General features: G+C 50.2%; 4 protein-coding genes across 7 annotated transcripts; all 4 read left to right on the plus strand.

Moving 5' to 3' along the window:
* Nucleotides 1–1,307: 1,307 nt before the first annotated feature.
* AP3D1 (adaptor related protein complex 3 subunit delta 1) lies at nucleotides 1,308–45,146 on the plus strand. 2 transcript variants are annotated; one of them, XM_059831746.1, is made up of 32 exons: nucleotides 1,308–1,416; nucleotides 15,900–15,995; nucleotides 16,676–16,756; nucleotides 17,546–17,626; nucleotides 19,549–19,656; nucleotides 20,014–20,143; nucleotides 21,523–21,662; nucleotides 21,930–22,003; nucleotides 23,841–23,890; nucleotides 25,552–25,601; nucleotides 26,028–26,076; nucleotides 26,887–27,032; nucleotides 28,453–28,601; nucleotides 28,694–28,924; nucleotides 30,329–30,560; nucleotides 31,058–31,203; nucleotides 31,344–31,485; nucleotides 32,415–32,486; nucleotides 33,444–33,519; nucleotides 34,322–34,521; nucleotides 35,210–35,283; nucleotides 37,694–37,871; nucleotides 38,504–38,566; nucleotides 39,199–39,291; nucleotides 39,817–39,966; nucleotides 40,102–40,149; nucleotides 40,531–40,720; nucleotides 41,795–41,883; nucleotides 42,930–43,015; nucleotides 43,449–43,570; nucleotides 44,333–44,412; nucleotides 44,794–45,146. In XM_059831746.1, exons 1-32 carry the CDS (start codon nucleotides 1,321–1,323, stop codon nucleotides 44,887–44,889), a joined length of 3,618 nt encoding a protein of 1,205 aa, XP_059687729.1. In that variant the 5' UTR covers nucleotides 1,308–1,320; the 3' UTR covers nucleotides 44,890–45,146. The 2 variants fall into 2 exon arrangements, with proteins under 2 accessions (XP_059687729.1, XP_059687730.1); XM_059831747.1 differs by lacking the exons at nucleotides 38,504–38,566; nucleotides 39,199–39,291.
* Nucleotides 45,147–51,499: 6,353 nt separating this feature from the next.
* MOB3A (MOB kinase activator 3A) lies at nucleotides 51,500–66,423 on the plus strand. 3 transcript variants are annotated; one of them, XM_059831720.1, is made up of 4 exons: nucleotides 51,500–51,524; nucleotides 61,762–62,317; nucleotides 64,157–64,359; nucleotides 65,057–66,423. In XM_059831720.1, the coding sequence occupies exons 2-4, from the start codon at nucleotides 61,900–61,902 to the stop codon at nucleotides 65,084–65,086; spliced, it is 651 nt and encodes a 216-aa protein (XP_059687703.1). In that variant the 5' UTR covers nucleotides 51,500–51,524; nucleotides 61,762–61,899; the 3' UTR covers nucleotides 65,087–66,423. The 3 variants fall into 3 exon arrangements, with proteins under 3 accessions (XP_059687703.1, XP_059687701.1, XP_059687702.1); XM_059831718.1 differs by having other exon boundaries at nucleotides 51,504–51,530; XM_059831719.1 differs by lacking the exon at nucleotides 51,500–51,524 and adding an exon at nucleotides 58,022–58,045.
* Nucleotides 66,424–75,008: 8,585 nt separating this feature from the next.
* On the plus strand, nucleotides 75,009–85,121 carry MKNK2 (MAPK interacting serine/threonine kinase 2). Its single transcript, XM_059831899.1, has 13 exons — nucleotides 75,009–75,085; nucleotides 77,978–78,059; nucleotides 78,251–78,352; nucleotides 78,516–78,613; nucleotides 79,625–79,704; nucleotides 80,244–80,317; nucleotides 80,399–80,503; nucleotides 80,808–80,863; nucleotides 81,062–81,157; nucleotides 82,788–82,982; nucleotides 83,083–83,247; nucleotides 83,353–83,396; nucleotides 83,680–85,121. Exons 1-13 carry the CDS (start codon nucleotides 75,038–75,040, stop codon nucleotides 83,945–83,947), a joined length of 1,413 nt encoding a protein of 470 aa, XP_059687882.1. The 5' UTR covers nucleotides 75,009–75,037; the 3' UTR covers nucleotides 83,948–85,121.
* Nucleotides 85,122–94,631: 9,510 nt separating this feature from the next.
* Nucleotides 94,632–117,338, plus strand: BTBD2 (BTB domain containing 2). Its single transcript, XM_059831898.1, has 9 exons — nucleotides 94,632–95,227; nucleotides 101,483–101,602; nucleotides 104,940–105,096; nucleotides 108,888–108,993; nucleotides 109,797–109,994; nucleotides 112,881–113,073; nucleotides 114,773–114,860; nucleotides 115,918–116,064; nucleotides 116,634–117,338. The coding sequence occupies exons 1-9, from the start codon at nucleotides 94,632–94,634 to the stop codon at nucleotides 116,793–116,795; spliced, it is 1,767 nt and encodes a 588-aa protein (XP_059687881.1). The 3' UTR covers nucleotides 116,796–117,338.
* The last annotated feature ends 5,491 nt before the right edge of the window (nucleotides 117,339–122,829 follow it).

Below are 122,829 nucleotides of genomic sequence, written 5' to 3' on the forward strand. Positions count from 1 at the left end.
CACTGGAAGCCAGCAGAAATCCTTTTCCTTCCCCCTGTTGTAAAGCAGCTCAAAAGCCCAAGCAGATCTTGGCGAGGTTACGTCTCCTTTTCGTCTGCAAGCTCCTTTCCGTTTAGTCCTTTCCTTTCCCAGATGCTGGAATCCCGCTCTGGAGATGAAGGTGGAGTGGGAAAGCAGCTCCTCGACATTTTCTTTTTTCTCTCCTTTTCCACGGCACCACCCACCCGCCATGGGACACGTCACCCCCCGGGGAAGACACACGTATAGGGATGATGCGGGTGCTCAGCGCGTGGGTAGAAGATGAGCTGCGGCCATAGGAAAGCTGAACTGCTGCCCGCTCTGTGCCCGCATACGAGGTGCTACCCGTGACGCTCCGTGTCCGCCTGGCCGTCACCCACCACCCGCCACCATCACCCGTCACCCGTCACCCGGAGCAGTTCTCCCACGCTGGCACTTGTCAGGTGGGGAAATGGGTGACCGTATTCATGAGGCTGCCTAAGTCTCCACGAGTGTTGGGGAGTGCGAGCAGCCGCGGAGGTTGGCGCTCGCTCCCCGTGGGGTGGCGGCAACCGGTGTCCGGGCTGCGGCAGCCCGTGGAGCTGCGTCCCCACCGGGGACACGGCCAAAATTTGGCTTTATCGGTTGTCCCGCCACTAACGACACCCACGGGCAGGGGGGAAAGGCCGGAGCTCCGCCAACCGCCTCCCCGAGCCCGGCCGCGGGGGTCCCGCGGCAGTCACCCACGGAGGAAGCCGCGGCCCCACGCGTGTGCCCGCCGCCCGGGCGCGCTCCCCCCCCGCCACGTGGGACCTACGGGAGCGCCCCTCGGGGGCGGGGCCAGGAGGTGGGCGGGGCGTGGGGGGGGGCGGGGTTAGCTGTAACAGTGACGCGACTGTCGCTGCCGGGCTCGGGGAGGGCGGGGATGGGCGTGGCCTAACGCAGAATGGGCGGGGCTGGAGAGCGGAGAGGCGGGCGGGAGCGGCTGGGGCGGGCTCGGGGGCGTGGTTAGGCGGGCGGGGGCGGGGCCGAGCCCTCAGCTGACCGGCCGCCATTTTGTCAGGCGCTGGGAGGCCGAGCGGAGCCCGGAGTTGGGGCTTGCGGCCGCCGGGGCCGCCCCTGCCTGCCGCCCGCCCTGTGCCGCGCCGCGCCGGGGGCGAGCACGGTCCGCGCCCCCCGCCTCCCCGCCCGGGATGTGAGCGGCCCGGGCCCGCTGGTCTCACCCGGCTTTAGCGGTAGCAGCAGTCCGCGGCGGCCCCCCCGGCTGGGCCCGGCCCCTCAGCCCCGAGCGCAGGCCCCGCGGCCCGGCCCGGCCCCGCCGCCATGGCGCTGAAGATGGTGAAGGGCAGCATCGACCGCATGTTTGACAAGAACCTGCAGGACCTGGTGCGCGGAATCCGCAACCACAAGGAGGACGAGGTGAGCGGTCCCGGCCCCCGCCGCGGAGGGGCTGCCGGCTCCCCTCGGCGGGTCCCGGCGTGGCTGGTTCCCCTTCGTGCCGGCCTGGGCCGGCTCGCCTCGCCCCTCCGCGCTGGCTGTCACCCGCTTCCCCGGCAGGTCCCGCTCCTCCGGGGCGTCAGGGAGGGTGGGAGCCTGCCTCCACCCCGCTGCCCGCAGCGGAGGCTGCGTTAGGCCCGGAAGCAGCCGGGTGTCTTGGCCACCCTGGAAAGGGGATGTTGTTTTGGGGAAGGTGGAAGCAGGAATCAAAACGAGGAAGATGACGCTGGGGTGTAGGCCGAAAGGGAGAGACCGTGGGAGAACAAGAAGGCGTTAGGGGAGCAGTGAGTTGAAAAGGAGGATAAGGGAGGGTCACGCTTGGTACTCGCTTTCCCATTTAGCGTGTTATTGTGGTGTTGAGATCCCTGATATATGTATATAAAAGAGAGGAATTCCTTCCTGTTGCACTACAGTCAACTACTGTAGTCAACTATATATTCTTCATCGTGAAGCTGATATACGGGAAAGCTGAATTCAGTCATAATTCAGCTTTCAGATTATTCATGCTGCATACCTTCTGATTAAAATGTATTTTCCTTGTTTCAAAGCTATTGTAGGTAGAAAGCAATTGGATGTGTCGGCCTGTTACTCTCTCTTGTATTACAGGCACATGATCAGGAAATTAGTATAGGTGAAATAATTAGTCATCAAGAACATGTTATGTGAGATTTTCCACATTGAAGTGTCACATGTTAATTGGGAAGTAACGGACACTAAGGATATTATTTATGTTCATCTTCAAATAAGTAGTTAATGGCCTTAGAAGCTTTCTTATGAATGGTCTAACAGGCTGTTAGTGATGGGCTAAAAATATTTGTAGACTGCAGTGTCTCTTCCTATGAGTACAATAGCCAAATGGTATCAGCTATGGAAAGTATCTGGAAAAGTTGTAAACATGTAACTGAATGAAATACTTAATTTGGAAAACTATGATCTTCATTACCGGTGCTGTTGGACTGAAACACAAAATACAACTTCCAAAACCACTTGAATGTTCAAATGGCCTTTCAGCCTCTTGTGCATAGGACAAGGTGTTACTGATGATACCTAGGAAACTTACGTTTTTATTTTAGTATATGTTAAATTTATGGGTATTGATTTGGTGACAGGAAGATGGTGCTACTATGCAGTGTGCAGTGCCTTGCAAAATGTGGGAAACTACATGGAGAAGTGGAAACAGCACGTTTATGTGGACAGTTACTATGTTATACTCAAAGCTGGAACAGCTGAACGGTATTTCTATGGAGCACTTCCCCATAGCATGCTTAGGCCCAGTTTCTGTGTTATGCTGCTTTTAGTGAATATGCTTTATTCTTCTGTGCATAGGACAGAAAATATTTCATCAACTGTCAAACCTCTGAGGATCCCCCGATGAAGCTCCAGACTGGTCCAGGCCTTTGTGGCACCAGTCCTCTTTGAGGAGGATTGAACGTACTGTTCTCATTTCTAAAACAATTTTGTGACAAATGGCTCCTTTTCCAGGACTTCATAAAGAGCACAAGTGCTGTCACAGTCAGGATTAACAAGTTCCTGTGCATCATAAGCCATACCGAGTTTGTTCTTGGTCTGTGACAAGAAATATTTAAAATGCATTAGCTTTGATCTCCTCCTTTGGAGTTAGGGAAAAATACTCCTCAGAATTTTGTAGGGCTCTGAATGTTTGAAGGAAGTTGTTATACAGGTATGCACACTCTCTAGGAATCAGTGAGGTCAAAGCAAGTGTGTTATATCTTACTGTGAGTAAGAGGCTGATGTCAACTACAATAGTTCGACTGTAGCATGATAGTTTTTTAAACAATGGTAGCTCTTTAGTTTGAAATACAAGTTGGGAGATTTTAAAATACATAACTGTAGGGATAGTTCCTTTTTATATCCTCATGTTCACAGCAAAAATGCAAAACTGAACTTCAGGATGTGTTCAGCTGATCAGTAGACATTGTACTGATGAAATGTGTGTCTTCTCTAGCATAGGCTGTTTTTGGAATCCTTCAAAAATTTTACTTAATTACATAGAGTGGCGGCAAACAGCACAGGACTGTTCCTTTTTCTAGATCAGCTAGCTGAAGAGTGCTGTAAACCTTCTGCTGTTAAGATGCTGGGCGTTGGTTCAGTGCTTCCCAGGCAGTGGTCATGGATGTTTTCTGGTTTTCAGGTGATGTTACAAAATCAGAATAGTATTTTAGAGGAAGTAGCTGCAAAAATTCTTCCTCTTCTTCCTACAGTGCTTCCATTGTTCATTCTATCTACTAAGTGTTGCTCCAATACTGGATGTAGTTGTTAAACCGACATTTGTGTGTCTCAGGTTAAGTGTCTAAGCTTAAGACACGCATTTTTGCCCTATTCAGAAGAGCTATTTTTTTTAAAACAGCAGCATGCTTTGGTGGCAAGGATATTAGCTGTTGATCTCAGCTCAGCAAGAACTGCTCTGTGAAAGAGATCGCACAGAATCACACAGAATCATTAAGGTTGGAAAAGACCTGTAAGTCCATCAAGTCCAACCACCAACCCAACCCCACCATGCCCACTAAACCACATCCTGAAGTGCCATGTCTACACATTCCTTGAACACCTCCAGTGACGGTGACTCCACCACCTCCCTGGGCAGCCTGTTCCAATGTTTGACCACTCTCTCAGTAAAGAAGTTTTTCCTAATATCCAGTCTAAACCTCCCCTGGCGCAACTTGAGGCCATTTCCTCTCGTTCTATCACTTGTCACTTGGGAGAAGAGACCAACACCCACCTCTGTGAAACCCCCTTTCAGGTAATTGTAGAGAGCAATGTCTCTGGAAAGGAGGTACTGTGGTTGTTAAATAAAAATTACATGAAAAGAATTGAAGGTATGATTATTGCTTTGACTTCTGATTTGGTTATGCTTTTTGCAGAAAGTTGATTTCTGTTGTGTGTGTTGGTTCTTGTCTTTTGGAATTTAATCATATGGAAATTCTGCCATCGTTTCTTCCTCTCACCTTTTTGGGCAGTCTCTCCTGGTAATAAGATATAGTAAGGTTTAGTCCTTTCCAAGTCCTCTGCAGGTACCATCACAAGTGAGTGTATCTGGTATTTCACCGACGCATCGAGGATGTGTTTGTAGTGCAGGATGTGCTAAATGGTTGTCACCTCGGTTCAGACATGGGTTTCTCAATGCAGCTTTTCAACAGATCTGCTGCATTCTTGCTTGATGGTTATATGCTCATCCTGTATTGCTGGGACTCTTGAGCACATACCCCAAGGCTTGCTGTGGAGTAAATGGAGCACCACGAGCTCTTTAACAGTACATTTTAAGTGTCCTCCTCAGCTCACTAGAGGAACTCAGAGGGTACTGGAGGCTGCCTGACACTTCAGCTCACATCCTTGCTGCAGAATGCTTAATTACCTGTCAGAGGCCATTTTCATTTTAGTTTCTGGTCTGTATCTAAAGCTGACCCATTTATTTTGAGTTTAAAATACTGAAACTGAAGTGATGGTCTTCTATAAGTATGAGAGGTAAGGGATAGGAATTAGTTAACACAGTCACTTTTCCACGTAGACATACTCTGTCCATTTTCCAGTCTTCCGGGGAAAATTGGAGCTGCATCATCGTTCTGCGAAGTAAATGCTAGTGTGGAAGGAATGAGGAGGCATAACAGCATTAGATCTTTTCCTGGTTTGACATGTTGTGTTTCCTTTTCAACACTCCGTACAGATGCTTTACTCCCTGTGGTGTTTCCCAGTGCCAGGTCAAAGTTTGAGGGAAAGCCAAACCTGCAAGGAAGGCTTGATCCTATTCCCTTCTCCCCTGACCTTCACTTCTAATATCTCATCCTCTCTCTCTCATTTGGAAAATGAATCCTTTTGATAGTGAAAGCAGTGAGTCTTTCATCTGCTATTAGGTGGTTTTGTACCCTATGAAGTAACTTCTCCCACTTCGTGCCTACTTTTTATGGATGGTGCTACACACCACGCTCAAGAGGAGAATGGCTTGTACCGTAGGCTGTTAAAAGTATAATGGATTTTTTTTCCAAGATACTCCAAACTGAGAAATTATTCCTGTTCAGGGATGTTCTCCTGAATGTGAAATAAAGGAAGGGATAATCCTTTGATGCTATTTGGCTCTTGCACAGAGTTTTGCATTTGCAGTTAAGAAGTTTGTTATTTGCAACAAGGAAGCTACTGTCAGATGCTATGGTGAGAGGTTCTTTTATAAAACTGAAATGGTAAAGTAACAGAAACAGAGATGTTAAATGAGTGGTGCTTTGTCCTGTTCAGACCATAGCCCTCTGTTTCAAGTGTCTTTGATTTACTGGAGGATGCTTGAGGAGGGAGAAGGGGTTAAAAAAAGTCCTGCATGAAATGTCTGCGCAATTCTCTCATAACTTGAGAAAATTGCATCCCTCTTCTATAAGAAAATCTGCTGCTTGTGTGCCAGGATTAACACTTCGTGGTTTTGGTAATCGATACTTTCAGGAAAAATTGTATTAAAAAATCCACGTTTTCTTATGTGTCGTGTTCCGTGATAAGTATCTCGTTGCTGGTTTACATTTAAGAAGTTGTTTTGTACAGAAGCAAGTTGGAGGAGCAAAAAGAACAGTCAGTGTTTCTGGTTGGAAAAAAACAAAAAATAATTTCAGTTGATAATATAATGCTAAACAAGAGGTGTGTTGAGTGTCCATGCTGTGAAACATGTGTTTCACTGCTCAGAAGGACTGGGCCTACCAAACTGGCAGCGTGTTCTCACTTCTTAGTGACTGTTAGCTAAGGATGGTGAACTTGTGTTGTTAAAAAAACGTTTTCCCCTAAATATAGGGCTGCTGCGCTCAACTGCGCGCTTCCAGCTGCTTCTCTGTCATGTCTTCAGATGAAACGATGGCGTAAGGAGTTTTGAGGAATCTTTTAACATCACAGAAGTCTTTTGGGTGCAGCCTGTCATCAACGAGGCTGAAGACCTTCTAATGCTGTGGTCTTCTGACGGCTTGCCCTCTAGCCACTATTGCAGTGTTAGTATCTAATGGTAAAGGGTATGGGATGGAACATGATAGGGGAATTTTGAGGAATGCTAAAAAGCTTGTTGGTGCCCAAGATGGAAAAAACAGCCCAACTGATAGGCAATGTGCAGTTCATTGATGACAGACAGCTCTTTCAGTCACTGATGCTCGATCAGTTACTGCTTGTCATATGTGTGTTAATATCTTTGAAGGGAGCTCATTATTCCACCCCCTTTCAAGTGGATCTAGAGTTGCTATTGTTAATTCTTAGAGCGTGTGAATCACTGGAAAAGACAAAGTCGGAAATAGAAACAATACACAAAAGAGGATAAGGACCTCACACCAATTGGTAAAAAAGTAGACTGGTAGTGGCCTCCAAGTTAGCAAGGCCCAGCGTAACAGTGTCCCTGCCTTACCTGCTCTGTCACGGAAAGTAAAGGGCCTGGAGCTATGGAACACGAGCCAGGACGTGGGCTTTTTTTTCTTGTGTGATTACAAGCAGAGAGCAGCTGAGGCTTTGCATTAGTGCTGCCTTTCATTAGCTTCTTGCTTTCTCCTGTGTTAAATATTACTTAATTGACTGTGGCATAAGTGGGGCTAATAGCTTTGTTCCTAGGCCAGATCCTTTTGTAGCTGTCTCTTCTGAGGGTTTGAAAGACTCCAGACAGATCACTTTCTCACACGTGTAAGTAAAAATTCTGCCTAGGTAGGTCCAGGGGAGAGGAAGAGCCTTCAGGTACCTCGTCCTAAGAAATGGAGCGGCCCATACGCTGCACCTTTTGTGAGGCCAGTGGAAGAACAGCCTGAAAAATCAAAGTAGAATAAAGATACCAACTACATTTCTGTACTGTGGTCATCTTCAGAGAGTTGTTTATTTGATGCTTTTTGACGCAGTTCTCTTTGTCACAGTGCTGAGTGCAGAAAATGGGGCCTTTAGTGATTTCCTTTAATGTCATCAGTGTCCACAAAAGTGACTTAAAAACCTCTTCCTCTACGATGTGGGTTAGTGAATATATTTGGTGTACAAAGAATACCTTTAGGTTTTTCACTTAGTAGCATTCTTTGGTAGCGTGTCCCGTTTCGGGTGCTATGTGAAGAGCGGTAAGGGAAGCATTAAACGACATGCATCAGAAAGACTGAGTCATGGGACCAGTTACAAAGAAGCACTTGTGTTCCTTGGGTTATTAAAAAAACCTGATCGTTCATGCTGAAAAATAGAAATGCTTCATAATCGAAAGGGGATTCTGCTTAAATCCAGGTGGCAGGAGGTATAAAGATATTTGAGTAAGGTAAAAGGTGCAGAAAATAACATGGTTTGTGGTAGCGTTAGTAGCTCATAAGGCAGTTGAGTGCTTTTTTAAATAAGAAGCATATGTTCAAAATAACTAACAATACTTACGAGTCCTGTTGAATACCGAAGTGTAACTGGGCATGAAAAAATGTTTGGTTCATACCAGCTTACCTCCTCGGTCACTGGCCAATCGGCTGATCAAACGGAGTTTGTAGACCATGCAGCTGAGTGCTGTTTTTTGCGTTAGCTGTTTCCTTTTTATTGTTGTTTATTTTCATGACCTGGATGTTCAAACCTGTTAGCTTTCATTGAGAGATTCATATGTTAAAAGGTGTATAAAGGGAAGTAGGCACCAATGTAGGTGTGTTGAAACTTTCTTCTGGTGGGCTCAATCTTCACAGCAAATTCAGCCTGCATAAAATATATCACTACTAGCTATCGCGGTGTGACTAAGCTTCAGCCTTGAAGAATGTAAGTTTGTTTAGAGCGAGTGGTATGATTGTACAGCAGGGAGTAGGTGAACAAATTTACTTACACAAATATTTGTACTGAATTTAAGAAGTCAGCAATGGCCACGAACCATCTTTTTCTTCATTGTCCTTCTTACCTTTCCATAACTGAGAAGTACTCATAGCTTTGTGTAAATCAGTGTTACATCTTTGTAATATTTTCAGTGTTACATGTTTATATAGTATTAATACATCATCAAGCATCTTTTTTTGTGATGTTTCCCTCTGAACTAATTCCAGTCAGCTGAGTCTTGGAAACAATAGCTACTTTAATTCCTTAGAAGGAGGGGACTATTTCCTTTATGTACAAGGAAACGTGCGCTTGTAACGAAGCCTACCTTTATCAAAGCCTGAAATTATGCACAGAAATATGTCTGGAACTAGCAAATTGAAAAATCTATTGTAAAAGTACTTGCGCAGCTTTTTGCATAGTAGTGTAAAAGTGAAAGTTGGAGTACATCTTGTGTTTGCAGGGATAAGCACTTTTATCTGATGCATCTCTCTGGTTTTAAAAGTTGTCTGCTGAGGTATGATTTAGACAGCACAGGCCCCTGAGGATTGTTTAATTGCCATGCAATTAAATTAACAAATACCATGATCAGACTGGAGACATATTTATATTAAGGGACTGATCAGACTGGAGATACATTAAGGGACATCTCTAGAGCCTTGCTGACGATACCTGCTTACTGATTTATGTGTGACTGGTTTGGGTTTTGCATTCTAACACCCACTTAATTGTTGGCATCTCGGCCTTGCCCGCCTGGGGAGGTGGTCCAGGATGGCTTGCGTAGCTGCGCTCCAGCTTCCTGCATAGGTGCTCTTCTGTGTGAAATACTTTTATCGTCTTTGGGTAAACCGCCGAAAAGGCGCTCTCCCTGGGAGACTGCTGGAACACCCCGGTGCTCGAGAGATGCTGCAGTGCTAAGCGTGTCTGGGGCAGCGTCCTCCTCTGGGCCCATGGGTTGGCCTCGGTCTCCCTTAGAGTCATTTTGCATGAGCAGCTGCAACTATTTATCTGTTTCTCTTCTGAAGTGCAGTCCTTCTGTGTTACGTACCTGTTCGGAAGATCGTATGTAGTTTTCTGCAGTGCCTTATGGCGTGGCGGTGGTTTGTTTGGGGTTGTTTAGTGTCTGCTCTGAAACGGGTAGGTGTATGCTACTTGCTTAGCATCTCTCTGAATTTTTAAAATAAGGTTCAAACGGTTTTATAGGTTTATGAATCAGTTTAGGATAAATGGATGCATCATGCCAAATTTCAGTTGGTATATGTAATTTCAGTAAACATTAAGAAAAGAAAAAAGTGTAAACTGACTTTTCGCATTCCTCTGTCAGTGTTGTTTGGCCAAAGAGTCTTGCTATCTCGTTTTGGTTGTTATAGGCAAGGGGGTAGTGGATAATGCATCATGTTTCTAATAAATAATATAGGAGAAGACCGCCGCAAATGAAATGGCAAAGGTTCATCTTCATGCCTCCGGTGTTTATCACTGATGGGAACAGTACATTGGTCTAGGATCTTAAGGCTACCTACAAGGTGAGTGAAGAAATCCCTGGAAAGCTAGGTAGCAAAGGCAAACTAAGGTGTGTTAAAACATGTACAGCAATACTGTTTGTCAACAGCTGAGCAAAAGATAAGCTTGGCTTTTTCAAAAATGCCTTTCAAGTTGTAACATGTTTTCTGAGCTCTTTATTGCATCTGACTACCCTCGGCACCATTTTATTTTGGCTGCTGCAAACCTGCTTAAATGAACGGGGTGCAATTTCTCAGTTATTGCTTATATTCTGTTACATGCTTATCTTACTTGCTTGGTTTATGGTTTTAGTGAAGTTTGTTGTGAGATAGCGTGTGCCTTGGAATTGTCTTTCTATCCAGCCATGGAGTAGTCTTAACAAAGGATCCTGTTACTTATCTCACAGCTTATTCTACAGTATTTAAATAATATGATATTTTAATTATGTATGAGAGAAGTTAACATCCAATATGCTTATCTCTAGCACTGTGTGGAAAGCAGCACATTTCACTTTTTTATGCTCTTGGCTGTTACTTCTGTTGATTTATTCTGTGCTGTCACGGTACGATGCTTGTGTTTCAGGTACTGTAGTAAATTTTAGGTGTATAAATTCTATTTGACTAGTTCACTGGTGTTTGTTGATGTGAAGTACCGCTTTTGGGGGTTTTGATAGAAGCCCGGCAAATGATACGTATTTCTTTCCAGCCTTCCTCCTAAGTTAGGAGGTGGCAGCTGATCTGCGCTGTGCTTGTAATAGGATCTTCTGCTTGAAGCACAAACAAATTCAAAAGTTGCTTCTCCTCCAAGGTGTCTGTGGTGTAACTGCCTATTGTGTTAAGCATCGTGGTTACGTCATGCGGCGTGCATCCCACAGGTAGTATTTCTTAAGATTATAAAAAAAAAAGGAAGGGCAGTTGTTGCTGGTTTTCTGGAAGTTGGAGCAGTGGGCATCTTCCTCTCATGTGAGATCGTCATGTGCTTGTGCTCAATGTGATTTTGTGGAGTTAATGCCAAGCATACGTCTCCAAGTGCTACAAAAAAAGATAAATCTCACAGAGCTTGAAACAAAAGTGTCATATTTTATGCTTATTTCAGTTACTTATTTTTATGTTCTACTTATTGCAAACTTTTTCTGTTTTAGAATGGTGTAGTTACGCATTTATATCAGATCATATCTTGCTCCTCTTAATTATCTGTTCTTTAAAACACTGTATTTAACCCTGAAAGTGCAAAAGAAAGAGGGACTAATGTTCACTGACATTTTGCTGTTTCGTGTGGGTGGAAAGCACTTTGCTGTTGCACTAAGTGACAGGTTTGAATCTCAAATCAGCTGCAGCAGATCCAGCGGATTGAGGCTGGATCCTGACAAGGACTTTGGTGGAGGATTCTGCTGCCTTTGGTTTGCTGGACTGTAACCTGAAGTGGTAAGAATATGAGTTTGCTATCTCTTGGTTTCGGAAGATGGCATATGGTTGAGATAAGAGTACAGCTTCTTTAAGACTATTGGAAATGAATAGCTTTCATGATTAAATTTAATGTAAAGGTTCTGCAGTGATATCTATTCTAATAGTTAGTATCTTCTCATCAGTCGACGGAAGTACAGCATAGAGAGTCACAATTCCTAGAAATGTAATTGTTCCTCAGTTAGATTAGTGATTTTTCAACTTCATTCACATATTGCTTGAAAAAAAACTTAGTGTTTTGTGAACCTCTCAGAAATTGTCAGCAAACCCCAAGTTCTGTCTTTGCCAGAGCTTGGAATAAAGTTTTAGTGTTTTTCAAAGTTAATTCAAAAAACATAGTTTGGGAAATGAAAAATCCTATAAACTGACATTTTGGCTTCTTACCATGACCCATTTTTCCTTTCCTCCCTCTGTTTCAAAGGGATTGTGCCTTTGATTCGCAATACCTTCATTCTTATTTTAGTCACTCGCAGTAGTTTAAATGCATGTATTTTCTGGGTGAGGTCTTGGAATTCTTGAGGAATTTGGGCTTATTTTAAAAATGAGCTTGTGTATTTTGTCAATGGATATAAAATGCTTACTGCAGCTGTTTGGAATACATTAAGAAATGGGAGTTACGACTTTGTGCTGTATTCACAGCTTTGTTGAGTAATTACTGCTAACATCTGCATGCTTTACTTGGGCTTTAGCTGCGCTGCTCTGAGTGTGTGTCTGTAATCTTCCTCCTTCTGAGGGATATGCGAGGAAAACCCTCACCCGAGTGGTTGCTATAGCATTTCGTTAAGGAGCCTTTTCCACTGAGTTGGGAAAGGCTCCGTTCCCACTTGGCAGCCTAGCGCGAGTAACAGAGCTCCTCTCGGGTCTTTTTCCTGTGTTATCATACGCCCTTTAGCTTTTGACTGCAGACTTGCAGCTTTGCCTGGATTGCCATCATTCTGAGGGTGTTCTTTCGCCTAATGGCTCTGCTTGTTCTCGACTACAGTGGGAGTGAAAGGCTTCCTTATAATTGCCTTGCTTGCTCAAAGCAGTCTGGCTGCGAATGTCCAAAGGTCTATAAATATTGTGACTTAGAAGTGCTCCTCAGTTGACTGCCCAAAATCTGTGAGCACTTGAGTAGCATCCCAGGAAGACTTCAAATAAGACTGTCACAGAATTAGTAAGGGATTAATAGTTAAGAAATATATTGATATTATAATCAGTACTGTGAGCATAAATGAACTCTGAAGTATTTTCCTTTTGCATTCCTTTCTTCATGGGATCTCAAAAGCATTTTAGGAAAAACTGAGACAGTTACATCCTGGGAAGCACTTATTTTTAATTACCACACTAGGAAATTGCTATATTAGAAGGATTTATGCAAAAAACTGTCAGTGAATCAATGCTGGGGAAAGTATCCAGATTTTGTCCTGTTTCAGTATGTCAATGTTTTTTTTTGTCCTGCAAACATTTAGGCCTTGCTGAGTGACTAGCATTTTTTCTTCGTTGCATCAAGTGGTTGTTCTCCCTTTCACTGTCAAGCTTGGCTGTCTGACCTGAACAGCGAGCAGGCTGCAGTGTGGGGCCTGAGAGTATCGGTCAGCATGAAAACGCTTTGGTGCAGCCTCCTGTCCCATGCTTCGCAGGGGTCAGCGATTCCGCTAGCCAGAGACCGGGGAAGAGCTTCGCTAAAGATCCGCGCATGCGTACTTGTTTCCTTCCTATTTATGTAGATGTTAAATGTGGTAGCGAATCTGGCTGGGGTGTGGTGGTCGGGGTTCAGATTTAAGTGGGAGACTAAATGGATCAGTTTTCTTCATATTGCTCATTCATGACAGTGCTACTCCACAGAGATGAACAAAAAGTTAATGCCTGCTGATCCTTTAAAGCTTTCTATATATAGGGTCTTCCATTCCATGTAGTCTTTTAGGATTTGAAGTACAGCTGTTTTGGAAGGACTTCTTTCTGGTCTTCAAAATCCCCTATTTTAGTTTCAGATCTGATTCTGAGTTCTGTAATATGCTTTTCCACCCTCTTTAAAGGGAGCCACTTGTTACCGTAGGCTGGCTGGTAGACAGGGCTTTGCCTGCAGGCTGCTGGGGCCATGGAGTGACTCGGGAGCCTGTGTTCAGCTGTGCCAGGCTGTACATTATTGAACTTTTCCATACTCTTATTTTGCTCCCCTCCTGGTCACACAGTGGTTCACGTTCAACTGCCAAGAGGTTTTCAGGAACCGTAAGCTAATGTTTAAATAGTTTTGGGATAGATGCTATGGGAAATGACAATAATGCTTTCTGGTTACAGACATAGACTGAGAACCCGCATGTTAGTATTCTGCACTGAGAACCAGTTCTGACCTTGCTGACCAAGATGTGGCAATGAGATACACACGTGAAGGATTCTGTGAGGCTGCTCCAGCATGCTCTATGTGTGCATAAAATATTCAAGGCTAGGTACAATGTATTTGTAGATCAGTTGCACATTGTAGAAGTCATTCTTTCAGCATCTCTGACCAAGTGTATATTTTCTACTATCAGAAGTTTTTTTAGCTTAAACTCAAAAGTTTAAACTTTCCATGGGAGTTGTCTGGACCTGGATCACTCTCAGGCAGCATCCCAAATCTTCTGCTTTCTGGGAGAAGTCACCTGGACTGTACATTGTTAAGCATTTGGGGGCAATGCCATCTCCAGTTTTGGCAGATGTGATCCACTCGCCCATAGCCAGGAGGATGGATGGGTATCTCTGTCAAGGAAAGGGTTGTTTGGTGTATAGCATGTCCTCCCTTAACATGAAAATTCCCATTGCAAAGCTAGTATTTCCCCCCCAAATACAGGCATTTAGGAGTATCTTAAGTTTCTTCAAGTAAATTCATTTGCCAGCTTTCTTCCATCAGACCTTCTGAGTTACGTTGTGCTGGAGAGCGGGGCTGCTGTTTGAGGGACCTCAATAGGCTTCAGGAATGGGTCAGCAGGAACTCCGTGAAGGTCAACAAAGACTTTTACTAAAAGTTTCAAAATAACAACTGTGGTTCCACCTGAGCTTAGCAGTGCCATGGAGGAGCTGGCTTTTATCCCTCTGTAAGTGCAAGGTTTGAGAGAAAAGCCAGATAAATTTTTCTGCTTCTATAGAAGCTGTTAAACCAGTGAAGCTGCTGCCTCTCTGAATTACGTATATTCACCATGAGTCCTGATGGTGGATTCTAATTCTGGTATCGGTAGACACTAAACGATAGCAGTGTAAGCTGTTGTTACGTGGCTGCTGCTTGGAGTATGAAGTCCCTGCATTAAAATTCAGTTGCTGCCTTTCCTCACCTGGATCATTGCCGTGTCTCTTTGCACTACAGACATTGTACAACTTCTTTTTATTGTCACCTGCTATTTATTAAAAATATTTATTTAAAAATTATATTAAAAATATATTAAAAACATTCTCTGCTTTTAGCAGCAAACTTTTATGACTTGAAGCACGAGTATCACTCTAGGATGCTGTAAAAGACCAACGAATGGTTGGGACAATACACAAAATTTAGTGTAAAGGGGAGAACTGTTAATTAAAGGCAGGTCAATAGACTATGTTGAAAATATCTATTTGGTGTAAGGTGATGGTGTTCAGGCAGGATTTTACTTTGAAACTTAAGTAATCTGTTTCTGACCTGGTTCCTCTGGCAATTGATTTATTTATATTGAATGTGAAATGCCCTGGTGCATGTGTGGCTTTCTAAAGAGAGATTTTCTCTGCTTTTAAATTTTCATTATTTCTGTAGCAGATACCTTCAGTACTTAAATCATAATTAATTGTGAACTGGAAGAATCTCTGACTGAGCTAAGCCTAATTCTAAAGTAAAATATCCGTACAGATATTTTTAAATCATGCATTTGCCACATCCCTCCTGCAAACACAAACATGATTGTTTGGAAAGAAATGAAGGACCGATATTTAAATGTAAACATTGTGACAACTGGCTTTCTGAATTACTGAGAAATTCATACAAATAACTGTTGCTTATCAAAATGTGTAAATGGCAAAATCGCTCATCTAAGTCGTGAACCAGGGAGGGGGTGTCCTTGCCATGGTTGGGGTGGATGACAAGGGTTACAGGCAGAAGTACCTGTACCCCGCACGAGACTTGTGCTGTGTCCCTTCAGGCATGAGGACTGTTGTGGGTGCACAACTGCAGTGCCGTATACAGCGTGCCCAAAAGTAGAGTAATGCATAGTATTTTTATCAGTCACCTTAAATTTGTGGGCTATTAATAGCATTTGACATAGGTTTTTTTCTAGACACGTAATGAATGGGTGATCTCTGACTTCCCATTGAGGTAAGAGACTGATGGATGTTCTAGGAATGATGGAACTCAGGTTTTGTTCAGAACCCTAGGTACACAATCTCCACTGAACAACTTTTTTTCACAAATCTTTGAAACTAGAGCTCTGGACTGAACAGTGTAATTGCGAGGGAGATGGGGGAGAAGGGAAACCACTGAAGAAACATCTCGCTGTACTTTTGGTTTTGTAACAGAGTTGTGATGTTTCTTGTTAATGAGTAATTTCATCCAAATTAAGTGCTTACCTAAATTGTGTGTGTGTGTGTGAGACTTGGTGCTTGCAAATGATGAGTTCTACTGCTTCTCCCCCCAACATGCTCGAAATCCACAAAACTGCTAAACGAACACAAATTTTTGTTTGTTTTCCTCAGGCAAAATACATCTCCCAGTGCATCGATGAGATCAAGCAGGAGCTGAAGCAGGATAATATTGCAGTGAAAGCAAATGCAGTCTGCAAACTTACATATGTAAGTGCCTTGCTGGGTTACGATGTAATCACATCTTTATTTTTTTCTTTCTTGTTGACTAGGAGCTAGTCTTAGACTGCAGTTTCTTAGGCTGTTGTAAGTGCAGGCTGCGGGTGAAAATTCTCTCACATGTGTCTGACATCAGCGACTGCATATTCTCATTCTGTTCATTGTGCTGGCACTAGTATTGCTACAGTTTTATTGAGATAGGTCAGGAAGCTAAGCTGATTTAAAACTACTCCAATTTTAAAAGTTGTTTTCAACTGGATTGTTTCTTACCACACAGTTGGCATGAGCACTTGAAACTGGTGTTTGTTTCTCTTTGCGCAGTCCTTTGTTGAGAAGGAGAGGAGGGAAATACTGTTAAAGAATTACTTTTGTGGTTCTGTTCTGGTTTTTATTAAAAAAATCCAGGAAAAAAGCGTCATTGTGAGGGATTATAGAACTGCATATGTAGTACCTGGAATTAAGGCAAACTATTCAAAACCTGCTTCTGGTGGAACTTAGAGACTTCTTTCACTTACTGTGAGTGGGGTAGAATGTAACATTACTCATAAACCTGATGTCATACAGTATTCTTTTTGGACTCTTGTTCCATCTTCAATTTGCTGAGGTATCTTGACCTATTTTCTTGAGTCTCCTATTTCAGAAGTTTGTTACCTTGGCTTCTCTGCTCACAGTTACAGATGCTGGGCTACGACATCAGTTGGGCTGCTTTCAATATTATTGAAGTCATGAGTGCATCAAAGTTTACATTCAAAGTGAGTCCTCTGTGTAACTACAACTGTACCAGCCAAGCTGTTTCATGACTGTATTTAATGACTGCATTGGTGCATCGTCTTTTCATTTGCCTTCTTCAATACACAAAGAAAGTAGATTGTATTTGTTTCTAGTATATGGATAATACTTGGCCTGCTAGTATAGGCTTTTTCTACCAGATATTTGACAATAGCTGTCAAATATCTTCCATGAGAAAACAGGGTATTTTTATGTGAAGACCACCTAAGATTCCTAGTAGCAGGCATATTTTATTTTGTAATAGCTTTATAATTTTTCTTGAAAGGTTTTGTTCATGCTCTATGTCGTGAAGCTTTTTCACCACGTGGAGCAGAATGTAACCTTGTAAGGAATCGTTTCCAAATTGGGCTTTAGTACCTGAAAGTCAGGAGTCAAGGAGCATTATTCTTGCTTTGTACTAAATGCAACACTGAGAAAATAAATGTAATATTCTCCGTTTCTCCTACTGACAATCCTACTTTACTTCTGCATCTTCGTGGTAATTAAACCTGTATGGTCTAACAAAGTAGAGGAGGTGAAGCTAGTTTTAATATCCTTAAGATAGATGTATTATCACTGGAGATGTTACCTGTCTGAGATTAGAAAAGGAGTTTATATCAGGAAAGAATAGAGAACCCTGTCATGCCTTTTCTGTTATGCAAACCTCCTGCCTAATTGTTCGTATTTTTAATATTGCTCACGAAGCTACCGGTTGTTGTTCATCTAAATATTGTCTAAACTTTTAATATTTTTTCCTCCTTGCCTTTTTACAGAGAATTGGTTACCTAGCTGCCTCTCAGTGCTTTCATGAAGGGACTGATGTAATTATGTTGACTACTAATCAGATCCGAAAGGTAAGCTTTTGACTTCCGTTCTTAATATTTCCTTGCCCTGTCTCCCTACTTGTATTTTCAAGTCTGTATGGATTATTTTTCTTCTAGGAATATAAAGGTAATTAAGTAGAATTCTATTTACTTGGTTTACCGTCTACTCTTATTCCACAAACTGAAGGATTAATGAAATACTTAGGAGCCGTCCATAGGCTTCCCTTGTGCTGTCTTATACCAGCTCTCTGTGTTTATTCATCACAGTGAATGGTGACAACAATAAACTTTGTTCATATTACTAGCCTCTTAGGCAGCCCTTGTAAGAATGTAATGGGTAAGAAGAATGTCCTCATTCCTGAAGTAAAATGAGCAGTCACCTGGCTCCACAAAAATTTCTATTTGTGAGGGCCTGTTTTCTTCTGGTAATAACAGATGAGGCTTTTGACTTGTATGGTATAATGGTGTGTAAAATGGTGAGGAGTGTGTGTAAAGTTGTTTTCTGTATTACTGTACCGAAGTGTGTTGTATTCATTTTCATAGAGCTTTATGACGTGAATTTTTTCCAAGTTACTGGGTTGCAGCATTGTTTTTCTATTCTTCAGATTATAGATATATTTTTAAAGCTCTTAAGTTTAAGTTTTTAAAGTATCACTGCTTTAAAACTTGACTGATCCGGTACAAGATGTGCCCTCGTTTCTACCACCTCAGTAGCTAAAATGTCTTTTACTTGCTTAAAAAAGATCAGCGGGATGTTATCCAGTATGATTCCTAAAGAACTAGTGCTTTGCCTTTTCGTTATCTCTTAAACTCTTCTGCTCTGACAAGTGCATATTTTTAATAAAGTCTGTCCATTTTCTTTATTATGGAGATTTTATTATACTGACTTTCAGACACTTACAAGGCTATTTCTTCCTTTTTGTGCCTGAGTTTTTACTTAAAAGCATTTTTATGCCTTTTCAGGTTTCATTGATCTGGCATCTTTGTATTTTAAGGGGTTACCAGTTCTTAAAATACATTAAAGCCAGAATGAATTGCAAAGTTTTGTTGCTCCTGAAGAAGTAGATTTCATTATTCTTAAAGTAGAATCTAATTTCCTGCCACCTGCAAAAGGTTTTAAAATGAGATGCAAATGGCACAGAACCCTGAAGGCCTGACTATGTTTAGCTCTCCTGAAGCAGCCTCCGTGTACGCGTGAACCTGGACGGTTAATTCCGGTAGTTCATGTGGGAATGCTCTGTGCGGTTCACTTCATATTCTTGTTTCCTAATAACTGCAGTTAAGGATTGATCCTATGATGCTCTGTATTCAATGCAGTTTGGTTTTATGATCTATACTTGAACATACTCAGATATGAATATTAATATTGTTAAGAGTCTGAAGCTTAGAAATACCTGAAAGCCTATGTAGGATACTGACTACAAATAAGTCCAAAGAAACTTGACTAATAAAATGTATGTTTTTATGGACTGAAAGTTGTGGTCCTGCCAGTGGCTTGGAAGGAAAGTAATCTCATTTCTCTAATAAAGAGGTTAAGCTAGGACTCAACAAGAGTGCCTGTTCCCAGTGAAGTTGATGACAACTGGGCTTTGCCTTAACAGGGTTAGTATTTAATACCAGTTTGTAGGATTTTAAACATGTTTGTGATCATGTAATGAATTTTTAAAAATTATTTGCTGTTCCTAAAATACCACCAAGGTACGATATCTCTAATTGCTTTTATGTTGCAGTCATCCACTATTGTTTAATTATGATTCCTCACGCCTGTTATTAAACCTCAGGCTAGCTGTATTTTAGGAGATGTTGGAGGACATCCCCGTTAATAGTTGGTATAAATATTCCGTGAAGTAGAAGCTCTGCTTCGTATCTGAGCGAATAAAATTGCTCTGAGAAAATTGTTTCTCAACATCCTGTGTGATCTTAAGTTTTTGAGTGTGTTTTTCCTTTTTTAGGATCTGAGTAGCCCTAACCAATATGATACTGGAGTTGCACTGACTGGCTTGTCCTGTTTTGTTACTCCAGATCTTGCCAGGGACTTGGCAAATGACATCATGACACTGGTGAGCTGATAAGATTGAAATAACTTTTTCCTGTAATTACAGAATTTTAAATTGTTCAAATCTGGTAAATATCTGTTAAATTTAGAACTATCGGATGTGAACTGATGCTTTGTTCTTGTGGGGTTTTTGGGGAGCCTTTACAGACCCTAGTTAGCTCAAGAGGGTTAGCTTGAATATTTCTGTTAGGTTTGGTGATAAATGACAGTATTTTGCTCTCCCCTCAAAGCTGAGTTTTCTAAAAGTAGTTGAGTCTCCCTGGAAGAAATTTTGAGACCGTGGTGTGGACATATGGACCTTGAGAAGAGCTCTGGAAACACAGATTTGTAAGGAGTCTGATTGCAATTGTTTTATTAACAGATGTCTCATACAAAGCCTTATATCAGGAAGAAGGCAGTGTTAATCATGTACAAAGTTTTTTTGAAATACCCAGAGTCCCTCCGTCCTGCATTTCCTCGCCTTAAAGAGAAACTTGAAGATCCAGATCCTGGTGAGTGCATTTCAGTAAACTACTTCTGCTCCAAAACATCTAGGTATAAATGTTTTTAGAGCTGTGCAGAGAAGAATACACGAAAAATGCTGTAGTCATCTTTTGGGTACTGATTTGCCTGTTTAATAGGTAGATGAGCGTATGAGAGTTTTGACAGACGTTGCCATATTAAAAATACATTCTTTAAAATGTCTAATTCTTACTTCAAACCCAAAGCTATTGAAACTATATCAGTGGATTAAACCTTAACGGGACAAAGCTACTTAATGATTCCTGGTTTGTTGCTTACTTAACTTGACTATTGAAAATGTTTCAGTTCATTTCAGGGTTTGGGGTTTTGTTGTTGTTTCCTGTGCTCTTTTATAAAGCTGCAGCTATTGGCTTGCAATGGATGTACTTAAAATAATTTCACATCACTTAAAAAATGGGGAAAAAAATTATATTAAATTTAAACTTTGAGTCCAGACTGCTGTTTGGGCCCTTCAGTACTGTCTCAGTGCAATTCAGCTGCAGCACAGGAAATTTGCAATTGCTCTGTATCATATTCACACTTCTGCTCAGTCTTCCCGGAAGGTGCTGGTCTCCCCTCACTGCACCAAAACGCCGTACGCTTGTTTCAAGAATGCTGTGTGTGGTGCAGTGCTGTGATCTCCAGTTGATTTGCATGCGTGTTTAGACAGAGAAATTTAATTGCATGTACTGGACTAATTTGGTGTGGGCATGTAAGATGCATCTTCCAGGGACAAGCCGACTTTCTGTTTTTAAAGAAAGCAAAACATACACACCCTTCACCTGCAAACAGAGGAAGAAAATACCTATTATGCTTTATGGAGAAAAGGACTTCTGTTTACGAGAAAACCCAAACTATCTAGACTAAAGGATTCCAAATTGAGAACAATCAATTTAGAGGCTGAGCAATTAGAAGGGAATGAACTTGTCCAGTCAGATTGTTTAAGGCTTCATTATTTTTGTGTTGTATTTAAACATGTCAAAGTAATACATTTTAAAGAAGCAAGAGTGTTTGGAAACTTTATGGATTATTGGTTATTACGTTGCCCATGTCCCATAAACAGGCTATCCACAGTAAAGGGGGAAGGAGGCTGGCAGTGTCCTGTTCTTTCTAATACTGGACCCAAAGCAGATACCCAGCTTGCTGATATATTTGAACATTGCCAAAATTAAATAAAATCCTTTTTCAGCTTGTTTTTGCATTCTTGTGTTTAGTTCACTTACCTCATGGTTGGTAATGAGGCTGAACCATTCCTCTTGGACACACAAGTCTGAATCTTTAGCTGCTTTTGTTCTGGGGGTTCTGCACCAGAAACTTCAATTACAATTAACTTGTTGATGAGATTTCTGCTTTTCCCACTTTTTCCCAGGTGTGCAGTCTGCTGCAGTAAATGTTATTTGTGAGCTGGCTCGACGCAATCCCAAAAACTACCTTTCCCTTGCTCCACTCTTTTTCAAGTTGATGACATCGTCAACCAATAATTGGGTTCTCATTAAAATTATAAAACTGGCAAGTATTCTGGATCTTTGTTTACAGGTTCTCATTAGATTATGTTGGGTGCAAAAATAGATTTCTTGCTTGGAGGTATAGTTACCATTAAATCTGAATAAAAAGAAACCAGGAATATCTTCTAATGTTTGTGAACATGACCAAAGAGAGAAAAATATTTTAATATAGCTTGGTTTAAATATAATGAGCTGCAGTTTAAATCATGTTTTTATGCTGTTTAAAAGCAGCTATTAAATCACTTCCTTGTCTACGCTTCTTTTTTAATAGTTTGGTGCTCTTACTCCATTAGAACCTAGGCTGGGAAAGAAATTGATTGAGCCTCTGACCAACCTCATCCATAGGTATGTATGACAAATGTTACTTCGTTCAGTCAGGATTGGTGAGGTGCCTGTTAGGTAGGTCAGTAGCGAGGTCTGTGGATGCATTTCTGAATTTTTCTTGAGTCTCGATATATTGACTTCAGGTATCAAAAGATAATCACATCAGGACTATTTCTGGAAGACCTAAGTGAGATAAAATACCTTAAAGGAAAGTCTTCGGGTGTCTGACTGTCAGCATGAATTTCTCCAAAGCGTGCATGAAAATTGGAGCAATTCGCCTTCCTTTCACTTCATTTTAAGCCAGAGATGACTGTGAACAATATAAAAACTAGCTTAAAGATTCAGCTGTATATTTGCCTCTGCTGTTCACCTACACACATTTGGTTCTAGACTTTTTTGGAAGTGCCTTACCGACGAAAGCAGCGTGACAAGGAGTATATTAAAGTTCTTTCTCATGCCTTTGTGAGCCCAGACATGTTTTGGAAGAGGTTCCTTTAGTATATGTCCTAAATATAGATTAGATAAATATGAAGAAATTCCCTCGTCCCTTGTTAGAGCTGGTGTGTAGTGTTGTTTTGGACCTAATTCTGAACTGAATTCAGAAAGTAGATGTCTTGGAGGGTGTACATGTATTTTCCCAGTTATGAAGAGGAAGTGTGGTCTTATGCATGAGTGGTCACATTAAAAGGTTTGTTTCTCTTCATGTGGCAGAGCAAGAAGATAGATGAGAATGAGCAAATTTTAAATGGATATCCATGTAGCCGTGAGAGCAGCTCTAGACAAACAAATTCTGTCCATCCTTCTAGTATACCTTTAAGGCTGGTTCAAAGCAGACCAGCCAGCAGCTTTGCATCCAAATGCCTAAAGAGGGTTTTTGTGACAAATACATGCAAATTCACCAAAAATAGTATTTTGCCAGAAAAAGCAGGAAGATGGACAGTATGTCTTCAATCCTGCCTCTATTTCCTCTCCCCAGCTCCCACATTAGTCATTCATTTTATTATTTGTGAGGACTTAATCCTGCTTGGTTTGGTCTCCACTCTCCACTCAGTCATTTTGGATCTCACATCACTTACGCATAAAGCAAACCACCCTGCCATCCACCACGAAGTCCATAGGGAGCAAAAAGGGTTGTCTTGGTTCTGAGCATACTAGAGTCACGTATATGGTGTGATGAGTGACCTTCACGGTATCGCTTCTGACTGCTGCCTCCAGAGTTGTTTGCTCATCACCTTTGCAGACCTTGCTTCTGGAGTCTGCTCCTTTGTTACTTGTGAGGTTCACTGTGTTTCCCTCTTGTATAGATCAGGATTTGTAAGTACCTTTGAGATCCTCAGAATTGCATTGTGTATGTGTTCAACTGGCAAAAGTTGTTCTGAATTTAAGTTTTGGGGAAATCAGACCTTGAAAATGGAATGAGCAAGTATGCACCTGCATGTCAGAAGAGTCTGCTGTTTGTGCATGACTCATTCGCTTTGGAGAGGGAGACTTGAGATTGTCAATCTGCCTGCCTTATCGTGAATTTCTGACCTTGGGCAGAGGATTTGATTTGATCCTTGCTTCAGTGCTCTGTAACTGGTGCTGAGGTTTTGAGTAACCGCTTCCTTCCCCATTCCTTGTGTTACAGTGCTGTTACTTCTTCTCAGATAAGATTTTTTTTTTTACACATTCAGTAACTCTTCCTCCCCCCAACAGTTTTTAAGTGAGAATCATTTCATCTAGTTTGAAGGTATATGGAACAGAATACTCACAATTTCTTGTGTAATTAAAGGTGTTAACTAGCTCCAGGATAGTGCTGACAACTCTTAAAAATGTGCTGGTTTTATTCCTTATTTAAAATACTTGATTTCTGTTTCAGCACCTCAGCCATGTCTCTCCTATATGAATGTGTGAACACAGTAATAGCAGGTAAGAACTGAAATTTGTAACCTAGAAAAAACCATGAACTCCGTCATCAGTTAACACCATCTGTAAACCTTTTTTTTAACTTAATGTATCTTATATCTGAAAAGTCGCCTGGCAAACTTTGATTTGTGTTACTGTGTAACTGTAGCTGAAATCCTTTGTTGTCAGTTGATGAGGCTAAGTTACTACAGCTATGTCGTATTTGCTAAAGGCTGAAATGAAGTACGAACAATGAGTGATTATTTATATGCAAGCTCCGAAATGTTACTAGAACTATGAAATATGCCAGCAGCAACAGAATTTAAAAAAGACTGATGTCTCATGGAAACTTTTAACAAAGTTTTCTTACATGATGAAGGAGCAGACTTACTTTTTTAGTTCTACAATTTAACAGCTTAAAAACTTCATGTAATTCCTTAAAGGAGGTCATTGTAATCATTGATTTACAGTTTCAATTTTTGAGCAAGGGATGTGAACTCCATAATGGGGATGGACAGAGAAAGGCGAAAAGGGGTAACAGTATTCCAGCTCAGACTTGGCACTTTTCCTATCACAATGTGGAAGTAGAGCATTATTGACGTCCACAGCTTGGCCATAAGCCTGTCTCTTGCGGGTAGTTTGGATAATGATGCAGGAACTTGCTGTACTGGGTCAGCTCAAAGAGGAAAGGGTGATCTGTCACTCACTTTGTGTTCGTTCATTCCTTCAGGGAAAAGTGAGATGCCATTATGATGGGGGGGAAAAAATAACACGGAGGTTAATTCCGTTGTGGATGATTGTGCTTCCCTGAGATATAATAGGATAATTCTGGGGGGTCAAAGGGAAATTCATGCACCCAGGACACCTCAAGGGCTGTAATGTAAAACTCAAATTCAGAAAATGAGACGTGAAGCTGGTGTCTGCATTAGAGCAGCACCTTGCATGTGCCAGCTCTTTGCATGACCCGAAATGATAGCATCCAACATGCCTTCTCTGAAAGGTAGCTCTGCAGGATTATGGAGAGCAAAATGCCACTATACTGACTAGTCAGTAAGGTCAGCATGTGTGACTTGCTCAGTAAGACTTGGTGTAGGCATGGACATGCTATATGACAGCAGCAGTTAACAAGGTAATGCCACCTTTTCTGCTGTGGGGTTGCATGCTGCCCAAGCTTTACAAATGTCCAGTACAATCAGCAATGGGACCTGATTTTTGCCTTGAGTCTCAAAGCTAGCTTGATTATAGCTCCAATCTAATTACATTAAACTCTAGGATCCGTTGCTGCATCATGTTACATTAGGGAAGTGCACGCTTAAAAATTCAACTATATGGTAGCTGATGACGTATTTACAGTCTTGACTGCTATGCGATATCAGCAAAGGAAACCTTAATGAGAGCAAAGCATAATGAAAAGCAGCTTTGGCCTGGCTGTTCCAGCAGTTCCTACCTTTACACTTTTTTCTGCCCTGCTATTATTATTCTTAAGGTATATGAAACTACAGTTTGTGTAACAACCTTCCCTCCTTCCCTCAGACTCCCCAAAAGTCCGAGCAAACAGACAAACGACAAAATAAACTGCCCTCTTTCCTTGTGAGCTGAGCTAGCTGTTGACCTTTAGGTGTTGTGTTATTGCATTCATTCAGAACCCAGAAATACTAACTGAAATTTGTGCTTGTGCGTTTCAGTTTTGATCTCCCTGTCCTCTGGGATGCCTAATCACAGCGCTAGCATCCAGGTACAATGCTGGGTTTTGGTGGGGGTTATTTGTTCTGCTCTACTGTGTAATACCAAGTGCCATGGAGAAATTGGATTGTGTTCCACTGCCAAAAGTTAAAGCAATTGCTCCCTGAAGCGCTCTCACTTAGGTGGAATGCTACAGACTGAAGCATTTCCTATGTAAATTATCTTATTTCCTTTGCTCTAAAATGCAGACTCTTCTCATTTAGAGTTTTCCTAACTCTCTTATTCAGCTGCTGCTATCAATACAATCATACAGAGGTCCCTTTTGTTCTGAAATCTGTTAATGCAACAAGACCCTCTTACCTAGAGGCCCTGGGTCTTGGTCAGAATGCTTCCTTATGTATTGAGGAAACTTTATGAAGAGTTATTTTAATTAAGACTTTGAAGGCTTGTAATAAGCATGATGTGGTCTTTTTTCCAGCTTTGTGTTCAGAAGTTAAGGATATTGATAGAAGATTCTGACCAGAACTGTAAGTATGTTACTTGTCTTCATGGAAGCTTTTAGCAACCAACCACTGGGGAGAAATTGCAGCAGTCTTAAAGCAATGATCTGTTTCTCCAAACAGCTTGTTCAGTGTTGTAGTGCCTGGTACGTTGTAAACAATTGCTGAGTTTTTAAATGTGGAGATAATTTTTGATAGTGAGCACTTCTTATAATGAGCTTTTTTTAAAACAAATGAGATAAATTATTACTGCTGTTTGTGGACTTGTAAATCTAAAACAGTTCTCTTTCTATGTTCTGGGTTTTCCCTTTTTATAAACTTGCTGCTTGGAAAGTAGTGAGGGGTATTCGGCAGTGTAAGCATAGTAGTAAAATGCAAGAATGCTTACTTATTTTAGTGACTACAAAGAACACTGGGAAATCTTTTTGTGCGCAAACCTTTTCCCTGCTGTCTGAATTTTTCCCATTGAGAACAGGGCTCCTACTTAATACACTAATCTTCAGTGCTTTTAAAGCTGTGTTCATCCTAGCATGCATGTTCTCAAACCCCATAGTTTCTATATATTAAATACATATTTTTAAATCAATGATAAAACTTGAGGTGCAAGAAGACTGTGATGAAGATTATGTATGTAATTATGTGCCTGTGTATGGGATTATGAAATTAAAGACCGTAATCTGTGATGCACTGTTTCTCAAAAATGCTTTTCCTTGTCATAGATTTTTATTTAAATGTATTAAAGTTGGTTTAAGTAGAAGCATTTCATATTAAGATTTCATGCTCAACACAAAACAGTGTTTCTATATTTGGAAAGAAGTTTTATTTTGTCTTTCACAGTGAAATACCTGGGACTGTTAGCTATGTCCAAAATCCTGAAAACGCATCCTAAATCAGTTCAGTCTCACAAGGATCTCATTCTCCAATGTTTGGATGACAAAGATGAGTCTATCCGACTCAGAGCTTTAGATCTCCTGTATGGCATGGTATGTTTCTATGTGTATTTCCTTTCCTCTCCAGCCTGTGTGACCCTTCAGGAGGCTGATGCTTAAGAAAAACATGCAACTTTCTCTTCCCCTCTCCCCAGTAGTCTTGTGATAATAACTCCCATATCTTTTCTGGTGGTTATAACAAGTCAAAGATCTGGCACAGCATGAGAGGGCTTTAAAAACTTTGATTCAGATTGGAAGGAGTTTCTGAGTTCAGGTGCTGTGGAAGTCACCCAGGAGGCTGCTTCTCTAATGCCTGAGCCTCAGCTGTTCCTTCTGTCCTTCGACTAGGTATAAAGTGGGCCGTAGGCATATTGGGGTTGGTCCGTGCTGTTCTAGCATTGCTGTTTGCAGCACATCATAGCTCAGGTTGACATAAGTTACACAGTCTGGGAAACAGTCCGGAGCACTCTGAAACAACAGGAGAAGGCAGCTTTAAGCTGCTTTATCATCAAATTTGCCCTTCATTGTAAATTTTGTTATGCCTTTTAATGACACGTACAGAATCTCATTCTGTTTGTTCTCCTGTGTGGCACCAGTTTTGTGCATGCATTCTGCAGCTGCGCAGGGCAGTTTATAAAATGTGCATAGGCTACAGGGCCAATCTTGTAGTGACAATATTTGATCTCCAAAAAGGTTGTGGTTATGATTTATATAGTTAAGTGCCTTTCACTCACGAGTCTGTGCCCTTCCGCCCCACATGCATAAAAGGATCATGATAGATATGTCTCATAGTTTCCTATTTTAGAGGAGGCAGTGAAAAGTAAGGAGGACACCTTTTGTCTGGTACTCCTCATGAGATGAGAGTAACAGGACAGTGGTTTTAATGTTGTTGCAAAGAGAAATGGCGTGCGTGCGTTCGTTCGTAGTTCTGGAGGTTAAATCCTGCTTGTTATGTCTTTAGTCAAAAGATAGCCTAGGAGAAAGAGTCTACCATCTTGCTCAACTGGTGATACTTACTTAATATTTTGGTGACTTTATTTAGACAAATAAGTTTCCAGAGCAAGTTAATACAGGTATGTTTTGAAATGCTAGATTTCTTCTGGTTGTTAATGACTCTTAAATTTGTTTAATTTAGAAGCAAAACTGTTTTAAACTACTAAATTTGCTACTTGGCAGAAGTAGAAGATTCCTTTTCTCCTGTATTGCTGCTAGTAATTCGTATTCTCAGCTCTCCCACAGCATGGTCTTGTATACTTGTGCTGGCTCTGCTTTAATAACAACACTGAAAAGAAATAAACAGGTCCCTTTTTCGATTGTGACTGAAACTGGGTCCTAGAGAGGTGGTTCTGATTTCTTGTTAACACGTGACACAGGTCTGTCAAAGAGCCAGCAGCTGCTTTAGTGGAATTAGAAGGACTTGACAGTATGGGAAATGGCTTAGTTTTGGTTCAACCCTTTAATAACTCTTTAACAGGTTTCGAAGAAGAACTTGATGGAGATAGTGAAGAAACTGATGATTCACGTGGATAAAGCAGAAGGGACGACATACCGGGATGAGCTGCTGACCAAAATCATAGATATTTGTAGTCAGTCCAATTATCAATATATAACAAACTTTGAATGGTCAGTGTTTTTATGTGTCAGCTTTGAGATCATAAGCAATGGTAATGCACGATTGTCTGCTGATAAAATTGCATCCCTCTCACTTTTTGTAGGTACATAAGCATCTTGGTGGAGTTGACCCGGTTGGAAGGCACACGACATGGGCATCTTATAGCAGCTCAGATGTTAGATGTAGCTATCAGAGTTAAAGCTATTCGTAAATTTGCGGTTTCTCAAATGGCCATGCTTCTGGACAATGCTCATCTCATAGCCAGCAACACCCAGAGAAATGGGATCTGTGAGGTGCTTTATGCTGCTGCTTGGATATGTGGGGAGTTCTCTGAGTAAGTGCAAACAGAAAGCCTGATGTGCTTTGAGCAGCTACTTTCGGGCAAAGATTCAGGTCACTGAAAAGTATTTTTGAGAGAAGGATAGTTCAGAATATGCACCGTAAAGCTAATAAAATGATTGCTTCTTTCCCGCTCCCTCACCCCGTAAGGCTTCTCAGCTGTTTCTAGCCTAGCCAAGACGGATACTTCATTTTGAGTATCTGGTCTTTTTTCTTATCTCTTTAGTCCTGCCCACTCATGCAGGAAGGCATAATTGTGGGTGTAAGCAGTAAGATCTTAAGACATTGATGGAACTCCTTAACCATTAAGGTCTAATCCCACTTATAGCATAGGGAAAATGTCCAGTCACCATGTTTGACTGAGTTGGTTTTTGCTCTCCTCCCTGTTTTGCCTTTGTTGAAAGGTTTTTGCAGAACCTAATCTTTCTGAGGATTAAAAGTAATCTTTTTTTTTTTTTGCTCAAAACTTATCTGTACCCACAGTAGCACAATTTTCAATGTTCTTGTGCTAACAGTGTCTTTTAGCTTAAAGAGATGTTTTTGTCTCTTGGTTGTGTGTGCATATACACATGCTTACCTAGCTTTCATTTTGGTAAGCTGGACAGACCATGATGCTGTAGTCTCCTTTTATCATCTGGTTTGGTGTTCCTTCTTGTAATTGCCACTCTGAACACTGGTTCCCATTTAAATTCACATAGTAGGTGTGATATTTTTAGGGAACGCTAATATGGCTCAGTTCTTCATTGAATTAAAAAAGTTCTGCAAAGAAAACTGTAGATTAAGAAGCAAGAGAACATACTCTCCTTTTTTCAGTTTGATCACATTTTTACTTAGAAAACTTTAGCTTTCCATTTGTAATGGACCAGTAACTTTTTTGTGCATTTTCCATTTAGTCGTGAGCAGACAGTTTTGAATAAGAGCATGAGATTTTTTTAAAACAAGTGTTATGATCTGCATTCTTTTTTGTGTATTAAGTGTTGCCTACTAGCTTTTAGTTTTCTTCAGTAAATGGTTGGAAATACAACCTCATTGATCCGAGTGGTGAAGTACAGAATGGCAGGAAGGTAGTTGGGCTGCTAGATCCAGACTGTCAATGGAGTTGGCACTTAAGTGCAATGCTTAGTTAAAGGAGAGAATACTGAACTTGTAACGGTGGAAAATGAGGTGTCCCTCCCCTTCTGGAAAAGGATAAAGCTGTAAATTCTTCTGTGCCATTTTATTACTGTAATTTAGAAGGGGAAAATAGGCAGAGGCAAATGATTATGTATTTGTAGTCTGTCCTGTCTTTCTGTAGCACTTTGTAGTGCAACTGAGGTTTATGAAAAATTCTTCTCCATGAAGACTGAAATGTTGAAATTTCTCAATTGCTGTCTTCCATCTGTCCACGCTGTCTTTATAGACACCTCGAGGAAGCAAACCAAACTTTAGAAGCAATGTTGAGGCCTAAAGTTACAACTCTACCAGGCCACATCCAGGCAGTTTATGTCCAGAACATGGTGAAGCTCTATGCATCCATCCTACAGCAGAAAGAGCAATCTGGGGAAAAGGAAGCAGCTCAGGAAATTACACAGCTGATGATTGAGCGTTTGCCTCAGTTTGTACAGAGTGCAGATCTAGAAGTTCAGGAGAGGGTAAGAGAACAAAATTACTTTGGAATTTATGATACAAAGTCTCTCATTTGTATTGGAGCATATATGTAATTTACTGTGGACATGCACATTTTATATAAGCTGTTGTTACCAATGGAGTGGTGCGTTGATTCTGTGCTTTGTGTAACTCTGTGAAAGAGAAGCTGTAGAACTAGACTGGGAAGAGTGGTGACATTTCATGTCAGAGCCCGGATCTTATTCCAGTTCAATACCACCTCTGAAGACTGCTTGCAAGAATTTCACTCAAAACAATTTAATTTTAAAATTATGTGAGCATGTAAGGACACAGAAAGGACACAGCCAAAAGAGAGGGTTAACGTGTATTTTTTTTACATTTGCTCTAAACCTGCAGTTATGCTGCTTCTCTTAATTCCCTTGATGGAGTAGAACAGTTATCTTCTGCTAACTTTCATTGCAGTTGATTTTTTGGTTCAGCTTGTTAATATTAATTCTGAAATCACTTCTGTATTTGTTTCTAGGCTTCTTGCATCTTGCAGCTAATAAAATATATTCAGAAGCTACAAGTAAAGGAAGTACCTGTTGCTGAGGAAGTCATAGCCCTGTTTGCTGGTGAGCTGAATCCTGTGGCTCCTAAAGCACAGAAGAAAGTACCAGTTCCGGAGGGGTAAGGTTCCTTCTCTCTCCCAAAGTCTTATTTAAATTTTTAAACTCTTAAATAGTAAAGCTAAATATATGATGAGAAACACTGAAATACTCAGGGGTACTGAGTCAAGCTATTTGTTTGTTTACTGCAATTCTTACCAGCTTGGACCTTGATGCCTGGATCAATGAACCTCCATCAGACAGTGAGTCTGAAGATGAAAAGCCCAAAACAATTTTTCATGATGAGGAACAAAGGCATTCCAGACATAGACAGCCAGAAATAGATGAAGAGGAGCTGGCCAGAGTGAGTGAATGTTAAAATGCTTTTCCCTACATAATTCAGTAGTAATGTTTTCGGTACTACTAAGGTAGTTGGAGCTGTTGTGGATTCTCCGTGTAGCCAGGGAGCCGTTCTAATCTCTACAGCTTAGGAAATCTGATGATTTGATGTGAATAAAATATATGTATTTTTTTAGGCATGGTGGAATACATCGATAAAAAGTTCTCTTGGAAGTCCAACTTGCCTGTCTTTTTCCAAATGGAAGCAAGATATTATAAAAACTTGGCCCTTGTTAGGAGTTTTGAGCTCTTGTAAAAATCTGACCTGTGAACTGTGGTGTCTAGTGCAGTTCACTTGGAAGTACAGGGTCTTGAGGATGGACACTTGTGCTGGGCTCCGCAACTATTTGGTTTTGTACACACCTTCTCCATTGGTGTACTTCTGTTATTCTGTGTGCTCTGTATCAGCAGAAAAAGGAGCAGCATCTTTGCTCATGGACTTCAGCAGCTTCTATGAATTACTGTAATGTGACTGTTCTCAGTAGTGATACCACCTTCCCTGCTTCTGACCTTTTTGTTTTCATAGAGAAAACTTTTTGTTGATGAGAATCTTCACTTCTTCCTCTCTTTGCAAAAATGAAAACAGAAACATTTGAATTGCCATCAGAATCTGGTCTTCGGGAAGTTACCATCTCTAGTCTACAATTAAAAAGCAAAGAAAGGCTGTTCTAAGGAATATTAGTTACAGTAGTAACAGTGCTTGTTGTTATATCCTAGTATGTCTTGTAACTCAGAACTGGTATATCATACTCAAGCTACTATGCTGTAGTCCTTTTGCAAGTAGTTATGTATTGTTCGAAAAATTCAGGGAGGTTGCATTTTGCACTTTGATGCCTTTTATCTCTCTTTGCTTATAAACAAACAATCTAACTACAAATACTCTTTTGCTTTTAGCGTCGAGAAGCCCGGAAACAAGAACAGGCAAACAACCCATTTTATATTAAAAGCTCTCCTTCCCCACAGAAGGTGAGTCTGAATTAAAATATCTTGCTGGCCTCATAATTGTGTGAAGGCTCGCTGAATGTCAGAGCTACAGCTTCCCCCGGGACTTTCTGATTATTTCCACTGCAGTTCTGATCACTTAATAGTGTGCCAACTGGAGTGCCTTCCTACAACTATTTTTGTAAGTCTTGTTTGTGTTGAGAAACTCACAAGTGATATAATATCACAAGAGCAGCCAGCTTTCTGTGAATCTCTGGTGGACCTCCCATTTAGAAATAAGGAAATGGTAATTGTCACAACTCCCATTACTCAGTAGTTAGGAACAGTCTGGATTAACTTGCCATGGAAAGCGCAGTGTTTATGTTTCAACAAGGTTTATTTAAAAGCTGCAGGGAAACACTACTTCTCTGTGCCCTTGTGTCACAAATTCCTGTGCAGGTAGTTTGTCCCAGCTCTGGGTGATGGAAGGGTTCAGATTGCCAGGCACTTCATTAAGAGCAATGAAGACAGAGTGAACCTTGACCGTGCTCCTCTTGAACATGCAGTGTGTTTCATGGATCAAAAGGTTGTTGTAGTCTCTTCCTAACACCTTTTTCAGGGGAAGAACCTGCTTTATTCCCTGTGTATCCTAAGGACTACCCCATTTTCCTTAACTCAAATCTCAAAAATTTATCTTTTGAAGTGGCAAATTATTAGCAATAAAACACAAACCAAAAATTCTTCAGAGAGTTGCAACAAGCCTTCTTCAGAGCAGTAGCAGGGTTAAAAAACTGTAACTAAAAGTAGGGTCTTTTAGAATAGTTATCATCTGGCTTTAAAATACACTCCACTACCACACAGGATTTAGTACTGAGCTCTTCCATTCCTATACTTTAAAATGTTCACTTAAAGGATTAAACTGCTTGGTGTTTTGACTTGTGTCTATTTGTATAAATTTGTATCTGGCAGTGCTCAGAATGTAACAAATTTTCATTTTCCCAGCGATACCAAGACACTCCAGGTGTGGAACATATACCTGTGGTCCAGATCGACCTTTCTGTCCCCTTAAAAGTTCCAGGTAAGTGCAGTTAATCTTTAAAATTAATTACAGAAGTTCAGTTAAGCAAAAGTAATGATACCTTCTTAGAAATTCCTCCTTAGGTTTTTAAGGGCAAGGAGCATACGTTCATAGACTCTTAAATGTATCTCCTTAACTTACATGTGTTTGAAAATAGTACTTTGCAGTCTGAGCGTGGTTACTCTCAGGACAGTATTAGAAGTAACTTTGTGATTAAGCGTATTGTGCAGCCAAGTCTGTAACTTGTAAACGAGCCACTGTTCTGTGTAGGTAGCAGTCAGCTTTGGAATGTCTTAAAGGGCTGATGAAGGTGATCAGGAGACGTTGAGTGGAGTCTAATGGTAGTCATACTATTTTAATATCTTGTTTCAAAAATCAAAAGGTAGTTGTGTATCTAATGAGGGGTTTGATATAGCACTCAAAAGCTTTTGATAAAGTGCAGTACATTGTAAGTGATGAGTTCTAAGCGCAAATATTTAAGGCTTACATAACGAAGTTTTTTCCAATGTGTGGAAAGTTGTCGGTACAGCAATAGCACCAATTCTACTTAAAATATTTGTAATCCAGTTAGCATGGACAAGAATCAGGGAGCAGGGTAGAGCGCTCTCCTATTTCTAGAGAGCTGGAGTGTGATAGTAAAGCTGGTGCTGGAGGGGCTGTATGTGAGATGATAAGGAAGCATAGAGAGGTGTTGAACCTTCTAATTCTGAGAAGCTAGAAGCAAGGTTCACTCCTAACATATGTTTCAGTGATCAATGTCCATGTGGACTGTAGCCTGAAAGCAGTTTGGCTTCCTCTGCAGGAATGCCCATGTCTGACCAGTATGTGAAACTGGAAGAAGAGCGAAGACATAAACAGAAACTGGAGAAAGACAAGAAAAAGAAAAAACAGAAAAAGGAGAAGAGAGGTAAACATCATCGCCATAACTCTCTGCACACAGAGAGTGAGGAGGATATTGCTCCAGCTCACCATGTTGATATTATAACAGAGGAGATGCCAGAGGTCAGTTGCGTTGGTTGGTGGTCTGAGTTGTGGGGTTTTTTTGTGTGCTGCTCTTGGGAGATTTTTCCCCAAGAATTGCCAGCCAGTCTGTATTGTTGCAATTCAAGAGCTCTTATTTCTTGCAAAGCTGTTTAAGAAATGACTGATTGAGATGGTCCTAGGCTGTTCTTTGCAGGGGGAGAAATTGTCTTTTTGTGCATGAAAAGACAAAAATTGCCACTGAAGCTATTAAAAAAAACCAAACCAAAACCAAACCAACGAACAAAACAAACAATATGCAGCTCTGCTATAAAAGTAACACTGTCCAAATAGTCACTTCATTTATTATGTTCTGCTGCTTCACTTTGACGTTAACTTGCTGTCTAGTCAGCAGGTTTGCAGCTGATTATAATTAATTGCGCATGCTAATGATGTAATCTGTATTTGTTCCTAAAATTTCCTTTAATCAAAACCGAACAGCAGCAATTCAAATCCTGCAGTTCATGAAGAATGGGTTTCTGTTCTAAATTAATCTTGTAACTAAATGCTGCATTGAAGTGCATTGTTCCTGTAACTTACTGTGCCTGACTGCAAGCTGGCCTGTTCCAGGGTTAACAATCTTAAACTGCTTCAGGAGATGTAGATCTTTAGTTTTGAAATTGCCTGTGGTTCACTTCCTCAGTGGATGGTCTCTCTATCTCTCCTGCAGAATGCTTTGCCCAGTGATGAAGATGACAAAGATCCCAATGATCCGTATAAGGCACTTGATATAGATCTGGATAAGTAAGTGGCAGTTTTGTATGCGAATTTACTTAATTGCGAACCAGAATGCATGAGGGCAGGTCTCTGGGGCTAAACAGGCAAAGGTACTAGCTGCAGTTCACTAGGTGAAAAGATTAAGTCTCTCGCCATGTCTTGGATGTAACCTTAGACGATCATCCATGCTTGGGTTCCCACTGCAGCGTAGAGGATAAAAGCTAACCTGCTGAAGTAGCGGGGGTTTTGGGAGGGGCAGGGGAATCGTTTTGTGTGACTGAATGGAGTCTGAAAGCACAGGCAGTGTAGCTGGGATCAGATGTGAGAGAGTTAGCCTGAGCTTTTGGGTGTACCAGTATCTCTCTGATCTAACCTGCGTTGGCACTGAGTGTGACCTGCATTCATCTGTGTTCATCTCGGAACCCCTGTACACATGGCAAGCCTGTATGCTCTGTGTTGTGATCATTTGACGCTACGAACTGGCTGTTATTGTTCCCCATTGCCCTGTGGACATTCAGTGTGGTGCCACTGTTGAAAAATGTTCTTCTAACATGATTGAGTGAACTGCATATCATAACTTTGACCAGAGTCTGGTCCCCATTCAGCTACTGGAGGAGTTTAGAGTACTAGCACCCCAGGCTGCAGTGCAGGAGACCCCAAATCCCTGCATGCCATGTGATAATTAGAAGTGGGCTGCTAAGTATTGCACATTGAGATTTTTTTTTTTTAGTTGCTGTTTTAGAAAAATGCCACGCTAAAAATAATTGCTGATTTACGGTCCCTGGATGCCTCCTGTAAAGTTTTGAAGACTGTGCAGGCACATGTGTGCACATGTAATCTCTCTCTCTCTCTCTCTCTCCCTCTCTCTGATACTAAACTTTAAAGGCTGTGTTGTTCTCTGCAATTCCCAAACCTGTAGGGGTTTGGCCCCTTGGCACCTTGCAAAAAAAGTGATATAGCATTTTTAAAAAGTGAAAGAACAGTTTCTGAAAAACTTCCTTTTTTCATGAGCTGGTCACATTACTCTGAGTCTGCAGGGAACAGACATATACAAGGAAATTAATTTCTGACTATAAACCTCGTATTTGCATGACAAGCCTCAACAGCATAGAAAACACTGAGCAGAGCAGTTTCTGAATGCTGTGCTCCAGGTGGCATCTTTGGACTCTTGTATTGTTTCCATCCATTCTCTTTCCACTTCATATGAGTCAGTGTGCTCTCCTGTCATGTTTTCTCATGTCTGTGTCCTCTCTCTTTCTTTCTGTGCTTGCACTGCTATGTCTGTGTCACGCTCACATGCAGTCTGGTTTCAGGGAAGCCTTCCAGGTAAGAATATATTGCTAAGTGGTTGACGTTCTTTGCCAGGTTGGTTGATTTCAGTGGATGGCATAAATACTTGAAGGGTGGTGAAACTATTGAAATCATTGACCTTCAAATTTATGTGAGTCTGTTTCATCATTGACTTTCAGCACCGATCCCTGTTCCTGTCCAGGTATATGTGAAATAGCTTAAAGATGAGATCTGTTTACTGTTCAAACAGATGGGGTTCATCTTGCCCTTTCAGTGTCTGTTTCAAAGTAAAAAATTAATTGGGTCTGGTTTTTCATGCAAAGTTAAGCAAAAAAAAATTAAGGCAGGTGAGACGATTAGAAATCTTCCTGAACTGGTGTTTGCTGCTCAAACATGAAAATTAATGCTAAGTAAAAAGCTGTAGAAATAGAAAAAGAGGCAATTGGTGAACTTCTCACTGATTTCTGGGCAGTGTTTGACAAGAATGGAGACATTTCTGCAGTGTTTTTTTCCCAAGTAATGGATTTGGGATACATTATAAATCTGAACTACTACTCATGCTTTTTTGGAAACAGGTATCTGAAATTAAACACAACTTTTTAAATGTAATGGTAGCGTATAGATTCCAAACTTCCAAAATGAAACAGTTTATTGCTTAAAATAATTTCCGATTGGAGTGACCTATTCATCAATAACAACAAAAAACAGGCCCTTCGAGGGCTGTTTGAGCCATGCTGTCGTTCCACTGCTTGAATTTCCACACTGTTGCAAATGCTTCCTACTGTTTCACATCTTTGCTCTTCCTTTGAGAGTGGTTCCACAGAAATGCAGCATAATGCGATGTGTATGTATGTGTCCTTCTGTAGGTGTTACTCAGCCTGCAAGTCTGTAATCACTTTTAAGAGTGATCAGGTGTCAGCAAGAGCTTGGCTCTCGGTCACCTTCAGGTTGTTTCTATTAACCTCTAATCCCTGGGTGCAGTGTCTGCAGCTACATAAATAACCTTCAGGTACAGAAGTATGTGCTGATTTAAGATTTTGGGGCCCAGCTCTTTAAAAACAAAGCATACCTTGTCTTGCACATCCAGTAGATAATCTGAGCTAAGGGAAACTGTTTGCAGAAGGGTAATGGTCTCTTTATTTTTAAGACCCTTAGCAGACAGTGAGAAGCTGCCAGTGCAGAGACACAGAAATGTTGAGACCCTGAAGTCACCGGACTCAGAAGCTCCCCTAGTAGAGAAGAAGAGCAAGAAACCCAAAAAGAAGGAAAAGAAACACAAAGAAAAAGAGAGAGACAAAGGAAAGAAGAAAGAGAAAGAGAAAAAGGTAGTAGAGGAGGAAGAAGAAAAAAAGGTAATTCTCCAAGACTTGCATTATTTTAGAAATGGCTGTTATGGGCCATATTTATTGCTGTGTTTTGTTTGTTGCTTAGGAACAGTCACATTTGACAATTCAAACAGCTGAATGTTTTCAACCTTTATTTCCTTAAGTTTTTACAACCATAGAAGCAGGTATTTAAAGATTTCTGTTAATGAAAATAACATTTACTTAGCCTCGTAGGTTAGCAGACTTCAGCTTACTGCAGCCTACACAGTAGATCTTCTAGATCTAATTTGGAAGCTGAGTTTACTGATATTTTGTCTGTTCTTAAAATGGGGAACTCTTTAGCAGAATATCTGGAACTCGCTTTTGTTCTACATCCTGTCACCCGTATACTTCAGAATCTTTCCGTTATAAAACCTGATGTTAGTTGTCAGTTACTCTGAAGACTTGAAGTATCCTTCTTCTTAACCACTCTGCAGAGATGCAGGTTTCTTCTAAGATGCAGCAATGCATTTCCATGGGAACTTAAGGTTTTAATTTAATTGATGATTGGGTTTTTGGGGTGGTTTTTTGGGTTTTTTTCAAAGAATGGTATCAAAACAACCACAATGGTTTTGTTTTGTCTTGAAATTCAGGGGGAAGACTTGGATTTCTGGCTGTCCACTGCTCCACCGCCTGCTTCCACTACCCAGCCACAGGTAGACATCTTACCCCACATCACAGGAAACTTTTTCTTATGATTGCATCTTAGCTGTGATACGAGTGCTTTGTCATGCTGCAGGAGAGAAGAGAAAGATAGGCTTCATCTCCTCAACCTATTGCTATGAAGCTATGACACTTTATCTCCCCAGTTTACAGACACTGTAATGGGAGGTTTCAAGCTCATTCTGCTGTGCAGATCAATGGATAGAAATACAGATGCAGCTACAGGCTTGGTGGATTTTAATATTATTGGTGGGTTTTAATATTATTAATGTATGGTTTTATTTCCTAGTATGATCTAGACACTAGCAATATTAATAGACATGAGAGACACAGTCTGAAAGAAAGTCTCACGGATTTTGATGGGAGATTTTAGAGGAAGAGACAGGGAATATAAAGGGATGGATTCCTTGGAGGAAATCTTTTATATCTTGTCCTCAGGTGATCCTGTTTGCTGGGTTTTAGAGGCATAACATGAAAGCCTTGATACCACATTAGTCTAATGTAATTTTTGAAATAACAGTTGATGGCGGGGGGGACTGTCACTGTTAAGTTTTCTTTTGGTGTGGGATTCAGGTGTTTCAGCTGCATTCTGTTAGTGTCATAATCCTTCTGCTAATCTACTCAGAGTGAGCCTGAAGTGGGTGCTGCTGTTGTGGCTGAACCTCAAGAGGTAAAGGAAGAAAGGGAAGAGCGAGAAGAGGAGGATGATGAAGGAAAGGTAAGTGATTTAAGGTGCTGTCACCCTTAGTCATATTCTCCTAGTGTCTCATATTCCTTAAAAAGACGCACACAGAAATTACCAGCAGCATCCTGTTCAGTGTAGTGACCACCTGCAAACAGGCAGCAGTGGAACGTTACATCCTTGAGGTGCTCTGAACGCTTCATGGTAAGAGGTTTGGTTGTTCCTTGAGCCAAGGGTCAGGTAACAGTTTTAAAGCCGGACTTCCGAACAGTTGAAGAGATTTGGCCTTCTGCTGATCCGAGGCTGCTTTGGGTTAAGGTATTGTCATGTGAGTGGGGAGCAAGGGTTTACTGGGACTCAACACAGAATGACTATTGGGGTTTAAGGAATGGGAGCTCTGTTTTGGGTTTCTGCAGTAGTAGAAAACTTTGTTCAGTCATGCAGAAGGCTGCATAGAGTGAGAGTCTAGAGTTGAAAGATTGGTAGAGGGGTCAGGATGTAATGGGTGGAAATACAGGGTTTCTTTAAGGGTTTGTTGTAGCTTCTTGTTCTTCTTGATAGAAATCCTCCAAGCATAAGAAGAAAAAGCACAAGAAAGAGAAAGAAGAGAAATCAAAGGATAAAAAGAAATCCAAAAAGAAGAGTCATCACAGTGAGGAGGAGACAACAGAGTCGGTGCAGAATGGAACACTAGATGATGAACCACTACCAGTGAGTAGCTGTGCACTGGCAGTGCTTGCCTTGGGGAAAACGCAGGAGCTAAACTGTTTTGGGAGGAAAGAGAATGACAGCTCTCTTCACAGAAATTAGTTATATTGCGACTGTGATTTCTTTCTTGTTTTTCAGCCTATGTCCAGTTACCGCCTTCTTGCTGAAAATCCATACATTAAAATGGTGAGTTTTTTGGCATGCAAATCCAGATGTCTTCATTTTTTGTGTTGTCTAAGAAAGGAGGGGATACCCTGGGGATACTATAGCAACTTTATGTAGACACTGAAGAACTGTTTAAATCCCAGGAGGCAGAAACATAACAGAACTCCATTTCCATTCCTTTAGTTGTCCCACTTAACAAGTTTGTAAGTTGGTATTTTCCCGCTACTTAGCAGTACTGTGGAACTGATCACCAGTGTGCTTTAGCTGTCCTATAGCTGTACCGAATTGCCTTCTTTTTGAAGCTTGCTTTATTCTGATGCTGTGTTCTGTTCTGGTGCTCTGCTGTTGGAAGTTTCTGAATCTTTCCTGTGATTTTTTTTTTTTTTTTTTCTTCATTTGCAGACATACGATATTCAAGGAAACCTCCAGAACGATAGTCAAGTTACTGTCTCTGTTATCTTTGAGAACAAAAGCACTAGCTTCCTTAAGAGCATGGAACTAAATGTCCTGGACTCTCTCAACACTAAAATGCTCCGACCAGAAGGATCATCAGTACATGATGGGATACCTGTGCCCTTCCAGCTACCCCCTGGTATGCGCAGCTTTGCACGTGGTTCTTGGAGTATGTCTAGTCCTGCACTGCCCTCCTGTGGAAAGAATTGTTTGAACTTCTTGCTACTCGCTGTTTTCCAGAAAGGCATGTCCCTCTGCCTAGGTGTTCACTGCACTTTCACACAATTCACTGGAGAGGATAAGCCTTCTTACAGTATGGCTATAAATGCAGGTAGATCTGTACAGCAAAAGCAAAGCCTATAATGTAGGACTGGAAGTCTGAATGTCTGAGTCCCTTTTTCAGGTGACTGCAGGCTGGCACACCTTTGAAGGTGCCAGCATCACCAACTACAGGAATTCCAAATTCATGAGGAGTTTGCTATGAGATTTAAAATTAAACGAAGCGATAGGTTCTTAAACCATTAGAATCCGCTCTGAATTTATTCTCGAGCTATTGTCCCACTGTTTTAATGGCAAAGGCTATATGCAGTGGAAGTTTGCGATAACATGTGCTTATTCGGATGGGGAACATACATAGCACAGTACTACAGTTGAATCACTGAACTTCTTTGAATTTCACTTCCTTTGCCAAAGAGTTAATTTGAATACTGAAACAGTTCACAGAAGTTGTCTGGGATTTAGTGGCTTCAGGGTGCATTTTGATCCCCCATGGAAAGCAGCGGGGTATTTTTTTATTCTATATAAGACAGTTCTTGACACAGACTTGTATATTAAAAGAAAAACATAGAAATGTTAGAATGCAAATTAGTTCTGAAAACTACTTGGAAAGATGTGTATTTTCCAGTTATACAAACAGTTTAAATATATTGCCACTGTGACGTACTTTGCCCAGGCCCTCGCTCAATAACCTCTACCAGATGCCAGCTATCACTGCTGCTTTTCAGAGACCCCGGAGCTAAGTGCTGTAATGCTGTTAATTCACAACAGGTATTATGCATATAACTCTCTTCCACCTACATGGAAAACTTCAAACTTGGTTCAAAAAGAGTCAGTACATAAAGCTTAGCTGCTACTGATCAGTTTATTCTAACTGTTACTCAGATACAGAAACCATTTTCTGACCTGACTTCTCCCTCTCCTCTCTTCATGCTAGGAATCTCTAATGAAGCTCAGTTTGTGTTTACACTTCAGAGTATTGTTATGGCTCAGAAGTTAAAAGGAACACTGTCCTTTATAGTCAAAGTAAGTGCAGCTTTACACTCTGTGCTTCTGCTTCCTTTGGAACTGCATAAGGGAGCTTGACTTGGGTGGAAAGCACTGCTTTAGAGCTTTTCTTAGGCATCATTTCATCTCTGCTGCACCAACCCATTCTGTGACGTGAGAAGTATTTTTACATGACATCTTGTGCAAAGAGTGTCCCGAATACTGCGTAAGCATGTCCTAAATTGTCATTCCTGGCAGCGTGTGAGCAATGCAGCCTGAAACATACGCCACATTGTCAGCTAGAAAATCACTGCAGTGGTGCATCTGCTGGGGAGAGGAGGTCAGCCAACTAGCGAGAGATGCAACCCAGAGTCTGTTTCTTCTGCGCTCAGTTACCCAAGGATCAGTTGGACGCTGCTACCTGGTAGAAGGCTGGAAAAATAGCAATAAGAATTAGATACAGTTAATAAGGGTGGAAACCCAGAACAAGAGTGAGGTTAGCTGAAGGCATTGTTATTAATAAGTATTGACCTATATAAGACTAGTGGGTTTCTAATCTTAGTCCAGTAAAATTATTAATGAAGGAGCTGTGTGAACAGCTCGAAGGAAGTGAATGGAGACAGTTGTGGCTACTTCTGAGCCAGCCATTATCTCGATTTTAAGGGTTTCTTAAAAATAATATACTAGTCCTACTTTCAGTACCTAAGAATCTGGGAGATATTAATCTATTATTTTGCTTGGGAAATGGTGAACTGTAAAACCACATCTCCATGTGTTAGTTTAAATTCAGTCTGCTCAATATATTTCAGCAGAGTGCAATCAAAAATGCAGCCAGATCCCTCCAGTTGTGTCCCTTATCTGCTCTAGGTGTATGTGTCAACCTGGCTGCCCAAATCTGGTCTCTAAGTGGCCTGATGTTGTAGCGTGATGGTCGTCCTCAGACTGATCCTTCAGGCCCAGCCGGGGTATATCAAAGGGAATTGAGCCCTAAAGTCTTCCTCGGTGCCTGTTTGGTAGGTGGGGGTGGTGCCTCCTCTTGCTGCCTCGGGGCTCCCATTCATCTCCTTTCCTTTGACCTGTTGCAGAATGATGAAGGTTCAACCCATGAAAAACTAGATTTCAAATTGCACTTCAGTTGCGCTTCATACTTGATCACGACGCCTTGCTATAGGTAAGTGCAATTTAGGGAGCACAACATTGGTGCTTTTGCCGCCCATGTGAAGCTGAGCTTTGGCTGCAGGCCATCTCTGCAAGATACGCAGCATGCTTTTGACTTTGGCTGCTTGTGATTGCTTTGGTTACAGTTCGGTTATCTTGTGTAATGTTTGACTGTTAAAATGTCCAGCAACTTACTTCAAGTGTTTCTGAAGAAGGAGCTATATGCCCTCTAGGTTGGCAGAGGTCAAGTGGAAGTAGCTCTGGTTGAGGTCATAGGGTACTCCAGTGGAGTCTGGTTCACATATTTGCTGTAAACCCATTTTCCTAGAGCTTGGTAGTACTTAGACTTCTGCATCCTGAGATGTTTCAAGGTCTGCATGGGGCTAATGTGGCAGATTACACTTGAGTTTCTAGTACAAGTGTTTACTTTCCTTCCTGTTTTGCAGTGATGCTTTTGCCAAGCTCCTAGAGTCTGGAGATCTGCACATGAGTTCTATTAAAGTAGATGGAATTAGCATTTCTTTCCAACATCTACTGGCAAAGATCTGTTTTCATCATCATTTTTCAGGTGAGTCTTCCCTGATGCAGAACCTTCTGCAAAATTCCATATTCCAAAATTTCTGCCGTGCTTGGCAAGTGCAACACTCCGTGGCCTCAACAATGACAGAAGCAGGCGATGTCCAAATTAAATAAATTTGGGAGAGGAGTTTTTTCCAGTTTTGTAACACATTGGTATCCTCAAGCATGCAATAGTCTTCAAAATGAACTCTCCTTCTGTCCCTGTGGCTTTCCTCCAGCCCAGCGAGGCACGTGGCAGGTATCATGGGAGCAGCTTGCTTATAGTTCAGGCTGTAACTGTTCTCTGGAGGTTGTGTTTGATCTTCAGTGCTTCAGCCTATCTCTTTCCCCAATGCTTCGTTTCAGTAAGGGAGAGCACGAGCTCTTCAAGTTTGGAGTTATTAATTAAAACACAAGTACTGGATGAAGAAAACAAATGGCTGTTTCATCATGCTCTGGTGTATGCATTAGATGTTGCCTCACTGAAAGTATTTCTGGGAAAGAGATCTTCCATCCTGATCAGTGTTTTTGCCACTAAACATTTGCAGCTTGCTTAAAAGACAAATGACTAACCTCATTATTGTGAAATATCCCAGATAGGAGCCAGGAGGAGCCAGGCATGTCCATCATCTTAACCCTGACTTCTTCCTCCCCTCACTCAGTAGAAGCTTCTATTCCTTGAGGCCAGGCAAAGCAGTAGTTCCTCTTCATGGGAAGCAAACCTTATATTAAAAGTTGTCCCACTAAATGAAAACTCCTGCTTTCTTTATAGTTGTGGAACGCGTTGATTCGTGTGCATCAATGTACAGTCGTTCTATCCAAGGCCATCACGTCTGCCTACTGGTAAAAAAGGTGAGAGCATTGTAACACTCTGAACCAAGACCTGAGAGAAGCTAAATCTGCAGCCTTTCCCATCTTAACAGAAAGAGGGAAATACTCCTGTCTAAATCATCCGGGGACACCATGGGCGATTTAATTCATCTGGCCCATCTAGCAGTTTTCGCTGTGCTACTGCCAAGCTTGTACCTCCCCGTGGGTTTTCTGTTGCCCAGCACATACCTGGTGGGCAGTAGCAGCACTGATGGCTTCCCCGAACTGACCTCTCAGCTAAGCCTGCTTCGTTCCTGTGCGGGCTCCACCGGCTGCTTCCAGTCCCTGAGCTTGGCTGGGAATAAAATTGTTCCCGCTTAGAAGAGGAGCTAATGGATTTTTTTTTTTCTTTTTCTTTCCAAGGGAGAGAACTCTGTATCCATAGATGGGAAATGTAATGATTCCACCCTGCTTAGCAACTTGTTGGATGAGATGAAAGAGACATTGTCCAAGTGCTGAATATTCCTTATAAAATACTCCATCTACAAGAAACACACCTAATGTGTAAAGACGAGCAGACCCATGTGTTAAGTTTCTCCCTCGTACGCATGTACTATCCTGGGGCACGTGCTTTTCAGTTAACTCCACCATTGTTTGCAGTTTCAACATTTTAAGGCTGTATGTTACCTTTTTATTTCAAAACTTTTTACAAACTGTGGTGTTAACCCTTTCTAGCCCAAAGAGATCCTGGTGACATGACTGGAGGAGGGAGGGAGGGGAGCTATTTATTCAGCAGCTCATGATGATCCCATAAACCTTGCCATCTGCGTGGGACGGTGGACTAAGCGGAATTTTATCAACAGTAGCACCGAGTCTGTTGCTTGTGCTTATTGCGAGGGAAGGTTGACGTGACCCTTAGCTATGGAACATGTCTTCAGGGCTGCTGTAGTTGATGTATATTTCTAGCAGAGGCTGGTGCTGGACCTGAAGGCCTCTTTTTTTTTTTTTTAAATATGATTTATTATTATTATTATCTCAAGATCTATCGTGATCAGCATATAAACATCCTCCATCTCCTTGAGCTAATCCAAATGAGCCCTGTGAGAACTGGGATGTTTGAGTTTCTGTTTATAGTAGTTGCCTTGAGCCTTAACCTTCTTTTAGTGACAGCTGAAAGAGTAGAGAGTGAACGCATGAAGCAGGCTGGAAGTGTTGCTGTTTGGTTCTCTGCTCCTGTTGACCACCCCCGCAAATGGAGTCTATCATGCTTCTCCCTTTTGAGCAGTCTCTGCTGATGTGTTTTATGAGTCCACTTCAATTTCACATTCCTGAAAAGTTAAGGGTGTAGCAAGAAACTGGAAATCCAAAGGGTCTGTTCCTGCTTTTTTTTTTTTTATAATTTTGCTCACCAGCTGAGGTTGACCACTACCAGGTTAAATGCCCGCGCGTGTAATCCCTTGTACTCTGAACAGTTTGCAGACAGGGCCCTGTTCCCTCTGTGCTGTGAAGTCAGAGATGTCGTGCCGTCTCAGTTGTCCCTGTAGCGTCCCATGGCCCTGCCCTCGCAGCAGTGGATGCAGATTTAGCAGCGCAAGTGTAACGGTGTCCCTGCAGCAGAACTCTCCCTGCCTGGGTGGCAGAAGGAAGGGGTTGTTGAGGAGCTGCAGACTTCTCTCTGTAGCAGGTGACTTGAGAGGGAAGAAGGGGAGAGTCTACAAAGTGAAGCCCATTCTGCACTGTTGAAACCTTGTGGAATCACTGACTGGAAAGGGACATCACTGTGTCCTTTACAGAGATCCTTAATTGATGTCCTTCTCCAAAATCTCTTGCTTTTGATTATTTTTTTTTCCCCCCCAGTTCTTTTACTTGCTGTTCCATACCCAGCAAACTGAGAACACACTCGAACGGTCTTGCTTTGAGGCGTGGGTTGGGAGCTGTTGGTTGCTGTTCCCAGAAGGGTCCGCGGGGAGGGGTTGGGTTGGTCTGCGCTTCCCCAGCACCACCGGTGTCAGCACGGCCCAGTGGAGTTGAACTAAAACCCTACGCGGGGAACGGGATAAAGTGTTGGTCTTACCCTTTGGGTGAACGTCATGTTCTTTAAGCGTGTCTTGTGCTCTTTACACTCTTCCAATATTGGGGTATTTTCTGCTCTGGTTTTATTGCTAGGACCAGCTTCGTATTCTGACCGCACTTGTGCGCTGCAGGAATTTCTTTGCAGCAGGCTTCACTGCTGGGGAAGTGGTAGTTTTTGGTATCGGTCAACCTCCCTTGGTTAGCCAGTTTGTGTATTAGAAACTGAACATATTAAAATTGTCTTAAAGGATAATGTTCCTCAATTAGTGGGTTTTTTTAATTCATGGATGAAAACTGTCACTTTAGCATGTAGAGTCTTCTCTTACAGAATCCTGTGCAGTGATTCTAGAATTTTGAAACTGTATGATGTGTTACATTCACAAATTTATTTGCTATCAACATTCCCTTAAAAAAAGAAAAAGAAAACAACATACCACAAGCTGCTGTAATGATTTTTGTGTCAAGATGATCCAATAAACTTTCAAAACAAAGTTAAATTTTTGGCTTTGTAAATAGTCCTTTTATAAGACCCTTCCAGTTTGTATGGACCCAAAAACATGACGCGGATGTACCCCAGCTCTGAATGCTTGTGTCTTTGGGGGACGTAAGAGGAATCTCATTCCAAAAGCTCTGGAGGAGGTAAGAAGTCATTTCTAACGCAACGCCACTGGGGTGGGAGGGTTTTACCACCTGGGGACTGGTGTGCATCAGCGAGGGGAGTCTTCTGTCCCTAACGTGCGTGTCATGTACCCGCTCTGTCAGTGGCAACAGCTTGAAAGCATGAAGTACGTGAGCAAAAAGGAGTCCATAGTGAGGGAGGCTGGAATGATGCTGTTCTTCATCTCTTGGTTTTTAAACTGACCTGGTTTTTATCGGCACCAGAATTGATTCCTACATACTTTGAATAACTAACTGGTCAGGCGGTCGGGTTTTATCACTCTTTTGGAAGGCAGCATTGCAAGCAATAGTTGTCACAAACATAAAAATTACAGGGGAAAAACAATAATTCAGACCACCTCAGTTAAAGCTGCATTTTTATTTTTTTGACCGCAATTGCAGCTAAAATCTAAGCACTTGTGAAACTCAGTGCTCTGGTCTTATCTAGAAACTGAAGGACAGAAATCAGCCCCTTCTGTCTCTTCCTCTCGGCCTGGCATCCAGTAAAATTTGTGATGGAAACATGGTAGCGTTAATATGAGGATTAAGTTCTGGTGCTGCCGCAATAGGAACTGAGGGATTTGGTTTTGCTGATACTCCCAGTGGCTGCCAGTAGTAAGACCAGAACCTGTGAAAATCATCTCTTAGAACAGAAAATATTGGGGCTGCGTAGTCAGGGGCTACCAGCTCTGCACTGAGAAAAACCCATGGCTCGCACTGACTTGTCGGCCCCGTTATGGGTAGATGAGCTCCTGCTGCGGAGAAAGGCCCAGGTCCTCTGTTTTGTGCACGCAGCGCGAGCCCCGTGTTGCACTGCCGTGTTGGCCCGCAGGGAGCTGCCTGCTTGCTCTGCTACCTTGTGGGACTGCACAAATCTGATGAAACGGGATGAAAACAACAACAACAACCCCCATCTCTTTGCAAAGGCATGAAGAAAAACCCCAAACGCAGGAAGCACTTGGAGTGAACATCGAGTATTTAATGAGCTGCAGGACCTTGACTGGGCAGTGCAGGAGTTTACAGTGAACCTGGCACCGTGCGCTTCGGGCTTCCAACAGTAAGACAGGCTCTTGCCCTGCTCTCTACGTCATGCCAAAATTCACTGAGCAACCGCACAAACAAAATCAGCCCTTATCTAAGTGTATTTTTGCACACAGTATGTTATGAGCAAGCACGTAAGAGGTACAAACTTGGTCATAGGAAGTTCCATCTAAACATGAGGAGGAACTTCTTTACTTTGAGGGTGGCAGAGCACTGGAACAGGCTGCCCAGAGAGGTTGTGGAGTCTGGAGATATTCAAAACTCGCCTGGACACATTCCTGTGCGATCTGCTCTGGGTGACCCTGCTCTGGTGGGGGGGTTGCATGAGATGATCTCCAGAGGCCCCTTCCAACCCCTGTCACCCTGTGAAGGAGAGTGCCACCCCGCAGGTTTGTGGTTGCAGCTGTTTCATGCCAAGTCTTGGGCAGAGCAGCATCTTTGAGGTACCCAACCTGTCGCAACTGCGCTCTCCGGGGAGGCGCTGACGCTGCTGGAGCCACTGCCCCAGCTCTTCCCCCGGGCAGCAGCCCTCCCCTGTACCAGGGCTGTGGCCGCAGACTGCCCTTGGGAGCACAGAGTGGGATCAGCTGCTCTGCAGGAACATCCCAGCTGCTGGGAAGAGGCAGCGGGAGGTCTGGATCACGGAGCCGAAGCCTTCACCCATGGGTGCTGCCACGCATCTCCCAGGCTGGGTCTGGGCTGTGAGCACGACAGGAGGAGATGAGCTGAGCTGTGGGTCCGGGGCTGCCAATTTGAGGTGGTCGTGGGAGCACTGGGAATTGAGAGCACTGACTGAACATGAGCCAGCAGTGTGCCCAGGTGGCCAGGAAGGCCAACAGCATCCTGGCCTGTATCAGAAGCAGTGTGGCCAGCGGGAATAGGGAGGTGATCGTGCCCCTGTACTCGGCGCGGGTGAGGCCGCACCTCGAATACTGTGTTCAGTTTTGGGCCCCTCACTCCAAGAAGGACATTGAGGTGCTGGAGCGTGTCCAGAGAAGGGCAACGGAGCTGGTGAGGGGTCTGGAGCACAAGTCTGATGAGGAGCGGCTGAGGGAGCTGGGGGTGTTCAGTCTGGAGAAGAGGGGGCTGAGGGGAGACCTCATCGCTCTCTACAACTGCCTGAAAGGGGGTTGTGGTGAGGTGGGTGTTGGTCTCTTCTCCCAAGTGACAAGTGATAGGACAAGAGGAAATGGCCTCAAGTCGCGCCAGGGGAGGTTTAGACTGGATATTGGGAAAAATTTCTTTCCTGAGAGAGTGGTGAAGCACTGGAAGAGGCTGCCCAGGGAGGTGGTGGAGTCACCATCACTGGAAGTGTTCAAGGAACGTGTGGACGTGGCACTGCGGGACATGGTTTAGTGGGCATGGGGGGGTTGGGTTGGTGGTTGGACTTGATGATCTGACAGGTCTTTTCCAACTGTAGTGATTCTGTGACATCCCCTGTTGTGTTACCAAAACAGCCGGAGTGTAGGAGAAACACTCCGAGTGCAGGACGGGAGGGAGCTCTGCGGGGCGTGGGGAAGGGTTGTGCTTTCAGCAGGGTTTGGTTTTGGGCTTCCCAGGGAATTACCACCTGCGCGTGACGTCCCTCGTTCTGATGTTTGTGAAAATTTCCCTTTGAACCAGCAGCTGCGTTTTCCTCTACTTCTCCTTTTTATGACTTTAAACTTCAAGTATGTGCAGGTTCCTTCAGCTGCTCCTGTTCCACCAACTGCCCCCCAGCTCAAACCGCTCCGAATCCCCGGCCGTGGTCAGAGCTGGAGCCGGGGGCGAGGCTGGCCTGACTCTGCCCAGCTTCACCCTCTCCCAGGGCAGGACCGTGGCTGCATTTGGCTCCTGATGGTGCCAAAACCACGCTCCAGCTCCCCCCCCGGCTCCACCAGACTCAAATCGAGCGCTGCTGGGCTGGAAATCAGGAAAAATAAGAAAGTTATTGGAGTGGAGGAGGTGCTGGCGGTGAGCTGGGCTTCGCGGAGGTTGGGCTGGAGGCAGCTGGGGGTGGAAGGATGCTCAAAGGAGGGCTGAGGACTGTCCCTCGCCCGCGTCTCATGGGCGGGCGGGAGGAGAGAGGCCTTTTTTAACAGCGCTGCTGGGGACCGGTTCCTCAAAACGGGGACTGACGGGGCCCACAGCCCTGGGGGGGCTGAGCAGCCCCTGCCCCGTCCTTACGCCGCTGCTCCGTGCAACCCAGCCGGACCCGGGAGGCTTCCTGACCTTAATTTAATTTTTGCTTCTGATTTCTGAGCCTTTCTGCCCTTTCCAGGGCTCCTCCGTTTCTAATGGATAATTTCATGCCACCGAGGTGGTGAGGAGGAGGCCCGGGGGGGGCTGCAGCCCCGCGGCATCCCTGGGCTGGGGTACGGCCACGCGCTGTGGGCTGCCCCTCCTCCCCAGCACCAGAGAAATACAAATAGTAGATAAATAAAGTAGAATAAAAGAAAATAAATAAATTACATAAAATAGAATATTTTTTCCTTTTATTCTACTTATTTATTTTAAAGTAGAATAAAGGAAAAGAGAGGAAAAGAAAACAGGGGAAGGAAATAGAGGAGAAGAGGAGGAGGAAATAGAGGAGAAGAGGAGGAGGAAATAGAGGAAAAGAAAATAGAGGAAAAGAGGAAAAGAAAATAGAGGAAAAGAGGAAAAGAAAATAGAGGAAAAGAGGAGAAAAAATAGAGGAAAAGAAAATAGAGGAAAAGAGGAAAAGAGGAGAAAAAATAGAGGAAAAGAGGAAAAGAGGAGAAAAAATAGAGGAAAAGAAAATAGAGGAAAAGAGGAGAAAAAATAGAGGAAAAGAAAATAGAGGAAAAGAGGAGAAAAAATAGAGGAAAAGAAAATAGAGGAAAAGAGGAGAAAAAATAGAGGAAAAGAGGAAAAGAGGAGAAAAAATAGAGGAAAAGAGGAAAAGAGGAGAAAAAATGGAGGAAAAGAAAATAGAGGAAAAGAAAAGAGGGGAAGAGGAAAAGAGGAGAAGAAAAGAATGGAGAAGAAAAGAGAGGAAAAGAAAACAATGACCGAGAATAAAATAAAATAGAATGAAAAAATAAAATAAACAACCGACTCCGCAACGCCGCCCGCAGCGCCCGCCCCCACCCGCCGGCCTGGGCCCCGCCGGTGCGGCCCGCCCCGCGCTCCCCGCCCGCCCCCGGCCCCGCCCCGGCCCCGCCCCGGCCCCGCCCCGGCCCCGCCCCGGCCCCGCCCCGGCCCCGCCCGCGGGAGGAGCCGCCGGCGCGGGCGGGCGGGCGGGCGCGCTGCCCCTTTAAGAGGAAGTAGGGCCGGCTGCCGGCGGGCGCGCGCGGAGAGGGGCCGCGCGGGCGATCGCCGCCTTGTGCGGAGCGGGCGGGGGGCGGAGCGCTGCGGCCGCGCGAGGAGCCGCTTCCGCGCCGGTAGGGGTGAGCGGCGGGCGGCCGGGAGCGGGGCGGGGGGGGAGGAGAGGGCCTGGAGCCAGGCCGGGGGGGTCCCCGGGCCGGGGGGGCCTCGGGAGGCGGCCGGGGCGGGCCCGCAGCCCTGCCCGGGGGCCGCCGTCGCCGCCAGCCCCCCCCAGGGTGGCGGTGCCCGGGGCTGCCCGCGCCCCGCTGGAGCGGCGGGGCCTCCGCGGGGCCTCCGCGGGCCGGCCCAGCCCTGACGAGCAGCCTGTTGAAGCGGGACCTCTACAGCCGCGCTCTCTTCTTCACTTCTTCCTATTTTTCCCTTGGGCGGAAGGCGTTTGCGAGCGCGTTTCTCGTGGCCGGGGGCTCGCGGGGCTGCGGGCCGCACGGCAACCCCCGCTCGGGCCGCGGGAGGAGGCCCCTGACGCCCCCCGGAGCCCCCCGGAGCCCCCCGGGGGGTTGGGGCCGGCGGTGCGAGCAGAGCGCGCTCCTGGAGGAGAGCCCTCTTCGACGGGACGGGCGCTGCGGAGCGACTTTCCCGAGCAGAGACCTCACTGATGGTGTCACCGCCCCTCGAAGGGGCTCCCCTGCAGGTGTCCGGGGGGAGGTACCGGACTCTGTCTTTACCAGCGAACTAAAAATCTCCTAATGAGGCAAAAAACCAGCGCAGAGAGTGAGGGGTTTGCCGGCATAACCGTGAAGCCTTGGATACTCCTGTATTTTATTCCACCTCTTTCCCTCCTGTCTTTCTCTACCTCCGCTAATAAATGTTTCTATTGCAGCTAAAGGCACAGTCCTGAAGTTCAAGCTCCTCGATCTCTTAAGTGCTTGGGGAGAATGGGGCATTCTCCAGGTTTTTTTCTGATCGTGGTGAGCTGCAGCTCAGCTGTCATGAGGGAGAACTTGTGACGCCTCAAAGCCAACTCCCGCTCTGCTTCCGTCTCTCGCTACAAGCCCAGGAACGCTCGTCTTAACAGTGGCTGTCTCTGCTGCGATCTGCAGTACAGTAATCTCAGCTCCTTCAAAGAAAACCATTCCTGTGTGTGAGAAGGACAGACAAAAAGGAAAGGGTAGGAAATCCTCTGGCGACAGACGAAAGAGGGATTTGAAGTTGTCCACTGGCACAGATGTTTGGAAAAAGCATCTCTGTCATGGACTCTGGTGCTAGAAAAGGCAAGATCGCCTTGTCCTAGTGCTTGGAGGCAAAGAGTGGCCACACTTTCTGGATTTCCATCCCTTCTTTGTTTAAAACCCCTTTCCGGTCTGGAAGTCCTCTCCCAAGTTGCAGGGCAGAGGGGGATTTTTGCTAGATGTGAAATTTCCCCAGGCACCTGTTTATCACAGTCCCCCGGGCTTCGTCCTTGCACTTTGCTTCCAAACTTTAGGCTCGCATCCAGCTCTGTGTTTATCTATTGTCATTTCTTGGACTGCATATTCCGTATCTTAGATTCACTTTCTGTCTTAGTCACGTACTTGTGAAGTTAACTTGGGCGGGAGGCTGAGCTTGTAACCTTTTAAATTCCCAGAAAGGGAGGAGTGCTGGGAGTTCATGCCGGCTTGGTGGTGTGGTAGCAAAAGCTGGTGCTCTCGGTTTACACCGAGGAGCCGAGTCCAGGTGCTGGGCAGGGAGCTGGTTCCCTGCGCCTGGCTCGCCTTTCAGGATCTGGGATGCTCTTTTGGACCCGTTACTTGGGGTTGCGCAGTCACCTGTGCCATTGTCAGAAATGGAAACGGGCTCTCCTGTCCGCTTGGCTGAGGCTTAGGGAGCTTGAAGTGTACTCAGCATCTTGAGCAAAGTCCTCCTTCGTGACTTCAGCTGTCCTCCGGTGCGGGAGCTGTTTGCCAGATGTGTCCTTGTCCGCATTTGGCTCTAAGGTGGCTCTTTCATTGATGTGATGTGAAGTACCACCCGAACTGAAACAGTGCGATTTAGTCCCGTTTGTGGCGGTTGGACTGTACTGACGCCTGCCGTGTTTTGTAACTCGTGCTTCTCGGCAAATGAGCCAGGGATCTCTATGGCCACAGTACGCAAAGTAAAAGTGTTTCCCTTGTCAGCAGCGGAAGTGTGTGGGGTCAGAGAAGAGAGACTGCAAAACCTAACCAGTCCTGCGCACAGCGTTCGGAGCTGGGAAAAGAACTGCCTCCGACTTCTGAGTTTTAATTTCTTGTGTGACAGGAGAGTATTTTGTGATACTTGAGCCATAAATGCTGTTGTAAGTGGATCCATAACCAGCTTTGCTGGAGGTTTAGGAGCTTATCTTTAGAAATATGTTATACCCAGCTAATGCTCTCAATAAAGAGCGCACCTTAGGCTGCGTCTTTATCCTCCCTTTTCCAGGTGCCCCTGGGAGGCAGAGTTATCTGTGACTCCTGCTTCGCTCTGCTGCTTGCTTCCCTCTGGAGCTGGTGGTGTGCTAAAAGTGCTGTTCTGCTCCTGACGAGATCATAGAGGGCTCTTGGGCGAATTGTTGCTCCCAGTACGTGAAGGGCCGGGGAGCAGAGGGGAGGAACGGAGGCAGCGAAGGCCAGGAAAAAAACCACTTTGCAGGTGAGCAAAGCCAGCGCAAAAAAAATCCATCGCACTGCAGCAGCTTTGACTTCTTCCGGAAGAGTCTGGGTGAAGGAACTTGGTGCTTGGCTTCGTTGTTGTTGAGTGAATTTGAGACGAGGCAAAGGTGGTGGTGATGCTGCCGGACGTTCCCGTGTGCTGCCGGGGTAGGGCCGTGCCACGGTGGAAGCGTCCTGCTGCGGCCGCGCTCGGTGCTCGCCCGCGCCTGCTTGGGGACCGCAGTGCTGTATTTCCCGGGTACAGGGTGGGTTTGGGTGAATCGCGACTGTGGCTGCGAGCCTCTGCGCTGGCTCCGAGGGAGCCCGTGGAACAGAAAACGAGCTAGAGCCATCCAAAACCTGTTTCAGTTTGAAGCAGGCGCTGAGTCAGGCCCATGGTTTTTTTTTTTCTTCTTTTTCCTCTTGCTGTGTGGCGCGAGGTCTTATGATGTGGTTAGTCTTGAGGTGATCTCTAGCTCCACATCAGTGGGCTTATTCCTTGCCTGGAGACATGCGAACGTATTGGGTTACTGCCATATCTCCTCGTGGAGGGGAAGAGCAAGCCTCGTGGGCATCTGCTTTCGGCGAGAAACAATACCGCTTTTCTTCCGAAAGCGTAATATTAATGTGGGGAGCAGAGGTATTTGTCGGTGGGATTAGCTCTGCCATGGGAAAGGTTGGCCCTGTGGCTGCGGCTCAGTCCCTGGGTGAAGGAGCTCATAGCTCTGGCATCTCCCGTGATCTCGAACCCGTAGCCACGCTGTTACAATACGTGCTGTAGTCATTTTATCAGCCTAAGGCAAAATTCGTGCTCCAGACCGGTGTTAATCTTTTACTTGGGTGGAGGCAGATCCCAAAGTTAGAGTAGATGAAACTGCTGTTGCTTCAAAAATAGCCCTGCCCAGCGAGGACAACAACGTGGAACCTGCAAAAGCGGGAAGAAACATGTAGCTTGCAGCTTGGACTTGATAAATATCACACTGCCCCTTACGAGTCCTGCGGTGGGGGACAAAGCCAGGCTGGAGGACAGCGAAAGGTCTTCCCGAAGGAGCAGGCTGCAAAATACGGCCCCTCAGACTTCAAAAAAAAAAAAAAGCGAACTGCTCTTAGCATGCCGTCAGCCGCCCACTGCCTGTGGTTTATCCTAGAAATATTCGTCTGTGCAGTTAACCTGTCTCCCGGAGTCGTGACCCAGCTTGTCAGCTTAACGCAGCGTCTGCAAAGCCCGCAGCGGATTAGCTCTGCCTCCACACGCAGCCGTCATCCCGGCGTGGACGTGTGAGCGCAACCTGTGGAAACCTTCCAAAATAGCTGCGGCTCTGACGTTGCAATAGATGCAGGTGTCGTGTAAGAGGCAAGGAAATCGGCCCTAAATCGGTAAGGCTCAGGGCTCCGATAGCTGTTCCTGCGACGCTGCCGTCGTTTCTAGGCTTTCAAAGGACGATTTTTAAACTGCAGCATCTGCTGCCTGACCTTCCCCTTTTGGGGAAGGGAAAGTAGGAGGGGTGACCTATTACAAAAGTTACTTTCTCGTGCGGCTTTTCCACCCGCTGTGGCTGTGGGGAGGATGCCTGGAAGGCTGGAGGGGACAACCCACGGTGGAAATTCAGTCGTCTTGTGTGCAGAGTTTGAAGGCAATTCAGCCTTCCCTCTCCCCTGCCAGACAGGGTCATCCAGCCCCGTGGTCGCTCCTTCCCGTACCTGCCTCCCCTCAGCACCCGCTTGCGACGCGAGCTCCCGTCGCACAAAACCCATGACCTCCCTCCTGTCGTCGCCGCGTGGTCCGGATCGAAATCCTGAGCTCAGAGCTGAGCAATAAACCCTCCTGCTCCTCCGTCCTGCTGGAGGTGGTTGGGAAGTGCCTCTTGCTGCTCCGTGACCTGGGCTTTCCGCTCCGCGCAGCAGCGTTTCCATCTGGCGCCGGCTCTGCCAGAGCTGCTGCTGCTCGTGTCCTTGGGTCTTCTCCTAACTCAACTATGGCTTAATTTAACAGGGCTTTTCCCTTTATTATATCAACTAACTTGACTTTAAAATTGGTCTGAACGCATAGCCTTTCAGGGTAAAAAGAATATATCAATTAAAGCCCAGTAGAACTATTTTTGGGTCTTCTATTATGCTCTTTCCTTTTCTTATGGATGTGGCGATGCAGATGGGCTCTGGGTTTGCACGGCTTAGAGGCATGTCAAGAGGCTGCCTGCTCCTCAGCTGAGCGTCGGGGCGATACGGATACCGGGGAGATACGGATACCGTGCCAGTATAGTTTCTTCCTTGGGAATTTCCCAATTGCGCAGCAGATTTAAATTGCGGGGGGGTGGCTGGCGACCAGCAGGACTTTTTCAAACTGACTTTGTGGTGAAATATAAAGGGCTCTTTGTTTGCCTATACCTTGGGAGTTTGACATTGGGAATGTGCGTTTCTGAACGGCTGTTAAGTCGGTTGTGAAGGCTGCTAGTGAAGCAGTTTCCAAAAGAAAAACGTGGATATTGTCCTGCAGAGCGACAGAACGAACTCGCTGCTCGTGTCTCGCCCAGCCTGGGGCTGTAGGTGCTGCTGGACCGGACCCGCTCTCTGCTCCCTCTCCTGTAGCTCCAGAGCGGCGGCTGCTGCCAGGAGCGAAGCGTGGAGGACAAACGAGACAAGGCGACGCTGAGGGTAAGGCAGGGCCGCCGGGCAGCTGCTTGGCTCTCCTCCTGCAGCGGCGTGGCGCGGTCTTGCAGGGGAAAAGACAGAAACACCGCAGTGGAGCTTGTAGAGGGGAATGATTAGTTTTTTGGGAAAACACTGGCAGCTCCCCGGGCCGGGAGGCCGGAGTCGCTGCCAGACAGGAAGCCGGCTGACGTGGAAGTGCCGTCTCGCCGGGATTATGAATGGCCAGGCGTGCCTGCCGCGGCCGCGCTCGGCCCTCCTCCTCTGCCCCGCACTCTCCTCGCCGTGCCCTGCCCTGGCTGAGGTAAGCACGGGGACAGACCTTCGGTTCTCATAATCGTAAAACAATTCAGAAGGGCAGCCAAAAACCTCGTCCCGTGAAGGCGAGGTGTCTTGTTTGTGGCCAGGCTGGCTCCAGAGGCACACAAACTGGCTGCCATTAGTGCCAGTCCAGCCCTGCTCGCCATAATTGGTCTGATCCCCACTCTCCGTGTTAAGATCTCTCCTTTGATCGTAGAAAACCGGGATCATCTCGTACTGAGAAATTGAGCTAGTGCAGAATGGCTGTGGGAAGGTATTTGTGAAGGGGGGGGGGTAATGGAAAAAATGTGCGTATGCGTCTGTCTTTGCTGTTTTGTTGAAGCCACTTTGCCTCTCGGGCGTGCTCTGTAAATTCAGTTTTTACTTGAAGCGCTCGATGCATCTGATATATTGTGGCTGCTTTATCAAACTGGCACGGGTGGGTTTGTGTCCTGTGTTGGAAACTCTGGCCCGGGCAGCAGCATTAGCGGTGAGTAAGGGCGCTGAAAACGGCTCGGGGGGGAAGGCGAGGGTTCGTTGCTCCCCTCTCCCTTCCGGGGAGCCGTGGGGACGAGGTGACTGGCATGGGCTCGTCACCGAAGGGCTGTAATTATAAGCAGCCGCAGAAGGAGCTTTCGGCTGGACTCGATGTGAACGCTGAGCAGCAATACCATATTGGTGTCATCTCGCAGGACAGCAGCGTGGCTTCCCTAAAAGGAAACTAGAGAAATCAATTCTTTTGAGAAATGCATTGCTCACTGGGGTTTGCTTAAAGGCTTTCTTAGCAGCGAGGCAGCAGGATGTGAGCCGCCCCGGCGCTGGGGTCACTGGGAGGGAAGTGGCCGCTTGTCTGACCCCTCCCCAGCCTGCGGGAGCCTTCGGATCGCAGCCGCGCATGAAACGGGACTTTTTTTTTTTTCTCCCCCCCCTTTTGAAAAAGGAAGCTCTTTGCCTCAGTGCCTACGAGTGCTCGTAGAAGTTGTGGAGGCAGTTGCGGAGACGGGCTGAGCAATTGCAAGAGTAATGTGCCGAGGCTAGAAACGCAGGTAGGAGCTTGCCGGCGTGCTGGCTTGCTTGGGTTTTTTTGTTTTCCTGTTGTTAAACCCCTGCACGGTGTTAGCGGTGGAGGGGAGCGCTGCGTGTTGCTTCGGGCAGGCGCTGACGGAGCAGTCATGGGACTCCTGGAAGAGGGTTTGGGGCCGTTCTGCCTCTGTGGGCAGGGCAGGATCCGTCGGGAACGCTGCTCGCACCTGGAAGGCTGCGGAACGGTGGCGGCAGGCTTGCAATGGGAGGCGGTTTCCAGGTGTTTCAGAGGAGGCGACTGTCTTTCCTTTTGTCGTACCCTCTCTGAGCTGCGTGTAAAAGTCACCAAGAGCCGGGGAAGCGACCGCCTGGGCTTCCGCTACCCGCAGCCTGGTTTTGAAGTAAGGCAGCACCGCGTGATCTGCTGTTCCCGGTGGGAGAAGAGGAACGGCAGAGCCATACGCACAGCCCTGCCCTGGATTGCCATCGGCAGAAATCGGCGTTAGGGCTGGAGCTGTGAGAGCAGGGAGCAAGGGGAGAAAACGAGCTTTTGGGAAGGGAAGGGAAGGGAAGGGAGGGCCTCGACACCCCTCGCTGGGCAGGCAAGTCGCCTCCTTAACCAGCGTAATACCGAGCCGCTCCTCGTGTCCTTGGGAGTAGCGGAGAAGCTGGAGGTTTGTTTGTGCTCCGGCCAGCACGCCACGGCTTTCTGCGGCGGTTGTGTGATCTCGGAGGGGTGGCCAAGGTCCCCTCGGAGCACCGGTGACGTGTGCTGTAATCTTGGCTGGCTGCAAAGGAGGCGTAAACAAAATGTACCGCAGGTTTGTTTGTGGGGGATTTTTGTTCCTCATCTTTGAAGCTTGCAAATACCATTCAGGTGCTTTGCATGTCCCATATCCTCATTGTTCCTAAACTTGCCTTTCTCTTCGGTGCGAAGGCAGTGCCTTAGTGCTGCCCGAGCTGTGACTCCGGCCTGTGGAAGTAGGTGTTGTACGTGTGATATCATCTTCAAGCAATGTCAGGGATGCTTTTGGTCTCTGCCTTTTTTTTCTTTTTTTTTTTTCCTAGAGCTAAATGTTTCTTTTAGCTTAGTTGCAGTCAAAGACCATAATTAAATAGGCTGCATCTGCTTGAAGTCTTAGCTACTCATTTTGCTAATGCCTTCAGACAGATGCTGAATCGTCTCAGACACGGTTGCTGCTGTGTCGAGCTCCCCAGTTCTCATGAATGATGTCTCTGTAGGAAGAGGAAGCTGTTTGTAGGACAGGTACTGCCTCAATACCAAATAAGCCATACTAAAAGCCTCTTCACCCTGCTCAGATGACAGTATCTTCTGGAAAATGCTCAGTGTTTGCTTCTTGATGTGCATGGCCAAGCCCAGGGGATGTTTGATTCTTCCCCTGTGGTTTTGCCATTCAGTTTTACCCCATCCTCTTCTCTGTGCCGGGCCCTGCGGCCGCAGCCTGACCCCTGCTCGAGGAACACAACCTTGTCCGGCAGAAGAGACGGTGCCTGGCTGCAGTCTCGGGCCGGCATGGATGCGAGCGCAGTCACTGCAATCAGACAGATCTTCCAGAAAATAAGTAGGAATGGAGTCGTACCGCGCTGAGGATGCTGCCCTTCCGCCGGGGAGCTGTGTGGATGGTGATGCTCGTGCTTCTTTACGGCTTGTTTGTTTTAAAGGACGTTTCTGTTTCTTTCTCCACCTCCAGCGTGAGGAAACGATTGCGTGCAAGTACTTCTCTGGGACTGATTTCCTGCTGGAAATAGCTGCAGACTCAGCACCCGCTGTCCACATTGTTGGTTACTGGGAGGCCGGTCCTGCCTTCGCTCCGGACGTGGCACCGCGGCGGGGTGGGCGCAGTCCCCCGGTGCTTCCGCCCCACCGGGTCGCCTCGGCGTTTTGCCGCAGGATGTGGCGAGGCTGTGACACAGCTCTCGGTAACCAAAGCTGCTGCCTCGTGCTCAGATGTCCCTCCGCGCCGTTCACGACTTCCTCTAACCATGTTTGTGGTGTGATCAAACACCTCGGAAGGACACATTTTCTGGGGGTTTTCTTCTTTTCCTTTTTTTTGACTCTCACACGGTAGCTTACGGCGTCGCAGCAGCTGTTTTAGCAGCGGTCTGCACAGCAAAAGCATGCGTGCCGTGAACTCGCCTTGCAGCCCAGGGCGAACCTCGCCAAACCGCTTTAAAATGCTTTTTTGGTTTCTCCCACCGCGTGTCGCGGCCCGTGTTGCAACAGGAGTTCGGATCCCTCTGCTCCTGCACAGAAGAGGTTACTGAGCCCGTTCCCTCAGGAAAAGCAGCGTTAGGAAACGTTGAGCCTGTTCTTAGTGGGACGAACTGAAGCGGTTTGGGTTTTCTTCCTTGCTGTAATTAAATAAGAAAGCATGAGGCCTTGGTTTAAATCTTTTTAATCTTTCTCCAGAGAAGAAATGCTGATTAGCACTATGCAGCATCTGTTAGAGATGGGCTGAATTGCAGCAAAGGTAGTCTTGACCTTGAATTTGGGATTTTCTTGCCAACGTTTGAGGATACTATTTAGCTATTTAAACAACACTATGGCTTAATATAAACCTAAGTAGATTTCTGCTTGGTGAAAGGGATTTGTTTGCTTGCTTTCTTACAAAATTATGGAAACTCTTATTTTGCCAGATTCAGTAAGGCATCAGCTTTAGTTAATTTCTGTTACTTTATTTATTTCTCTGTCCAGCACATGTAAAATAATATTTTTGGTACACACAGCTTTCTGCCTTGAGCTGCCATCAAAGAGCAGCTTCACACAAATTATACGAGGGGATGGATGTGGGAACAAAGGAGGTATAATTAGCTACAGATAAACAGAGCTGTGTTTCTCATCAGCATCCTTTCAGATCTTAACTTGTGTCTCACCCTCTTGGAGCTAATTCTTTTCCACAGACTGGAACAGGAAGGTGAGCTTTCCCTGCTCTTCCAGCTTTCAACCAGCCTTCAACTTGAAGTGAACTAAACTGAAGTGAAAAATATGTTTATGGTCCGTCTGCACCTGCAGAAGAGGCTGTGGCTGCTCTTAGAGCTGGTGTTATTTCAGGATATTCTCTTTCCGGGTGCCCGAGCTGCGACTTCTTCTTCTTCTTGTTCCCCTCTGCCCTTTCGTGTCCTGTCTTTAGCACAACGACAGTGCACGCAGCTCCTGCTCAAACGGCGGTTTTGTTGGAGTACGCCTGGCAGCAGATCTGAACTTTATCGTAGGTTGTCATAACCTTACCTTTTAGGTAGGCTTGTTTCCAAAAGAGGGGGGGAAGCGTAGCTGAAAAATCCGATCCTGGTAAAACTCACCTCGTTTTACCCTTCTTAATGACTTGGTGTATTGGAGCTGAGTGGGTGGTGGAGTTCTCCTTGTTTCTGTGGGGTTTGGGTCTCTCGGTGCGGTGATGTCGGGGGGAATGGCGGCCGTCTCCTGCAGAGGCTGTGCCTCTTCCCTGTGGGGCTGGTTCCCTCAGCCCCACGTCGAGCGTGTAGGGAGACCTCGCAGGGGTGGCTCTTCGTTCAGCCCAGGTCACCGCTGACAGCCGAGCCGCCGCTCTGGGCTCTAAAGAGACAGGGGAGGAAAGAAAGCTGGCGTTGGCTTCCCCCCCCTTCTCAGATCTGGGGCGAGGGCCCAGATGGTATCCCAGATCTCTTCCTATGGGATTTAGACAAGGTTTCCTGTTGAGAGAGCTGCTCCTAATCGCTGCCCTTCTGTGCTGCCTTGCAGATCAGGACCAGATGAGCAGAGGGAGGTTTCTGTGAAGATCAGAGTCGCCCCAGCCCTGCCCCGGGAAGTGGCCCAGCAGCGCTGCATCTCTGGCTGTCATCGCTACAGATCTGGAAAAGAAAGAAGAAGAGAAGAAAAATGTCCCATGCTTTAAAGCAAGTGTTCAATAAAGACAAAACCTTCCGGCCCAAGCGCAAGTTTGAGCCAGGGACTCAGCGGTTTGAGCTGCACAAGAAGGCTCAAGCCTCGCTCAACGCTGGCCTGGACTTGAAAGTCGCCGTCCAGCTGCCGCCGGGAGAGGAGCAGAACGACTGGGTGGCCGTGCACGTGGTGGACTTCTTCAACCGCATCAACCTGATCTACGGCACCATCAGTGACTATTGCACAGAGCAGTCCTGTCCCGTCATGTCGGGGGGACCCAAGTATGAGTACCGATGGCAGGATGAGCACAAGTACCGAAAACCCACGGCCCTGTCTGCTCCCCAGTACATGAACCTCCTGATGGACTGGATTGAGGTACAGATCAACAATGAGGACATCTTTCCCACTAATGTTGGTGAGTTTGGTTCCGGTTGCGGCTGCGGGGAGGGAGGCTGGTGCAATGCCTTCTCCTTCGAGCCCTTGGCTCCCATTTCTGTTCCAGGAGATGCAGTTGCACAGGTCATTCTTGTAGCAGAGCTATTTCCTTTTGTGCTGCTCAAAGGCTGGCAGTGTAGTAAGGTCTTCCGAGCACCTGAGAAACTTCAGAGCTCTTCTGGAGTTGTAAAATACCTGGAGCTGTACCAGATCCCATTTGGAGTCATGGATACCTTGAGAAAAGCCAAGCTGAGCCTAGGCAGCGAAAACAAGAGGCTGCTCTTAGAAAAGTCAGTCTCTGACATGACTCTTCAGTAGTTCATGCTGGATGTGGTCTCCTGAAGGACAGCTCTTTCGGAGCTGATTGCTAGCTTGGGTTCAACGTGCGTGCTCTGCGTCGGCCTGGCGATGGTGGCCACGTTTCCACAATTAGCGTCTTTGTGATTACAGGCTGGCGTTAGCTGACTCTGCCCTTTCCAGCTCAGTGCCTCCTGGCATGCACTCGGTTGGTTGTTGCAGCTGGGTGGGATGCTGACATGTGCACGGAGGGAGGGGCGGTGTTTTATCTATTGCCAGGGTGATGGAAATGAGAATTTGGCCTAAGACACCTCAATCTGCATATCCAAACGCAGCTTCATATACTGGCTTTGGGACAAAGATGTTGGGTTTTTTGTTTATTTTGTGCTGGATAAGATGTGAGAATTCAGTATCTAAAGCATGAGGTAAATAGGATTGATCCCATTCAGAGCTCTCGTCTTCTGGGACGCGAAAGACAAGATGCAGCAGAGATCCCTCCCTCCTGCCCTGGAGTTTATCCCGTCGAAGCTCTGATGGGACACAGTTGGCCCCTGTTTGGGACACGTCTGCCACCTCTGCCATATGAACATCCACGGGGCTCCTCCACCCGTGCCAAAACGCTGCTTAAACCCGGTGTGAGCAGGCGGAGGGGGGGAGCAGGGCCATAAACAGCCCGTTCTTCAGGCAGCTGCAACGCTGAAACCCTCCCCACCCGTTCCTCCCGTCGCCCAAACGCCTGCTGCGTCGCCTTTAGTTAGGACTTTTCTGCAAGACTCCCTGGGGACTGTGAGCAGGGAGTTTGTTCTGTTCGGGGAGGCACGACAAGTTTCCGACAGCAGGAGGGTTGTGGGGGTTTTTTGAATTGTTATTGTTGTTTTCAGCTTGGCTTTTACCAAGTTCCTCGCCCTTACCGTTGACTGAAACGCTGCAGTTCTTGCAGAGACTGAAAGGGTTTAACTAATCCTCGTTCCTCCAGAAACGACCTGTGTGAACTTTAAACTGTAATATTCTACTGAGATGGCTGGTTGGCCAGAGCGCTCTGCTGCAGGGCCCTGGCTAAACAAATCCTGAAGACCTGATGCCTTTAAAGGGGACCTTAACGTCTTTAATTTTTAACCAAAGAGCTAAAGACGTATCAAAATAAGAGATAACTGTGGGGAGTTAACAGCACCAACTCTTTTTGCTCGGTCGTATCTAGAGTTTTGCACTGTTTATATAAACATGCCAAATAGGAGTAGAAGAAAACTCTATCAGACTGAAACAGCTGCTGGGAATCTCCGAGGCTGGTCTCTTGTTTTCCGTCGTTAGCAGCGATCGATGGCATGCAGCACTCTGTCACTTAAGAAATCTGTGCTTTGAAAAATCTGATCCAAATGGAAAGGAAAGAGGAGAGGGAAACTGGAAATTACCAGGGACAAAAGCCCTTTTGTCTCAATCTATCCGTTTTATCAATTTATTTTAGCCCCGAGGAACCAGTTTTAACTTCGTGGAAAGTTTCTCATGGTTGTGTCTTCCCTCCCAGGTACTCCCTTCCCCAAGAACTTCCTCCCGGTGGTGAAGAAGATTCTCTCCAGGCTTTTCCGGGTCTTTGTCCACGTCTACATCCACCATTTCGACAGGATCACCCAGATGGGGTCGGAAGCCCACGTGAACACCTGCTACAAGCACTTTTACTACTTTGTGAAAGAGTTCAATCTCATAGACACCAAGGAGCTGGAACCACTGGTGAGTGTCTGGGTGGGCTCAGGGTCCCCGTCGGTCTGTCGGGGTCTGCGGCCAGCGCAGAACGGGGGGTGGAGGAGTCACAGAGGTGTCTGGTACCTTCTCAAAACTGGTTGCCCAAATTCAGGACATCGGTTGCCCTTGCAGTTTGACCGTCAGGAAATGGGGAGTCGGGACGCATGAGCACGGCTGAGCCAAGGTCATTTGGGCATCGCTTGGGGGAAGTTGACTTGCTCTCCAGCAACCTCCTTACATTTCTAGCAGCTGGCTTGCCCGGTTGGCGTGAGCCCCGCACCGTTAGCTGTCCAGGACGTGGATGGCTAAAAACCCCCTCCCTGTGCTTACTTCCCATGCTGAAAAGGAAGGACAACACCACTGCTTTCACAAGGAGTCTGGAGGATGGAGAATGTGACCAGTTAGACCTAGGAGGGTGGTGATGGCGTTTCTAAAGCCATAAGCAACAGAGCAGACCTGTGGAGCCGTCGGGCAGTGGAAAGGTGTCCTCGTGCCGGTGCTTGGGAATGGGAGTGGTGGGGGGGAACAGGGACCTGCCCAAACCGGACCTCATAGTAACAGCATCACCGCATGCTTGAGAAGGGTATTTCCGACTAAACGAAGGTGAGGTTTTTGTCATCCGCACCCTCACCTGGCAATCTGGATCTTCATTCATGGTCCCTTGTCTTTTCTGTCCCTTTGACAGAAGGAAATGACCTCCCGGATGTGCCACTGAGATCAGACCTTCCTGCTCCCACCTCGGCGTCTCTTCCGAGGACTCCGAGTCCCACTCCTGCATTGGAGACATGATTCAAGGGGAGAACAGAGACGTTTTGTTAAAGAAATCTATATATTTTTAATGAGTTTCAATGTAAAACTGTGATATTGCAGGAATATTTTTTTAAAGATGCTCTAGATAAACTAGTTTTTTATAGTAATTTCTATAAAAAAAAGAAAATATTTTGGGCTACTTGGTGGAAATGCTCGCGCTTTGAGGAGGGAAGAGCCACCCTGTACGGTCTCTTCCCTGTCCCCTCACTGCAGCGGCACCAAACGAGCTGAGCCAGACGCTTCAGATAGAGCCATGTCGTGTAGCTGGTGCTGCCATGGAAGCGGTACTTCCCTCGGAACACCCATTTCCCACCCGTGAAGGGAGGTTAGGTGGGGATTGGGCAAGAAATGCTGGTGTACGTGGATCCCCTGGGGTGCTGTTTGGTTCCAGCACCTCTTCCACTGGCTGCGAGTCCAGTTTTTGGACAGAGCTGCTTTTGTGCTCACCTTCTACTTGGCACCCTGTCCCCAAGGCTTGGCCCTCCTTGCTTCCCCTCCAAAAAAAGTTGGACTTGGGTGTTTTTCATGGCTAGACCAGTGCTGCCGCTGCTGATGGAGTCTGTGCTGGAGCGCTGCTGTTGTGAATCTGCTCTTGCGTCTTACGCCAGCTCTCAGCTGAGCTTCTCCCCGTGCACAGCCCAGCTGCAGCTCTGGGTGCGCTGTGGATGGGGATCCGCCCCGGCAGCATTAGGCCAAGCAGACCTGTGCCTCGTGGGAATGAGCAGAGGGAAGGCGCTGGGGAAGGCGTGGGGAAGTCTTTAACACCTGCACTTCCCCATCTCCCTGTGGTACGCTGACCCGGCTGAGAAGGAACTGGGCTGTTTGCCCTCCGGCCTCACTTACTGGCTGTGCGTGGACCATTTTCTGCTTCCCATTAGGGTACGGAGCCTTCTCCCTCTCCCCGAGCAGCACGTCCCCGCTCAGCTGCACACATCTCATAACCAAAGTCTCTGGCATGCAGCCAGAGACTGCTAGCCTTGCCTGCCGCTTGCACAAGCAACTCCGCTGCGTGACGAGAGCTTTGCAGTGCCCCCAAGGTAGGTAGAAAGGTCTACCTAGGATTTGGGGGGAGTGGGCGAGCAGGGTTTACAGTAAGAGAAAAGGTTTTTATGAACAGTGACCAAACTGTACCGCTAACCACTTCTTCCTTACAAAGTTTTTCTGTGTCCTGGAATCTCTGTGCATACGTGACTCTCGTTTCTTGTACTATCGTTAGGACACTCGTACAAATACCACTATAGTTTTCTGAAATGGAACCAATAAATTATGTTGTATTTACATACCACGCTCTGATTGCTAAATGTCTTGTGATTACACGTTCGTCAGAGGCGTTCTATCAGCAAAACAAACATGGTGTGTTTGGACTCCTCGGGAAGCGCGCTAGAGAGATGTTTCCTACAGTTGCTAAAAGCTCTTGGGTGCGTGCTCCTGCCTCTGCAGCCCTAAGGTTTGATTCCTCCTGCTCTCCAGGTGCTGGGGCCAGGCTGCTCCGAGCCCCACGCTTGTTCCCAGGGCTGTGGGGCAGAGCGGGTGGGTGCTGGAGCTCAACCAGCAGGCAGGGGTTGTCCTGACTTGTCCCTGCCTTGTTCCTGTGCCCAAAGGCTGATTCTCCCAGCTCTAAAACTTGGGTGGATGTGGGCAGGGGAGGTGAATTCGAGCTTACGAGCTTGCTGCCGGGCTCTTTGCTGCCACTGAAAGGAGCCGTGGGCATAGCCATCGAGGCTGACGGACTAGCTCGGCCAAGGCTCTGCGTTCGGGGGCCGCAAGTTATTTTCCTGGCCCGGAGCGGAGTAGCAGGCTCCGCAGCCGTAGCTGTGCCAGACCTGCCCGTGCCCTGCCTGCGGCGCCAGGTCCTGCCCCCTCCTCGTGTATGGTGGAGGTGCTGGGCCCTCCCAAGCACCCTCTGGCCCCTCTCCCAGTGTTCTGTGGGTGCAGCTCAGCTGGAGCCATGGCCTCCCCGACCAGGTGCTGTTAGAGGGTGCAGCGTGGCTGCCCGGTGCTGTGGCCAGAGCCCCCCATGTTGCTGAGACCCACTGCTGCCTGGGAGAGGGTGCAGCACCCCCCCAGCCCCTGACGCACTCCAGGAGCGAGGCCAGATCCTGCGCACAAGTAGGGAAGGGCACAAACCCCGTGGGGACCCGGGTGCCTGGTTGTGGTGGGGCTGCAAGCGGGTGCTGAGCGGTGCTGGGTCAGCTCATGTCGCTTTTCATCCGCTTTCCCTTTCACGCCGACCTCTGATGCCGTGAGCGCCGTGTCCGGGGGTGTGCGGCACCCATCCGGCTGTCACCCACGGGGCTGCAGGGCGCTGCCTTCCTCTGCCCTCCCTTTTTGGGGGGGAAAGATCTGGCTGCTTCCATGCAAGACTGGCTCAGCCAAGGGAGGAGGAGGAGGAAAAGCACCTTTAGGGGAGAAGAGCTGCTGCTGCTGCAGCCAAGCCCATCCTCCGCGGCGTGCGGCGGTGCAGGATGTTGCCCAGACAGGTTTGCAGAGCCACCGCAGCCGGTGCTCGGCCTTTCTCTGCTTCTGCCTCCGCCTTTTCCCCTCCGCCGCCCAGGCAGCACCCTGCTTTCATCTCCCCGTGCGGGGGCCTTGTGTTTACTCGCCCGTGAGCCGCAGCTGCCTCGTTGCAAGCGAGTCGAAGTCTGCGGGCCAGCGGGCTGCAGCGAGTGCCTAGAGCTGAGCCCAGGCCGGCGGAGCGGGTTTAGCTGTCACCTAGAGCTGTTGGTAATTTTATCGCTCGTCTCCCTGGATGCCGGTGGGGTATATGCAGACTGAGGTGTCACGAGGGCTTTGGTGAGAGCCCGAAGGAGAACGCATTTGCAGAGCTCCTGCGTTGCAGGACCAGGCTGCCTGGGTCGAGCGGGGTAACGTGCTCAGGGCTCCGGCAGCCCCCGCTCTGTGGGGCTGACCCCTTCCCAAAAAACACAGATGGCGTCTGCCCCGGAGCTGGAGCGGGCACGGGCTCACGGGGAGCTCTGCCATGGCCGTATGTTTGACGGGAAATACTTCTCTTTGGCTCAGTGTGGTGTCGCCCACTGCTCCCAAGAAAACAATCGCTCACCCTGCGCCGTCGCCCTGCTGAGTCCCCGAACGTCGAGGAGCTCAGGAGCTTTAGGACCTCAGTTCTCATTAGGCTTTGCTTAAAATTGGCCACTGGTTTCTGAAGCTGGGGAGTAGATGCAGCGATTGCGTGGGCCCTCGGAAACCAGCCACAGGAGAGCAGCGTCGGGGGGGTCTCCTGCAGCATCTGCAGCTGCGTGGCTTCAGCCAGGAAACGTCCGTGGTGTCTGTGCAGGAGCCATGTCCCCGCTGGGTGAGGATGGGGATGTCCCCGGCCGACACTGCCTCCTCGAGCAGCAGATCCCGCTCAGGGCATTGCTGGGGCTTTGCTGTAACATAAGCACGTCCTTCCCCCTGCCCTGACCCTCCAGCCGGAGCGGCTCAGCGGAGATGCTGCTCACCCTCACCGGTGCTCCGGGCACTGTCCCGTGGCTGCACCAGCACTGGAGAGTCGTGGCATGGACCACCCCTCCCGTGGGGCCATGGGCTGCGTTTCCCATCCCCAGGAGGTGCTGCCTCATCCCCTGCTTGTCCCCCCTTGCACCTTCGGGGCTGGGGAAACAGGGGCATGGGGTGGCACAGGACGCGTCCCCGAGCAACTCTGCCGTCACACTCAGCTCCCCCAGACCTCGGCAGCTCCGTGGCCGCCTGCTCCTTCGTCCCACAGCGGGCAGCCGGCAGCTTTCCAAGCTTTCCGAAATGCGCTTCCCCCCCACGCCCCAGACAGCTGATACCTCCGGGGCCAGATTCCCCCCCTGGACCCTGAAGGGCCCTGGCAGCCCCCCAGCCCTGCTCCGCCACCCGCCTCCTCCCGGGCAGGGGGAATGGGGCTGTGGGTTTGCCCCGCTCTGGTTTGGGGCTCTGGGGCTCCATGGAGGAGGTGACAGCCATTCCTGGGACGAGGGAACGGTCACTGGCGCGGCACATGTTCTCCTCTCCCCTGTACTGGCACGGCACATGTTCTCTCCCCTGTACGACGCAGCCAGGCCGGCGGTCAGCAGCTCCCCGGCCCCGTGCCGAGAGCACGGGCAGGACCCCGCAGCCCTTCTGGGAAAGCACCCAAGCGGGGAGCACGTGTCCCCTCCCGCATCTCGCAGGCGATACCGGGGGGCATCTGCTGCTCTGTGCCCCTCCTGTCCCCACCAGAGGGGACAGTCCCTCGCTGCCACAGCTTACCCAGTGCTTTGCCAGCGCTGGCTTAAAAAAAGGGGCCTCGGGTTCATTTTTGCTCCTGGTGAACAACCCCCCCTGCAAACCCGAGAGGCTTCTGGGATGTGGCCACCGGCACCCGGTGTCTTCCAGCACGGGGGTGCACGGGCCCCCGCTGCGGCTTCAATGCCCTTTTCAAACAGGGAGGGAGCAGGGGTAATTTTTTTAGTGGTTTGGGACTTTTTCTGCTCCTTCTAGGAAACCATGCAATGTGTCAGCCCACACCTCCCCTCCCACCGCCTCCCCCGGCTGCCGCGGGTCGGGGCTGCTCCTGCGGGTTTCACCCCTTCCCGGAGGATTTGAGGATGGAGAGGGGCAAAAAGAGCCCGCGGTGTTTAAAAGCCATCTGAAAACGCTTCTGCCATCTGCCACTGGCAACCAAGGCGGAACCCCCACTGCAGCACAGCGTGAGCCCCTTCCTGCCCTTCTCCCCAAACACCCCAAAAACACAGCCCCTTTTTTAGGGGGCTGCTGGGGTTTCCCTCCCCGTGGTGACTCGGCCCATCTTCCCTGCGGATGCCTGTGCATTGTCTCCATCTCCTCGTCCCCCGGGTTTAGGCCAGCGCGGGGTGGCGGAGCCGGGACTGGCCGTGTCCCTGCGGGCTGCTGGGGAACGGGGCACATTCCCCACCGAGCTGGCGTCTCCCCTCAAAGGCTTTTTTGGGTGAAACCACCCTGGCACGTGTTTGTGCCCTCCCTCGGGGCCGCATGGCCCGGCTCCTTCCGCTGTGGGTTAGGGCTGCTCCTTAACTCCACGGCACATCCTCCGGCTGGGGAAACTGAGGCACGGCACCACCTTCCCCACTCTGCGTGGCCACCCCTCCTCGGTCTGTGGCTGTGTCCGACTGCTGTCCCTAAGACAGGCTGGGCCGGGCAGCTCTTCCGTGGGGGTCCCTGGTGGGGGGCAGCCCCAAAATGTGGGTGTAAAGCAGGAGCTGGGAAACCCAAGTGGGGTTCTCCCCGACCCCTTCCCCGCAGCAGAGGGGGAGCGAGGGACTGAGGCCACGTCCCTGGGGAAAACCCCACAATGGTGGTTGGGGGCAAGCGCTGGGACTTGGGGGTGCACTGCAGCCCCAGCGTCCTGCCCCCGCAGCGGGGAGCTGGGCTGGAGGGTCGGGTCGGACCTGCCCGGGCGCCGCGGGAGCTGCCCAAATTCCCCCAGCTGCGTTGGCGCAAGGAGGGAGGCTGGGAGACCCGCCGGCGTGTGAGCCAGCACAGCCGTACCCCCGTGCCTTGGACGTGCGTGTGTGCGTGTCCCCCGTCCCTCCCGTCCCTCCCGTCCCTCCTGTCCCACCCCGGCAGCAGAACCAGCGCCCGGAGAGTCAAACCTCCGGGTTTCTGCCTGGCAGGAAATTCCAGGTTTTTTGCAAGATTTTTCATGTGAAACGGAGCCAAGGCTCCGAATCCTCCCACTTCCAGGGGAGGCAAGCTGGGCCCTCCTTGTGCCGGGGAAATAACACACGGAAAAAGGATTTCTTTTATTTTTTCCCTTCCAAACCGGAGCAGCGGAGCAGAGGAGGAAGCCCTGCGTGTGCCACGAGCATGTTCCGCCTTCCCGCTGCTCCTGCCCATGCCGGGGCCGACCCACATCCCGCAGGGAACAGGGCAGCCGTGCGTGGCGTCGGGGCAGGCTGTGCCACCCGCCGGAGGGGCGGCAGGCGGGCAGGGTGGCCGCGATGGCCTCCGGCCTGACCCGCGCTCCCTCCGCTCCCCACACCAACAATAGCCGCCTTCCGGCACGGCCCCGCTCGTTTTCCTGTTTTCCCTCCGCCGGTCTCGGCGCGTGGGGCTCCGCCGACTCGTGGGGACCCCCTGTCCCGGTGACACTGAGGGGTGCGGGGACAGGCGATGCCGCGGGGGCACGGCCACCCCGGGGGGGTTTCGCCGCTCGTGGATGCCAGTGAAAAACGGGGCACAGTGGGTTTGCTGCCGCCAGCCCCGGCTTCGCGGCCCCCGGGATGCTGGATGTGATCACAAGGAGGAGGGAGGAGGGCTGGGGGGTGCTCAGCACCCACCGAGCAGACGGGTGGCATCAAATACCTCAAAATTCGTGTTTCCCTGAAAAAAAATCAGATGGCCTGTGCTGCCAGCCCAGGCCGTGAGCTGCCAAAGCCTCCTCTCGCCGGGCGCTGTCACCGTCCTTTCCACCGCCCGTGGGTTTGCTGGGGCGCGTGTGCCCCCCGGCCCGAGCCGGCCGGAGCGGGGACCTGCTGCAGCCCCAGATTTGTGAGGGGGTGTGCAGCACGGGACCCCCCGCCTCGTCCCCCGAAACACACATGCAGAGGTAAGGCCTGGAGGAAAGCAGCCGGAGTTGGGCTCCGGGGGGGGATTTTGGCCGGACCCTGCATCCACTGGGCTCTGCGGGAGAGGCGGAGAGCCCCCAGCCCCGGCCGGGAAACACCGGGATAAACACATGTGCAGGCAAAAAAACAACACATGGGACGGCGCTGGCATGATCATGTGTGCACATGTGTGTACGGGGGCGTGCGTGCGCATGCGCGTGTGCATGTACGTGTGTGTGTGCCTGGGCGAGCTGGCCTCGGGTGACTGCACAGCTCCGCAGCGATGCAGCTGCAGGGGCTGCACCTGCGTGTGTGCGTGCACGCGTGTGCCGGCCACACACGTGTGTGTGTGTGTGCGTGCAAAGGCCACATGTGGCGACGCTCTGCAGCCTCCTGCTTCGCCCTCGCACACACGTGCATGGGCTTCTGTGCACGCCCGGCTGCCGCGAAGTGTCCAGCCCCACGTGGGTGTTGGTGGCCGACGCTGCGCGGGAGCACGGGGACGGAGAGCGTGTCCCAGTGCCCTGCGCCAGTGGGACCCTGCAGCCAAACAGCGCCGGGCGCTCCCTCCCTGCCCCTGGCAGCCTGAGACCCGACGTTCTCGCTACGCCTGGCTGCAAACCTCACCCACGGCCCCGCAGCTGGAGGAAGCGTTCCTCGCACGCCGCTGCCTCTTGCCACCACCGGCTCCGGTCTGAGTGGCACCGGCATCGCCCCGACACCTCCTGGGTTGGGGCCTTTGGCAGATGGGATACGGTGTGGGAGGCAGCGCATGGAGAGCGTGCAGCAAGCGTGGTGCGAGTGTGCAGGGCCAGGAGCGTGCAGGGAGTGAATAGTGAGCGTGGAGCGTGAGCAGTGAGCATGGAGGGCACGTGCAGTGAGCATGCAGTGAGCGTGCAGATGTGCAGTGAGCGTACAGACATGCAGTGAGCGTGCAGAGAGCGCACGGCAAGCCGTGTGCCCGGTGTGAACCAAACATGCGGAGGTCATGCAAGGGCCACATGGCAAGCACACACCAGGCAGCGAGCATGCACCGGACACAGTGACCGTGTGGAGAACATGCAGATGACATGCAGCCAACACACGGAGAGCATGCATCGCACATGCAGGGAGCACGCAGGGAACCAGCAGCACACATGCAGCGAGCACGCGGCCAGCAAGCACGGCTGCTCCACTGGGGACTCCCACGGGCTGGGCGAGCTCCCGGCCAGCCCTGGGTGTCCCCGCCACGCCGGGCACCCCTGGGTGGCTCCCCCGGGGCTGTGGGTGCCGGCGCTGCCACCCTGTCATTACTGGCTCGGTGACCTACATGGCGGCGTGCGCAATTTTGGAGGCATGTGGCTCCTCCACCTGCGCCGGAGCCGCCCAACGGGTGCCAGCGGCCAGTGCGCCCCACGGCACTGTCCCCGTCCCCCATCCCCTGTTCTTCCTCTAACCCTGGGACCCAGAACCCTGCAAATCCCCCCCATCCCGCAGCTCCATGTCTGTGTCCCCCCCCCACTAATTGGGGACCCCTCGTTAGCTGCGCTAATGAAGAAAGGTCCTGGTTTTCCCTGGCTGCTCTGCTTGTGAGCGGGATGGGGGAGCAGCCGTCAGGGCCTGGAAAAAGCAGGAATTTTGGTGGATTTGGAGGGGCCTGGGGGGCAGCCGGGACCCCACCACGGTGGCCCCACGCCAGGATGGCACCGGTGGCTTTGGGGGGCTGCAAATCCTGCAGCAAAACGCCCCCAAACAGCGGGGGGAGGAGGAAAAAGTGGGGGGGGGGGCAGAGCATGACGGTGGGGCCGGGGGGCTGCATCGTGAGAGGGGGCCTGACGTGGGGCGCCCCAGGGGAGGCAGCTGCGGTGAAACGGGGGGCCCGCTGGCTGCGCAATGGCGGCGGCGGGGTGAGCAGCCAATGCGCGGCGCGGCCGGTGAAGTCATGCACCGCGGTGCTGCAGCCATTGGCCCCGGCACAGCCGCTCGGCGCAACGAGCGCGTCTGTTCTCAGCCCAGGCTGGCGTCACGCGAGACGGGGGGGGGGGACACCCACACGGTGACGGCCTCCCACAATGCCACCGAGCCTGGAGTGGGGGTCCCAATCCCGAGACACCCCCCCCCGGCCACTGGCCGCATTCAGCACGACCTCGGTGGCCTGTGGGGACGGAGGGCCGTGACCCCAGGCCCTGCTTCCCCCCTCGGCGCAGGCCCGGCTGTGGGGCTGAGCACTGCCCCGCTCGTGGCATGTGTGGGCTGGGGGAGGGTCAGGGCCAGCCCCCACCCCCCAGCCCTGAGCCTCAGGACCACAGAAAACCAACACGGAGCCGGAGTGTCCCTGTCCCCGGGTGCAGGGGGGGACACCCCTGGGTGCAGCCCAGGGTGCCAGGGGGGTGTCCCTGTCCCTGTGCCCAGGTGTGAGGTGGGGGGTGGTTGGGGTGCCCGGGGGGGTGTCCTCGTCCCCTGGTGCGGTGCAGGGGGGGTTTAAGGGGTGCCCCTGTTTCTGGGTGCAGTGTGTGGGGGGGGTGCCCATGTCTCTGCGTTCAGTGCGGGGGGGGGGGACGACACTGGGGGTATCCCCGTCCCTGGGCGCAGCGCCAGGGGGTGGCCGGGGGGGTCTCCCTGTCCCTGACTGCAGCAGAGGGGGGTGCCCGGGGGGGGGGGGGTGCAGGGAGCCCCCCGCGAGGGTTCCCCGGGCCCCGCTGCAGCGCGGAGAGCCCCCGGGGGCGGGGGGGGGCGGGGGGGGGCTGTCTGGACCCCCGGAGCAGCACGGGGGGTGCCCGGGGGGTGGGGGGGGTGTCGCCGGGGGGTGCCCGGGGGGGTGTTTGAGTCCCCGGGGGGGTGTTTGTGTCCCCGGGGGGGGTGTCCCCGTCCTGGGGTGCAGCGCGGGGGGTGCTCGGGGCGGTGGCGCGCGGCGGGGGCGGTGCGGGGCGGTGCGGGGCGGTGCGGGGCGGTGCGGAACCGCCGCTATAAAGCCGTCGGGGGCGGCGGCGGCGCGTCCCCTCCCGGCGGCGGCGCGGAGCGGAGCGGAGCGGGCGGCGGTGCGGGCTGCGGTACCACCAGCAGCGGCGGCTCTGCGGGGCCGCGCCGGTGAGCGCCGCCGGGGCGGGGGGGGCCGGGGGGCTCCGGGCGGGGCCGCAGCCGTCTGACACCCCCCCCCCCCCCCGCCGCCTCCTCTCCCCGCAGGTCTCGGCCACCCCCCGGACTCCCCTCCGGCTCTGCCCGTCCCTCCGCCTCCCCCCCCCACCCCGTTTATTTTTTTTCGCCCCCCCCCCCCCCCCCAATTTCTCCCAGCAACGCCGCCCCCCGCCGCTCCCCCCCGCAGCAAGATGGTGCAGAAGAAATCAGAGATCCCGGGTTTCCACCGCTCCTTCAAGGTACGGAGCTGCTCCCCCTCCCCGGGGGGGCTCGGGGGGGGCTCCGGGGTCGCGCCGGGGGGGGCTCCGGGGATGCTCCGGGACTGGCGTGCGGGCAGGGCCGGTGCGGGCCCGCGGCGGCCGGATCCTGCTCTCTGCTCCGCATCCCCTGCCTGGGGGGGGGGAGCCGCCTCCTGCCCCCGGCACCCCCCGGAGGAGAGAAGCGCCGGGGGTGCTGGCACCCAAAGCCGGCAGCGGGACCCCCCCCGTCCCCCCGCCTCGGGGTGCTCCCAGAGGGAGGGTCTGCACCCCCACCCTGCACCCCCTCCCGGGTGGGTGCTGGGATGCTGCAGAAAGGCTTTGCTCACCCTGCTGCAGCTCCCACGAGGGTCCCCCGTGGGGGGTGGGGTGGGGGGCTGCAGCTCCCACGAGGGTCCCCTATGGGGGGTGGGATGGGGGGCTGCAGCTCCCACGAGGGTCCCCCGTGGGGGGTGGGGTGGGGGGCTGCAGCTCCCACGAGGGTCCCCCGTGGGGGGGTCGTGTGGGGGGGCTGCAGCTCCCACGAGGGTCCCCCGTGGGGTGGGGGGGTGGGGGGGCTGCAGCTCCCACGAGGGTCCCCCGTGGGGTGGGGGGGTGTGGGGGGGCTGCAGCTCCCACAAGGGTCCCCCGTGGGGTGGGGGGGTGTGGGGGGGCTGCAGCTCCCACGAGGGTCCCCCGTGAGGGGGTGGGGGGGGGGCTGCAGCTCCCACGAGGGTCCCCCGTGGGGTGATGGTGGGGGGGCTGCAGCTCCCACGAGGGTCCCCCGTGGGTTGGGAAGGTGGGGGGGCTGCAGCTCCCACGAGAGTCCCCCGTGGGGTGGTGGTGGGGGGCTGCAGCTCCCACGAGGGTCCCCCGTGGGGTGTGGGGGGGCTGCAGCTCCCACGAAGGTCCCCCATGGGGGGGTGGTGTACGGGGGCTGCAGCTCCCACAAGGGTCCCCCGTGGGGTGTGGGGGGGCTGCAGCTCCCACGAGGGTCCCCCGTGGGGTGGGGTGGGGGGGCTGCACCGTCCCCCCAACCTATTGCACCCACTCACCCCTAACTGCAAGCGGGGTGCCGCGCCGCAGCAGAGGGGTGGGCTGCCCGCGGGGCGGGGGGCTGCGGGGGCTCTCGCCAGGCCCAGCCCCGGACCTGTTGTGCAAACGTCTTGCGCGAGGGCCGGATCTCGGCAGCGCAGCAGCCGCGTCCTCCGGCCCAGGGCTGCGGCTGCACCCAGGGGTGCCGGGGGTACCGTCAGCCCCGTGCCCCCTCACACCGCATCCGTCCCAGCCGCTGTCACGGGTTGGGGTGTGCGGGAGGGGGCTGGATCCTGGCGGGTCCCGCTTCCCTCAATGCTCGCTCTTGTCCCGGCCTGCGGCGAGCGGCTCCGTGGGATCTTTGTTTAGTTTGGCTCCCGGCACCCCGGGGGATGCTGGGAGCTCACCCGAAACCTGCCCGGCTTATTTTAGCTGACACCTAATCCTGCTTTTAAGGCTTTTGGCTGGGGTTTGGCTCCCTCCCCGCCACCCCCCTGGGGTGACTGGGGAGGGATGGGGGGGACAGTGCCGGGGTGGGGGGACGACACCTCAGATGTGCTGATGGAGCCGGTGCGCAGCGTCCGCCCCGCGTCTCCCATCCCCCAAACCCTTTGTGTGTCGGTGCTGCGGCAGCTGGCAGGGCCCCGTGCCCCCCGCGTGCCCCCCCGGGAGGCCTCATCCTGCCCGCGGTGCAGGGGCTTGGGCCCGAGCCGCTCATCCTGGGGCGAGCAGCTGCCCTGGCGCAGGGGCCGTGGCCCATGGCTGGGGGGGGGCTGGCAGCCGAAGGGCAATGCTGCAAATTCTGATTTTTATTTTTTTTTTTGGGGGGGGGGAAAGCTGGCAAAACGCTGGGCAGGAGCGTTTTAGCCCCGGGGATCTGGACTGGTGCTTGGTGGGGGCATGCTCCTGCTGTGACACCCCGCCACCCCACCCCGCACCGCGGTGGGGACCTCCCCAGCCCCCCGAGAGCTGCCCCGGCAGTAAACAGGCACTTTCTGGCTGTTTCTGGCAGCGGTGGCCGGGGTTCGCTGTTCCTGCGACGCGCTGGGGCTGGCAGCCGGCCCGGGCACCGGGGCACCGGGGCGGGTTTGGGAACGCTGCCGGGAGCCGCCAACTCCACCCAAACAGATTTCGTAACCCCACAGAGGACGGGGGCTCTTTCGCCTCCCCGGCCGGGCGCCCCCGGCAATGCCCCCGTCCTGCAGTGGGGTGGCTCAGGGGGCTGGGGGGTCCTGGTATCCCCTTTGGGGTGCTGGGACTGGAGCCACCGGGGTTTGGGGTGGGGGAGGCAGCGGTTCCCACGCCCTTTGCCGATCTGGGGTGCTGGGAGGGTTTGGGGTGGGGCCTGATCCTGCCAGGTCCCAGGTTTCTCGCAGCCCGGCAAGCACAATGTTCACCGGAGCGGGGCTGAGTGGGCTCTGGCTCACGGTGACCTTGTGGGGAGCCGGCAGGACGCGGTGCAGTGGCTCTGGAGCCTGTCCTGCCCCATGGCGCTTTTTTTTTCCTCCCCCCTCACTGTAGTTCAGGTCTGGGTGGAGATTTGGGGTTGGGTTGGGGTGGGCGGCTTCAACCCCTCTCATCGTCCCCCATGTGCTGGCCTGGGGCTCCTGGCATAGAGGCATGACCCCGCAGCATCATCCCTATCAGGAGATGTGGTCAGACCCTTCCTCCTCCTCCTCCTCCTCTGGCTCTGCCTGGGGCTCTGGCAGCAGCACCGTGAGCCGGTGTCCTGCACCGGCGCGGTGGGTGAGCAGAGTGTATGCCAAGACCGGGACCGTGCCAAGCTCCGCGTCCGTACCGGGCAGCCGGTGGCAGCTGATCCGGTGGCTGCCGTCTCAATCCTGTTCTTGGCCCCCGCAGGGACAAAACCCCTTCGACCTGGAGTTTGACCAGTCCAACCACCTTGAGTCCGTCTTCAACTTCGAGTGCCCACCCCGTCCCGGTGAGTTGCGGGTGCTGTGGGTGCCCTCTCGCGGGGCTGCGTCCCAGGGCGGCTCCTCCCATCCTTGCCCCAAGGATGTCAGGCCTTTGCGCTCCCCCGAAGACTTTGGGGGGGCTGCCCCGGGGCGGCGATGCTGGGGGAGCGTGGGGCAGATGGGGGTGACTCACGCCGGTGGCTTTGCTCTGGCGCAGACATGCCTTCAAGTCAACCCATCGATATTCCCGACGCCAAGAAAAGGAACAAGAAGAAGAAGCGCTGCAGAGCCACCGACAGCTTCTCTGGCAGGTTCGAAGGTGAGCGGGGCTGCCCAGGGACCCTGGGGGTCCCCCCCAGCCTGGGGCAGGGCTGGGGCCCTCCTGGTGTCCGCAGGCTTGGGGACAGCCCGGGCAGAAAGGACAACCGTGGTGTCCCATGCTGCGGTGGGGCCGGCAGCTCAGGTGACCTCTCCCCTGCCAGATGTTTACCAGCTGCAGGAGGAGGTGCTGGGAGAAGGGGCCCATGCCAGAGTCCAGTCCTGCGTTAACCTCATCACCAACAAGGAGTACGCGGTGAAGGTAAAGCTCTGCCGCTTGGGACTGCAGACCTGGCTCCCTCCCACACCCTGCCTCAGTTTCCCTTTCCACCCTCCGCATCTTGGGCTCTCCCAGCTCCCACGACCATCCGGTGCTGGCACAGGATGACGGTTTCATGGGCTGGAGAGGGAGGAAAGGGGCAGGAGCGTGGCGGGGCCGGGCTGCACAGGTGGCACACCGTCCTCTGCCACTGCCCAGCTCCGGGACCTTGGTCAACCCCCTCAGCCACGCTCCTCTCCCTGTAAATTAGGGCAGATGGGACATTAAATTAACGCTTGCGACGCGTCTGAGGACTCGGGGCAAGCAGGGGTGTGTGGTGCTGGCAGGGTGGCCAGCTCCTGCTTGCCCCGGGGAGGACACCATGCCCCTGCGAGCACGTGGGCTCTGGAGGGGGTCGGGGTGAGGCAGCTGCTTTTGGGGTCAGGGATGGTGGTCCCGTGGCCCCACACCCCGCAGGCTGCCAGCCATGATTGCGAGGGGGCTGAGACAGGCCCCATGTCAAAATGCAGCCAAATGCAAGGGGAACTTGGCTTCCCCCGTTGCCCCAGGGGGCCCTTTGGGTGCCCCAGTGGGGAAACTGAGGCAGCGGGGATGGCTGAGTGGCAGTGGGGGGCTCTGTGTGCCCCAAAGGGCTGGGGCCAGTGGGAGCACCCAGCTCTCCCCCCCCCATGACCGGGTCCCCACCCCGTGGCACATCCACTGGGCACCCGCTGTGCCAGCACCCGGCAGGGCGAAGGGCCTTTCGCTGCCGCCGGGGCTCGGTGGTGTCACATGGACCTCGCCTTGGCCCCGGCCCCGGGAGGGAGCGGCTTGGCACCGCCGCAGGGAACAGCCTGTTCTGCTGCCTTAACCCCTTTGGGCGCCCCCCGCCTGCCTCCACCCGGCCCTGGGGGTCCCCAGCACCACCTGGATGGGGGTGCGGCAGTTGCCAGCCTTGGCACCCCCCCCCCGACAGCGGTGCCTCTCCCTGAGCCTCCCCCCTTTGCATTTCAGATCATCGAGAAGCGCCTGGGACACATCCGCAGCAGGGTCTTCCGGGAGGTGGAGATGCTGTATCAGTGCCAGGGACACAGGTAGCGCAGGGCAGCCACTGTCCCCTCCTCCCTGCTGTGGGCATGGGGAGTAGGCTGAGACCGGGCTGACACTCGGGACACCCACGGGCTGCAGCCAGGCCGCCCTCCTGCACGCCGTTCCCTCCCCTTGGCCTTGCTGGGAGCATCTCGAGGCGACGTTAAGCAGTTTGCCATGACAACGGGGGCCGTGGCGGCCAAGTTGGAGCCGTGCCGAGGGGCGAGCCGAGCCGCCACCGCAGCGTTTGCCGTCCCGCCACGGAAAGCTGCTGAGAGGGGCTGTTTCTGGAGAGGGGCGAGCGAGCCAGGAGGGTCTGCGAGCAATTAGGGAGTGGAGCCGGGCGCCGAAAGTCCCTCTCCCCCCCCTGGAATGTGGCCGGGGGGCCTCGGCCGTGTGGTTTCAATCACTGGAAACCCAGTTCTCCTGTCCCGTGCCCCCCGTCCCGGGGACCCGTGCTGGCTGGGGGTGTGGGGGGCTGCCAGGAGGGGGGACCCCAGGAGGTTTTTGGGGGGACGCTGGGCTGATGCCGCTGTCCCGGCAGGAACGTCCTGGAGCTGATTGAGTTCTTTGAGGAGGAGGAGAGGTTTTACCTGGTGTTCGAGAAGATGAGGGGAGGTGAGTGTGGTGCAGGGGCAGGGGGGGCTGGGTGCCGCAGGTCCCCCCATGAGCCCCCGCTCTGCTCTCGCCCGGCCGCAGGCTCTATCCTGACCCACATCCACCGGAGACGCCACTTCAATGAGCTGGAGGCCAGCGTGGTGGTGCAGGATATTGCCAGCGCCCTGCACTTTTTGCACAACAAAGGTGAGCTGGGGCACCCTGGGGTGCTGCTGTGCCCTCCCCGGGGGGAACCTGCCTCCCCGCATCCTCGGTGCCGGCCTGGGGCACGCAGGGTCAGGCCCGGCTGCATCATGAGGCTTTTCGTGGCGTGGAGCCTGTTCCTCCGGTTTGGCCAGGACGCGGGGCCAGCAGCAATTTTTGCCCTTTGCCGTGACACGGGTGGTGATTTGGGGTGGGGAGGGAGGGGGTCCCTGTGCCACCCCCAGATCTTTCACTACAGAGGTCTCGTGGCGGGGGGGGTTGCCTTCATCATCTCTTTTCCCCCCAGGAATAGCGCACAGGGATCTAAAACCAGAAAATATTCTGTGTGAGAGCCCGGACCAGGTGAGTGGGGTGCTGCTGGGGGGGTGGGTGCAGTGGGGTGCTGCCTAGGGGGGTGGGTGGGTCCCCGTGGTGGGTGCTGCTTCCGCAACACACAGGGTGGTGGGAAGCATGATCAGGCATTAACGAGCAGCTGGGGTGTGAAAGTGGGGCTGTGGTCCCCGGGGGGGGTCACCAACAACTCCTCCCCCCCCCCCGCAGGTCTCCCCAGTGAAGATCTGCGACTTTGACCTGGGAAGCGGCATCAAACTCAACGGCGATTGCTCCCCCATTTCCACCCCGGAGCTGCTCACCCCGGTAAGCATGTGAGCCCTGGGGGTGGGGGGGCTCTCCCTGGGCCCCCCCCAGCTACCCTGCAGGCTTTGGGGACGGGGCTGCATGCGGACAACCCCCTGCTTGTCGCTCTTGTTGCTGATGCTGCGTGTGTGTCGTGTTCCCCCCCCGCGGCAGCGGGTGAGATGTGGTTACATAATGCGGGGGGGGCCAGGCAGCACGGGGGGGGGACTGGCACACAGCCCGGGCTGCCGCGAGCCTTAGCAACAGCCAGACCCGGTGGAGGCGGCCGCATGGAGGCTGGCCCTCGTGGGGAGAAGTGGGTCAGGCAAGAGGCTGGGGGGGGCACTGTGATCCCCCCAGTTGTGGGTCAGAGGGGGCTGCCCCCCCCCTCCCGCTGCAGGATGCTGCTTGCATGAGATGCAGACCTTTTGCAGCGTGGACTCCCCAAAAGCTTCCTGGGTGACCCCCATGTTGCAAGGAGCTGTCCCACCCTCCAGGGGGGACGCCGAGCCTGCCCCCCCCCCCAAAAGCCCCGCTCCCCTTATCACCAGCAGGGTGTCACCCCATGCAGGGTGTTGCCCGGCACCCCAGTATTTTTGGGGTGCTCACGTGCCAGGGAAGGCAGAGCCCGGCCGATGCGGGGTACACAACAGCAGAGGTAGGGGGCAAAACACCCCGTCCCCCTTGTTCCTCTGCATTTACCCTCCTCCTGGAGCAGGGGCTGAATTCCTGAGGTGTCCCGAGTTTTCCCCGTTCTCAGCAATGGGAGCGGAGGGGGCGGCTGCAGGGTTAAAGCCCTGCTGCAGGGTGCTGGTGGTTGGAGTTAAGTTGTTTTTTTTTTTTTTTCTGCAGTGGCATCAGCTGCTGGGGCTGGCGAGGCCTCTCGTTAGGAGGCCTCTCGTTAAGGGGTGATTATCTGCTGGCTGCAGCTTTTTTCTCCCCTGGTCACGAGGCCCAGTGTGGGCTGTGGGTCACGTGCGCTGGAAAGCCCCAGAGTCCCAGGAGCGACAGGGGAACAGGCCGCTGGCTCTCGCCTCTCCTTGCATCAGTATTAACTCCTCTGGCACCGGATCCCCTGCCCGCTCCGGCGGCCCTGCCTGCGTCAGGCAGGGGAACAGGCAGAGCAGGCTCGTCCCCGCCGCCTGCCCGCGGTGTTTTGCGGCCGCTCCCAGGCGATGGGGCGGACGCTGCCCCGCTGAGCCGGTTGGGTGGTGGCGGTGGTGCTGCGGGGTGTGGGTCCGGCCTCCCCAGCGCTGCCCCACAGGGGTGCATGGGAGAGGGTTGCACCCCTTTAGGGTTTTTTTTGGGGTGGTGACCCCCGGAGAGGCTTGGCATCCCCTGCGTGGCAGTTCTGCCTTTGAGCAGCTCTCCATCCATCCCGCTCCAGGTTTCAGCCTTTTCTTCTGCGCCAGCAGCCCTTTCCCTGCCGAGAGCGAGGAGTCCTGCACCTCCTTGGTGGGAAATTAAATGGCTGAGATGGTTTGGGGGGCGATGTGCCCTGCCAGGAGCAAACCCAAGCAGCAGTCATGTCTGCACCCTCATTTCAGGGGGGACCCCCCCCAGTCTCCCCGACCAGCACGGCTCTGTCCCATCGATCTCCCACCCTTCGGGGGGCCCCTGTGCTGGGGCTCACCCCCACCTCTCCCCACAGTGCGGCTCCGCCGAGTACATGGCCCCGGAGGTGGTGGAAGCCTTCAACGAGGAGGCATCCATCTACGACAAGCGCTGCGACCTGTGGAGCCTGGGCGTCATCCTGTACATCATGCTGAGCGGGTACCCCCCCTTCGTGGGCCACTGCGGCTCTGACTGCGGCTGGGACCGGGGCGAGGCGTGCCATACCTGCCAGGTGCGCGGGGGACCCCGGCATTGCCGAAACCCGCCGCCGGTTTGGCAGCACTGCTCCTGACTCAGCCCCTTTTATTTCTCTTCCCCCCTCCCCACCCCAGAACATGCTTTTTGAGAGCATCCAGGAGGGGAAGTATGAGTTTCCTGACAAGGACTGGGCACACATCTCCTTTGGAGCCAAAGACCTCATTTCCAAGCTGCTGGTGAGAGATGCCAAGAAGCGGCTCAGCGCAGCCCAGGTCCTGGAGCACCCCTGGGTGCAGGGGGTGAGTGCCGCTGACCCCCCTCCCCACCCTCTGCTCCCAAAAGCTGGGGCAGGGGACACCCACCCTGCGAGGTGCCTGGCTCTGACCTGCTGCTTTTCGTTGCAGTGCGCCCCGGATAACACCCTGCCGACCCCCATCATCCTGCAGAGGTGAGCACGGGTGGCCCTGGGCTGGGGGGGACACATCCCAGCCCCCCAAATCTTGGCTCCTCTCCCCAGTGGTCTGCCATCTGCTCTTGCTGCTTTTTGGGGGCTCTGCCGTGGCTCTCACTGTCCGGGCAGCAGTTGCAGCACGTGATTTGGGTTTGGGTCGTATTTTTGGTTGCCTGACCAGTTTGTTGTGGCATGCGTGCGAGGGGGGACATCCTGATACTTGACCCCAACCTCCCTCCACCCCCCCACATCCCACTCTGAGCCCCTGCCTCCCCCGCAGGAACAGCAGTGCCAAAGAGCTCACCTCCTTCGCCGCCGAGGCCATCGCCGTCAACCGCCAGCTGACGCAGCGCGACGAGGACGAGGAGGAGGAGGCGGAGGAGGAAGCACGACCCATCATCATCAAAGCTACCTCACGGGCCATGCAGCTCTCTCCCCCCTCCGAGTCCAAGCTGGCCAAGCGGCGGCAGAAGAGCAGCCTTGCCAAGGCGGTGGCCGCCGGGCAGCACCTGGTGGCCCCGCTGGTCCTGGTGGCCGACCAAGCCTGAGCCGTGCCCCTCAGACCTGCTGTACCCATGTCTCCCCTCCTCCTTTCTTTCTTTCTTTCTTCCCCCCCACCCCTAAAAACCCCACCGTTTCTGGCTAGTGACAAGATCAGGACTCGTCCCTGTGGCTGGTTTCCAAGGTTTTGCTGATCTTGTAGGTCTGGGGGTGGGAGGGTTTGTTTAAGATCTTTTTTTTTAAGGTATTAAATCAAGCGTGAGGTTGCTTCACCCAGGGCACACTCAAGGACATCTGACAGACACACGGACTTTTGTTTCCTGACTCTTGGTTTCTCTTCTGACATTTTTCCCCCTCCCCGACACCAAAGGACTCTTTGTATCCGCGGCTGCTTTGACGATTTCAGCTCATTTCATACTGTGAACAAAAGACCCTTGGTCGCGTTTTCAACAACAGGAGTCGCGTTTTAACCTTGTCCCTCCCCTCGGAGCTGCAGGTCTTTCTCCGATGTTGGGGTAGATCCCACAAAAACCCCTCCCGGGGGGTCCGGGAGGCACCTCCAGGGCGCGGGGAGCCCCTCCGTCCCGTGCTTGGGGGCGTCCCCAGCCGTGCTTTGGGGGGACGCGGTGGGCGTTGCACAGGGAACCGCTTGGGTCAGGGAGAGATGGTGCCAGCGAGGGAGCAGTGCCCCATCCCACTGAGCTGCCCTCTCTCCTTGGCAGCCTGCTTCCAGAATAAGCTATTTGCCCCCTTTTTTTCTTTTTTTTTTTTAATTATTGGTTTTAAACTGCTAGCTGTGCTTCTCTACAGGGCACGGAGAAATGTCTTCCTTTCTTCCCGCGCTCCAGCCGGCAGCTCCCCGGGGGTAAGGTCAGAGCTCGGGGGACGCACAGGCATCCGGGGCTGTGCTCTTGCGTCGGGTTGGGTGTTGCACCCCTGTTTTCGTAGGGGGGGCTCGCCGGTGGCTCTGCCCTCATGGAGGTGCAAGGAGGGGGATGAGCTCTCGGTGGCTGGAGCAGGCAAACCATCCCCCTCTGGAAATAGCGGGGTGCTCTGTGGAAAGCAAAGGACCCCCCTTATAGAGCATTGGGACCTGCTGCAGGGCGGTGTGACCTGGTGTGGCTTCGGGCTGGCCCCGAGGCTGCTGTGGCGGGAGGGTCTAGGGGTGCGGAGGGTGCCGAGTGCCCAGGGGATGCCGGTGGGTGAGTGGCCGGCTGGCGGCAGCACCCAAGGGCCACGGCACGGGGGAGCAGCCTGGGGAGGGCTTGGGATGTGAGGCCGGAGGGTTTGGGGTCAGGGCAGCAGCACTTGGGCAGTGCAGGGTCTGACAGGCGGCTGGGGAGAGCTGGGCATGCATGTTCACGCGTGTCATGTGCCTCTGTTCATGTGTGTTCATGCATGTGTATGCACGGAGTTGCCCTTTCCTTAGAACTTGCTTTGGGGAAGGGAGGGAATGCATGCGGGGGGGAAGGACTCGGGATGCTGAATCGGGATGAGGCCCTTGGCTGGTTTCTGCCACGCGGGGCTGGATCCGTCCAGGCGAGCGAGCGGCGCCTGTGCTTGGAGCCGGGCTGGCCTCCGGCTCCTCCAAACACCCCCTGCACCGAGCCCGAGCAGCAAACCTCTGCTCCCAGCCACGGGTCGTGCCACCGAGCTGCGCCCGCTGCCGTCCCCACGACCCACCGGGAGGGAGGGTGCCCCCTTTGTTAGCAATCTCCTCTCCCTTCCAACTCAATGCTTTGAGCTTTATATTTTGAAAAAGCAGCCTCGGCCCATCGTGTGCACAGGTGAAGGCTTTGGGAGCTTGCTTTGAGCCGGGGAAGAGACTTCCCCGGGTCTTCAGCTGAAGACAGTCACTGTCTCTGAAAAAAGAAAAAAGTTCTCCTTTTTATTTTAAGACTGCTGACAGCAATACTATGCAATATATGTTGTTTTTTGTTTCAGGGAGGTGTGTGTGAGTTATCTTGGGAGATGATGATCGGGTGTTGATGGAGTTTGGGGCAGGGACCATCTTTTCTCGCCCTTCCCGGCCCTTCTGCTGAGCGGCATCAGTGGGTCGGGGAGGGCGGCTCCCCCCCTCAAAACGCCCTTGCACTTGCGATCTGCCCTCTCCCCCGGGTGCCCCCGGTCCCACCGCACAGGGTGGGGAGGAGCAGGGCGGTGGCGAGGGGAGACCCCCCCACGCAGGCACCGGGACACCCCGGAGGGGCCTCCTTTAAAGGAAAAAAAATCCATCTTGATTGTACATTGTTACTTTTTATAGCTTATTTTGTTTTATCAGTTGTAGATAATTTCTTGTTGTCTTATATTAAGAAATACTTGAATGATGTACAGTACGCGATGCCTTGAGCTGGTATTGTGAAAGCTATTGTTAATGCTGCACGCCGCAGCCTTTTTTTAAGGAAAAAAAAAAAAATCGTGGGAAGGGGATGGCAGGGGGACGTCTCCTGAGATTTTTTTTGTCCCCCGTGCTTTTCTTGGCAAACTGAGTTTCCCCCTTGTCCCACATGCAAGATCTAACTCTTTTATATATATGTACACACTCTTCTGACGGCTGGTGCGTGACCTGTGCTGTGCGGGAGCTCGTCCCCGTGGGCGCTGTGCCGGTGCGTGGGCAGCCTCGGCCGGGGATGCCTGCAGCCGCCGGATGCTGCGGGTGTTTGCATCGAGGGGATGGACGTGCTGGAGAGCATCCGAGCAATTTGCTGGTTGCTTGGCCCAGGCTTGGCTTTGCGTTTTGGCTCGGGGGGTTTGGTTTGACCGTGGACCCGGCGCTCCTGGCATGGAAGTCTTGGGGGGACCTGTGCTGTTGCGGTGGCGAGCTCCCAGCACCTCTGGTGTGCGGCGTGTGTGGCAGGGTCTGTGCGCTTACAGAGGATCCTTAAATGCCGCTAGAGCTGGGGGATCGACTCTGAAACAACCTCTAGCCCTGACTCACGGCGGTGTTGGGGATCCATGGGTGCCTCGGCAGTGCAGGGCTTGGCACCGCACCGGGCTGGCTGGGGAGATGTGCGTGCCAGGGCCGGACATCCCCTCCCCGCTGCCAGCGCCTCTCCTGGGGTGGTTTCCAGACATATGCTCCCCAACCCGCGGTCCAGCACTGGCTAACCCCTCTTGCCAACGCCCTTCTTCCTCCTCTTCCTCTTTCAAAGCCTTTCCCCCCCATAGAGCATCTGTCTTGGAAACGAACTTCAAAAAGATTTTGTTTTTTTAAGCTGGAAATTGTAAGTGTTTTGGCTTCCTCTCCTTCCCCCCCGCCCTTCCTTCAGCCAACTAACTCGACTTAGAACTGGTTAGAAACATTTACTGTGAAGCTAACTTTTTTTTGTTATCAAAACAGGAGAAACTTTCTCCACTTTACAATTGATGAAGACTGCCAAAGCTGGTTCGACAAGAGTCATGTTAACGCACTGTTGGTTTGTACAACAGCAGCCTCTGCTTGGGGGCTGGCTGGAAAAGAAAAATGAAAACAAAACAAAAAAAAAAAACAAAAAAGGAAAAAAAAAAACCCACAAAAACAAGCACTTTACTGTATGTACCAGGTGAACTGATACAGCTGAATTGAAGTTTCCTTTATAACAATTGTTGATGCCAGAATTTTGTATTCTGTTTTGTAAGAATTTAATAAAAACGCATTGAGACCTATGTGGTCGGCATGTGGCTGGGGGCAGGCTGGGCAGCATGGGGCCATCGCCAGCTGCTGGGGGGGATTGGGGCAGGCGGCGGGGAGGGAAGCGAGCTCCCCCAGCACTCCATCCAAGGACTCTTCCCACAGCCATCCTTCCCACAGCCATCCTTCCCAGTCTCCACTGGCTCCTTCCCAGTTCAGTGCTAGTCCCAAGGGGGCTGGGGGGGCTGGAGCTGTAGGTTGGTGGGTTTGGATGACAGGAATATGGGATGGCAGCGGCTTGGGTCACGACTCACTTTTCCCAGCAGGGTGGTGTGATCTGCTGAATCCCCAAACAGGGGTTGGAGGGTCACAGTGCAGCGCTGTGCCCTCTGCCAGCTGCAAACAGCGGCACGGAGGCTGCCTGCTGCCCTGCCGCCCCTTGGAGACACCCCTGGTCTGTTTTCCACTCCCCCCCCTTGTCTGTCAGGTTGTGGTGGGGAAACTGAGGCAAGAGGAAAGTGTGTGGTGGGATGCTGGGGATATGGGCATCAGCAGGGACTGCAGGCTGGTGATCAGGATGGGGGAGAAGGGCTGCAGGAGCCCTGCTGTGCTTTCTTCTGTGGGCAGGGAAGACTTTGTTGAATTTTTTTCTTAATGTATTTTAATTCTTAAGGTATTTTCTGGCCTGGTATAAATATGTTTTCCAGCCCTACTGTCATGCAGGGGGATGGAGCTGTGAGCCCTCCGGGTGCCATTGCCATGGCTGGTGGGGACACCCTGCCTGGCGCTGCTGTCCCAGCAGACCCCTGGTTTTGAGGATGGGGCTGCGAGTTCTGCGGTGGACCAGTAGCTGCTGCTCCCGGCTCTGCACGCTGGTGAGGGCCGCTCTGAGCGGAGAAAGCCCCGCAGCAACTCGCTGCTGAGAAGTCCCTGCTTGCTGCTTGAAAAATGATGCAGCTGCTTCCTGCAGCATCCGGCTCTGGACAGGACGGCTCCAGGAGTCTTCCCTCGCAGGCTGCTCTGGGATGGCCTGTGGTGGGACCAGAGCGGAGGTCCCCTGGATGCACAGGACCAGAAGGACCGCATCCCATCCTGCTGTGCTGTTCCTGCCTCTGTTGAACAAAGCTATTGCTCCCTCCTGTGCCTGGGGGCACCAAATTGTGACCCTGGACATTTTATGAGCGCTCAGCTCTCCTTTTCTTCCCCCCCTTGTGTATCCTGCTCTCCTTCCCCTCTTGCATGTTGTCTCAACCATCCTTGGGTGCTCAGCTAGCTGCTCCAGAAACCCTTCCTCTCCTGCCCTTTGCTCGTGGCCTATCCTGCAGACGATCTCCTTTCCAAAATGCTCGGTGGATCCCAGGCAGGTGGTGTCAAAGGGAGCTTTGCTATGGAGGCTGGTTTAGGTTTTGGTCTTTAAAATTTCTTTGCATGGTCCCTCTCTCGCGCCCCTGTCCCTGGCTTCATGGGTGCCCGGTAGTTGGAAACCGTTTCAGAGCACACGTAGAGAAGGGCAGCTCCGAAAATAAACCCACGTTGGGTTAAAATAACCTGCGCCGCTCTGGTACTTGAGCATCAGCCCAAAATAGGCTCTCCCGCTGGGATAAGGGTGCTATAAATAAGTCTGCGTTGATTTGCATTGGAGAAAAGCCCCGCAGCAGGAGCAGCAGCAATGTGGCCCATGCTGGCCCGGTGGCACTGCGAGAGCGAAGGGGCCACTGCAGAGCCGCTGGGGGTGGCCTGGGTGACATAGTAGGTCAGTTGGGCTTTGGGTGACGTGGTGGCTTGTGTTAGTTCTCAGGATTTAACTAAGGCATCAGGTCACGATCAGATGCGAGCAGCCATGGCACTTGGGTGGCCGGTGGAGTCACGCCTGGCTTCGGCACAGGGCACTGAGGAGGGTGGATGAGTGGGCAGACGAAGAGTCTTCAGTATTTTGGGTCGAAGCCTGGCTATACTGGTGACAGGAGACAATCTGGATGATTAACCAACATTTTGATTCACTATCTGCACCAAAAAACCCTGAAGTGAGGAAATGTGTGGTCTCCTAAACTGTCAGTGAGCCCCAAAATCATGCTAGGCATGCAGAGAGGAAGGCGTGAAGGGCTGTTGTGGATCAAAAAAACTTTTGTTTTCATTTTTGTGCTTTTAAAATGTGTTTTATGGGATAGAGCAGAGAAGGAAAGAACCACTGTGTATTTTGCAGTGAATCACCACTCCTGTCCAGGCAACCAAAACAAACCAATTCAGGGTGGGGTGGTTTTTTTTTGGTAGAGTGTGCCATTTTGGTGTCGTTTTGTGGCTGGTGTGTAGGTGTGCAGGTTCCCCCTCTGTAGCCATCTCAGGGAGCAACGTGCACCCTGGCAGACCCCAGCGCGCAGGTCTGGCCCTGCCTGCGCTGCCTGCGGGCAGCTGCTGCACCTGAACCCCCTGCAGCAGGCTGGTCCCTCCGCACCAGGAAGAGCCTTGGCGGCAGGGCACGGCACGGCATGGCCGTCTCCGCTGCCGACTGGAAAAGGCCTCGGTCAGTCTTGCGTTTGTGGGCTTGGATGGTGAAGCGTGGCTTTTGGAAAGCCACGGGGTGCAGGTTTGCCTTTCCCACAGGATTTCAGCTCCGGGTGGAATTGCACAGGCCTTGGGAGCTGCGGTCGGTCAGTGGGAGCAGAGCAGCGTCAGGTTTTCCCAAAGCCCGGGAGAACATCTCTGGCTGTGCCCCTCAGAGACTCCGCTGCTGCCCGTGGCTGGAGTGGGTCACGGGGCTCGTAATTCATCTTCTCACCTGGTTGAAGGTTTAAATAGAGGCTTGTTGCTAAAGCATGGAGTTTGGCAAGTCCCACTTTAGCCCTCCTCTGGCTAACACCCAAGGTGTCTGTGTCTTTGCCCCACAGTCCTCCTTGGAGCTTCATTTCGTCTTAACATAACTCCTTTGAGATGAGCTACTCAGCCAGGTAAGAGCTACCTCCGCATTCCTGTCTTTTGCTTAGAATACATATTCCAAATGTATTTCTTTTTTTTGCCTCTACAGGGTAAAAAAAGGCCAGGTGTCCTCCGCCATCAAACGCTGAGCACTCTGGTCACACCAGTTTCAGTCCAGCTGCTACTAGCTTGCCCTTGTGCAACTAAGACCCTTTCTTTCCAGACCTCTCTTTGGTCAGCCTTCATCTAACACCAACCGAATCATACCAATTCCTCCACTCAGAGTTATTACTGTGGTTAGGCTTTTTATCATCTTGCGATTACCCCACCTAAAATAATGCTGCCTTTTGCTGAATGCCTAATTTGTGAAGAAATCTGTTGGCTATCAGATCCAGAAATAACGGCGCTGTGCCATTTTTAGGAGCGTTTGTTCTCAGGTTTATTTTTGGGATGTTAAAGTCTCCCACATGCCAGTATTCTTTGACTGTATTTCTTTGTCTAATACGCTGCTGATCACTGCTGCTTTGGTCCGGGGATGCTGTAGCAAACACCTTGCCCCATCCCACAGAGGCGACAGTGTTGCATGCAGATTCCTGTGCTATCCGTATTATTATCCCTTTTTATTTCTGTAGCTGTTTCTTTACACTGGTCCTGAGTTGAGCCTTTGGCTACTGCCACAATACGAAGCATCCTTGTTTATTTTATCACATGCCGAATAAATAGGATCTGTCTAACGAGCTGCGGCAGGGCCGGCACGGTGAGTAAGGCACAGAGAAGGGTGGTGGTGCTGGGGAGATGGGCGTCGAATGGGGAGGGATCACTGGTGCTGTACCGCTCCGGTGGGCATCGAATCCCCTCCCTGCGTGATGCAGAAGGACACGTCCTCCCTGGCCGGCACACCAACCCCTCAGAGACACCACTGTTTCTCGAGGACGGCCCAGCTGTGGATTTGCTGGGACTTTGGAGCAGGGAACGCTACGGCCTAGAGGCTTCAGCCTCCACCACCTCCATCCCCGCCAGCATGGGCTGGGCTGGACATTCACGCACCCCCGGGCAGGACAGGGGCCTCTCGGTGACCCTCCCGGTTGCACTCCTGGAGCTGAAGGGCTGCGGGACCACCCAGTCGGTGCCCACCTGCCCTGGGCGGAGGCTCCAGGCCATCCCTGCCAGAAATCAGAAGTGTCCAACCGTCCAGCCGCCCAGTTGGGCGCACGCAGCAGTCTTTAGCTCCCTCTAATGTTTATGGCCCGAATGAAGCATCTGAAAGCCGAACGGGACTGAGCACGGACCGGGCAGGTGTCCAGATACCACGTTTGTCAGTAAAAAATGTGACGCTGAAATGCACGGAAGCAGCTTGGCCAGCAAGGCAGCAAGGGGGTGTGAGTGTGTGTGATGTGCTAAGCAAACGGCGTGAAAGACAAAAGGATGCAGTGTATTTAAAAGAGAATACATCTGTATTTAATGCTCAGTTATTATTAATATAAGAAAGATTTCACAGGAAAAAGAACTCCTCCTCTAAAGGCTTCTACTCATTCCTGCATGCACAGACCAGATGCCAGAAGGGACTATTAGGACGGCCAGCTCTGAACTCCACATAGCTGTGGCGAGAGGAGCTTCCCAAATTTGTCCACGTGAAGTCTAACACAGCTTTAAAAAATGCAGCAGAAACCTGCCGGCACGTAAGGCAGCAGAAACAGGTATTTGATAACATGATACAAAACCCGGTCGGAAGCTCTCAATCAAAATTAGTGGTGTAACAACACCGCTGCAATGTGCCACAGCAGCGTCTGGCCGTAGTGGTGAATCGGTAAGATCCTTGAGCTATACAAGGGTCTGGAAGCTTTGAATCAATATAAATAGCACATCTTTGTGTATTACAGAAACTGTAACGCGAAGGCACAGAAAATAGAAGGGGCAGATAGGACATCTCCTCGCTGAACATGCCGAATCAAGGACCACACGTTTGCTCCCAAATGCATGTGCGGGCACTTCCAAGAGCTGAACACAGATCAGGGGACGGATAACAGAGAAAGGGGGAATATAATTACCCCATGAAGAATAAATCACTTTAATGGTTCAGTTACTGAGATCAGAGCAAGGCAGTGGCACAGCCTCTTAATTAATCTTCTGCTTTTCAGACTGCTCCTGCCCCCCCGCGCCATTTTCCACCTCACACTGGCTGGCAAGGAGGTGGCCAGCGCGCCTTTCTGCCGAGCAGATCTCACAGGATCTCAGTGGCAGCAGGGCATGACCAGGTGAGGGATCAGGCTGCTGCGGATCAGCCTGTCCCCAAGGAGAGCCGTGGCTCCCTGGTACGTGCAGGGTAATACCCACAGTGCTCCTGGAAACATGGTGTTCCAGGCCCGGTGTCAGCAGTGGTGGCCCCTAACTCCGAGCTAATTATTCTGAGGAATTGCTGGGCACAAAGCAGCGTGTCTCGGGGATGGCGGAGGCTTGGGTCTCTGCTTTAGAGAAAAGGCTGGTTTGTGAGAGCGGGCAGGGAGCAACCCTTGCTCCTTCCACATTCCCCCCTCCACCCGCCTCTCCGAGCAGGGCTGCCCCTGCTTCACCTCCACCCCCCTGACTGCCCCTCTCCATGGCCCAAACCTCCCTCGCTCCTCACCCCCCAGCACTGACCCCCCTTCAGCCCCATAACCCCCAAACTCCCCTCCGTGAATCGCTCCCCCATTCCTTATCCGTCCCCAAACTGCCACCTGCGCCCCCCTGCCCCTCATCCCCACCTAGCCTCTTAATCGGCTGCCCTCCTCATCCCCCCAAACTGCTCCTCAGGGATCGCCCCCCAAAACTGCCTCTCAGGGATTGCTCCCCGCCCCCCCCCCCAACTGCTCCTCAGGGGACTGCCCCCCACAACTGCCTCTCAGGGATTGCTCCCCAGCCCCCCCAAACTGCTCCTCAGGGGATTGCCCCCCAAAACTGCCTCAGGGATTGCTCCCCGGCCCCCCCAAACTCAGGGATCGCCCCCCAAAACTGCCTCTCAGGGATTGCTCCCCGGCCCCCCCAAACTGCTCCCTCAGGGGATTGCCCCCCAAAACTGCCTCAGGGATTGCTCCCCGGCCCCCCCAAACTGCTCCTCAGGGATTGCTCCCCGCCCCCCCCCCCAACTGCTCCTCAGGGGATTGCCCCCCACAACTGCCTCTCAGGGATTGCTCCCCGGCCCCCCCAAACTCAGGGATCGCCCCCCAAAACTGCCCCTCAGGGATTGCTCCCCGGCCTCCCCAAACTGCTCCTCAGGGATTGCTCCCCGCCCCCCCCCAAACTGCTCCTCAGGGGATTGCCCCCCAAAACTGCCTCAGGGATTGCTCCCCGGCCCCCCCAAACTCAGGGATCGCCCCCCAAAACTGCCTCAGGGATTGCTCCCCGGCCCCCCCAAACTCAGGGATCGCCCCCCAAAACTGCCCCTCAGGGATTGCTCCCCGGCCCCCCCAAACTGCTCCTCAGGGATTGCTCCCCGCCCCCCCCCAAACTGCTCCTCAGGGGATTGCCCCCCAAAACTGCCTCAGGGATTGCTCCCCGGCCCCCCCAAACTCAGGGATCGCCCCCCAAAACTGCCTCAGGGATTGCTCCCCGGCCCCCCCAAACTGCTCCTCAGGGGATTGCCCCCCACAACTGCCTCTCAGGGATTGCTCCCCGGCCCCCCCAAACTCAGGGATCGCCCCCCAAAACTGCCCCTCAGGGATTGCTCCCCGGGCCCCCCCAAACTGCTCCTCAGGGGATTGCCCCCCAAAACTGCCTCAGGGATTGCTCCCCGGCCCCCCCAAACTCAGGGATCGCCCCCCAAAACTGCCTCAGGGATTGCTCCCCGGTCCCCCCAAACTCAGGGATCGCCCCCCAAAACTGCCCCTCAGGGATTGCTCCCCGGGCCCCCCCCAACTGCTCCTCAGGGGATTGCCCCCTTATCCCCCGAAGTGCACCTCAGGGACCGCCCCTCATCCTCCTCAGGGATCGCCCCCTCACCGCCCAAACTGCCCTTCGGGGATCGCCCCTTCACGCTGCTCAGAAACGCCCCCTCTTTCCTCTCAGGGACCGTCCCCTCATCCCCGCAGGGGATCGCCCCGCTCCCCTCACGGCCCCGCACCCCGGGCCTGCCCGGTCAGGCGCGGCCCCGCCCGCCCGCCGCCCCACGCCCTCTCCCCGCCCCGCCGCCGCTCCCCCCTGGCCCGGCCGGCGGCGGCGCCGCGCCGTGCCCCATGCGCCGCTGCTGCCCGGCTCTCTGCATCAGCAGCACCAGCACCCGCCGCGGCGCCGCCCGCCCCGCCGCCGCCATCGCCATCGCCGCCCCCCTCCCGCCCGCCGCCGCCGTGTCCCGCCCGCCGCTCCTGGTGCTGGTGCTGCTGCAGCGCCGCCCCGCGCCGCCCGCTCCTGCGCCTCCGCCGCACAAGATGGCGGCCGGTGGGAGCGGCGGGGGCCCTGGGGGCCTCTCCTCCTCCTGCCCGCAGCCGCCGCCGCCGCCGCCGGGCAACGGCGCCGCCGCCGCAGCCGCCGCCTGCACCAACGGCGCCCCCCCGTCGCCTCCCGGCCTCACCTACAACCAGTGCGGCGCTGCCAACCCGGCGGCGAGCGGCGGCGGCGCGGGGGGCCCGGCGGCGGCGGCGGGGGCGGCGGGGGCCGCCGGGGGGGCGGGCGGCCCCGGCGGGGCGCTGCAGCGGGAGCCGGTCTATAACTGGCAGGCGACGAAGCCGACGGTGCAGGAGCGCTTCGCCTTCCTCTTCAACAACGAGGTGCTCAGCGACGTGCACTTCCTGGTGGGGAAGGGCCGCGGCTCGCAGCGCATCCCGGCGCACAGGTGGGCCCCGCGCGGGAGGGGGCGCGGGGGGTTCCCCACGCACGGAGACCGGGGCGGCAGAGGTGGGCCGTGCGGGTGCCCCGGCCCGGGGGCGGCCTGGCCAGGCCCGGGGGGGGGTGGCCCGGAGGCCCTGCGAGGTGGTCGCGGGTCCCGGGCCTCGGGCCAGGCCGTGGGCTGGGTGCGGGGTTTGCTGTGGGCCCGGCACCCTCTGGGGGGGTGATGCGCCAGCGGAGGGGGGGGCAGGTACAGGGTTTGGCCTTCTGGGTCTCCCTGGTGAAAGGAGAAAGGGGGGTCGGGTAACTTCACCCCGCGTTTTATCCGCCGTCGGGAGCTGCCGGGCTCGGGGGGATGCGCTGGCCTCGGCGAGGCCCGGCTCGGACGCCCCGGCGGGAGGGGGGGAGGGAGGGAGGGAGCCGGGCAGCACCCGAGCGCGGGTCCCCCCGGTTTGGCCTCGTTGGGAGGCGGCTCTGCCCCTCGGCGTGGTCAGTCGCTGCCGCCTCAAATCTCTGCCAGCCCTCGGGTCAATGTCACGTTTCTTCTTACGGTTACCAGCCCAGGTGACGGGGTCCAGCTTTCGCTTGGGAGTATTTTCCATGGAGGGTAGGTGCGACTGGGGCAAGCGCAGCAGGGAAAACCCCCAAATCCCTGGATCTGGCTCACAGGCAATCCTTGGTTTTGTGGGCAGTGGGGGAGAGGAGTCTCCAAGAGTGCCTGATCTCTGCTGACAGATACAGGGATCACTGAGAGCGTTGGGGATGGAAAGAAAAGAGCGATGATTTGAGAAATCACAACATTTTCTTTTTAAAATAACCTTTATTGAATCTTTTCTGAAGCCCTATATTTTGGGGAGTAATCCACCACTATAAAACAAACCCCATGATTCTGGAAGAGCTGTATTAAGAATGACATCTGGGCGTGAGGAAACCAGTCGAGGTTAACGTTTAAGGCCGAGCTGCCATGTAAGAGTTTGCAGCTCTGAGCTGCCCGCTCGCTGAGAAGCTGGGAATTGCCTCCACCTGGATAACACAAAACTGATGTGGCTGATTGACATTCAGCTGCTTCTTGGGGCAGCTCCGGTGAATCGATGTGTGCCACTCGCAACCCACCGCTCCAGGAAGCGCCTCCTGCGCTGCTCGGCTGTGCCAACAGCAAACGCAAGAGCTTTCCGCTCAAAGATGGGACCTGCTTTAATTGGGGTAGGAGAAGGTGTATTGGCGTACTTAGAAGTGGTGCTTGGCAAAGGGAGCCTTGCTCCAAACTATTTCAAAATATCGCTTTTCTCATATGTGTTTGCACTCCTGGAAGTTTCCCCTTCAGATTTCCCTTTTTCCTCTCGCTTTCCGAATGAAACACGCTTGTTCTAGACTGGTTTGAGCGTTTAGGGTGTCAGTTCTGTTCTTTTATAATTTGAAGCTTAATTAGTATTTGAGTAGGCTTGCTCCTGTCCTGAGAACTAGGCTTGCTAGGTGGGGAGGCGCAATGTTCAGCCCACAAATAAATGGAAAATAAATGAAGCTTTAAAAAAAAATAGCCCCAAAGTGAAATGCTGCTTAATTGCTCTAAAATCCATCTGGTGCTCTGGGTGGTAAAGATAGAATAGAGTGTGGCATGCCATGACATCCCACTTATGGATTATATAGATTTTAGTAAAACTTGCCTGTGTGATATTACGGTTGGGATATCCTTATGATTCATGAAGTACCGTGGTTATTTCAGAAACAGCTTAAAATAAAACCACCCAGACCCCTTCTGTGCTCAGTTCTCCCACAGCAGCCTGACAGCAGAAGATGTTTTGCGCTGGAATTGAGTCACAAAGCAACCATGAATTTAATTTGAGAGGCACTGTATTGCTTCAGCGACCAAGGGCAGATGTTTGTACTTTGATGCTAGGTGTCTGAAATAGTGCACAGTTAACAGGTAAGTATTTCTACAGTCTGGTTTTATTGTGTTAATTTTCAGAATGGGCCAGGTGTAAAGCATGGCTGCAGTAGGAGCGTATCCTAAATTGGGTTCTTGGATGGCAGCTAGTGGTGCCTTGAGGAGTGGTCTACAATACCTTACTTGTCATCTTTGCTATGGCTGCATGGTGCGTTAGAAATTGCCGGCTTTGGTGGCAAACGAAAATCCCTTTGGGGCTCAGCAGTTTGAAAAAACGAAAGCACGAATAATCTGAGAGTCGCAGTCCTGCAGGAGCTGGAGGTGATAGCGCAGCTGCTCCCTGGTCGGGCTCCTCCAGGAAGGAGCAGAGCGGAGGTGGCGTATTTGTAGGTTGAGGTAGTTAAATGGCATATACGCCAAGCGATTGCAGGTGATGTCGTCCACGTGTGATGGTGCAGGCAGGAGGTTTCTGAGGGTGACATAGCTGTAGGTTCAGGCGCGTTTCTAAGAGAGTCTGGCAAGTTCAGCGGTTCCTATAAAGCCGTAGAAGCAGACAATAGATATCTCACATAGCAACTAAGAGCAAACATTCATTTTGTGTGTGAAAGCCCTGCTTGTAGATAAATGGCGTAAGGTGGCTGTTGCTGGGTTTGACTGAAGGTTCTATCCAAGCATCTGTCCTGTGACACATCTGCAGCCCTGAGAAGGTCAGATGTTTTCCATCTTCAGGAGGCTCCAGACCCTGTGCAGGTTGCTTGCATACCCTGGAGCAAGCTCGAGCTCATTGCCTCTTGCTGCTGAATCAGCCATGAAGAAGGTAGAACGGCCTTAAGTTTTGGGTTTGGTTTTTTTTTTGATGTCAAGGCTAACAAAAGCCAGACCGAGCAGGCTGCCTCGAAGCTTCGTGATGCTCATGTGGCCAAGGTCAACACATTGATTAGGCCCAGCAGTAAGAGTGAAGGGGGTTTTTTTTGACTTTTTCCAGATCTGCTTCATCAAGCACAACATCAATGAGATTAGAAACACGTAAACCTCATCAGCCAGGAGCTGCACGGGTGTGATAATTAAGCTTGTTAATTGGCTGGAAAACATGTCCCAAAAGGGAATGGGGCAAGCGTGTGGCGATGCACCCCTGTGTGTACTCCAGCCTGGGGACAGTCTGAGTAGGTTTTTGGCTGCTGTTTCCAGGTGTCTCTCTTCTAAGCTCATCTTGTCCTTTCTTGGATGCCTGTTAACTTGCAGTACCTGCAGTGTTGTGTGCTGAGGTGTCCCGGTGCTCGACTTCTGGGGTTGCATGTGAAGAGCTTCTCCCTGGGGGTTTTTGAACCTGCCTCCTTGTTTCACCTGGAGGCTTTAGGCCTTGCGCTGGAAGGATGCAGCAAGAAAATGATCATCATTCATTAGCTTCTTGTCACCTACCGTTTCACTGAGCTCCGGCACATCACGTGTGGCTCTGTTCCTGTGCCAGCTCTTCTGGAAGCGACATTTTAAGATTTCTCCGCAGTGGAGCGGACGGAGGAGGGAGGTGGTATGCAGCGGTGGGATAGTCGTGGTTCTCGAGTGGTTTATTTTATTATTGGTATTACTGTAGTGCCTAGAAAGGGAGCAGGACTGTTGGGTATACATATTAAATGAAGTGACGGGCGGAGATGCCAAGGTGAACGAGGAAGCAGTGAGAATTGGTGGGTAGGAAGCTATAAGTAGTGAATTGAAAGACGTTTTCTTGCAGGCCTTCAAAAGCCTTCGGAGTCAACTTCAGATCCGCGTAAAGACAAATCAAATTGTTAACCTCATGGAAGTTCCTGTGACTCTTACTGCTGAAAGTCAGTTTGATTCTTACACAAGCAGAGGGAATGATAAGAAAACAAGTGTGGCTTGCTTAGTTCTTCTCTGCTTCTGATCATTTCTCTGCATCCTTTCAGTAGCCCGCTTTGTTTTGGCCACAACGTTGTTGTTTAAAAATAACCCTCTGTTTGAATTCTTCCTCTGACAGAGGTGGATCACTACGCTGAGCTTAGGGTACCTGCATTTCCCTTTTGAGAGTTGTATGTTTGCATCAGGCGGTGCTCCTTGGGGTTGGGAGAGGCTTGCTGTGCGCTGGTTGCTACAGCGCTTTGGAAAATAGGAGGGGAAAACAAAAGAAAGCCCTATTACTCTGCCAGTTTGGCTTGGTAGTTGTGTTTCTCCCATCTGAAACAAACCCCATCTCTTCCTTTTGCAGACCTGAGCGGTTGGGGAAAACTGTCGGACTGTGTGGGAGAAACAGTGCACACCCCTGCTTTTCCTGGAGTGTCTTTAGAATAGCTTTAAGTGTTCAAGAGTGAGAAGACACCGTGAAGAGAGAGGGATTTTCTTATGTTAATTGTGTTCCCTTAATATTTTAAGGGAACTTAAAATTCGGAGCCCTCTGTATCTCTCTGGCACATACTGGGATCCCTTTAGCAGTTTAAAAAAATCAGACTGACTTGTCCCTGAGTAAAATGGAAGCAAAAATTTGAGAGTTTTTTTTAATTAATGCCTTTTTCGAATTGCTTCTGAAGGCTGTCTGCTTGTTGAAGATGTATACTGTGCTGGCTGTGAGAATGCAAATTTTAGAGTGCAATTAATTTATGTTAATTTTTAGTAGCAAATAACGCCTGCGATTGTCTTGCCACCCTCACTGCTTTTGTAGGAACAAGGATTTTTGTTTCATCTGGCGATTCTAATATTGTGAACAAGTTTTTTTATTTGTTCTTGACATTTTTCTTCAGAATTGTTTGATTAAAAATATGCATGTGTATACTTTTTTTTTAACCGCTGTGGTTTGTCCCTAGCTCTCTTAACTGATCAGAAACAATACAACCCGGCTTGTCAGCCAAACAGTCCGTCATGGCAAACAAGCCTGGCACGTCCACAGCGCTTTGCTCTATTGTGTCCGTGGAAGGCCTCTTCGGGATGGGAGGGGAGTGAAAAGCGAGAAAATGAAAAATTTTGTTTAAAAGGAAAAGAAAAAAGGCTTCTGTGTCGTTTCCTACTGCAGCAAAATGTAGCTGAAATTCCTCTTTAGTGACGGGCTTTCCTTGGGGTCCAAGTACTGAGGTTTCTGTCTCGTGCCTTCTGTTCTGTACGGTTTTCTGCCTGCAGTTCTTGATGCTTCTCTGCCGAAGTGTGCGTCAAACTGCTGCAGCGACAGCCCCTGAATTTTCCAGCTTCTTCCTTTTTGTAGTTGGTTGGAGAAGTGGTTGCAGTAATTGCCTCTGTAGCCTGGTCTTCTCTGCTTCCCCACGCTGCTGAGCTGTGACCTTCGTGGCCTGTGCCGTATTTAACTTCAGGGAGCTGCTTGATTGCAGGCACCAGGAACACGATTGCTTTACTGGGAAGAAACTCGTCTCTGCATTTTCAATCAATGAAAGTTCTCAAAATGGCTTTTCTAAGTCACAAGGCAGGTACAGCAGCCTAAATATACGCAGGCCTCTCAGCAGCCCAGGTCTGTGCCTCCTCCTAAAAGAGGAGTTGGTGTTTATCAGTGAGGGAAATCATCTTGTTTACATGGGAGGGCTGGAATATTATTTTCGGACTCAAACCTGGTTTGTGGGAATTCTTGCTTCCTGTTTCTTTAGGGCCGATAACATGCCTCTTGTCGTTAATTACCACGTAAACTCGCAGCAGTGCAAAAAGGGTTTGTGTGCACCTAACAGTGCTGGTTTGCTTCGAGTGAGGTTTTCTCAGCCTTCTAGGCTGAGCCTGAAGCAGGTTTTGCGTGGAAGGACACAGCAGTGTGCCCGGGGAAGGCAGCTCCCGTGCTGGGTGCTGCAGGACATGGTGGTGTCACAGCTGGTGGTGCTGCCAGTGCAATTTGCATGTTTTGAGAACTTGCTCTGCTGTCACCAAGGATATCTTCCTGGTGTCTGGGGAGGACGGAGGAGGGTGGGTAGTGTGTAGTGACACATTTTCCCTAAGTGTTTTCAGTACGTGACTGTGGGGAATTGCACCAAGACTTGGGCCTTGTTCACTGGAAGAACTTGAATTCCTTAACTTTGTTGTTTCTTAGCTTCTCAACCTCGTGAACGGTGCATAGGCTCCTACGAGGACTTTGCAATGCAGCCACGTGTATTCTGTTCCATGATGCACAAAATCTTGTCTTTGGGGAACAGTTACTATGTTGTATGCTGGGACAGGGCTCAAAATGAAGTTGCTTGCAACTTTGGTGTTTTTGGAGTGAACAAACAGAAAACCTGACACTCCCTTCTGTTGCAAAACACTTTTGCTTTAACGCTAGGAACGATTTGCTTTCCCTGGGGCTGGCCTTGGGGAATAGCAACTAGCCTGGGATTATTTTTTTTAAAAAGAATATGATTTAACATCAGGTTTTTTTGCTTGTTTGTTTTTTAATGTTAGGTTTGTGCTGGCGGTGGGCAGCGCAGTCTTCGATGCAATGTTTAATGGTGGAATGGCCACAACTTCTACAGAGATCGAGCTGCCTGATGTGGAGCCTGCTGCCTTCCTAGCTCTGCTGAAGTAAGCGTCTTCTAATGTACGGTGTAACTGGAATGAACAGATTTATTGTAGAAAAGGATATTTTTAATGAAAGCAGTGAACCATTTTGTAGAGCGGAGATCGTTAAGTTTCTAAATAAAATGCCTCTTTGTTGATCTGTTCAAGGGCGTTTAAATGCTGGTGTTAAATCCTTCTTTTCCTGGGTAAAAGTCTAGTGTAGCTACTGCACAAAAATATCTGATTTGCTCCATGTTTTGGTTTAGCAATAGTTAAATGAGTATGCCCTCCTGCTGCTGATCTGCAGTATGGGCAAAACTAAACTGGATGGATTATAATTTTGTAAATATGTAGTTATATCTAGTTACACCATGCAAATGCAGCAGTAGGGAGGTGTTCTGGTTAGCAGTTGGAATAAGTGCACGTGCTGGCCCTTGCAGTTAAGTTGAGAGTTACTAGTTCAGACATTGTCTCAAAAAGTCTCGTTCATGAGTTGGTTTGATTTGATCCAAATGCTATTTGAGAGAAGTGGGGAAAACTATTCACCCTAAAGCTCTGTAAGTTACAAATACTTGGAGCTCATTTAGGTTACGGGCAAACGAGCAAGTTATAACAGGTAAGCAAGGGTATGAAATCCGTGTCAGCCATTCTGTATGGTATCTCCCCTTGTGCGTGTTTTATTCCTCTTTTGGAGAGCTGGTTTTGAATTTACATTTACAGCATGCGTTGTAAGTCTGCATGCTGGGGGAAGGAGGAGGGAAGGGGCTGTAACATCCTATTCACCGATTTCTTTAAGCTCGGCTGGTGCTGTATAACATCCAGCAGCAATCCTGAATGTATGCTGAAAAGTCATTGTCCCGTTTCTATAGGATTTCTGTAACCTACTTCCAGGGGTTTCCAGTCCTGTGCTCTTGACATGTTCCCTGCTTGCTTCCTATTGGGAACAATGACTATATATAGCTTTGGCACACTTTTTGCTTTACCTTCAAAAAGTGCTTTGGTCATGACTGTGCTATCTTAGAAGATTTTAAAATTGATCTTTGCTAGAATGAAAGGCTAGAGATAACAGGGAGCCCCTAGCCCCCTCTCCTTTGGCTCATTTTAAACCAGACACCAGCACATGGGGAATCCCTCTAATTGGCGTATGGCTCTCCATCAGCCCGGTAGATCTCTCTGGAGTGCAGAGTTAGTATCTATCTTTAAAACTCAGTGAGGCTAAAATATCGAGTGAATTAGAGGCAAAGTCCTGTTGTTTCCCTGTCAGTGCTGAGATTTCAGTACTTGTATAAACAGTGTGGTCTTGGAAGAAAACCATCATATGTAAAGACTGAAGTGATGAGTTTACCTGGATTTCAACAGAAATGTTTTTATTTTGTATAGGAGAAATGGTGTGTGGATTATCACAGCGCCTCTAAGGCTTGCAGTTATGCTACAGTAGCTGTGCACGTGGTCCAGTGATATCTTAGATGCTTAAATCTAGAATTAAACTTTAAAATAGCTTTTAAAATGCTCAGAGCTTAAATGTGCCAAAGGAAGTTTGGGTGCTGCGTTCCAGTAGGAAGCTTACCAAGTACGTGGTATGAACCTTGCTAGAGTAAAACCAGTCCCTCCAAACACTGATCTGAAATGGCAGTTGATCCTTACATATGTCTCTGGACTTGGTCCAAGCCATGACCTAATGCCGTAGGATCAGGAGCTTATCAAGGGACAAAGTGCCCATCCTGAATGTTCAGCAGAAGGTCCCTTCTGGACACTAGATTGTGATTGTGTTTGTGGGTTAGTGGCCTTTAACAGGTCTGCTGTAATTGTGTAAGAGATCCTTTTTTATTATTATTTTCATGGTAAACCAAAGAACATTTTTGATTGTCTGGGGTTATAATCTAAATCATCTTCTAAATTGATACTACACTTTCTCACAGTTTGAGCCTCTCGTTATCCCTCTTAGTGCACACTGTTTGGACTAAATAAATACTAACATAGTCATTGCAGTAAATAGAACTAGTTGTTTTTAAAGCAACTATTCTTTTAATCTTGTAATGAAAAGGATTAGTAAGTGAAAATAGGACTGGTGAAGGGATGTGTGCAAAATACATTCATGAGCCTGTGGCTTGATGCTGTTATTAACAGATGCTCTAGAGCAGCACAAAAGCCTGCTTTGAACAGCAATGAGAGTGCTTCCCTTCCTCTGAATCCCCCTGTTTATGCTTCCCTGAATTGCATCCTGGCCCTCTAGCTAGAGGACCAGGAGCTCTACTGCTGCTCTGCAGCAACTCCCTCCAGGCGGGACACTGCCTGGCATCCCCCTGGAAGAGGCCTGCTGCTGCAGGAAGCCTCCAGGGATAGTGGCCACGCGATGTGTTGCTGTGCCCCCTTCAGAGAAGTGCAGGAGAAAAAATTGCTGGAGTTTCCAAAATATCCCATGGAATAGGAATGCCAAGCCCGGTTAACACATTTAATATTACGCCTCTGTGCCTTTGAGATCCTGATTGGCAAATGCTTGACTGATTAAAGGAAAAACAGTAAACAAAACCCCTGCATGGGATTAGGACTAACATCAAGTGTGTAACTGGTTTTACTGAACTCAGCCTGTCAGTTCCTGTTGTCTCTAATCAGCATGCTTGGGGATGAGGAGGCTCCGTCAGGCTTCCTATGAAGACCTTTGTTTTCCCATGTGGTATGAATGTACTTCCTTGTTTTGGCCTAACAGTGAAGGCTGATGCTTTGCTAGCAGCGTGGCAGTCCTTGTTTTTCATTGCAATTAACTCTTGCTTTCTGCTGCAGTTATATTGTATGCTGTACTTCAACATCTGTATAATGAAATGGAACAGTTTGTGTTTTAACAAAGAGTTCAGTATATAAAGTGAAGAGATGAGGGGGAAGTGAGGTATGGATAAAACACCTCATCTGCAGTGGATGTATGTGTTCGAGTGCTTCTGATCACTTTTGAAATAATGTGTAAAATAGAGCTTTTCTTCTGAAGTAGGCCGGCAGGATTGAATTTTTGTCCTTGTTTAGTTTAATTGAACAGCCAAAAATTTTAAGGGTACGCTTGGCTAGAGACTGTTGTAGCCTAGCGTAAGGGGCAGGCTAAACAGCTCGCTGATCGTGGGATGCTAGGCAGTTTGTGGTGCTTCAGCAGATCTCCCAGCTATTTCATTCTTTAAAAGTTATACTGTAAAGAGGGCTTCTTGGTAAACCAGAGTCAGTGGAAAGGATGTGAAAACCCTTCCATCTCTCAAGTATAGGAATTGGGACCAGGATGATGGGCGGAAGCACAAACATGTTTTATATGAATTGCAAGGGTTTTTACTCTGTTATCTTACTGGCTTCACCTGAGCAATGTTTGTTTGCATGTTTTCAGATTTCTTTATTCAGACGAAGTTCAGATTGGACCAGAGACTGTTATGACAACGCTTTACACAGCTAAAAAATATGCAGTTCCAGCCCTTGAAGCTCATTGTGTGGAGTTTCTTAAAAAAAACCTCCGAGCAGACAACGCATTCATGCTGTTAACACAGGTGAGTTTGCAATCATTTGCATTAAGTCCCTTGAGCAAGGTCCGTCACAGTAGGGAAACACAAGTTTTCTGAGTGTTATGGAGTTGATCATCCAAAATGGAGCAGTTCTGTGTCATTTTGAATTCTTCCTTACAGGACTCTAGTGCTGATGAGCAGGTTCTTATAAAGAACAATAAAATACAGCAAATGTTGCTGCCATTTCAGATCTGTTTTCTGTTGTGGTGTGGCAGGTGATTCCTTCCAGAGTGTGACCTGGGGAAGAAATTAACAGGGTGGAAAAATTTTATCTGCCAAGAAGAAAAGTGAAATGAGAGGATTTTCATGCGTTCAGATTGGGGACTGGTGTAATAAGCTTTCTCTTTGCAAAGCTTGCTGCATCTAGCTGGTCAGACATTCTTTGAAGGGTTTTTTTGCTATAGTTTTGCTGAAATGGGGGTGAAAGACAGAAAATGCAACTTTTTTGTGAGTGCTTCAGTTTATTTTCCTAGGAGAGGAACAAAGTGATCTCTTCCTCAGCCTGTTACAGCTCACCCTGCCGCTGTACTGAAGGCACGCAAACCTGGAGTTTCAGTGCAGCTGTGTTTCTTGACTCTTTGTGAGGCCGGTTGCGCATCCTTCTGCCCCTCTGATCCGATCTGTGAAGGTTGGACTCCTCCATCTCCCATTTGACTCTTCTAAGCAGCAAACTAGAAGGCAGTGTTTACAGCTTCTGCTTATTTTGGAGAAGATCAGACTTTGCATGCAGGTTGATTAAATTAGCATCACTATCCTTCCCATTTCCTAGCCCCATCTTTTCTTTCTGGTCCCTGCCACCCTCTGTGCTGACATATCAGTGACTTCCACAGTGCTGTCACCTGTGTGTTGCAGTGCCTGTAGCATTGCCAGGGACACCCTACACCCTGTTCTGGATGGTATAGGAACAAGGAACAAATAGGCATTGTGTGTGCGAGTTTCTTTCCTTTAGGGAACGGGCATACTTTTGACTAGCTCTGGAGGAATATTTCTGATCAGCCAGCTCAGGAAAGCTGCCGTGATTTCTGATGTTAAACCTTGCAGAGGAGTTTTCACAGCTGCCCTGACGTGGGAACCAGCGCACTAAGGTGGTCTGGCTCTGAGGGGTTGTCCTGTCTTGCCCAGTGTATCTGGCTGCTGGCTTTTTTCCTCCTTCTTAGTACAAGCGTCTTTCAGGCTCTGACTGTAGTTATTGCATCGGTGGCAGCGTCTACACCAGCAGTTTTTGCAGAAATTGAAGCAGCATTGCGCTAAAATAGTGTTGGCCTGAAGCAGTTGCTGCTGAGCTCTTTGCTGCGATTAGGCTGGGATTTTATATGAGTTTAAATACTTGGATCAAGTTCTCAAAGAGATTCCATGTTACATTGCTGTTGTAGACACTCTTCACTGGTAGGATTGAGCTATTGCTGCAAAATACCATGTCCCTCTACACATCCTCTTTTTAACTTGGCCCTTTTCCACAAGCCATAAATGGGTGAGGCAGCCTCTGAGACATGGGGGGAACCACGCTGCACTTCCCTGGGGAAGATGCAGGATGTAAAGATTCTTGCTTGGGTGATGGTAAGGAAATCTGCGCTCCCATCTGATGTGTGGTAGGACAATTGTAACTCTTTGGCTGCAGCTCTCCTGTTCTTTGGGTTCAGCAGCCTGCAGTCTGAAAGATCAGGAGCTGTTATCCAAGAGCTGAGAAGACATCCTTCCTGTAGGCTGCAGTTTGGAAGAGGTATCTTACGCTAGCCATCACCTCATGAGGATTAGCGGTGTCAGCTTTTTGGTGGCATTCTTTATGCAGGGATTTTTGCGGCATGCTAAGTCTCTGCAACCTGACTTTGCAGCTTTGGCAAAGTGACATGTAGGTTCATGGTGACTTCCTTACAAGTCACAAAGGTCCTTCTTTAGCAAAAGAGGAAGGTGTCCTAGTTTTTCAGATATCAAAAACAAGATACTGACTGGCACTCTGTCAGCTGCACTGGGGCAGCTGAAATGCCAGATGGAGACAGGCTTTCCTGGTTCCTTTTGTTTGTGGCTTATCCATTATGATTAGTGATCAGTGGTGATTCATATCTAGTTTCAGGTATCTACTCTCTAAAATGTTTGAGGCTGGTGTTCTTTGAGAAACGTATCTGTATCTCAATGACTGGCTGCACGAGGCACCTTGCTTAATGGATCTGTTCTCAAAATGCTCCCCGTTCTGGTCCTTCAGTGTGAAAATCAGCCTCTGTTTTCTGCTTTCACTGCAACAAATTGACAATTTGTACAGTCAGTTACACACCTGAGATACATCTTGTATAAAACATTTCCCAACAGGCTTAAGATTGTGGACCTAAGATGGTAGAGCCCCAAACCTCCTTTGCGTGTATCATTGCTCAATCCTGCTGGTCCAGCAGCTATGTCATTGACAGTGTTCCAAGCAAATGCTAATCTCTGGCGGAAATATCAGTGGCAAATAGCTCTCCTAATTGATTGTGCCTCACAGTGAACTGTGATCCTCTTTCATGCCAGACGTACATGCAAATGTCACTTTGATCAACAAGGAAATAATAGCTTCCCTAAAGCTGCTCTGGGAGAGAACTCTGCGAGTGTAACGCAAGTCCTTCACGTGTCAAAAGAGAGCCGCTACTGTAGTAAAGCCTGAGTCAGTCACAACTCTTGGATGCTGAGGGTGCAAGGCGCTGGCGGTCCTCCAGCCCCAGGAGCAGGTGACGACTGCTGAAGCTTCCCCGGTCCCTGAGAAAATGGAGAGTTGTTTCAGCTCTCTGCACTTGAGGTCTCAGTGACAAAGGTTGGCCTTGCCGAGCTCTACAGCCCGTGAGCAAGGGTGAAGCAGAAGACGCTCGATAGTGCTAACCTCCGTGAGTGACTGAGTTCCCAGCCCAAAACACAATTTTTAAACCTTACCTGTGGCAGTGAGTTCAAGTCCCAGTCTACTCTTGCACTGATGTTAGGTGTGATGTTAAGGCCCTTCCTTCCTAAATAGCAAAACCAAAGCATTGGAAATAAGAGGTCACCTTAGTGACTTTTGTGCATTCCCACCTCGTTTCTGCTTATGCTAGCCACAGGGTTGGTAACGTGTCTTGGTGGTCCAGGGGGATCTGAAGTGGTAGTGAAATTGTTACGAGACTGCACTTAAGTTGGGCAGAGAGATTCTGAGCAACTCACCAAGCTGTGTGCAGGCTTTGCTTGGAACAGTAACCTATTTTGGGGGGAATTCTTTAAGGTAACTAAATTAGAGTAGCTGTTCCTGTGCAAAACATGCAAATGCACTAAGCAAGCTGCATATCCTGCAGGGTTTTGCACATTTCTCTGGGACGAAAGCAGTGTGCCTGCTAAGGCGGTTTTGCCCATACATGAGATCAGTGTGACTGTGTTCTTACAGAATAAGCTGTCTCTGCATATTCCTAGAGTTAGCAGGCCTGAGTCAATGGGCAAAGCTTTCTTCTAAATATAAAAATGATGTAGTGAAAATTACCCATGCTTAGCTGACGTGGTCAGTATGGCGCTAGAAAGCACTATAGCCGTGTTAACTGATGTGATGATAAAACAAAGACGTGCCTGAAGACATGCACAGCTAAAACAGAGCTGATGCCAAATGCAGATTTTTCTAGTCTTTGCCTTGTCATGCTTAACTGCTTGTGAAAGACTGCTGCAGCCCAGTGAATCCATGATGCAGTCAGGCAAAGTATTGCTAATGAAGATGGGCTCTGGGAGAGAAGGGGGGTCCTTACTTAGTGTAAACTTTAAAATACCTTTTGTGTTAATGTCTGCTTTTTCATTACTAGGCGAGACTTTTTGATGAGCCTCAGCTGGCCAGCCTTTGCCTAGAGAATATAGACAAGAACACATCAGATGCCATCAATGCGGAGGGGTTTACAGACATTGATCTGGGTAAGCTTTTTTCCCCTCCTCTCTCTACATGCTTTCATAACAAGCTAGTCTCTATAAAGTTATTACAGGTTAATACTTGGCACTTCTCTTTTGTGGCTTTGCTGCTCTGGAGCAATCTGTTGAACGAAGAGTCTCTGGTACTAAGCGGCTAGAGACAAGGCATTTGCAAAAGAGCATGCTTGCTTGCAGAAATATCCTGGAATCTGCTTACTTTGGTGCAACTTGAGCTTTCTGGGCATGATACAAGGCCCGTTTCCTCTGTTGATGTTGGCAGGTTTTGGGTGGGTGTAACTTGCCTTCTTTTGTGAAGTTGGCATTGTTCCCTGAGTCTTTGTCAGGTTTTGGAGTTAAAAAGGTGTTGCGTTTTTGGAAGCAAGAACTGGCTATTTTAATTATCATATGCAGTTTCCAAACTTGCTGGGCACAGTTAATAAACATTAAAATTCAGACTTTAACCTTCTTCTAATGAGATGGACTATGGAGGTAAGGCACGGGTAACCTTCTGGCTTTCATGTTGCTTGCTTCATCCAAATTTGACGTCAAGTAAGTTGCAATTCATTCTACTGCACTTCCATTAACATGCCAATTAAATGGGCACTGTTTGCTGCTCCAGTGAGTTACTTGCTTATGGAATATGCAGATATATCTTCTTCAGAGGTTTCCGGCAGCACTTTTGGGAGATGCTGTTTTTTCAACTGCTTCTCTTTTACTTACCTTGGTTGTATGTAGGGTACTTCTGGCTAGGTTAAATCGGGTGATTTGGGTTAGTGCCTAAAGTTGTCACTATCTGTCCTGCCTTGCAGACACCCTGGTTGCGGTGCTGGAGAGGGATACCCTGGGGATCCGGGAGGTTCGTTTGTTTAATGCAGTGGTTCGCTGGTCGGAGGCTGAGTGTCAACGGCAGCAACTTCAGGTGATTCCAGAGAACAAGCGGAAAGTACTGGGCAAAGCGCTTTCTCTTATCCGCTTCCCATTGATGACTATTGAGGAGTTTGCAGCAGGTAACTGAACAAAGGCGTTTCTGGCAACCCTGGTCTTTGCTTTCTCTGAACTACAGAGGATCAAGTACATGAAAATAGATTTTCTCTGTATATCCTGTAGTAATTTAAATTTGAGATTATCCCCCATTCCCACTGATCTACAGAATCTACTGTGTAAATGCTATTTTCATCCATGATCATTCACTCTTGTTTTAAAGACTACGGTGCTCCGTCGGGTCGGAGCGAGTCGGATCATAGCTGACTGTTTGTACTCACAGTATGTTTAGATGGTTACTTTCTCATTCAGCTGAGAGCAGAGATCCAAACAGGGGTTCACATGCTTTCCTTTCTAACCATTCCAAGCGTTTAAACTACACAAAGCTAATGGAGTTGCAAATAATTGTTGATTGTAGCCTGCTCCCAAAGAGAAATGAGGATGTTTCTCCCCATCGTCTATTTGCTGCTGCCTATAATCCCATGGTGGTGTTGGCCGTGTCTTGCTGATGCTGTTCAGAGCAGAGCCCTGTAACAGAAAAAACTTTCAAAATGTTCTTTGAACTGAAGGGTTGGCGTTGTTTAGTCTGTGTCTTAGAGAATTTTTCAAGTTTACATTAAGACCTTGATCTACAAAGATGTCCAAATCATTTAACAGTTTTGACTAAAGATTTTGTTTTGTTTTCATTGCCTGTTGTCTTTGACTTCATACTCTGGTGATTCTCCAGGGATTGAAAACCGGCAATTGGCTTAAATAGTTTGCATGCTAAAAGACACTGTGGAGCCATTTTCAAAAGTGAAACTTGTTTTAGGCTGCAGTTATGTGTACAAAGAAGCAAAAAGGGTCACTGACACCACTTCCTTTGCAGATCACTTCTCAAGGCAGAGATGGCATCAGCTTATCGACAGTTAATGTACATATTTCAAGATGAAGAGGGATATTAGTATGAAGTAAATCTGTGCTTAAAACTTGGTACCCACTTTCTATTTTGCCTGTCACAGCTGCGATGTGGTCTTAGGGACGTGAGTCTCTTCAGAAACAGCTTGGTCAGGGAGGCAGAGATCCCTTCATCCGAACTGGTTACCTGTCCTTTGTGTTGGCACCGGGTGAAAACACAGCACGCTGTTCCTTGGTGTGCATCGTGCCGAACAGCAGCTTTGCAGCAGATCGCAGGCTTATGATCCACCTTGATGGGAGAGAGCATCTTCCTTCTGGGTAGCGTTACAGCTGTCAGAGTAGTGCGTGTATACCAAACTTTGCATTTTTCTGTAGATCCTGTTTCTTTCAACCCTTCCTTCAGATCTTGTCTCATTCTATCTCACTGACAGGAATGCGTTAATTTTGGCCTATTTGGGTTGAAGCCTTTGAGCTGGGAATGTCAATGCCCCTCCCCATACTGTCTGTCACAACTGCCTGTTCGACTTGGATTTTGGTTAGTCTTCTTGCTTTGAGAGAAACTCATAAGTTTTCTCCATCCACTTTAACCTAAAAGGTGAACAAAAGAACCCCCAAACCTGAGAGGCTGCGCTGGTCAGCTGTTCCTTAAACAAGGGACTACCTTGGAATTGCTTCAGCTTTGTCCTTTTTCTGAGTTTCTCAGTGACTCTGATTTCTTTGGTGATCGCAGCAGAGGTAGGAGAGGGAAAACACTCCCCTCCACCCCCCTCTACCAAAAGCAGAAAAAAAAGGATTTTTACAGGCAGTGGTTTCACCAGTTTATTGTATAATCTGGTACCGAACATGGAGTTTTGCATGAAGATGTTTTAACTGGCAAATGTGTCACTCCCTTCCCTTCGAGCAAGTAATTTGAAACATTTGAGAATTGAATTACAGCAACACAGGATAAGTTCAGACATGATCAATGACGGCTAATTTTTGCTGAGCAAAGTATCCATAAGCTCATTTATCTGTTAACAGTCAACTTCCTTAAATTCTTTCATCTCTACCTATTGCAGCCTTGGACCATGTTATGTCTGCGTAACATCGTGCTGAATTTAACCACCCACGAGTCATTTTGGACCAACAAGTAGCTAGGCGTTTGCTTACCACTTTAAAATGTAATGCTATTGTTTCTGCAGTATGCAGTAGTCTTGTTTCTGTTAAAAGGCTCTTGCAAATAGAGGTGCAGAGCAGCTTTTAACTCTTATGCTAAAAGACTAATTTTTACCTGGTTCCACTTCTGAAAGTATTCAGAGTAGTGTCCACAGCTTGAGTTTAGCATCACTTTGGAAAAAAACATCTGGTTACTGGAGAAAAGATGACAACGTGTTTCAAGTCTTGCTAAAATCGCTAGCGTTTTTCCCTAGGTTCTACAATAAAGGTATTAAAAATCCCAAACAAACCCAAAGCAGGGATTTAAATGCCCAAGGGAGGGAGGGAGTCAAAGGAGGCATGAGCTGAACTACCTTTGTCTTGACTGAAAAATACTCCTGTATTTTCTAAGCTGATGGTAATCAGGTGACATTTCTTCCCACTACCCCTCATGGGCTTTCATGATGTCTTAACAGTAATGTTATAAAATACCAGTGTAGATGTATGAAAATCCCTGTCTCTTATCAGTATTATCGTCTCCTGAGGGAGTGGGGGAAGGATTAACTGCATGTTTTAGGTTTTTAAACCAGTCCTGTTAGCCAAATGCATTTCGGCTCTGCAGAGCTGCGTGCTTAATCGCTGTTCCATGTACGTGCTCCGTACAGAGGCTCTGCAGTCCGCGACTGGTGTGCAAATAAAAGGCAGGCAGCACATTTCTGTCTGGGGTTTAACTTCCTGACACACCAGCGAGATCCCACGTGTGATGGGGGTTTGGCCCACTCTTAGCTGCAAGTCAAGTTTGCTTCCCTGTGTAAATCCCAAAAGGATCCCTTCTGGTTTCTGGAGGCTGACGGCATCGCTGCTTTCGTGCTCCTCTGCAGGGCCTGCCCAGTCGGGAATCCTCACGGACCGGGAAGTGGTGAGCCTGTTCCTCCACTTCACAGTGAACCCCAAGCCGCGGGTGGAATTCATCGACAGACCGCGCTGCTGCCTGCGGGGGAAGGAGTGCAGCATCAGCCGTTTCCAGCAGGTGGAGAGCCGCTGGGGGTACAGTGGGACTAGTGACAGGATAAGGTCAGCTTCTCTGCTAATTCTGCTGCTGATAGATACATGTTTACTGAGCTTTGGGCCTACTCTAGACCTAAACCTGCAAGGTTATGTGCTAGACCCTGTAAACCTAGTGCAAACTCTGAAGGGAAAGCGTTTTGCTGGGCTAAAGCATCGCCTGATGCATTAACCTGCATGTGCAGCTGCAGGCTGCCACTTTGCTTCTGTATTGGCAGAGGTTTCCAGCAAATGTGGCCCTCCAGCACAGGCCTCTTGAGGGATTATTTCTCTCCTTTTCAAGCGGCTTCCTGCAGCTGTACGGGCACGTAGCAGTTGGAGTCACCAGGCAGCTTGTGGCTTCCTCCTGTGCCTGGGTATGTCAGCTAACCAGTGCTCGGTCAGGTCAGTTCCCTGCTCTATTATAAGTGTAAATGTGGCTTGTTGAAGCCCCTTAATCTTGCCTATTTGAGGGAGGGATTAGGATAAAATGCTTGCTGCGCCTGCTTTTCCGCTAATATCTAGTTTGTTTAGACCTAAGCTTGCAGAGAAACAGCGAAGCCCAGTCATGGTGGCAGAGGCGTGGAGGCGTGGCATGGCAAGTGGTGGTGGTGGTTTGCCAACTTTGTGTGGCCAAGTCGTTAGAGCAAGACAGGAGGTAACCAGAAAGCCTTGGTTACTTCCCGGTTCGCCTTTGCGTTGGGTGGAAGGGGGACTCGCATTAATACGGTTCGTTTAAAATTCTCAAGATTGTTCATCAGTGGTTCTCTTGCATGTCAGTAGAGCTGTGGGTTAGATCCCCTTACAGGAGATCGTAATTGGAAGAGCTGCTAGCTCCAAACGTTTATTGCTCTCAGATCTAATGTTCAGAGACCTTTTGGAGCTTGACGCTGCAGGCAGCATCAGGGTCAGTCCTCAGCAAGGCTTGCATGCAGTTTCAACGCTGAATATTTTATGCTTGTTGCAGAGCAGTGGCTTCTAGCCTGCCGCAGATGTTTGTTCTTGAAACATGCGGGGCTGAAAGAGCTGGTGGATGGGTGAAGAAATTACGTTGGCAGTTTGGCAGGCACTGAGGCTTTCTGCTACCTGAGAAGATGGAGCTGTAGGTGGGGCAGTGGGGTGAATATCCTTCCCTTTGCTGCCTTAGGCAGCAGGGATTCCTGTGTTCAGGAGCTATTGAATCTTATTTTTTACTCTTGGGTAAATCTTGAGTGCAGCCACCCTGCAGCTATATTCAGCACATACTCAGAAGCACATTAACAATTCTCCTCCAGTGCTCAGCAGTGAAATATCTAATGACACTTTAAGTGGTCTTTGCTGTTACCTTGCTGGAAAGACTGCTGCCGCCGTGAGGGTGGGCACTCCACGCTCTGCAGGCTACCCTGCCTTTGCCTGGCTGGCATTTTTGGATGCTGACGTTGTACCGCAACCTCGAAACGCTTTCTGAGCCTGGACTCTGAGGTTCGGTGATGGGATTGTGCAGCTTTGTATTTTACATGAGCAAACAAAATTATTGCTGGCCCGTTAGGGCAGTCAAAGGTGTAAGCTTACAAATTATCCTTTCTGTAAAGGATTTCAGTTATTAATGAGTTGCACTTAAAATTGTAGTATGTTTGATTAAATCATAGGTATAAAATTAAAGTGGATGAAGATACTTGTGTATCATCCTTGTACTAAAACAATAACAGGAGTGGCAAGTTGGTCTGACTTCCCTGATCTGTTCCTGCAGGTTCTCAGTAAACAAAAGGATATTTGTAGTTGGGTTTGGATTATACGGATCCATACATGGGCCAACGGATTACCAAGTAAATATACAGGTAATTCTTTCTGCTATGTTAAAAATATTTGCTGCTGTAGGGACTAACTTACACATTTTAGTGGAATATGCAACAAAATCTTAAGTTTAGAAGGGACTGTATTTGTTTTCTAGATAGGGTGGCTGGCAGATGTAGTGAGGGCCAGATGGGGCACTGGGGATAAGAGGGATTATTGCTCTCGATTTTATGCAACCTCCCGTTGCATGCGTCACTGCAGTATCTCCCCAAGTCCGCTTGCAGCCTTTGAAAAATACATCTCGGAGAGTTGTGGTGCAGTTTGGGAAGAAGCTGTGCATGTTTTCCTGCACCGAGCAGGCCAGGCCAAATCTGCCCCGCAGGTGCTGCAGCAACAGTTGGGTGCTGCAATACTACTTGGACCGTCTTTTGCTTCGAGCTGTACAAATTCAGTGGAGTAGCCACGATTCAACAAGGGAAGAGAAGAAAGCAATTGCTGTGTCTGTGCTGGGCCTGTGCAGTGCTGATGTGCGGCCTCAGGTCGTCAGTGTCCTGTTGGAGATGACAAGTAGGACTGAGGGAGACTCGGTTGTCTGAAGCCCATTGTGATCTTGTTCAAAGACTGAGGTGGCTTACGGAAATCTTGTGTGCCTCGTTCTGGATGCGCGTACGTAACCCCGGTCCGGATCACTTGAGAAGAGCCGTCCCCAGGGAAGTTGCTCCAGCACAGCGCAGCTAATGTGACGAGCACTGTCCGTCAGCACTTCTTCCTTAATTGTCAGGGTCTCCTTCTGGTGCCCCTGAGCTCTCGGAGGAGAAAGGCAACTGAAGATCTAAGCGCAGAACGTCTGCCTGCAGTCCTCTGCCAGGCTTCAGGGTAAGGAGGGATTGTCTGGGGCTGTCTGGGACCCAAGCCCACAGTTGTTCGGTGTGATCACAGCACTGAAGACGGACATAAGCAATGGGATAGTGCAGTCGCAATGGGGCTGGTCAAACTGTTGAGTCCCTCAGATTCAGTCCAGTTCAGGGGACGCACACCTGCGCTGGTGCAGGGCAGCGTTCAACTAACTCTGTGGATTAAAAGGTAACACGTGTCTTACAGATCATCCACACAGACAGTAACACGGTCCTGGGGCAGAACGACACGGGGTTCAGCTGTGACGGATCATCAAACACTTTCCGGGTCATGTTCAAGGAACCTGTTGAGATTTTACCCAACGTCAACTATACAGCATGTGCTACTCTAAAGGTACCGTCCTGGGGCGGCATGGGTAGAAGAGAGGCTTATGAAGATAGGTGAAAGCAGGCTTCTGTAGCCCCTTCAGTGCACCATGGTTCTTGCTTTGCATTTTTCAAGGCTTGTAGTATCATCTCGAAGGTCTGCTCTGTAGTCCTTCGCCTGGTGGTGCAGTGTGTGCGTTCACCACCAGCATTCAGAGTTGGTTTTTAACTTGTCTTGCAATGTACGCTAATTAACAGGCTACATTAGTGATGAAGTGATGGGATTATTTTTTTTGGGTGTATACAGATAAACTGTCAGTTCTGCAGGTGTGTAATCCAGAGCCTGCCTGCAGTGGCTTAAAAAAGTTGATATTTAACTGTTGAGATCTGGTTAAATGTAGTGTTAAGTTCTGACAGAGATGAGAACTTTGCTCAAAATACCTGAGGTGCAAGAACCAGAAAGAAAAGGGAGGTGCTGAGATCTCCAAAGCTCATTGCTTCGGGCCAGGCTGTGAGGCCAAACTTCCCAGAGCAGCAGGGTCCTGCGGGGCTGCGATCCCTGTCTTGACCTGTTCTTGTCTTCTGTGACCGTTGCAGGGTCCAGATTCCCACTATGGAACCAAAGGACTGCGCAAAGTGATCCACGAATCACCGACAACGGGAGCCAAAACCTGCTTTACCTTCTGTTACGCGGCTGGGAATAACAACGGCACTTCTGTGGAGGATGGACAAATCCCAGAGATCATCTTCTACACATAGTGCAGCTGCGGAGCTGGCTCTAGACTCTTCTGTTCTCTTCCCCATGACCTTCCAAACTAAATTTCTGGCTGAGTTTGACCACACCAATTGGAGCCACACTAGCCAAAGGTCTCAGTAAAATCATTTCAAAGCTCATGTTTTGCCTTGTGCTAGTGATTCTGCTGCTATCACGTACCAGACTAACTGGTATACCAGTATCATTTGTAGGTTGTCTGTGGCTAGTCATTTTTCACTTTACTGATTAATCCTATCTAACAACATGCATTTTTTTTTTGACTGTAATGAATGTAGATGCTTTTCCACCAGTCAGGAGCATGGAAACGAGTGGCTCTGGTTGTGGTTATACTTGCTGTGAGGAGATAATCCTGCAAAAAGACACAGTCAAGGGCTGTGTGGCCCACCCTCTTCTGCTCTAGCTCAGCAGTCGAGGCGAGACAGTTTGCCACGCCTGCCCGGCAGCGCCGCTGCAACGGCGGGGTTTGGCCAGCCCGTGCCTGGCGCCTTCCCTTCCGCCAGCCACGGCGTATGCGGCCGCCTTCAAAAAGTTACGGAAAGTGGCCTTTTCCCTGAGGCTTTGCTGTTTCAGCACTACACGGTCTTGAGGGAGACCTCAAAACTAGACCGCCTCTGGAGAGACTGCGGCGTTTTCATGCTGTTTTCACTAATTTGTGACAATCCTTTACCTTGGGCAGTTGGTGACGGCGAACTGCCCTCCCCTGCGGACGGCCCGTGGCCCTGCGGACTCGGGAAGGGGCAGCGGCTCTGGTCGGGCAGGCTTTTTCCTCCCCTGTGTGCAGGCTGCCACGCTGGGGCCTGGTGGTGCTTCTTTCAAACTCCGTAGCGCGTTTCAAACGATGGGCGATCTCAGATAACCCCCGTGCAGCCTTCAGCAGCAGGGTACCCGTACTAGTCGTTACTGTGCTAATCAAATCCTTTGCGGATAGTGCCGGGGTTTGTCAGTTGAAGCCAGCAAGGGAACTTGCCTCACCTGGCCCCCCTGTTCCTGTGTGTTGCTGCTGTTCTCATGCACGTTTCAATGCATTTTCTCTTTCTTTGTTTCTGTGCATTGCTAACCCACCCCGGGCCGTTTCAGAGCATGCTGCCCTGATGCGAAATAGGAAGGGAGGCTTGATGTGCAACTGCCTGTTACCTAACAACGCAGCAGATGGACGAGGATTTATGAAACAGTTTAGGAAAACATTAAAGATTTTCTGTTTGCCTGTGTATGTTTGCACCGTCTGCCTGTTCGGAGAGGAGGAAGATGCGGTATTTACAAATACCACCTGGCTTTGGGCCGTTGAGCTCAGTAATCTTGAAGATGCCCCTTCTTACCTGTTGAGGGCCAGTTCCTTTTCCCCATAAGCGGGGACTGTAGCTGAGCAGGGAAGGCGTTGTCCTGCCGGGGAGGAGGTGGGTGGCTTGTCCTTGTGGCTGCCTGACCAGCCACACAGTCGCTGCCCGCGGGTGAAGACTACGAGACTGTTTCCTCTCCCCCTCCTCTGCAGAGGAAGCTGTAGTTAAAGGAAGGACCGTGTGGCAGCGGGGCCAGAGCCTTCCCAAGTCTGCGTGGGACTTGCTGGCAGGGGTGGTGCTGCCTCAAAGCTGAGGTTCCCCTTTGCAAACCTCCCGCTCTGCTCCAGGCACACGAAGCCGTCGTAACTCTCCGCGTGGCAGTTGCCACCTTATTTAGCTGCTAGAAGCTAAAAGCTGGTTGTCCCTTGCTGGTGTGGGCGGCTCCGTGCCTGCTGACTCCCTGGGGAAATGGCATCTCCTCCTCTTCCTCCCTCCGGTCGGGTCTGGGGCTGGCCGGGTTTCTTCTCATCAGCTGCACAGCAGTAATACTGTCGGGAACACCCTGCGCCTCCTAACCAGTAGCTATTAGAGATGTCAATAGTGTGTTACCTTCTCTAGGAAGACGTTGTAAGATGTGTATATTGTAAGCCTGCTTCAAGGTAGGATGTTTTTAACATGGCCAGTACAAAAAAAAAAAAAAGAAAAAAAAAAAAGGTGGGTCCATGACTTAGTTACTGAACCTGACCCTGTGCAATGCGAACAGTGTTGTGAGACGGATTAACGGGCCGGGCAGGCTCCTTCCTGCGAGGGAGGCGGCCCCTTGGGATGTACGTAGCTGCGCCCGCTCTCGCTCCCGCCTCTGCCCCTCTTCTCAAAGGTTGTGGGAACTTCACTACGAGCGCCCGAGAACCGCGTTGGCGCCTGCGCCTTCCCCGGGGCAGGCTGTCTGCTGTGGATACAGCACCTCGGGGCGTTTCTGTATATAGGTGGCAATAGTGGGAATCATTGGAATTTGAATGAAGCAAAGCTGCGCATTTGGCTACGGAAAGAGCAGGACTCGACGGCAGGCCTGGCTCAGCTGAGGCGGGCGCCTCCGTGTTGGCTCTTCCCTGGAAGCATCTGTTTTTACTACGATTTTGTTACGCGGATCCTCTTCCCAAATCCACCCTTCCTGCCGTCGCCCCACAAGGTAGGTCTGGCAGCTTGTCCTGGCGGGGAGGGAGAGGAGTCGAACTCTGAACTACACCCGAGCAACCTCTGTTCTTACAGCTTTCATGCAGTTTGATGCAATTCTGGCTTTTGTAGATAGATGAATGTAATTCATTGTTGGACATGCCTGTTCCCAAAAGTATGAGACGTTCTGTTGTACCACGTCACCTTCCGAGCAGAGCTGGGACTGTCTCGACTCCAGTGCTGTATTGATGAATGTATCCGATGCTCTCGTTCAGTGTTCACACTCTGCTTTTGGCCAGCTTTGTGATTTGTAAATAGGAAATCAATAAAGACATTCAGGTTGTCTTTACAAAAGTTTCTTCATGATTGAAGAGAGCCGATAGCCGCCGGTGTGTCCGAGGGAAGGCAGAGGGGTGACCTGGGCTGAGCTGCTTCCCAGCCCTTCTCCCCCTGCCAAGGGCGTGAGGTCCTCGGCCTCCCCCTCTGCGGTGCGTGGCACGAGTCGGGCTCCCCGGGAGTCCCCAGGGAAAGGCACGTCGCTGCTTCGGAAGCCCAAACCCTCTGGGGAACGAGGTCCCGGGGGAGCCCGTGTCCCTCTGGGGGAGGAGAGCCGGAGGGCGCTGAGTGGGTGTTACCCCCGGCGTGTGTGTGGTAGATTCAGCTTGTTTTGCGACTGAATTTCTTTAACCTCGATTGAAGGTTTCTGACACCGAAAGGCACTAAAAGCTGCCCTGGCCACTGCAGGGGTCAGTCCAGCTCTTTGAAAGCAGGGACCTCGCTGTGAGCGAGGTGTGAAGGGCTGTTCCCCTGCCCTGTCTGAGCAGCCAGGACTGTTCCCGGCGTGGAGAGGCTGTAAGTGGCGGGTGATGGAGCGGGGATGAGGGATGGGCCCTGCCTGCCCTTCTGCCCCGAGATCAGCAGCTGTGCCCCAACAAAGCACCTTTCAGCAGCTGCCAGGCGCGTTGGTCGGTGAGGAGCCAGGGCTCTGCTCGTATCGGCTGCCCGGAGGGAGCAGGGGTGCGGACGTGACCCCCTGGGGCTGCTGAGGAAGCTGCCCTGGGCCGGGCTGCGGGAGCTTCCAGCCCTCGGCTCGTCTGTGCCAGAGCACTTCATCAGGGGCAGCAGCGTGCCAGGAGCAGCGGGGACCTCAGCCTTCTGCCCCTCTGCTCTCCCCCTGCACCAGCGCTGCCCTTCGAGGAGGCTCAAGGTCCTGAGGCCGTGGCTGGATCTCGCCTGTCCTGTCCTTACTGCTCCTCAGCCGTGAGGCCGAGGGCTCCCCGCTGCCATCAGGGCTGTGGTCCTTCAGACTGGAGCCCCCATTCGGAGTCCTGCCTGCGTCGGAGCCCTGGGAACTGCCCTCCTGTGCTTCCCAACTTTTTACAGGAACATCCCCCGGGAGCCCTGGGGAGAGTCAGGCTGGGCAGGGAGATGCCCGGAGCCATTAGCCTCACTGCTGTTCCCCTGACCTCCCCCAGCCTTTCCTCCTGCCACTTCACATGAAAAAGAAATGTGGGGATGTATTTTTAGCTCTGTACTATTTAGCAGCAGGAAAGGCCCCTGCGCAGCGCGCGGGCAGGGAACCGGCCCTCTGCTAGGGACGGCCATGGAGGGGCCGAGGCAGCTCCCACCCGGGGACAGGGAACCCGCTGCTGGCTGAGCCTCAGAGGAAAAGGAGGTGCTGGTCAGTGTCCCCACCCTCAGAGCCATGCAATCAAGGGCAGAAGAAAGCATAGGGTTTTGAAGATTTTTTTATTTTATTTTTAATTGTTTTTATTAAAAAAAAAAAAGCCCCTAAATTCTATGGCTTCCAGGAAGCATCAGAGAAATTTAAATGCCATTTCTGTACACTTTGTTTTAAAGCAGTAACTAAACTCGCAATGGAACAAACGCCCTCACGTACAATCTCAGTATTTGGACTCCTCGCTGGAAGGACAGTAAGTCCCGGGGGCTGCGCCACCGTCCTCGGCTGCCCCCGCGCCCCCCTCGCAGCTGCCGGCGGCACAGGGTGCACAGACAGAGCCCGCAGCCGCGTCCCTTCCCCTCCGCAGCTCCTCTTCGGCCTCTGCTTGGGTTGGTCTGAGCCGATGCTCTGAGAAGGGTCCACTTCCAGTGAAAATTTAAGGCGATTTTAAAAATTTGTTTGTTTGCCTCGTTGGGGAAACAAGGTCAAACGTTGCATGTCCCCCCCCGCCGTGGCCGGGGGACGCGGCAGCAGCTGGGGCTGCCACGGCCCCTCCTGTCCCGCTGCAGCCCAGGAGAAGCCAAAGCCGGGGTCAAGCCTGAATTTAGAAGAGGGGCCACGGCGCAGTGCCCTCCCCAGGGCCCCCATGTGCAGCCATGGCCCATGGGTGCCCAGGCAGGACAGGGTGACCCCCGCTGTCCCCTCCCAGGCCGGCGCAGCCCCTCCCATGAGTTGGGGCCACCAGCCTCCCCCCAGAGATGGTCAGTTCGGACAAATGTTTTGAAGCAGCCACAGATGGTCCCGTTCCCTCCCCCCGCCCCCTCCCCCCCAAAGCCTCAGCACAGCCTCTGCCCTCTCGGGGCAGAACAACAGGGGTTTGGTAAAGATAAGTGTGCCCCCCCTTAAATGTGTCATGATCAATACACACAACAGCGCACGGGTTCAGTCACATGGGAAATCTGCAGTGCCCTGGGGGTGGTGAGGAACGGGGGGGTGTGTGTGTATGTGTGTGTGTGTGGGGGGGTGTCGCGCTCTCTGTGTCCGTGTGTTTGTATTTGTGTCTAAGTTGCAAAAAATCCAGTTTCCCCCGTCCCAGGATGGGGCGGGAGGATGCCACGCCAGCCGCTCCGGCAGCGCCAGCCCACCCTGACGCCCTTCGCCGGCTGGCCACGCTGACCATGTGCCTCCGTGCCTGCCCACGGTGCTGCCCGCCCTCTCCCACCCTGTGCCCGCTGCCGCCCCAGGGCCCTCAGGGGGCTCAGGCACGTGGCAAACGGTCAGTAAAGCCAAAGAGGCCGATAAAGCGCTGCCCGGCGGCCGCAGCGCTGCCCCTGTGCGGCTGCAAAAACCTAAAGCTGTGGTGGAAACACGTCCAGCTCTAAGCCATCGCAGCGCCAGAGATGAGGCTGCTTTGCTTTTCCACCGTGCTCTGCCACCTCCCGTCGCGGGTCCCTCTGGCCTCGGCCAGGCGGCCCTGGCAGTGGCTGGGGCAGTCCGGTGCTCGGCCGTACCCGTCCCCGCGTCCCCCAGCCCCGGGGAGTCACCGACCTGTCCCTGGCAGAACCAAACAGCGCCTGTATTGCTAGCAAAAGTGCATCATAAAATGAACTGTAAACGCATCGCCCCCTCCGCGCCCCGCCCCAGGACGCACCCCAGCACTTCTCACCGTACTGGAGGCCGCACCGCTCGTCACCAACGGGGTTAACGAAGCGGGGGGGACCCAAGGGGGACACGGGGCCTAAAGGAAGAGCAGAATTCAGTAACACTGAAGATGACGGTCAAAGACTGACGACTCAGCACTCTGCACCGAGACTCACTTTAAATTAACTTAAGAGACAAAGAAGCAACAGAAAAAAAAAAAAAAATATTCCTCCTTAGCCCACTGCT

The sequence above is a fragment of the Gavia stellata genome, chromosome 32 (genome assembly GCF_030936135.1).
Source record: "Gavia stellata isolate bGavSte3 chromosome 32, bGavSte3.hap2, whole genome shotgun sequence".
In the NCBI taxonomy this organism is placed as follows: Eukaryota; Metazoa; Chordata; class Aves; order Gaviiformes; family Gaviidae; genus Gavia; species Gavia stellata.

What these genes read in the sequence shown, in the direction of transcription:
- AP3D1 (XM_059831746.1), top strand. Translation starts at nt 1,321, where the DNA reads ATGGCGCTGAAGATGGTGAAGGGCAGCATCGACCGCATGTTTGACAAG. An exon ending in AGGAGGATGATGAAGGAAAG is followed by an intron (nt 39,292 to 39,816) that starts GTAAGTGATTTA and finishes TCTTCTTGATAG; the next exon opens with AAATCCTCCAAGCATAAGAA. An exon ending in CACTGTCCTTTATAGTCAAA is followed by an intron (nt 41,884 to 42,929) that starts GTAAGTGCAGCT and finishes GACCTGTTGCAG; the next exon opens with AATGATGAAGGTTCAACCCA.
- MOB3A (XM_059831720.1), top strand. Translation starts at nt 61,900, where the DNA reads ATGTCCCATGCTTTAAAGCAAGTGTTCAATAAAGACAAAACCTTCCGG. An exon ending in CATCTTTCCCACTAATGTTG is followed by an intron (nt 62,318 to 64,156) that starts GTGAGTTTGGTT and finishes CTTCCCTCCCAG; the next exon opens with GTACTCCCTTCCCCAAGAAC. An exon ending in CCAAGGAGCTGGAACCACTG is followed by an intron (nt 64,360 to 65,056) that starts GTGAGTGTCTGG and finishes TCCCTTTGACAG; the next exon opens with AAGGAAATGACCTCCCGGAT.
- BTBD2 (XM_059831898.1), top strand. Translation starts at nt 94,632, where the DNA reads ATGCGCCGCTGCTGCCCGGCTCTCTGCATCAGCAGCACCAGCACCCGC. An exon ending in CATTCATGCTGTTAACACAG is followed by an intron (nt 105,097 to 108,887) that starts GTGAGTTTGCAA and finishes TTTCATTACTAG; the next exon opens with GCGAGACTTTTTGATGAGCC. An exon ending in CAGCATGTGCTACTCTAAAG is followed by an intron (nt 116,065 to 116,633) that starts GTACCGTCCTGG and finishes TGACCGTTGCAG; the next exon opens with GGTCCAGATTCCCACTATGG.
- MKNK2 (XM_059831899.1), top strand. Translation starts at nt 75,038, where the DNA reads ATGGTGCAGAAGAAATCAGAGATCCCGGGTTTCCACCGCTCCTTCAAG. An exon ending in CTTCTCTGGCAGGTTCGAAG is followed by an intron (nt 78,353 to 78,515) that starts GTGAGCGGGGCT and finishes CTCCCCTGCCAG; the next exon opens with ATGTTTACCAGCTGCAGGAG. An exon ending in AGCACCCCTGGGTGCAGGGG is followed by an intron (nt 83,248 to 83,352) that starts GTGAGTGCCGCT and finishes TTTTCGTTGCAG; the next exon opens with TGCGCCCCGGATAACACCCT.